Here is a 144,179-nt window from a genome sequence, read left to right as displayed (position 1 = left end):
GCAATTCTCATAATTAAATTCACCAGAAGACATTCAGATTTGTGTGTCTTATCCCATATAAATTAAAAATATAAATATAAATAGGAAAACTTGGCAGCATTCTGTGTGTCCTCCAGATTCTTATTCCTCTTGGTTCCCTTTCTGTATTTCAGAGTTCTCTGCTAGTCTTAAAAGCTCCCACATGGATGTCAGTTTTCCTCCTAAACAATCCAGCATCAAGACATCCTAGACATTCACTGGTTCATCAGCTGCAGCTTGATTTATATTTCATTTTAGTACTATATTTTTAAAAACCATTTCCTCAATGGGAACAAATTTTTCCTATCATTTCCAACAGAGAAAGAAAAGTCAGTTAAAGGGAAAACTTTCAAAGTACAGTAAGCAAAATGTTTTCAAAATCAGAGCATCAGACAGAATTGGTTTTTGTAGACATGACAATAAAACTCTAAAATGTAAACCTAAATAAATCTTGCACCCTTAAGAAGAAACCATAAAGCAGCACATTTCACAGTCTTGCCCTTGCCATATTTCCTACCTTATTATGTCACACTACTTAGACTTGATGAGTTGTAGTACAGAAGAAAAATATCCAAAAAGCACATGCATACTGAAGCATGAATCTCCCTCACATGAACAATGGTTCTTATAGTTGTTATTCATTATTCCAGGCAGTCAAACACCAAGATGTGTCTAAAAATCCATATCCATATTCACCAATCACAGCAGAAAGACCCCAGGAATCATCCTGAGTTGGTTTTGATGAGTCAACCAGTTCATAGCATTTCATGCAGCAGAAAATTCTGGTTCACTGGTTATTGGCACAAGGTTCCTGAACTATGAAGATGGAAAGAGAATTAACAGTAATCTGGAAACTCCAGACAAACCAGACGAATACTTTCCATTATATGTCTGACTTCTAGTTTGCTTCCAGAACTGGAAGTTACTGGCAATGGCATGGATGAAAAAAATAGTGCCCTGTATTATTTTATCTGCTAATCTAACTCCACTGAAGCCAATTAGTTAAAATAATATTAATTTGCTCCAAGGCTTTTATCACTTCACCCTTGTCTTTTTTAATAAATCAAACATTATTAAAAAGAGAATTCAATAAAATTACAGTCATATTTGGGACATATTAAAAACAAATTAATGTGATACCAACAGACAAGTTGGTTCTTTCACTTATAAAATGCATAACACCATGACAACTAATGGAATAAGGCAAAATAAAATTCAAGGAACAACATTTGAATTTATGAATTAGGTAAGTCTATAAAAGAGATTTCATTCACACAATGGTACACAGACTGAAAACTCTTGCACTACTTAAATCAACTAACACCAAAAAAAGGTATAAGATTATGACTGAAAAACTGTAAAGTATAACTGAAACACTATTACCAAATGTTTTGTTCAGTGATTATAAAGGTATAAACTAAACTCCCATGAAACAGAGAGAAAAAAATGTACATCTGAATAAAAAAAATCATGAAAAAGACACAGACATTCATCAGATCTGCTGCAATTATGACTATCCCAGACCTTTGGCTGCAGGGCAGAGGTGGCTCCCCTGCAATTACTAATGGTCATGAAAAGATTAAATGCCTTCAACTGCTATTTCTAAGTTTCAGTGATATTTTCCAGTTCAGTTCTTTTTGCCATTCTTAAACTCTAGGAGATGAATGGAAAAGGGAAAACTCAAGCACTAGGTCTTTGACCCAAAGTGCTAGCAGGTGGTGAGGATATCAGAAGCCTGCAATGATGGGTACAGTACTATTCCGTTCAAAGAGTACCTAACAATGAATGTTTGATGGCATTCAGCACTCTCACAAGTTCTGTGAGAGGAGTTCAAGTCTGCTTTTAGAAGTGCCACAGTCAGCACTGCCCCGGGGGCAGGCAGGCAGGGAGAGCTCCAGGAGGCTTTGTGCTGCGGTGAGCAGGGAGGTGTGTGGTACCTCCCCCAGACACACCAGGTCATTAGTCAGAGCAGCTCAGCAAAGCAGCGCTGTTTTAAAGTTCAGTGGGTCTGAGCAATGGTCAAAACAGTGTGGAATCACCACAATGAGAATGAAAGATGACCTGATTCAACCATGCCTAGACAACCTCTCCAAGTTCAGAACTCCCAGTGGCTCAGCCCCTGGACAAGGTAATTGCTCTGCCCAGTGGCTGAACAGCAGCCAAGGGCTGCAGCCTTTCCTGCAGAGGGGGTACTGGATCTCTGCAGCTCTCAGCATCTTCACCCAAGCTCTCCTGACAGTTGTCAACTGGCTTTCCTACCTTAGGGAAGAACTGGAAGTTGGATTTGCTTTGCTCTTTTAATGTGTAACTTCTAGCAATGCTTTCATTGAAGATCTTTCAATAATAATCATTGTAGGTTTCATTCCCTTAGCCCACAGCATAAATCTGAGATTTCTTCAGTCATTTTTGTCTCTGTATTTTCATTAACAACCTCCACTGGGAACATAAAGTTTTCAGTAATTCTGCTTGGCAAGGAGGGTATGGACCTGCAACACCTTCCTCCTACATATCCAAAACATTTTCATGCAAGACACAAAAAAATATTATTAGAAGTACAGTAATATATTTATCCGAATACTTTCTATGTTTCCTACAGCTATTTTTCTGCCTACAAAATGGTATTTCCACTCCAACAATTCCACAAAGGTCCAATTAACTCCATTTAGCAATTACTATTTCCTTGACCTTTCTTACTTGCATTGACTTCTCCTGGTTTAGTTTGCATTTTCATATGCTAAAACACCTAGGAGGTATGCAGTAGTGGCTGGCTATAAATAGCCATTTCCAATTATTGTTTCTCTGACCTTTTTGCCTCATATTCTTGCCAGTGTTCCCCTCAGGGGAGCCAAATGACAATTTGGTCAGTAGTTTTTGGATACATTGTCTTCTCTCCTTTACACTCTTCTGCTTTTCATATACAAAAAAATTCAGTGAGCTTTTCCAGTTAAATTACACATCTTCATTTTGTTAAGAACAAGTTCTCCCATGCATCTTCCAAATTATAGCTTAAATATATTTATTGTACACAACCTCATACAGTTCCCTCATCTTTGCTCTTTTCCCCCACTACTGCTGTCTTTCTAGCCTTTTTGACCCTGTTTTTTATGTCCAGAAAGCAGTAATAGACTCACCTGCATTATTTTAGTTTATATAAATAGAGACTCTTAGTGTATGCTGATTTTTTTTAAAATGTTCCTTCCTTTGTTTTCTAAGAAAAAACACTTCATCTTTTAATATGCAAGTGCCTTGGGCCTGAAGCGCACAGAGAAATGGCTGAAAATTGCTACCCCTCCAATTCTTGCAGGAAGATCTTGTGCGAGAAAAAAAAGACCTGAAAGCCATATCTTGCAATTACAAGTTCACTGCTTTAAAAATATATAATACATATAAAACCTTGAAATAAACCAGTGTTTTCAGCTGCAAGCACTTACTAATTTTTCTGACGTCAGCACAATAAAACATAACAATGCAATATTCTTGAATAAGAGCTTAAAAACAAAGGAGTAATGTTATTTGCAACTGTTTATACACAGAGTAATAGAGCGTAACTCCTGCAAACTTAAGCATCAAAACACATCCCTACTATAAAGCTCCACTACACACAGTCATCTGTTTTAGTGGGAAGCTTATTCAACATTTGAGGCATAAAGGAGTCATCAGCTTTAACTTGTTTGGAACAGTCTGTGGAAGCAGCAGTCAGAAATAGGCACTGTAGGTGATCCTGGGTGAAACTGAGAGAACTGAGGTGAGAATGAGGATGCTTACAGGCTTAGCCTGAAAAAGTTGAGTGAGGATTTATTTACCTATTCCCCTGTTCTTCTATGACTCCATTAATGAAGGAACACTCACACAAAGAGCTGTAAAACATTTCAGTCCAACCAGGGATGGCACCCATCCAACAGAGGTTTGTATGTAAACCTGAGGGTTTAGTCTGGTGATCTGTGGACCCCTGGCAGGGGCTCTGCAATATTTATAAAAGGTCTGCGATATGCAACTAAGAACAGAAAGCCCATTATCAGTAAGTTTAAACTTGCAATACAAGAAACTAAATTCAACCTACAGTAGTCCTTAAGTGAAAAATGTTGAAAGTTACATATACATCAGGCAAGGCTCTGCTCTAGGTTACAATCAATCAAATATAACCATTTTTACATTAATATCATGGCTGTAGTCTATGAGGAGATGATAGATCAGAATTTGCCTACAAAATTGTTCTGATTATTGTCAATACGTACTGAGCAGTTCAAGTGACATCAAGTGTGTTAGCCACGTCCTAACCTCTATTACATTTATTTAAATTTATAAGTGCTCTGCAGGATGAACACATGATGAGATTGCCATATTTGCCATGCTGCTTAGGGAACAAAAAAAAAAAGGTTACAGCAAATAAGATCTATAATATTTTCTTTTAATGCTCTGCAGCTGACAGTCTAATCTGGAAAAAGTCACAACAAATGTTTGAGGTGTTCTGCAGTTTTATTTTATGTGTTCAAACCTCTGATCTAAGTAAAAACCTACACAATTTGGAATTCTTTTAAAATTGCTTCTAGCACTCTTCAGAGAGCAAGTTTTCCTATAGAACCGTACATACTAATGGATAATGGCCTTTTTTCAGTAAGACAGCACATCAAGTCTATTGGTAGAAGATACTACAAGAAATACAGATTTGACTTCCCACCTCAGCTGACCAACAAATATAGCAGAATGACAGTTGACTGATCCACATTCACTCTAGAGAATACCAGAAAGGATTTAAACTTTCTGCAAAATCAATTACTTTATAATGAAGGCAACTTCCATATTTCTTCAATTTTACAAGGCTATTAAATTCACATATGTTTATTGGCCTTTTTTTTTTTTAATTTCTGATTTCAAATCCTATAGTAGTGAAATAATCTGAATGGGAATCTTCCACAAAACCAGAGGTGTTAGATGGGTTTATGCTAGTGATCCACAGAAACGTTCCTTTTATTGACAGAGCAAATAACCAACAAGATCTCCTGGAATACATCAAGAGATGACATTCTGCCTAAGGAGTAAAGCCTGAGTCTTTGACATTTTCTCATCATTAAGATTTCATAGAGCCATTTGTAAAAGTCAGGGACACCAGTTCTTGCATGATGGCTCAACTCCAACTTTTGCAATTACTGCCTGACAGCTTAAATTCCCCTATGACTTTGAAATCTCTTCCTGTTCCTTTCATAAAATCCCTACCACATTTTCATCTGAGAGTATATCTGTTTTTTGTAGTTCAGACTTGCATACCCTGACTTCTGGATCAAAATTAACTTTACTGTTCTGTACCCATCTCTCTACTGGAAAGGCCACAACGTGTCCTGATGCATAACATGGCTGATTTCTCCCTAAACTATGACCCATGAAGCACCAGCAAAACCAGAAGGTGCTCTCAGTCACACTAAAATTATTTCCATTAAAGCAATGGGTTAAATTTACTCCTAATGGTTCACTCCAGGGAAGCATGACTCTAAATCGCTGGTCAAAGAAACCATAAAGAAAGCAAAGACTCTCAAGTCTGTGAAGTTTAATTCCTAGAGTGGGAAGGCATAGAGAGAAGTCCTGGTTATAGGAGGTGAAGTGCAAGTTGTTACAGAGCAATTTTTTTTCTTTGTTTTTTTTTTTTTCTTTCAAGCCTTATGAGTTCCTGTTGTTGTTTTGAGATTTGTGTTTCCTCTGTCCAGCCTTCCAGTTTCTTTCATACAGTTGCTTTAAAAATCCACGTACAGTGGCAGGCCTTTGCTAGTGGTACAGAGAGCTCTGGAATCAAAACTCTGAACTATCCCACTCTACAACAAAAAAAACATGCAAGCTTGGATATAACTGTATTTATCAGACTTGTGGGTTTTTTGGGGTTTTAATACTATATTTAATAAAAATAACACCTGCCACACAGAATTCTGCAAAAGGAAGAATACCCAGGAAACACTGTGAAATTCTACTTTACCCTTTGACCCCACCATAGACAAGACCTGGATAATCCCCACATGCTGCTGAATTTCACTGTAAAGTTTTAATTTGCAGATGGTGAAATTGGAGTTGCTCAGTTTTTATGCAAACCACTCTACTGAAACACTTCTGCTTAGATCTCAAATTCACTTTCTGCACACAGCAATAACCCTGCGAGAGCAAGAGCCCTTTCATTCATGAATTTGAAACATACAGCTAATCTTTAGCACCCCTGTGAAGGAAATAAATGATTTACTGGCAAAAGTATCTTAAAAATATTAAACATTACACTCAGCTGCTTTGAATAGTTTCGCAGAGCATTCCTCAGTTTTCTCTGCAGTCAACAGAACTACTCCCAGCACAAGAAAGGGTCTGAGCTTGAGGCGATTCTACACGGCTGCCCAAGGTCATACAGCACATCTGTGACCAAAATGGGCAGACAGCCCAAACCTCTTCTGACTCCTGCCTCCTCTGCCTCCTCTAACAATGACATTCAAAAACTTCAGAGCTCTTTAAAATATTGATACAGTACATTAATTTCTAAAATATTGGGGATAATGAATATTGTCCAACAGTATGCATACAAAACAGAAGTCACAGCAAGGAGAGAGGCCATTCATAGGGGGCACTGGAGTTAGAAGCAGTACCACTGCATAGCTACAAATGACTCTGTGTCACAGTTATGTTAATGCCAGAGAGCTTGGCAAGGCCATTTGAGCAAAATAAGTGAACTCAGGGCAGACAGCATGTTCATGGCAGGGTCTGTGCAGCCCTCCCAGGAGCCTGGGAAACACAGCCAGGCCCACACCAGAATGGTTGCAGAACACCACTCAGGAGCCTCTCTTCAGCCACGCGTTAAAGGGTTCTCCTTGACTCACTATTTCCTCAGATGTATACAGCTACAAAGAGCTATAAAGAAAAATTCTTAAATAATTCTTTAAATGCTCCTTCTTGAATGCACACTTTGGAGCTACCTAATGCTAGAACCATACTAACTTGTTCCCCTTGAAGTGTCACTTTGTATCTACTGCAGTCTGATGCTTTGGCCGATGACCAGATGCTTCTTGCCAGCTGCATCCACTATTTGCATCTTAGTTTTCACCTTTTAACTTCACTTCTTCCTCTGCAACAATAACCTCAAACAATGTTTTTCTATGACATCCAGCGCTGAAATAACATTGGGTTTTCTTGCAAATTTCTCCCTGGTATAAACATGTCCCACAGCCCTCTGCCTTTGGTGCTTTTAGACAGCAGCACTGAGTGAAGAACACTGCAGGCAGAATCATAACAGCCCAGACACCTCCTTCTGCTAACTGCAGGCAAGAGGGAAAGAGCTCATAAACAATGTGTGCCTGCTAAGCAAGAGTTATTGTGAAAAGCTTTTTATTCCCACTGATGAAAAATAAGCAATTTTGGCATGCTCTTGAGAATATTAACAGCTAAAGAACAACACCAAGAAACCTGTCAAAACAGATGACTTAAACCATTTCTGCAAAACAAGTCCCCTTTCTCACAGTTCCTTGTGCTGCTAGCAAATGCAAAGTTTTCCCATTTTTGACAACTAAAGTTGCTACAAAGTAAAACACAAGGAACATTACCTAACACTTCTCTAAAAGCTGCCATATGGAAAGGCATTGAGCTGTTACCTTCCTTGGACTTCTTCTAGGAGTTTCCATTTTTTAGAAGAGATTTGTGGGAGAGGGCATCCCCAGAAAGGAGCACCTGAGAGACCTCATTACTTTAGCTGCTCTGAGCATGCTGCTCATGGGATTGTGCATCCTGTTCTCCCTGCCAGCTCCACAATCTGAAGACAGTACCATCCACCCCATGCCCCCACGTCAGCACTTACGAGTTTTTCATATTCTAAGACAGTCTCACTCAAGGACTTTGTTGCCAGAAGATATTTTCTTCTGCAGTTTTACACAGGTGATGAATTTCCTTCTGAAACTCCCTTATAAGGTTTCCTTCTGAAACTCCCTTATAATTCATCACAGGTGATGAATTTCCTTCTGAAACTCCCTTATAAGGTACAGTCTGCCTCAGTCATGATTTTGTTTCTGTCTCTGACATTGTATTCCAACATATAAACCAGAAAAAAAGACAGTATTTCCATGGCATTAACCAGCAGTAGTGACAGAATGATGAGTAACTTAAAGAACATTGGTATAGTCTTGTTAACTTGATTTATAAATCTAATTGCTACTAATCAATTACGTAGTGAATGAAATACCCCCACAACCAGGCTCAGTGAAGGCCCCTTTATTATCTCTGGCATTTGCAGCAAACGGCACCAGCACTACGTGTTCCTCATTCCCATCAGTATAACTTTACATCCTCTCGGTTTTCATAAAACAAAAGCTATCATGTCAGCACCTCTGTGAACCTGTGAACAGCAAAGTGAGTGAGCTTGCAGTGCCAGGAGTTAAAAGAAAATCTTCACCAGTGCAGGCAGAGCTCACATCAGCCACGCTGCAGCTCACCGGGTGTCTCCCTTGGTTACAACGGTTTATTTCAGAAAATTGTCAATGGAGATAATCCAGATAACCCTACCTCATGTGTCAGAAGGAAGGGTATCTAGAAAAAACCCAAAATAATACTCTTATCTAAGTATGAAACTAAAATAATTGCACCCATATCTCAGCATTATTCAGAACACAAAAGAATCAAAGATTCACGAAATTAAAATTGACTCTGATTTCATTCTTGCATACAGAATAGCACAATTGTTACCTATGTTAAACATCATAATTCAATACATTAATTATTAATTTAATAAATTCAGATTAGCAGTCTCAGAGCAGATAAAGGTCAGTAATTTAGCAACTAAATCTGAGCAAAAATTAAGCAAAGTAAAATGCCACAGTTCAGACAAAAACTCAGTGTCACTGAAGTGAGCTGCACTCCCCGGGCTGTGCCAGGCACTGCACTCTGGAAACGTCATTATGTAACGATGCAGCTCCTCACCTGCCAGGCAAAAATACTCCAGAGGGAACCTTTGGGGAAAATTCCGTCATGATGAATATCCGCTGTCATTAATTACATCTTTCTTCTGTTGCATATTTCTAGACCTTTGGAACACAGCCATTGATTCTGAATAGTCTGCAGTACGCCACAGCATATAGAAGTGTCAGAGGTTGAAACTACTGTTCTCAGAAAATAGGGCTGTTTATATTACTTTCATTTTCTTTTCGAATATTTATAACTATGCCACTAGTGCACTGTAGTGTGGATGAATGGTCTGTATTTCATATTGATCTTAGGCAACTCAGCAAAGGCTTTCTTTAATCTATAATTAAAAATTAAAACCTTTAGGGGAGCTATTCATCTGACAGTCAGTTTTCTTCTTGCTGCCCTCTGCCAGTAATTAAGTTCTACTAGCACTTTCAATTTTTTAAGGATTTGGTTTATTACAATTTCCTCCATATGTGTAGCCACAAAACACCAGAGGTTGATGTGACACCAACTTCCATTTTTTAAAAAACCTACAGAGTAATATGAAAAATGCATTTGAAGTACTTGCATTACCAAGCTGTATTCTGTGAAAAAATTGGGCTGCATATCCCCCTTCATTACCCTGTACTTATTACAAGTAACAGCTACACTTTGCAGAATTATGAATGTGGATTTCACCACTTGGAATTCTATTTTGTTTGTTTAAAACTGCCTGGTTTTACCTAGGAAATTCAGTCCATCTTCTGGATAATCAGAAAGGATTGGTACCACAAAACACCACCAAGCTGTCACTTAGCAGTCAGAGACACCTGCTGATCAAGTCTTGGTACATTTTGCACAACAGTCTTCCTTCTGTGCTGCCCCAAAGGGAGGAATGCAGATACTTGTATTAACCACAACACTTCTGCCCAAAAAGCTTAGAGCACTTCTATAGGGTTGAGCACCATTTCCACTTCCTATATGGGCCAATGACTAGCCTGAGACCAGATTCTAAAGAAACAAATGTTTCTGAAGGTTTTCACCAAACCCTTTCACATTAGAGCAGTTAACATGCACAAATGCCATAAGCAAAATGCCTCAGTAATCTCAAACAAGCTGTACTGTACTCCCTTGCTGCCTAAAAAATATTTGACTTTCATCTCTGCTTGTCAAATCAGAAATCATTAGTTTACAATAGAGAAATCTGCCACTTGGCACTTTCCTTATTAGAATTGAGGCTTGGGAGGAAAACATGATAAGAACAGCGCTGCAGCAGCACGCCCCTGTGATTAGGAGAGAGGCATGTGGTGCTTGACACTGCGGGTCTTGCTGGAAGGAAAAACTACAAAGCAGCTACCAGTCTTCCCAACGCCTGTCTGTAATTGTAACCATAGGATTCAAAAATCTAGTAGTAAAGACAGGATCTGAATAAACTCCTGCTGGGTTACACAGTTACTCCAAAAGGTGATCACTACACTGAAAAATGCTATAGGAAAAACAAAAATTATTTTATAAAAAAGCAAGGGATCGTAACTAAAAGCAAGCAAATCACTGTGCTACTGCTTTTCAGGGAGCATTTAGAATTTCAGCCCACACTGCTATTTTTTTTTTTTTTTTGTCAGTACAGATAAAGAAACATTAAAGAGTTTCGATTTTAACCAGATTTAGAGTGCCAAACCCTGAAGCTAAAATGTTCAATGTCATCAACATTCTTCCCACTTTTATAACATTTATTCAAATGCAAAGCTAAAGTAAAGCTACATTACAGCAAAATAAAGTAGTTATTTAGAAAAAGTAATTGACATCCTTTTCATGCCATACTAAGAGGTTAAATATAGCTGTATGTGCAATATAATTAGTCAAAACAATTCTGATATGAAGGAGATAAACATATCTTTGGTATTAATCAGAAGAACATAGAAAATAAAGTGTATTATCCAGGAGGAAATGCTGCAATTTTAGAACAAGTGCATAGAGGTAAAACTGAAATATGTGATGAATATGATGTCAGCCTAATCCCCAACAGTTACTTGCCTTATCAGTTGCAATTTAAAAACACAGAGCTGTGGAAATAACTATTTTGAAAGACATTTTAATTTCTTATTAAATGGAGTGAGAACATGGAAACAAAGGTGCCAAATAATCTCAGCATAAACCCAAATCCTGTGACATAGACAATGCCCTGATAATCACAGCCATAGCTCAAAAAAATGTAGTGTATTTTCTGCAGAGCCCTTTTCTGTTGCAATTCACACCCTTGCATATTTATAAAGCCCAAGAAGGAAGTGAGGAATCTACTTTGTAGGAGGGGAAACAGGATGCTGGGCCTGCTTGTTTTACCCAGGACAGGAGGATTACAGAAGGATTTCTGTAATCTGACAGTCTGTGCTCACTGACTCTCTCAGTTGCAGTGGTTAGACGGATTTAACCTTCAAAATAGAAAATTACATATAGCAAAGGTCTGTTTCAGTGACTTTTTTTCCATCTGAGATCTCTTGCATTGTGCTACTACCTATTTTTCTGAGATGAAACAATATATTGTCCTAGATCCCCCCACCAGCATATGCCAGAAAAACAAAATTAGAATGGTATTAGATATTTTGGCTATTTGGACATTTCATCAAAGTCAGCTTCTCTTCCATTTCCTTGTTTTTTCAAGAGTGAGTTTCTAAATTGCTGGACACATTAGGATACATATACTTCTCCTCAGACTGCCATATATTACAAGACCTGACTCGGTCAGTATCTCAGGGCAGAACTGTTTCATCACCACTTCAAAAGGCACCAAAGGTTTCCACTTTACAAAGCCAGATTTCATTAAAATGAAACATATGGAAAACTAGACCAAGGTAACCTTTTAAGGCATGAAGGTGTAGACCTGCTGCAATGGAGAGACCAAAATTAAATGACCTGCTTGCCCGACTGCCCTGCTGGAGCACAGCCTGCTCACCCTCAGCATGTGGCCACAAGGGAGCTGGCAGGTTTCCTTCCCACCTCCACCCAGCCAAAACCCTCTCTCCATGCAAGATCCAGTAGAAACGTGACTGACCCTCTAGAGCTCTCACAGGAATAGCCCAGGGGATGGACTAGAGCTGCATGGCCTCATGAAAATATGTCACACTGAAAAAGAAGGAATGCAACACCCATTTCTGTAGAGGACATGTGTTCACAGAGCAATTAACACAAGTTATATAAAAGGCCTTGTTGCATGGAAAGAAGTACAGCACCCAGCCTCAACTGCAACAAGCATCATTCTACTATGCCATTTTACATTATATAAAAAATGCATGTTTCCATAAGCAAAAATATTTTCATAGCACTGCCCTTAATGCTGCTTTGTTTCACTGAACCTCACCAAACAGTTCTCACGGAGAAATTACACAGAAGCAGGATGTGGAATTCTGAGAATGTCTGTGTTGACCTTGTCACGGGGTGGGGGGGAAATAAATCTCTGTGGCTTTATTTTTCTTCTAGAGAACTTCCACATTCTGCTGTTTCAATGCCTCTTTGTATGACTCAATGATTCTTGATCCCAAAGGAACATAAAGTTTGGCAATTTTATTTTCTTCTCCTTCCTTGTTTTCTATTAGCTGTTACTATGAAGATATTGGATTTTTTTCTTTGATCCATCGGTAGAAAACCAATATTTCTGCAGAAAAACAAGCAGAGAATTGTCTACTGACAATCACTGTTCATTTGACTTTTCTGAAAGACTGAAAATGCCTCACTCTACTGTAACAGTATTTGTACTAACCCCAAGTAGTCTCCAAGGTTTTCCATTTTACTATTTAATCTAGAAAATTCCCTTTTCTGTTAGTTCAGGGTCTGTAACAGTCACACCATATGTTAAAGCAAACACTGCAGATTTCCTGTTCAGTGATTAAGCCATGACTAAGTTATAAATCAAACCTCAGGTGGACCAGAGCAGAAAATCTGTACTAGGGAAAAGGCTTTTAAAAAAATATAAATCTCAGAGCTGCTTCACATGACCTGCAGCCATTTGCATATTCCCAGAAGGGACCTGCCCCAGGAGTTTGCTGTGGGTGTGGCACAGGTGACCAGAGCAGTGTCACTGGTGCTCACTGTGCCTGCTGACCCACATGGATGAGCAGCCCCCTTGGCGTGGCAAGGCTTCTACAGCCCTTTGAGTTGTTCACTGAACAAATGGTTGAGAAATGTGCAGAGGACCCTGCCCTAAGACATCCCAGCCTTCTCTCCTGCTTTGTTGGAAGTTTCCAAATCTTATTTCCTACCTGTCAGTTTGGTGTTATTAGTTAGTAAGCATTACCAAATATATTGGGAAAAAAAGAGAAAAATACTTTTGTCTGGTTTATAATCCACATTTCAATTAGAAAAACTTGCATAATGGTCTAAAGTGAAGTACACCATGACACAGAAAATAATTTGCACTGGAAAATTTGCAGAAGCCAGTATATTTCAATAAGTTTCCTCACATAAATACATAACAATCTTATTAAATTAAGGAGGGAGAGACAAAATCAACAAGAAAGTATATGAAGATTGATTACATTCAACCATCATGGTATATATTGTTCTTTTATCCCCTGAGGTCAAACATAAAAGCTGATTTTAAAATTCTGTTCATCTGCCTATATTAAAAGTGATCATCAGAAAATCTTGATCTCTCTTAAATACAATCCCCTTTGGTAGTGTCTCTGAAGAGCAGAAGGGAAGACATTATAACTGACATGTCAACAATACTGTAAATGGCTTTTCATACTTCAGAGAAGACAAGGGTGTAATGAAAATTCCATGCTTAAAAAGCAAAGCAATGGAAGCAAGACAGCTGCTATAACTAGGTCTGTCAAAAATAAATATACAAATAAACAAAGAGACAATTTTTCTGAGAAACAGGATATAAGTCCCACCCCCACCTTGGCAGGCAAGAGGTGGCTTCATTAAAGGATCAGTGCCACAGAGAGGAACAATAGATACCATTCCTCTTGAGTATCTGCAAAACAAAAGACAAGAAGGGTGTTTTTAGGGACCTTTGCAGCAATTTTTTTTTAATTTTTTTTTTATTCCTTAAAATCTGCTCACATAATTCTGGCATTTTCAGAGTGAAATTGGAAAATATGAGCTCAACTAGTCTGTCTTTAGTCTAGTGTAGCTAAGAACTGAGTGGGCACAGTTGTAGATTTTACAGTCAGGAAATGCTGTGACTATCTCAGTCTCCTGGAGTGGATTCCCAGCCCCCAGTGGAGGGTACCAGGTGCCCTTTGCTGAGAAGTTCTTGTCAGACCCCCATGGTGCTGCCCCACCTGGAACCTGTCCTTGCCCTGCAGCCCAATCCAGGAAAAAGAGAAAGTGAGGTGACAAATCCAGCCTGGCAGGGAAGGTGCTCGTTGTTCAAAAGCAGTGCTGTTCCTCAACAGACACAGACAAAAAAATTCCATCAGAAAATGCCAACCCAGCAAACTTTTTCAAGGGCAAGTCAGTTTAGTGAACTCTAATGACCAAACCTTCTTGGCTCCCAGCCCACTTGCCTGCCTCCTTGCCATCCCATCTGTCCCAGCTCTTGATAGCATTTCCTGGTTTCCTGCAATAAAACTGGAGGCAGGATGTGCCACCCTGAGCAGAGATTCCCAGGGCGTCATCCCTGCACAGAGAGCATTATTACTGTTGCTGTTACTATTTTGACAGAAACACACTTTCAGAAGAGCCAAAGAATATCATGCTGAGCATCCAGGTGCCTTCAGTAATGCTTTTTATCACATTAAAGCCCAGAGTTCCATTATAGGCATCAAGAGAACGGCTACTCTCAAAAGCATCATTCATTTCCTCACAAGACGTTAGAAGACATTTTTGTGGCCTAATTAGATGCTGTCAGGACTTCATTCTTCATTACTACTGTCAAAAGCAGCCAGACAAAATTAGAAGTGCTGATGCTTTGTAGAGATTTCTAAATATTTGTCTCTCATAGAAAAGAGATCTTTTTCCAGTAAGAAGAGAGGGAGAAAGACAAAGGAGAAAAAAGGAAGGGAAAGGAGAGGTTTTCATTCAAAGAAAGAAATTACAGCTTTCCCCCCCATAAATAATCATGTTTTATTGTTGTCACAAGACTAAATAAATGGTTTACTGCATATACAGTGTGCACATTAACTTCAGTCTACCTTATGTCAGTTTTGACTAGCTACAGGGAATCAAGAGTACAGAGTCCTAAAGAGCAGGGAATAGGATGCAATGCAACCAGGAAAGAACATACAGGAAGGCTGTGGCAGTGTACAGAACTCCTAAATCACTTTCAGACATGTTGGATGATTGAAGAGTATTTTAAATGGGTAACAGAAAAGATTTCTATATTAATTTACTATTAGATAAGGTGCTGGATTGACAGCAAGTCTCTACTTCCCTGTTTTCATTGCTCCTCGGTACCTCACAGGCATAGATATTTGTTTTCATCCATTCTCCAGGCTCAGTGGATGCCTTTCTACACTGATGAGATACCCTGAGAGCCAATATTTTGGCACCCTACATATCTTGCAAAAAATCAAAACTGCAGACGATATGAATACCTCCCTACAAAATAGAAGCCTTAATAATATTTAATTCCTGTTAAATTCCAGCAGGGAAAACCTTTGTTAATCCATGCTTTTTTTGTTCTAGAAAAATGTTTTTGGGAAAGAAGCTCTATCGGTCTAGGTCAATTTCTTGTTAGAGCAGCGCTAACATTAATGTTTTTCTTTTTTTCTGAGATATTAACTTACATATAACAAGGACAAAGTCCTAAAAATGTCAGAAACTCAGGGGAAAATCAAACAAAACCCACTCCAACATCACTTATTCCAGCATGAACATCCATACTTTTATGCAAATGAAATTATCCCAGTCTGCATAACTTGCCTTTTGAATACTAAGTTTGTTCCCCACCCACATAGCTATGAGTAGTTGCTTTCCCAAGAAAGATTTTTGCAGTAAAGGAGAGTCTTACATTGGCATTAAAAAACCTCCATTTTATTAACTGTTCATTTTCCAGTAGGTAGATAATTAGGGAGATTAAAGCATGCTTTCATACCCAACCTAATTAGATAACTACATTAACTGAGCCACTTATTATCTCACTCATTTCTGAAGATGCTAATGTTTATAGCACTTCAGTGATTGCAGAAAATGACAATAGTGCAACTATTTATTTGCCTTGCTACAGGCTTTCCACAGCTTTGGGATATTGATTTATGCTGAAAGGACTTCTTTCCTTGTAAGAACTGTAAACCCCTTGAGAGCAGCCAGGTTGTGCTCTGTGAATGAGGTGCTGACAGCCTGTCCAAGATCCAACCAAGATCTCTCTTGGCTCTCTAGGCACAAGAGCAAAGCCCATGTGATTTAATCAAGAACAGTAGTGTTATAATAATGCAATACAAACATTAATTTTAGTGATTTATGGAGCACCTCTGCCGTCATCTTAGCCCTCATGGAAGAGCCATCAATTACACCATAGCAGTTTCATGAAAATAACTCCTGGCTCAATTGCAAATACAAGTTAAACGTTCTCTGAACCCAGCAACTTGAATTTTTATGCCATAAATTTTCACTTAGTTTTCATCTGATGTGAAACCAGTTTTCAAGGCTTACTGTTTTTCCAATACTCCTGTTAGTCGAGCTTCCCAATCAACCAAGACACAAACATTATAAATTCATAAAAAATACCAGAAGTAGCAACTGAATGTACTGAGATCTAACAGACATCACCTGAGTGGACAGCTGCTGAATGGGGGTGTGGGGGAAGGAGGCAAAGGCCCAAGCAGAAATACAGAAAGAAGCAGGGAAGAAAGAGCTGATTAGGGCAAAACTTCCCAGGAATTACTGGGAACTGAGCAGAGTTTGCTGGTCCCAAAATTTAATGAGTTAGACAATACAAGGCTTTAGTCTATAGACTCATCTGCAAACACTAAAGAACTCCATATAAGCTCTAATTCAGACTCCACCTGCACTGGGATTTTCAGATTTTTTTGTTTTAAACATTAAATCTTTGAGTTTAATTCTAATAAAACATTTTAGAAGGGTATAGTTTAAAGCCTTTTGGGCATTCTGGGCACTGCACTCAGAAGACTGTCCAGGCATGTCCACTGCAAAGCTCTGTCTGCCCTTGAGCACCATCACATCTAAAAATAAATCAAGAAGTTATCTTTTTTATCATTTGAATGTGCATCTGTTAATAGAGGTAAGCAAAAAAATTGTCAGTTTTGTAAATATGTTGATTTTTATTTGTTCCTCACAAAGTCCTTTCTTCTTGATCCTCACTTTCCCAAAATACAGCTTTTAGTGTGGCAGTTACAAACTGGTGAGAATAGTTTGCAGCCAGAAAAAGAGTTCTATAGAAGATGACAGTCAGACCAACAGGGTACATGTGAAGGAATTGGCCATGGTGCTGTAAGCTGGTATTGATGAAAGTCAGAAAGCAAGGAAAATTACTGAAAGAGAACTCAGTGCTGCAGTAGGTCACAGAAAATATTGGATTTAAGTTAGGTTGGCCCAGAGCCACTCTGCTAATTGCAACCTCCTGTGAGCACCCACCTTTCTTCTATGACTGTTGTTTGGGAGTAGAAAACCAGGACTGTGTGATTGCAATCACAGCACCTGCTCTGAGCACATAGAAAGGACACTGAAATATTGACCAGGGATCTGTCACAAACACTGACTCTTCCCTAAATGAGGTTTTATATCAACTTACAATTGTCAGCACTGAATCTTTATGTTTACACAATAATAACGTCAGGTATATAGTATTTTTTAAATTATGGCTTTCTTGAACCTTTCATTCAAAATTACCCCCCTGCCAAATCTGAGTTTCACCTTCCTTATAGCACAAATCATAGCACAGTACAGAGCATTAATACAGCCTACACTATTTATAACCGTCACCAGCTATATTTTACCCCTACTGTGACAGCCATAAGCTTGAAAAATGCTCCAGAGCATTGTTTCACAATTTAAATTTGAAGTGTTTGGGGTGGGGAAAGCTCTCTCTTGCCTGTCACTCAATTAATCCAAAACTGAAGCATATATAATCTTCTTTGATTGCATTCTTCTTCATCAGAGAAATAATTTTAAATTCCTAACTTTTTTTTTTCCTCTGTTCAGGTTTTGAAGTCCCATGAGATTGCTGAAAGTCACATTATTTGTAACTGCAGTAATTTGGCAAAAGTGCAAACTAATAGGTGCAATTTGTATTATACTGAGCATTAGAAGCTCTCTGGAGTGCAAACTAAGGGTATTTTTTTGTGATGCAACATCACAGCATACATCACAGTTGAGATGGCCACAATACACATAGCATCCCCATACAGTTCCAGCAGGCTTTAAGCACTCACCCACACACAGTAACACCACATCAGAAGGCTTCAGGAGCCTACCCATACAGAGTAACACCATGTCACTTCAGAAAGCTGCAAGCATCTGTCCTCCTTGTTCTTTAGCCCAACCTTTTATCCCCCTCGTGTTCATGCACTGCCCCTGTGTGCCTCTGCTCCCTTTGGTGGTTGGTCAGTGCCCTGGGCACTCCATGGCTCATTGCTGTCAGTGCTGCTCACCTGCTGCTCACAGCTGTGCCCACTGGGGACAAGGGCCACAGCCCCACTCCCACAAACTGTGTGCCTACAATGCAACACCTTTTTCAGAGTAGAAATTTTAACTTCATTGATGTTCACAACAGCTATAGAATAAAGGACACCTCACCAAAAAAATTTCCATTTTTTGAGGGAATAGATAAAACTTGCAGCCTTTGTAACATAAAGCTTCCTCTCTTTTACAAAGGGAAGAAGGAGAAAGAGGAAGAGATAAAGAGCACGAGGTTTAAGACAACAGCATTTAACAAAATGGGAACAAGTGTTTCACACACATCAAAACTATAGAAAGACCAAAGGAGAAATTTTATAAATTGGTTTGATTGTCTCTGTCTCCCCTCTTTAGTGACTCTGCTGGAGTGCCATAGCCGTTAACAGAGAAGAGCACAGTAAATACAAGGTTAATAGCTGCTACTATTATAACACTACACTGTTACCAACATGAGTGCAAAATTCTTCATCGCTGAGGATATTGATCCAAGCAGACTGATCTCACTTTCATGCATACAATGCCAAGTTGGAGAAAAGCACATAAGAAAAATGAAACATTAGTCAACCCTGAGTTGCAGTGCCCCAGCAGCAGCCCCTGATGAAGTGCCGCCTGCCTCCCAGGCAGTATAAAACACGTCTGTCTGCAGCCATTCGAAAGCTCGAGGAGACGCTATAATTACTGCATCACTGCCCAAATCCTCATTTTTCACAGAGCAAATAAATTCCAGCACCAGTCTGGGTTCTCTTCAGCCATGACTCAGTACTTCAATCCATTACACTAACGGTGGAATGAAGATATTATTTAAAGAGGTAACTAAAGGTTTAGGTAGGGGAATGGAATAAAATTGAGAGAAAAAAGGCCATTACAACCAAACTGCTTAAATAATAATTTTCTGATATTCTTTGTTGACATATGCAAATGACTAAACCATTTAAAACTAGAATATTTTCTTCCTTTAATCCCCATTTATAACACATTGTTAATATGCAAATACCACTCCTAGAGGGGCTTGTTTATATATACAGGCCAAGATATTTAATGCATCATTGATCAGACTTTGTTTCAGTTTAGTTCCTAGAAACAATGTAGTCACAATGTAAATGGCTTTAAATAGTTTTATTATTTGACATGATTTGCAATCTTCAAACTGAGGCACTTCAGTGACTCAAAAAAGTGAAAAGGAGTAATTGAAATGTCAATTATTGCATTTATAACTAAATCTATTCAATTGTCTTGATTTCAAGACACGTGACTCGAACAAAAGTCCTTGATAAAATGCTACCATTAAAAGAATTACTAAAACCTATGGAAAATGAAGTAGGTTCTATTTTTCTCATGGAAAATTGAGTTGCAGTTCCTCCTAGTTTTGTCTCGATGGTCATATCAGCACCATCCATGCCAACATCAGGCTACACACAGATTTTCATGAAGCAGATTTCCAGATCACAGAATTCACAGAGGGCCTGAAAATTAAGCTATCAGCATACCAACTTGAAACTGTCACCATACAAACTTGAAACTTTTCAGTATAAAGTAGATTGTAATATTTTTGTTGAATTGGCCTAAACTGAACTACACAAAAATACAGTTTGTTTCTACACTGTCCAGGTATGATTACCAAAGTATTTGGAGTGACAGAAAAAGCAAGCACTAAGAGGGAGTCAGAGTCATGCATTTAAAAATAAAGATTTCTAATTTGTAATTACAGCCTCAGACAAGAATAAGCGAGCCATACCCCAGGGAGATAAAACAGTATTTAAAACAACATTGTAACAAGCTCAATATTTTTCCTACTCCTGGAAGAAAATATGCTCCGTAGTTAGACTCAGCTGGTTAGGGGCAATCTGAGGATCCCAATAGAACAAAGAAATCTGTCTTAAAGAATTTGGGTTGCTCTGCATTTCTTTGTGTCAGTTAGCAGAAAAGTAGCTGACAGACTACTGCATACACTTTTCATTTGGTGCCATGCTATCAATATTCCCAGCAGGTTTCTGTACAGTCTGCCATTTCAAAGAGTCATATTAGATTGTCACTAAGTGGAATTTACTATATTAAAAGCCTTTTCAGTGAAATAATAATCACTGTTTGCTGAGACAGTCTCCCACATGAATCAGAACAGAAGAGACAAACATTCACCTTCCTCTAATCTGCTTTAAATTGCCATGTAGTCAGGTACAGAAATAAATACACCCAAACAGACAATAACTGGTTTTTATTTAAACATATACATAACAGTGGATGCACAGCAGCCCCATTCCTACTTAACAGGAGCACTATTTGCAGTACTACAGTTACAAATATGTCAGACAGGTCAGTAGACAAACCCATTTACACAGGTTTACAATTGTCTTCAGGACACAACACAAAAAGTTTCAGATATATTTTTAAGGGGCTTAACAAAATAAATGAAGAAGAAGAAGCGGAAATAATCGTGCTTCATCATTTCCATCTCAGATGCCAACCAGAGACAGCACAGGAAGAGTTCTGAGTATTCTGACTTTACTGAGTCCAGTATCTCTGACAAGATCAGCAATCCAGATTATTTGTGGTCATTAGAGATTCTGTGGCATATTTTATTATGGTTGAGAGGTGTTCATGACAGTGACATGCCCTAGTTCTGATCCAAGAGATTATATCCTGCTCATACAATCTTTCTGGACAGCTACATTTTGGCAGAAAGCTCTTCCTTGCTGTAATCCAATCTATATTGTGGTAAGTATTGTAGACTTCATTAATAAGCCACTGTGGAGCATTCCAGAGACAGCAGCTCATTAGCAAGCTAAATTATTTTTCTATGTGATTATTTTTTTGAAAGCTCTTTCCTTTTCTGTTTCCACAGTCAGATAAAAACAGAGGCTGTCCATACCACACAAGTTGACTGCCTGGTACCTGGATAACCACATCAGGGAAGGGGTGGGCGCACAGAAAGAGGAGCTCTCAAGATCTGGGCCACTGGTATAGGCTACCTATATCCCTCTTTATTTGGTGTAGGAAAGTTTAATTGGAAACTTTGTAAGACAAGTTTTAGAAGAAATGCCAGTACTTTCTTTTCAAGTGAGTCTGATGCTCTTAAAATTGCACATGCGTTTCTACTTTACTCATAGTTTGTATCCAGAATTCCCAGTTCAAGAAGAATGTTCAAAAATAGGAGCATGCTTAAATCTTTACTTGAGAGGTCCATGATCAGTACAGTGTCCAGTTAATTTAATCTTTCATGCCTGCGCTGCCTTTGTCAGCCAGCATAGCAAACCACATCTACTGTCTGATACATATTTTTTCCCACTCACCCCAGTATGAGGGTTGATGTGCTCTCCACACTTTGCACAAGGCAAAACCAAATACACATCACTGCCACTCAGTTCTCACAGAATAATTACTTTCAGTTAGAAGTCAGCAGGGGTTTTCAAGAAAGGGGTATTGAAAGCTCTGGGTCATCTTCTGAGTGATCAGAACAAACCTACCTTCTCCAAGTGCTTTAGTATTGCTTTGCCTTCGATGGGATGTGAATTAAATGTGCTCTTTTGCAGAGAAAGTACAAAGCTCTGCAGGTCCCAGCCACCATTCTGCAGAGCTGCTGACACCTCTCCCTTTCATGATGACTAGCAGGAACCCAGAGACAAGGCAGGAATTAAGGAGACAGGTTCCACAGCAGGAACAAAGACAGGACTTTTTGCATTTTCTTTGCTGTCATACCTGTTACTTCTAAAGTGTCAAAAGGACTTTTGGTACTGTCATGACTTTTAGCCTCTTCCTTGACTTTACAACTCACCCTGCTCCAACTTAATTCTACAAATCAAGATAAAGAGATAGTTAATATTTTGACTCATAAGCAAAAATTGATTTTTCATTTTTGAAAATTTGATTTTGGTAACAGTTAGCCCCTGTTCTGAGAGATCTATCCACGTGTTACTAAGAAAACCATAAAGTCCCAATACAGGTCCCACTGGGCATGGAATCAGAGAACCAAACTATGGACTTGGTGCTGAGTCTCCTTTTTGTTCAGTAAAAGCATTCCAATACAGGTGGCTGCCATCTCTCTGCCATACAATGATTAACATGTTTTCTAATACAATTTTCAGGTGTCAGCTTGCAGGTCCAGCCAGAAAGCAAAATCCCCTTCATCAGGACGTGCCAGCCCAATGAACCTTAGAAGACTTGAACAGGAACTGTCCTCTGCCAAATAAATTTCCTTGACAGCTGAATAATTCTTCTGGAAGACAAGGGGAGAGAACAAGAGTCTGCTCACCTGACTTGAGTCCCCTTGACAGAAATGCAAAAAGGACAACAGCGTTTTTTAAATGCTGAGTTGCAGGAAGGTCTGATCATGTGGCAATTATCAGCTTTTCTCCTGCACACCAGGAGGGGTTGTCAGCTTGGGGCTAAGCAGCAAAGGATGAAAGCTTGGCCACAAATCTGAAGGGTGAAGATCATTCCTAACCCTTCTAAAGCAAAATCTGATCAATATTCTTAGCTTCTCTCGCTCTGCTTTTGTTTTCTTTCCCTTGGGTACTACCTCTGCACAATTTTACAGGAAAAATAAACTGCAATACTGCAGTGCAAGTACGAGGTGACCAGACAGAGAGCTTCTGAAACACCTGTCATTATCACACAATATCCCCCCAATTAAAGAACTAGAAGACAGATTGTTCAAAATACAAAAGAAGACCCAAGATAAAAATCAAGGTACATTATTCTCTGTATTTGTTAGCTGAGCACTTCACAACCTGTAGAAGTCTTTGTCACTGCTCAGTGCTCTCTGTAAAGCATCACTTCGTAACAAGGACAGATCTTGAGACCTGTTTTGTAAATGCTGCATGAGAAGGGACCACAACTAGATTGAGCATGCAATAATAACTTAAAGACATAACTGTATTTCAGACACAAATCTACACTTTAGTGAAAGCAAAACTAGAAAGCAAATTCTATTATAATCATCTGCAGGAAAAAAAAATAAGGCAGACTGTAGTAATTCTGGGGCACCAGATAGGTCAGGGAAACCCTTAGCCTAAACAATGTCAAGAAGACTTGAAGAAATACACAGTAACTTGTGGGCTGCATTTTGAAATCCCTAAAGCTTAATTTAAATCCACAGCCAGCACACTGTGGAAAACAACTTTTTCATCACTTTTCTACAACCATGAAAAATGCTTTGTATTTTTCAAATACAAACAAAACAGAACTGAGCAAATTTTTATCTCTGGAAGACCACAAACAGAAATTTCCATTTGTGAGGTCTTTTCTGCAGAAGAGCTGTATTGTACTCTCCTCCTGATAAGGCTCAGACCTAAAATCTGAGCCCTGCTTCAGATGGATGGCAGTAAATTTTGCACACTTTGTAGTAGTGCTTTCCAGATTGCCTGTTCTGACACATGGCAGGTTTAGAATTTACCCTGTTAAGTTACGACATTCATTTCCGAGTGCTTACACAGCTGAAATGTTCAGACAAGCATGAGTGAAGGAAGGAAGGTGAGGACAAGGATTGCATTGAAAACATGGCATGATAGTTCTGGATTATACCTTTTCATCTCAAAGATATAAGTAACAGAGATTGTAAATCGTATGTCCAATCTGTAACTCTGCTTATCGCTATACACGTGAAAAAAAAATTCTGACTGCAATTTTACGAAAATGCAGAAACCTAAAAAATCCTACATCCTCCTTGATTCTGGAGGATGTGTCTCATCTGAGACAATACAGTGCCCTCTGCGGGTTCTCCTCTCATATTACAATCACAGGAAGTAGATGCCTTGGAGTATAGTGAAATTCTCTCTGTTAATCTTTGTAATTACACTGCAAGTACTGTGAGATTAAAGGAAGACATAAACTCACTAGAAATAGTCTTTTTGGAAGTTATAATAATGCTGTTAATTTATCTAAAGACCTTGGAATTACAATAGATGTGTAGTTTAAAAAGTCTCCTATGAAGACCATCCGACAGAGCTGGGATTGTTCAGCCTGGAGAAGAGAAGCTCCAGGGAGATTTCAGAGCCCCTTCCAGTGTCTAAAGGGCTCTGAGAGAGCTGGAGCTGGAGAGGGATCTTGCTCAGTATAGTGATAGGATGAGCGATAATGACTTTAAACTGAAAGAGGACAGGTTTAGATATTAGTAAGAAATTCTTTGCTGAGAGGGCGGCTGGGCACTGGCACAGGTCACCCAGAGAAGTTGTGGCTGCTCCCTCCCTGGAGGTGTTCAAGGCTAGCCTGGATGGGGCTCTGAGCAACCTGATCTGGTGAAAGGTGTCCCTGCCCATGGCAGAGAGCTGGAACAGGATGATATTTGTAGTCCCTCCTAACCCAAACCATTCTGTCATTCTGTGAAATGATTCACTGCTCAGGTGATGGAATTACACAAAAGCATAGAAAATACATAACTACTACCTAAGCAGGTGTTCTCCAGAAGAGTCTGCTAATAGTTTTTACAGGAATTTCACTTGGTTTCAGTATTAACTCTTGCAGGAGCAAGTACCACTGCAAACTAGATTAGCGCTTAAAAAATCAAAAAGGAGATTAAATCCCATCATACGAATTTATACAAAGCTTTTGCTTCCATAGCACCTGGACATGTGCAAGCTAAACACTTAAAACCATAACTGCTTTGGGCATAACACTTAAACACACAGCCATAAACTCGGAGGTGGTAAAATGTCAATCATGACAAAACTTGTTCCTTGGCCTACTTTTTCATGTAATAGAGAAGACAGAGACATAAATTATTTCAAATTAGCTTCATTTTAAAAAATTAAGTATTCATGATAAATTACCTCAGGATTTTTAAGGGGCTTTCCAAAGTACATGAAATTCTATTCAGGGCATGGTAACACTGAACTTCAGAACTTGTACATAATTGAGCTGTGCTGCATTACTACATCACAGCAAGTTTTGCCAGCAAACAGATTGATGAGTTACAGGAGTTAGTTTCTTTCTGTATGTGTAAAATCCAGTCAGGAAAAAAAAAAAAAATTCTTTTCTGAGGAAGCAAGAAAAAAATTCATAATGTTGTCACTTTCTTTCCTTTGTATACAAAATGATTCAGTGGCATTAAAACCCCTATTAAATATATCACTGAGCAAGGGGAAATGTCATAGTAATAAAAGTCAGTTTCAAGACTGCAAAAAGCATTTTTTATTGAGATAGTTCTGCCCTGTATCAGAAACATGGCAAATAGATACATGAATTTTATACACATGTGCACACATGTGTAATAAACAAACATGATGGCCAGTATGCTTTATGGTGACTCTTTCTAAGGTACTGAAAAGTTAAGTTCTAGATAGATACACAACACATTTCAGTAGAATTCCACAGCCCAGGAAGAGCGCAACAAACATCTGCTGGCTCATCAGATGTAACCACAAACAAAACAAAGACATTCTGACAAGTCACAGAGCAAAATGGAGTTTATAACCAAAGTGGCAGTGCTCCAAAAGCAAACCTGGTGAATCTGTTCAGAACCACCCAGGAAAACCAGCAGACTCTGACTTTGCAGACAAGATTAAAGGAAATACTGTCCTTATTAATATGTAGCCTTTCAACAATTTCAACATTAATAGGAGCAACGTTCCATTAATATTTTAGCCACCTAGATTTTTTTCTACTATGCAACAGTATTTCCTCCCAAGAGAAAATACCTGATTTTGCTGCCTTTACACAAAATGCTTAATGCTTCCAGCAATCCTAGGTTTCCAGCAATCCATTTTTTCTCCGCAATGTCTTTGCTAATGTGATGGGAAGAACAAGCCACAAATCTTAAAGGCAAGAGACTGGATACGTGTTGTTATCCCAGCAGGTCTCCTGCAATCACCTGCAATTTGCTGGGTGCTGCAAATTGCTCTGAACATGGAAGTCAATGCAGATGTCAATGACCCAAGATTCCAGGATACACCAGAAGGTTATTACTAACCCCTAGTTGGGAAGCTGCAATCTGACTATTGGTAGTCTTTTTAAGAGACAGACAACCATGCAAAACTGGGTTATAAGACCTGTAACACTGTTTTGATAGCTGTCCTCACACAGTCAGTGTCAGCTGAAGGACTATAAACTAAATCACAGAGGCAACAGCACTCTGCTAAGCAAAGCTGGGGAGGGGGGGAAGATTTGTTGTGAAAAAACAAAAAATATTTGTTGGGGGAAAAGAAATAGAATCAGCCTCATTGTCTCAATGGATAAAATTATGTCAGGAAGTGAGGAATGAGACGCAAATCGTTAGTTTGAATACACTGGTCTCATGGTGTGTCCCTTTGAGAATGGGCTGCAGCACAGAGCTCCTTGACTGCAGCTCTAAGAGGATTTATCTCCAAGAGCAAAATAAACACAGGTTACAGTGCAACGCCTGCAGTGCTGCTGCTCAGGGGCAGCTTGCACACTGCCCTGTGGTAGAAAAGTGAGAGATGTTTCACCTAAATCACCTGGTATAAAATAGCATTCTCTGATTTCAGCTGTTGGTGAAGCAGGAGGTCACCCATTACAGAAATGAAACTCTGGCACACCTCAGCCTTCCCTCTGTGCTGCCATTCTGCTTCCTGGCCTCGGAGCCTTCGCCAGGTTATTGCAGGGAATAGCTGTCTTCTGTGATTACAGTTTACTGCAGGGCTGACATCCTCCAGGGGCTCTTGCCCTGTGACAAGTAGTAAGGATTCAAGAATTAAACAGCTCTGATGGTCAGCTTGACATTTATAGGGAAGGCAGACTTTCCTGTGTTTCTTCAAAGCAGGCTTGCATTATTTTGCTAGCACAGCATGAATTGATCTGTGTGACCTCAGGCCCCTGGCTTTCACTTCATAATTTAATGTTAAAGAAAACCCAGCATCTTACCCTCTAGCTTTCAAAATCTGGATGCAGCAATCCAGATATACCTCAGGGAATTGTATGATTATGTTCCCACGAGTGTGTGTTTATAATTAGGAGCACAGCCTGTAATTTACCAAGTGAACCGCTCAAAGTCGATTTCTCCATTGCAGCCAACAAATATTCCCAGCCAAGTTCCTTGTCACAGGAGGAATTCCAAAATGGGTGATCAGGCAGCAGCCAAAAAATTGCAATTAGTTGGGTTCCAAGTAGATAAGTTCATCAGGAATTAGCCATGTGTTAGAAAATAGACACAAATCCATATGGAAACTAAATGCATACTTTCACTCTCAATAATCAGTGAAATATCCAGTATTCTGGTGGAATTGCACATTTGGATTTCTTTTGTATGCATCTTTGAGGATCTCTGCATTGTTAGTTGAGCACAGAGATGCACAACCTCAGTGCAGCTGCTACAGACACACCAGAGATGTGACATTACCTGTGCCCACACTCTCCACAGCCCCTGGGTGAAGCCAGGTGAGCTGCAGAGCACCTTGGTCTGCTCTGTTTGTCTCAGCACTGACTTTGAGAGCCTCCCCCAAATGCAAACACCTAGATGACAATGATTTCCCAGAATTTAGGATGAAAAAAGTGCTCCTTAGAAAAGCCATATGGCCTGTTGCTATGATCCTGCAGTGACCCACAGCATTAAGTATATAATAAGTCATGCCAAGGATGGGATTGCAAATTTAAGACCAGCATTCAGAGATAACATAATGAGCTGATCTATTGTTCTGTGTAGATATAACTGATGTAATTTTTGTTAAGGAAAATTAAGGAGGCAGATTAAAAAATGCTACAGATACAGCTGTTGTATTCTCCTTACTGTGTTTGTAACTTAAGCCAATTACAAACCAGCAAGTTGCTGGAAGTCTTTTGTTTGGGGCACCATCCTTTGACTTTACAGGCACACAGACAGGATCCAGCTGTGTACCAAGCAAAACTTGTTGTACCATAAACTAGATAAAGACTTTAATGAACATGTTATATAGGAGTGGAGAAGCCAGTCATTAAATCTTGATAATGAAACCTGCATATCTGACTCATAATATCAAGTTACTTTTTACTCCAGTGTTGCTGTAACTCAATGAGCATCTCAAAGATTGAAAAAAAAAAAAAAAAAAAAAAAAGAGTCACAGAACTGGAAAATTTGCATAGTACCTGGAAATAAAAGGCAATGCTACATGGAATTCTGTGGCTGATTTTAAACTGTTTCCTGATCCATTAACTGTCCTCTGAGCACACATAAGGTCTCAGTGAAGCCATCAGGACTCCACTAGAGCTCAGATGTTTGTTCAAATGGCCCTGGGAAGAGTGAAGACAGCAGGCTTTAAACCTCACCTAATCATAACAGCAAGGCTGCTTCAATAGATACTCTGCAGCTTTCACAGCTATAAACATATTTTAAATCAGGAAAAAAAGCTGATTTCAAACACACACACACATATAGATACAGCACAGAGATACTGGCAGTATAAGTGACATAATTACAAATTCAAATATATTTGAGAGATGCTTCTTCCCCAGGTAATACTCATATTATGACAATCCCACATACATAAATACCAGCATGGTTTACACTAAAAAGAGAGGGGAGAAGAGGATTCTTGTAGTAATTCAGCTAATAAGTGAAATCAGTACAATGCTGAAAAGAGCAAATATGGCCAGATTGACTGAATAGAGTGAGGGGCATGCCTGAAATGAGTAGTTACTACAAGGAGATGAAACTAAGAAGGAAAAAGGAAATTATAGCATCAGAGGAAAGGGCAGTATGGACACTCATCTGCAGTTTGTTAGAAATGTAGGTAAGGAGAGGCAGAAGCTTCCTGCAATATGCTTGAGCACAGTGAGCTTTGCTGAGCAGCCTCTCCAAGGAATACCACAGGGATGCACAAACCACCAGTTAGTGAAAAAGAGCAAACTAATAAGCACAAAGCCATATAGCAGCAAAGACTATTCACAGCCTCTTATTCACTGGTGAATATGGGCATTATTCTAGAATAATAATATATTAATAATATAGAATATTAGTTAAGCTCAATATTTACAGGAATAATGACCCTAAAATCTACACTACTCTAAGGCAGAGCTGGAACACAATTCTACAATCTCCCAAGTGAACAAAAAGCCATACTGAAGTCTGCAACTTTTGAAATTTTGCTGATATGCAGATCTGCTACCTCACATGTTCTTGTGGAATCTGGGTGTGGGTAGGGACAGCCATAAGCAGCTGGTCTCTGAAATTACACTTTTGGTAAGCTGAATCACAGTTTCTTCTCCATATCAGAATGCAACAGGCAGTCAGAGAGCAGCTGACATGCAAATACCAAAAGCAAATCACAGTAGCTCAGAAAACTGAGATGAAATAACAGACAGCTTGGTTGTGTCTATGGCTCTAAGGAGACAGAAAATACATAACTCTGCCAGAATCCTATCCTGCCATTCTGGGCTCTCATATGCCACAATTATTCATAACACTTCTGTGCCTCAGTACTTGAAATACAGGAATCTCACAAATCCCAGCACAAAGCAACTGCTGCAGTATCCAGCCAAACCAGCGGAATCCCCCTCAGTCTATGTTTATGCTTTCCTTTGGGTCCTCTAAACACCAGATTTTAAAACCTGACTTTTGAGTTGGATGCTGATGGCATCCACTGGCTGGAAAGCCAATCCAAGTGCCCTCTTGAGAAGAACCATTTTTGTATTTATTGATGAGAATCTGTTTTGCCCTGGCACTGAGTGGTATTTTGCATGTACTCTTTACCAGAAACCATCTCTGAGCCTAATTATTGAGGCCGATGCCTTGTCCACAAAATGAGTCACATTATCCTAAAGAAAGTGTAACTATTTTAAATCAAGCTAATTATTTCTGTATGGAAAGCTACAAGAAGTTGAGTTTAACTCAGATGCAATTTGATTTTAGAAGTCAGTCAGGAATAAGATGACACTAAACTGAAAATGAGCCTATTGAACAAAGAAGTTTCAACCAAATTAAATACAGCAAGTTTATATATAGGTAGGTCTATGAAGGCCACATATTGAGCAGTAATTTATTCCAATTATTTTAGTAAATGCAGCAATTTAACACTAACTATAGATTTAGAGATGCTTTAGAGGATCAGGAATTGTTTATATTCAAATTTTATCCTACCTGAGGACATAAGGTCCATAGTAACTCACAAGAAGCTTATTTAAATATCTTTTCTTCAGAAACTCATAATATTTTTCTCACATACAAACCTTCATTTGATCTGAAAAATCAGATTTCTTTCTACAGATTTAATTGCAAATTAAATCCAATCTGTAAGTAAAGGCAATTCTATTTTCAAGGCTGAGATCAATAGCACGTAGAAGAGCCACTCACTTTTCTTCCCCCGGCAGTTGAACATAATTTACATTCTGCTTGCAAACAGTTATTTCAAAAACCCTCAATTTTTGGTGTAATGTGTATCAATTAACACAGAATCCTGTTTTAATGAGAACAGCATTTAGAAATTGAATAAATAACTCTTTAGAGTATCATGGACAAAACTCTGCTGCAACACCAAAGGAAAAAAAGCAACAAAACCAGCCATTGTGCAGACTCCTAGGTCTTTGAACAAGAAGACAAACCCCAAATCCAATACATAGGTCTAGATCAAGACTTTACCTTTAAGTAAATTAATTTTAATTTTTTTCATTTCATTTTAATGCCACTGCTAATCCTCAAGATTTTACAACAGATTAATAAATTGGTATCTCACCAGTCAGTGGAAAAGAGCTAATGAAAATTGCACATTCCTCTTCCAAAATTAAAAAAAAAAAAAAAAAAAGATAAAGAGAGAGACAGAGAGTATAAGGTCTTTTATTCAGGCAAGTAATTTCCTCTGCAGAGTTCTAGTGTACTACCCAGCAAGAAGGGATAGGTATATGTTGCTAATGGCTTCCATACAACAATAACCTCAAAATTTCCATTTCACAAAATAGGAGATCTTAAATCTTGAAAAGCCTAAGTCTTACATCATAATGTTGTCTCTTGTGACAAGTCAGAATCTGACAGGCCTCTTACATATTTTATTCAATATTCTGTTGAAAAAGGTTGTAGCTCCTGTGTTTTTCCTGTCACTTTAGGAGTTTCGTAAGTAATCATTTCACAAGTTATTAAAGATTACCAGAAATTAAAGGAAACTTGAATTTCTGAATGCCAACCTAAAGTAGGTAGCTTGATCTCTGGTATCCACTGAGCATTCAGTAAACATCAGCAAGAAATTTGTGAAAAATAAACTCCAGATTTGACAAGAATACAAGGAAGAAAAATAAAATCTGCAAGACACAGACTCCATCAAATTATTAAACCCAGGAGTGACACAAGTGAGAAGAATTAGGTACTAATCTGCAGTAACCTCACCTGCTTGATTCTGTTGTTCAGTCATGAGAAAACTTCTGTGTTCACTACATCATTAAAAATATTGCAGTAACAACAAAAATTGTTTCATGGTTACTTGTTGATTCCTTCTCTCTCTAGTATTGCATTCCTCCAGTCTGAACTCACATAAATTATGCTGAATAGTTTGCAAATGAAGCACACGGGACTAAGATGCTTCCTGATACAGACTCAAGCCACTTGCTACCAGGCCCTTTTCAGATAACTTCTTTAAAGAATTGCTCTTGAACTCTTCTCTTGCTTCTGCAAAAGTTTAATTCTTCTGACAGTTAGGAACTTGACTTCCAATCCAAATTTATTCATTGCCAATTCATGCCTATTACTTGTGCCAACATCTATCTTGCACAATTTTCCCTGGAGTTGGTTCTTTAGGCATATTTCAAAGGTAACACATCCATTCCCAGGCTTTACTTTCCTGAGCCAAACAAATCTTCCCCAGAATATGCATTGACTGTTCCTTGACAAGCCCTGCAATTCCTTCTGCACTGTTAAGGGTTAACCAGAGCCTGCAGCAATGGCCCCTGGAGCCACTTGCCCTCAGGCAGGGTGAGAGGAGCAGCAGCAGAGCGATGCCAGCCTGCAGGCACTGGGCAGCACAGGGCAGGTGTCCCACAGCAGGGACCCCCTGGCTCTGCACCCCCAGCAGGGCACAGCCCCAGGGCTCCCCTCAGCAGGGCCCTGCTGGCACGGTGCTGTCAGAGCATCCCACCCACACAAACCACCCAGCAGCAGCAGCTGGGCACAGAGCCAGCCTGCACCCAGCAGGGCTGACACCAGGCACAAAGCTGAATCACTCACATCTGACTGGTTCCCTTAGCCTGACAGAACCACAGCCAGTAAATCCTGCCACAGCCAAGCTGGAGCCATGCAGTGACAAACCAGATATCCCTGACAGTGTGACCCCCATTTACCTGCAGCTGAGGTTATGCACCCACAAATAAGAGAGGGTCAGCTGCCTGCCCCTCCTGAAACATCTCTGTATACATTTATTTTTCCTATTTTTTTGGAAAACAGAAAATGCCTTATTCTAGTGTAACAGTACGTGTACCAACACTGCAATCCAATTCTGCTAGACCCTGAAAGTCTAATATGGTTTTCAGCTACGTTCTGATACTCTATGCATCACTGTCTGCTGTTTGCTCTTTCAGAAATACAGATGATATATTATATAGCCTGCATGCCAGATCCTGATATCCTTCAGCAGCTGTCCCCATGGACAATAATACCAAAACTCATCAAAGTCTTGAAACAGTGGTGAGTACCTTTGTGTCCCTCTGGCAACACCCACCTGGTGTGACATTTGCTTTCTGTACCTTTCAGTCCAGGAGAAAAGTCATCTTCTCAGTCCCATCGTGTCCCATAAAACACAGGAGCTAAGTCATGAGAGTCAAAAGGAAGCAGCTGAGACCAGCTACAAGCCACATGTAGTTCCTGACCTTAACTGGAGCCACAAATAGAGTCTCCTACACTCCAGGCACAGGTCAGTAAACTATTCTGGATATAGGAAGGAGACAGCACTCCAGTGATGCAGGAAAGAACAGGATAAATAGAAGAAGAATGCAGAAAGGAAACAGGAAAAGTGGGAGACTCATTACAGACAAATAACAACGGGGAAAATGAGGAGGAGCAAAGGAATAGGAGAAAAAAGAAATCACAGAAAGCAAGAATGGAGACCATTCCCACGCTGCCTGACACTCACCCCTATCCTATTCTCCCTCTCCTGGTCTTTTGGGACAGCGATCAGCAAAAGCCAAGTTGTGAAACAGGTCTAGAAGAGAAACTTGCCCTCAAAACCAAGACTTCTGTAAAAAAAACAGACACGTACTTCTGAATTCTTTTCAAAGCCAAAAATTATCCAAGACAATTTTTAAAAGGGTTACTATGAAAATTGAGACTTTATTCCTTGATGCAGTGAGCAAAATGGCCTCATGACTAAAACACAATTCAGTTCCCAGTTCTGCCAATGAATCCTCTGCAGCCTTGTGACTTGCCTGTGGGCCTCAGTTCATCACCTGCACACCCCCAGATTTGCAAGAATCCATCCAAGACTGTTTGAAACATTCCTACTCTAATCATGGCAGCCAGAAACAAACACACCAAACTTTCAAACAAAAGATGGAAAAAAATCTAGGAACAGAAAAATCCAACTGCCAAGCACACAGAAGAGACAGATTTTTAATTTTATTAGGGAGGAAGACTGTGCTGAGGAAAGGGAGGAAAGAGAAGACAGAAGACTGAAAAAAAACAGAAGTGCTGAATGTTCGATCATAATACGGAACACTCTAAAGAGGAATGAGAACTGCATGCCCTGCAAAAACAGTGCACACATTTGGAAACAAGTTCTTCCAGATCAGGACTCTTGGCTCTCTTACTGCATTACTGGCTGAGAAGAATTTGCTGGTTTCAGCTGAGATACCAGACATGCAAGTTAGACTAAAATGTAATAACAAGGTGCACTAACAGAATGGTTGCCAGTGGGGTGGATAACATGGGAACATGGGAAACACCAGAAGTTATTTTCAAGACAGAGGCAGCTATTTTCACTCACTTGACAAACAAGTTCTTTTTGGTCCAAATCACCATCTGCTAATAGCATATATTATGAACCAATTAGCAGATAGCAGAGACATATCTTTTCTAGTGGAAATTCCTATAATTCCCTTTGTTTCAGGTCTAGTTTACATCAGTTAACTCTTGCAAGTGACACCACCAAACATGTTGTGTTAACAATAACACCAGGCATGTGATCCATCAAAGGGCTGGTGACAGATATGCTAACCCACAAGCCTCTTGTTCTAATAACTGCTGAGGACCTGAAAAACAGAAAAATATAGGGAACATGCAGCTTGCAGTAGTCTACATGAGACCCATGCTATGGTATGAGTCTATAAGTATAGACTGCAGACAGTGGAATTAAGTCTAGTGCATTTTTCCCTCCTCTCACGGTATCTGTGTAGGACTAGAGTGCAAATCCTCTGGGGATATCCAGGAATTGATTTGTGAAGTGAGATGTAAGTGCTTCACTGGAGGTTTTACCTGTCTGACTTTTTCTGTCACAAACAAGTTGAGTGCAGACAAGAGGCTGTCTCTGGGTATAAAGGCCAATCTTTTCATTCTTTCCTACTGCTGATATTTATCCCCTTGCTCTAACAAGATTTGCAAATCAGTAAAGGAATTCTGCTAAAAAGTATCTTAACTTTAACCAAGGGGCATTCAAAACAAAATCATGTGATGAAGTATATATTTTCTCAGCACAGCGGCCTCACTGCACCAAAGATGCAAATCTTCCTGAATATATCACAACACTAAGTTCTGATTGCTCTGCAATCATATTCACTTTAAAACTGTATTTTAGCTGTACATGAGAATAAGACAGTATGCGAAAACTCCCACAGAAATGCAGCTTCCATCACTTTCAACCTCCTCTCCATGAAAATCCTCATTCCTCTCCTTTTGTATTCTTCTGCTCACGCTTTTAATGTTACTGTTCCCTTCAACAAGATTATCGGCATCTTTTCTAAGGCAAGATAAATAAGTATGATTGCTCTGTCCTAGACAAGGTCCACCAGCAATCACACTATCTTTTTAATCAAAATCACCAGTCAACCAAAATGTGTTTCCAATGAAATTGCACCTTTCTTTGATAAACCACTCGCTATTACTTTTATCAAGGTTTTCCCTGCTGCTGATTTTGGCTGATATGTTTGTAATTGACAACTTGACACAAGTCAGTACCTTTTCCGAATATTAATGATACAGTCTACTCCCTAACCCTTAGAAATGTAATGCTAAAAGCTAAAAGTGTTCTTTTTCTCCTCTCAGAACTAAGAGAAATGGTGTCAAGTCTTTTAAACCTGACTTGCAGTTGCAGCAATAGTAAATCTAAAGGAGCTTTGCTAAGCCTTACCTGAAGGCAGACAAATCACACACCAGTATAGTCATGAGAGGATAACACTGGACAGTTTTGGCCAGCAGGATCAAGCTTCCAGAGATTACTAACTCACATTTTCCATATTTACCATCAGGTTACATCAATATTCTCTTTGAAGACTCAGGAGAAAACACTTTTTTCTCTACCTCCTAGCCTCCTTGGCAGGAGAGATCACTCCTTACATGGGCACAATTCCTGGGGTCAATGGAAAATTTTACAGAGCATGTGAAACCAGGCAACACTAGAGACAAAATATCAATATGAGTGGTACTTCTTTATTACCCATTCCCAGTTCCCATTTATCAGAGGACTGGTTATCTTCTCCTCCTGCCCTTGCTGCAATATACTTTCAGCTGTGTATTGTAAACAAGCAGCCAGAGCTTTTTTTAGCCGTGTAATTAGAAGCCCTTGTTTCTCTGTTTAATTTCTCTTTCTGTAACATAGCTCCCAGTCATTACCAGACAGCAGTTGTGCTCTTATTACTGACCCTGCTGTCTAGATACCTACTCACACTTATTATCCACTCTCACTTTTCCAAATAAGGACCTTAATGAGGACAAGCATACTCATTATCCCTACAACTGTGTAATAAAATACTTTAAATTTAAAATTCAAATTGTAAGCTGTGAGAGAGCATATATACAGGTTCAGAATCTTTTTTAAAATACCTCCTTTATGACCCTGTGAAATAATTCAATAGTAATGATATTTTTGCAGTCACTAGAATGCTGATGTTTTGTAACCTCTGACTTACCTATTGCAGAAGGTTTATCTCCTTGGTTTATCTCCAAAATGGCTTTTGGCTGCTTAACAAATTAAAAAGTTGTTGTTTAAAAAAAATTAATCCTGAGCTAGCACTAGAAATGTGTTCACAAGTTTTTTTAAAGGTTGTTAATCCCCTTGACCAAATATCATTACAATTATATAAAAAACTGTAATTTTTTGTTTCTCCTGGAAGAATGTCTTAATGATAAAGATTTCATTATCTTCTTTCTGTCACTATCATGGGGATATAGATGGTCCCAAACAAACACAAAAAAGTCCCCTCACAACTTTCAGTGTTGATGACTTCCATCCCAGTTGTCCCTGCTGTGTCAGCCAGAAGAAATGCATCACTTCTCTCCATCCACCAGCACCATCCATCAATGCCCACTCTCCATACTTGCTTTATTTGCCTGTCCTTTAGCAAACCTTGCACTTGAGCATTTTACCTTCTGAAGGAGGCTCTGTACTGAGCCAGCCTAACAGGCACCACAGCAGGAGAAACAACCCCACACTGGGATGTCCTGGGAGGTGAGACCAGCCCAGCAGCTACACACACTTGATGCACAGAGGCTCTGATCTTCCAGGGAAAAACCACTTTATTTACTATGTTCGCAGTCTGGATGAGTATGCTGAGCCAGCAAATTTATACTGGATAAATCTAGAGCTGGGATTGAATATTTTTCTTCAGTTTTTAAATCAGATATTCCTGGCAAATAAACCCTTCCCATATGCTGATAAATTATATAGAGGGGGCTGTAACAGTAATATGTTAAAATAACCCAGTTACATTTGTTACAGGTTCTAGCAAATAATAACAAGCACCATTTTCTGCTTTGCACACAGCCCTCCAGTAGTGGCCTGGGAATCTAAAGAGATAATTGGATTTATTGTCCACCAGAGCCCACACTGAGAAGGTCATAATTAGTTATGAAGACACAAATGTCTAAGCCCAATATCATCTTGTACAGGCCACTGTACAAGAGAGTGAAATCTCCGAAGGACAGCCCATTTAAAACTTGTTCACATTAGCAACACAGATGAAAGTACAGACAAAACTGTCAAAGATACCTGGCATACTACCCCATAAAAAGTGCCTCCCCATTTGTAGAACTGCACCCTTTATTTTGGCTACAAGTCACAATTAATTGGAATTATCATTTCAAGACACCACTAAATTCTCCTTTCCTGCCCTTATTTCACCTAAATTGTTCAAATTCTCCTCTATTTTTTCTTCAACAGCAAAGGTATTTTGCTAGAGTCAAACTAGGACATGGCACGAGCACTTCTGAAAACATTTATTAGCGTAAACAGGTACATTTATAGATTCATTTGTTTTTGTCGAAACAAGTTGTACCATTCATTCCAGTTCCTAACCTGGACAGCTCTTTGCTGACTCAGAAGCTTGCATTTGCAATGCCTTTCCAACTGATCCCATGCTGAAAATATATCTTTCCTGTATCAAAAACAAACAAAACAAAACAAGCTGCAAAACAATCAATCCCCCTAATTTTATTGAAATTTCTCCAGTAAGCTACCCTTGCATCAGCCAGGAACAGTTCTTTCTCTGAGAATTAGAAAGTAAATTCCTATCTCTGTAACATCGTGAAAGTGCCCTCAGCTCCGTGCTAAACAAGTCAGTAACAAGCAAGGAATTTAAAGCACATTAAGCCTGGCTCTGGCAACAAGGCTATAATCAAGCAAGATGAGAGATCTGATGACTCAGCAAATTAAATTTCCATAAGGATTTTATTTCATTGACTATATTTACATCAACAGATGAGAAAATCTCAGAAGTCATAACACAGATTAGTGTAATCTAATGAGGCACACAACAGAGAGGAAATCAAGTCAACAACTACCTTCCATTTCCCTTATTTTAACCAGTTAATGCATTAATCAGCAAGTCAACAGCATTCTTGGCAAAAACCTCTGGGGTTGAACATTTTGCACTGGGTGCACAGCAAGTCCCACAATGCAGAAATGCAGGGCTTTGGGGCCCCCCTATCCCCACACCTCCAGCAGCTGGCTCAGTGTGTGAGAAACCAGGCTTCTCCCTCCTGCCAGGGCAGGCAGCACCCACCAGGTAGGCAGAGAGCACCTGCAGCCATCCCACAGCCCAGGCAGTGAAGAAACTAATTTACAACTTCATTCAGTACCCAAGGTGGCAGAATGGCAGAACTGAGATGAAAAGAATACAAAAACTCAGGCTTTCTTGTCATTTCTTTCCACTATGTCAGGTAAAAGTAGAAGTTCTTTAACAAAAGAAACCCCTGATTAAAAACACTCCAGTAAAGGGAGCCAGTACTGATATTAAAAACATTAGCCAGGAGAGCTTAGGACTCATGAAAGGCTCCAGCCCATAAATCTAATCTCTTCCTGTAACGTGCCCCAAATGGGTCATAGTCATGCTTCAAAAGGCAGAATCAGAACAATTCCTCTTCCCCAGCCCTCCACACATGGTGGTGGGGATGTATCACATTCCTGCAGTATACAGCCTCTGCTCTTGTCCCAGCCCTCGGGCCCTGCAGTGCTAGCAGCATTCTCAGAGGACCCAGACTCAGTGTGACAGCTTGCAGGCAGCCTTGTTGCCTAGAGATGGCATCCCCTCCTTATATCCTAAATAAATCCATGCTATGTCCTATCTGCCCACAGTAGTTCTAGGGGAACTATAAACCTTTAGAGTCCATTCCCAGACTGGCATTTAATTATGCAGTCACAATCCCTGCAAGGCTCTGCTCTTTAGGGCTGCTACAGAAGTTTCTAATCCCTTTTTTCCTTCCAAGTGCCCTCATCAAGGCATGGAAAGAATAAAGCAGAACAAGTTCCAATTAAATCTTGGGGGATTTTTGACCCAACCAAACATCAGACCTGCTCTGAGCTGCTGGGGCTCTTCCCTCCTGACTCCTTTGATGAAATGGAAATCCACATGTGGAGACTGGCCAAGGGAGAACCCAGCAACCTGCTGGTACAAAATAGTCTAAAGATCATGTGCATCTGAGAGGCAGGGGTTTTGTACTCCTAATCTCTTCATTGCTAGTTCCTAAGTGGCCTATTCTGAACACAATCAATGGAAAATACAGGAAGGAGTTATTCATATGGGCCTTCTCAGGTATCAAACAAAGAAGCTATAGCTACTGACTTCAGACCCACCAGGCACCCATCAATCCCAGCTTCCCCCCGAGGAGCCCACTTCCCTCAGCTCATCCCCAAAGAGCCTTTCCCTGTGCACAACCTGAGCCACTCCTGGTAGGACTGCAGTGCTGTTAGCAGGCTGTTTGGGAGACACAACCACTGCCTGACCAATCACCACTCACTGTTCAGTCCCCCACTACTCCCATCCTGTCTGCAAAATTAAAAATCTGTCGCCCTCTCTGACTTGGCCAGCAACTGGTCCTCTCTCAGGATAGTGCTTAGCAGACACAGGGCTTTAACAGATGGCAAGATGATGACGCAGTTCAAAATCTAAATGTGATGCCACAAGATCAGAGCAGTGCAGATTTGGTAACAAATTCAATGGAAAACATTACAACTGTGGAATCAATAAGGCATAGCTGAAAAAATAAATTAAATGTACCCTCATACAGTGGGGAGTGGGTGTACTTTGTTGAAGGATGAAATAACAGGCTTAGATCTCCAGAATGTTGCAGTTCCTGTAGGACTTCTTCAAGTTTGCCATTTCCCTGCTAATTGCAAAGCAATATTAATCAGTAAATAGCTCTGCATACAACACACCAAGCAATGATAATTAAAGGTGTAGTAGATAGATTTCATTCAAGTAGTTATGCTTCACATACAATCAGCTGTTTCTTGTAGAGGTAATGTACCACAGCTAAAAATAAGGACTAAAACTGTCTTAAACACACTCTGATTTTGCACCTTGCTGCTTTGCTGAAAGTGTAAGCATGCATGAAAGGATTAAGTAATTGAATCATCTATCACTGTCAATATCCAGAGAAGACAGGCTGAAACAAAAGACTAGGGAACTTCTGAGATCAAATCAGGACAACTCAAAAGAAAAGCTCAAAAATTAATTTGAGAAACTATATCAAGATTTCTTCCCCTTTTATGAGTTTGTTAACTCAAAAGTGTTCAAAATACCAGCACATCACAAACACTGTGCCTCCTTCATATCAACCTACATGAAATTATGCCTTGGGTTCTTTAATTTTTTGATAACCAACAAATATACCACATGATGGACAAGTACCTAAACACAATGTGAGGGATTCCCATAGAAAACACTAAAAATGCATCACTTATTTCAGCATTTCAACCAGTGTTTATCATGTCTCCTCTGTGCCTGGAATTAGAGACAAAGAGTACCACAGTGATTATTTCACATCCAGCTCTGGTGCTTCCTCTGCTGTCTGTCACCATCTGAGAGTGACACTGAATCACCCCAGATGATGCAACAGCATCAGTGAGAAAGTTATCATGTAGGATTTATTACCTATGCTCCCATAAAACCTTCTGGGCTATGCATGAGGTAACTGAAAAAGGTGGCAAATGTAGAGACACAGACAAGTAGAGCACTGTGCCTTTGTCCCAAGGAAAAGCCACATTATGTCATTTTAGGTCATTTGCATTTATTCAGGAAGTGAGTGTGTTTCCTTGGAACCAAAGATTCAGGCCAAGAACCATGGACTTGAATTTCACTTAAACTCATTTAACAGGGAACTTTCAAAATGCAGCTGAAGCATTGATCCTCTGTTACTCTTTCCCAAGAGTGTTTATCACAACCACCTATGGACTAGGCAAGGATCAGACTCCACCATGCAAAGAGACAGAGGGCAGGTATGGAGGGACCTGCTGGGGAAACTATAGAGGACAGTGGTGATGGATGGAGCAAAGAGCTGCAGGGCAGCAGAATGTACAAGGGAAACTTCTTATTTATTGAAAGCTGTTGCTCAAGCTGTTACACAACTTGCATAAAAGCTGTTGCAGAAAAATCTCCCTTGAATGAGGGATGGTCTCAGATGCAGTTTGCTCCTTTCTAGCCCAAGGCACAACTCATTCAAGACAGACTGGATGTTACCCCTGCGAAATATCTAGCCTTAATTTTAAAACAGAAGAATAACAGCAACAAGGAACCAGAACATTACACAGAAACCCTGCAGCTAAAGGTATCAAACAGCATTTCCTCCCCACTCCTTCACACAGGCCTACTGGCTCCATCCAAGATTACTGCTGATCTTCTGGATCTTGAAATTAGTTTCTGAAAACTGATGGTATCCCTAAGGTACTTTAGGGCCATGCACTCTGCAGGATTTGAGTAAATTAGATTGTCTTTTAAATTATCTCCCTGCCCACGTGTGCTCCCAAGGCACCTGGACACCCAGACTCCCTCCATTCCCTCCCTAGGAAAGACAACCTTCCCCAAAAGTTCCTTCTAGAGTCCTGTAAACTCAGTTAAACTGCATGAGAGCAAGTAATTGAAACAGATTCCACACAACATTCAAAAATCAACCCTTAACTACAAATTGGGGTAACATCAAAAAGGTCAAAAACTGAGGCAGGTGAAATAATCTCACAGAAAACGCAGACAGAACAGATTACGAAGATTAAAGGGTTAAAAATTTGTTTAGGTCTGTTTTGATAGAACTTCTTCCACTCCTTCATCACACAAAAAATCTGGGACAGCTGATGCTGTAACTTTCCAAGTTTATCAGGTATTGACTTTTACTTTCTGGAGCTCTTCATCCCTACATCCACCCACACTACCCACAGAACTACAACTTGTTCTGCAAACTCAAAATCCATAAAACAAAAGGATTTTTCAGGGCATTATTCCCGACGTATCATAAAGGTGTTTTGCATCCTCTCCCCAGCAGAAGCCTTAGAATATTATAGAAGAAATACTACAGAAAAAAATAAATGTCCATGTGATTGAAAAAAAAGAATAGAGCTGTTTGTTAAGTCTGAAATGCAACAACCTACACACGTGTCTAACTTCAGGAAGGGAGAAGGACTTGAGTAACTATTTCAAGTCTTCAATGAGTTGAGGTCCTACACACACAGACTTCTTCCCTCTTCTTTTTAGAGACGTGACTTTTCTGAAGTTCCATGAGCACCTTGAAGTATTCAGCAGAAAAGATTCAGATCATAAAACAAGCTGAAATAACATCAGTAAGTTAAAACTTTTGATAATGTTTACCTCTGCTTAATTTTCAATGTACACAGAATGCCAAATCCTACTTGCTTTTCATATGCAATTAATCCTACCAAAATCCTTTGGGACTACTTCTGAAAGTAAAATGAGCAGGATTTAGTTTTTAATCCAACACTGACAGGAAGGGAAAATATGATACAGTGTTTTATCCCCAGCAAAGAACCCTGGCACTAAATCCCCCGAGTGAGTAAAGCATCAGTGTGTATTCTGCAGCTAATCTGGCAGCAGAGCAATTCTCTGTTTGTAATATCTATTTTTGCCCAAATGACTATACAGAGGCAGATGGTCACACCAAAGGAGGACAGTTCTGGAAAGAAATCTCCTTCCCTGAGGAATAATTCACAAGACCAGTCTGGGGACTGCCAAAGTAAGATCTTTTGCCAGGCAGCTGAATCACAGCACACTTAACACCTTCAGGTTCTGGCTTCTGTATCACGTTCTTACCTCCTAATAAATATAGCACTGAGGGAGAAAGAGCAAAAAGACATTTCTGTGACTGGATAGGGCTTTGAATGCTAATGACTGGATGCTGAGACTCATTTCAAGTTTTTATCATCCAAGGAAAGCTTTTCTGACTGCACTTCCTCCATCCGTAGGAGTATGCCCTAGGTTACTGATTATCTGGGATCTCATCATCAAATTTTCAAGGAAGATACTTGTTTCTTTCAGGCTGCAATGGCTCAAGCAAATAAAGTTTCTAAAGCATAGGTCATACAAACCTGCTTTCAGCCAAGGGTTTTAATTTCCCTCACAATTTTCCACTGTGTTCTGACACCAATTAACAGGGCCTTCTTTCTTTAAACCAAGTGAGAAAATGAAGAATTTTAAGAATGTTTTATGAAACTAACCCATATATTTTTATTGGAATGCTGAATTTTCCTTTCCCTGAATTTTCAATATGCAAAAAATTGTTTTGATCAACAATAAATTAATATCAAAAACCTTCAGGGCTGTCAAGTAGTAAGAGTGATTTTCCACCAGCAAGATGAAATCAAATGGTACTGTGATCAACAAGGTGAAGAGTTGACAGTTCTGATTTTGATTAACTCAAGTTTCAGAATTAAAAATGGGTTTAGAATAGTAAAAGTCTTCTTACCTGTTTTGCTTGTCTGCAGACCAAATGAGACATCGCTTCTTTCAGGCATTTATACTTGGCTGAGATACATTCTTCATAAGCTTGAGAGCTAAGGAAAAGGTTTTCATTTACATTTTAAAATACCAGATTTCATCCTACAAATCATAAAATCTGCAAGCTTGGAATCACAAAGTATCTGTGCTATATCCTCAGTGAATAGCTTGGGAACATTTCAGCTCTTTTGTCCTCTCTCCCTAGTGATAATAAATATAAAGTTTCCAGTGCTAAATTTGGTTGCTTGCTAGACTTAAACTGCTCTGTTAGGATTTCCAAATTACATAAGCAGTGAGAGTTTCTGAAACATGGCTTCAGGGAAAAATCACAGCTACATAGTGTTACTAGATTTAAGAACTAAAGAATTACCAGGTATTTAACTTCAGCACAAGAAGCAGAAATAAGTAAGATGTCCAACACCCTTGGCAATCTCCTGGTAAAGAACAGTCAACTTCTTATTTGCATGGAGCTGCTTTATTCCCAGTCAGGTGTTTGGGGTCAGACCAGCTGAGTCAGTCATTACTGAATGGCACCAAGTCAGACTGGTATCATGCTGATTTCCACTGGGCACACACATCAACAAGTCCCTCTGACTTCCAGAGCTACCAGAAAACTGTCTCATGACTGAACCTATCCCTACAGGCCTTAGTCAGTGACAAAAACCTATTCAAAAAAAGTGATGGAAAGGATGAATGAAAGGAACTCCATTTGAAAGGAACTCTGTTTCAGAGTTGGGAAAGTAAGATTAAAATTACATTAAAAATGTCCCATAGGAATCTAAGATAACATTAATTGCTGCAGTAAGTCTAACTTCAGTGCCTCACCATGCTTGGAAAAGTTGGAAGAGACAGAACATACTCCTGGTGATTCAGGTAGACCATTTTAGAGAATACTCAGAAAAGCTGAACCACTTGAGTAGAATTACCAAGGGAAACAGAGCCAGGAATAAAACTCAGGTCTGCTGACTTGTAGCTGTCTACTCACCACTTAGCTATTGCATGTAATGTGTGGGAAGGGAAATGGCACATTGCATTTAGGATGTCAGGATGTACTCCTCCAAAGGTAAATGATTCATAAAACTCCGTACCAGCACACACTTCCCTGCATCTACAATCAACTATGTTTAAACATTTAACACAATGGCACCACTCACTTCCACGTCACAGTTCTCAAGAATGAAGAACATTCAAGGTGATTTTCTCTGCTTGCTAAGAGCAGCTGATGCCCATCTGTTGAGATCTGTTTTGACAGAATTTAATTCCTGAAGGTTTGTTTGTTTTATTTTTTTGTGTTTATCTTTTTTATAACGCTGTCTATCTCACTTCTCTTAAAAGCACAGTCCTAATCATGATGCATTCAGGTAGTCATGGAATTGTCTGTTCACTAAAGATTTAGAAAGAGAAAACATAGAGAATGAACTGGCAAATTCTAAATCTAAATAAATGTGAACAGTGAAGGTTATTTTCTTTCTACAAAGCATGCAGGAAAAAGCTGGGAATATTGAAAAACACAGTTACAAAAGAAACAACAAAGGAGAAACAGTGCAGACATAAAGGGTACACCCATCCATACACTGAATACTGCAGGAATTTGTCATTGTTTTATCCCACAAACCAGAAAAGAGGAACAGACACAAGGAGCAATAAAGCTGCTCAGAGGCCTTCCTACAGAGCAGGGTAAGAGATCAGGACTCTTCAGTTTAGAAAACAGGTAACTAGAGGTTCACAACACTACAAACACTGCAAAGAGAATTAGTAATTCAGCTTCCCACAATACCAGAACGACAGAAAAGCCAACAGTGTAAAATGCAAATCACAAAGAAGTTCTTTCCCACAATAATCAGAAGTGTGAAGAAGTATTCATCACAGGATGATTGAGAAAGTACAGAGGGGTTCAAATTTACACTTGATACAGTCATAAAAGACTGGTTCACCAGAAATTTCCAAAGAAATCCCTAAATTACCGACTGAGTTTAGAAAGATAAACCACGGAAAAGGGCACTCAGATGGTGCTTTGTGATCCTTCTCTGAAAGCTCTGCTATACTGGCCATCACAGGTACTACAAATTTAAATGGACTTTAGATACAAACCAGCATAAAAGTTCCTCTGTTTTCAGTCTAAAGCCTTTAAATATTACCAGAACTGGAATTAACAGGATTGTCATGAAAAATCAAAAACTATTAAAGCTATTGACTTTGGACAAGCAGATGAAACTCAGGTAATGAAATAGATTTAAATGACTGCCAAAAAATCTACACAGTCTGGCAGAAGTAGTTTAACAGAAGTTGGAATTTCCTTAGAAAACTGGGAGAATACCTGCTCCTCATGTGACCAGGTTCAAGTAGATCATTATATATGATACAATAAGAAAATAAACTGAACTGTGTGCAGACCATAATGACCACTAGAAAAGCTTGTAATATTGTTAACTCCTTTTTCTATCAACACAGGAAGCAGATAAATTTGTTACTGGAGAACTACAGGTCTTTATCCTGCTAAGCACCTTTAGTTTGACCTAAGAATGTCTCCTGTGTTCACAGCTGGATCTTTTAAAGCAGAACCTGAATTCTGAATATCTTCTGTAGAAATTCTCCAAGAGCCAGTAAAAGCAATTTTCAGAAAGCCACCTCCTCCCTCTTCAAAACAATTGAAACTACAGCAGCTGTGAATAGTGAAGAATGCTTCCTGTCACCTTTGTATTACAGCTTTCTGACAGCATCAGTGACAAAATCTGGCACACAATCTTCTCCCAAATTAACACCAGACATGGAAGCAGATATCCGTGGAGAAAGATCAAAATGCAGCATCACAGTATTCCCCAGATATCCTGGGGATAATCTATATGAGGCATCCCAAGCAGCAGCAAGGCCATGCCCTAAAGAAATCTGGATTAAAGTATGCTTTGTGCATAGAACATTCTAAATGTATTCCTAGCTCAAGGTTAAACACTGTTTCTTTCTAAATATCACCCACGAATTAAGATCACATTATGATATCTGTATCTTCTATTTCAAAAAAAAAAAAAAAAAATTCCTCAGAGATCCCCAGAAGCTGGGTACAGCTAATCAAATTAACCTTGAATGACTTTCCATCTGTGCCCAGCACAACCAACTAAACAGAGGAGGCAGGAGCAGCCCGGGGGAGCAGCCTGGCTGGTTCTTCCTGATTTCCAAGCCCACCAACAGTTTGTTTGGCTTGTTAGAAGAAAAAGCTGTACAGCCAGGCCTGAAGGCTGCTGGGTTCAGGTCTACCACCTTTCTGTTTGAAGTTAAACCTGTATGGCCTGTACCACTCTGTCCCCAAGTTTTGTGTCAGGGAGTACAAAAAGCTAGGAAACAAAGGGATTTGAAATGCAATCTCAATTTGCCCTGTGGTGGGAATGGCAGGTAATGAGAGAAAACCATTTGGTTACTTCACTGCTCATCCCAAGAAGTTCTGCAGCGTCAGTTTCTGCAGTGTCAATTTCTGCAGCGTCAATTTCTGCAGAGAGCTGAATGAACACACTTCCTTCTGCAGGAGCCTGTGTAAACAGAGATACTGTAACCAACCTCACCTCAACACAAGGGAGAATCTCTGGCAGCTTTTCATTTTATCAAGTAAGAAGAAATCTTCCAAATTCTCCACTCAGGAGTCACTTCAGTCAAGTTGATTACCAAAGTAATTTTCTTAATTTGCAAGTTTAAGGCAGAGCGGAGCCTACAGAAAACAGCTCAAATACCTGCAAATGGGATTTTTTTTCAGTTATGCAGAGATTTCTGCCTTGATTCCTAGTGATAATTTGTGGATGCACAGCATTGTTGCCTCATAAATAACACATTTCCATTTAGGAGTCTGTTCCCCACACTGAAACAATGTCACTAATAAACAGTTTGTAGGGATAGAGCTGACATCCCCCCTTATTCAGAATATACCTTTACATATGTGACCAATATATACCAAGACAAAATATTATCCAAGTACTTTTTAAAGGTAAAAAACCAGCTGTTTAAGAAGCAAGAGTGATGTCACCAAATTAAATATAATATGAAAAATCTAAGGATAGGAGGAAGAGGGAGGAGAATAACACACAAACAAACCAAAACCAGCAAAGAATGTCTTCCAACACAGCTACCTCCACAAATCCTTATTCCTCCCTGTTCCTAACCAATCTCAAGTAATGCTGCTTGTTCAACATGAATAAAACAAAATAAATTTCTCTCCATATGGTCTCTTTAAATTGAGATCTAAAAATAGACAGACAGCCATCAAGAAGGCTTAAACAATTTTATCAGCGCTTGATTTATTTCAGCTTTCTGCTCTCTCTGGTCACAATTCAGTGCAACCCATAAATAAGTTAGGCTGGTAAAGGAGATTGAATTTTTGAGGCCAGAACAGTAATTGAGGAATTCAGCCTGGAGGTTGAAATATCCCCGGGGATATAAGCCTTTGGACCTATTAGCAGCTGTCTACTACTTTTCCAGCCACGGACACCTATGACCACGTCAACATAAGGAACTGATTTAAGGTTCTTTGTGACACACACAGACATGTACTGGGCTCCACTGTGCTGTTACTCTGAAGCAAGAATAGCTCAGGAAAATCTCTGACTAAAAACATCTCAGAACTATGGGAAAGCCCAATTTCCTATGAAGAAAGTCTGCATCAGTGCAGCATAATTTGATTATACAGAAAGCTGTGTTTTACACTTTTTCCACACTGTATTAGCACTTGTAAAGGAAAGACTGAAAGTGAAGCCTGAAAGAAATTTGAATTTTTTTTTTACTTAAAAGCCAAACAGGCAAAACCAAAGCCCAGTCATCACCTGCCATTCTTTCGGTCACTCCCTCAGGATCAGACTTTGAGCAGAAAACCTCCACAGGCAACCAAAGTAAGAAGGATGGATTGCAAACCCAACCCCTGACCAAAGGCCAAAAAAAAAGTATCTCCAGGCCTTACTCTGCATGAAGTCGTGGAAAAGGCCAGGCCTGCAGGGAGTGCCCGAGCCCCCGTGAGGCAGCGGGGCTGTCGTGGCGCAGCCGTGAGGGCTCTCGGCTCAGCCGCACCCGCCCGCCTGCCGGGGCCGGCCCGCGCTGCCCCATCGCGGCTGCTCTGCCCTGTGAGGGGCCACGGCCGAATCACAGCTCCAGGCGCAGGAATTGGCACCGCACGGCTCAAAGGGCAGGAACTGGCACCGCGCTCCTCCCTCAGGAGCCGGGCACCCCCCGGACCCCACGCGAACGCTGTTTCTGGATGCGGCACTCGGAGCGGGCCGCGGCTCCGCAGCAGTGGGGCTCCCCACACACCTGCCCGAGCAGCCGGGCTGCGACAGGGACAGGGACATGGACAGGGACAGTCACACACCGAAACCACAGGGGGACTTGGTGACGGACATAAAGGGCACTCTGGGGACTCAGGGCAGGGCTGGAACCCCTGCTCAGGGCCCTGGGCACAAGGAACTGAGGCTGGAAGTGAGGGGGCAGCCAGGGGTTAGCATGAGGCTGACCTGCCCCTCAGGGAAAAAACAGCATTTAACTCAAAATCACTAAGAGATGGATTAAAAATGGAAGAGGAAATACGATGAAAAGACACTTACTAAATCACTATTAAAATACACACTTCCAACTTTCGTAGTCTGAAAAAAGAAAGAAAACAACTATACATCTGGTTTTGTTTTGTAAGAAAAGATGACAGCAACTGAAACGAAAAAGCATTTGTTAAAAATTGGTTTTGACTATCACATTTGTTCTGATCGAGCCTATCAGCTTGTTTTGAAGAAAGGCTCCTGACTGCATAAGGTACAAACACAAAACAGCAATCGTTTGTTAGACCTGGTAAATGCCAAGAAGACAGACAGTATAATGGAATTTAGCACTACCAGTTATTCATAAATAATTCTTCTGATTAATTATTCACACACCTTCATCATCATTTGTCTTGTAAGTCTGTTGTCATAGGCGCCTTGTGCTCTGCTCCTACTGGATCTTGGCACAGACAGGACCGGTGCTTTGGATGTGTGACACTAAACCAGGATCTCTTCTGAATAACAACGTGCTGCTCATAAAATGCTCTCTCCAGCTTGCTCTGTGGCAGCTCCTGCCTCCCCAGGGACTGGGCACAGCTCAGCCCCACAGAGGGCAGATGAGGGTTTCCCATTTCCCCATCCCAACTCCTCTGGCAAGCCACTGTCTGATCTAGAGCCATTCAAGTGAGAAGAGGAATGCATTTCCTTCCTCCTGTTTGGCAGTATTTATCCATGACCACCAGGATACTGCTCAGTTAGACATTTTCTCTGTAAGTCTTGTAAACAAAAATGCAGAATCTAAAAAAACTTTTATCTTAAGCAAGCAAAGAAAATAAATCTTCTTTCTTCATCAAGAAAATGTCTTGAATAATAATAATTTCTATTAGAAATGTGGTTGGACAGCGAGCCTCCTAAAAGAAAGCCACTCCTCTGCAGCTCAGCAGCTCCCCATGAAGGTCCCTGCATGCAGTGGGCTGTGCAGAGATGCAGAATGATCACCAGCCCTGTGGTGTTCAGCTGCAGCTCTTCCCCCCTCACCTTGTGCTCCAGTTGACAGACAAGAGACCACAGCAATTAAAAAAAAAAAAAATCACAAGGGCACCTTCTGACCAGGTGCTGCAAGCATGTTACTCATGACAAATTTTTTAAGCTCAACTACCTCCTACATACTACAAGGTACACAAGTCTGCTTCCCAGAGAAATGGCACTTTGGCAGAGGGATAACTCAGCATTAGCTTCCACAGCCCTTGCTTGCAGTTGTACCAGTAGTGAGGCACACAGGCTGAGCAACTCATACAGCTGGAAGTGTTCAGGATTTGTGGTTGTAGTATACTCCTCAAATGGCTTTAGCTGCTGCACAATGACTATTCACTTACAAACATTCATAGGAAAGGGTTAATAATCCTACAGACACACTTCTATAGAGCACACAAACCAGTTAATTCTTGCAATTAATTTAAAGATAAGTGAACAGAACAACTACAGATATTATGCAATATAAATTATTTAATGTTAAACTCATATGAAGTAAAATACTTTATGTAAATATTAACTAACATCCAATGAGATTCATCACCTTTGTCTGCTTTGTACAGATTTTTACTTCCCTATTTTTGGAGAAAATTAAAACTCGGTACTTGCTGAACATCCTATCTTTAAAATTTAGTAAATAAAAAAGTTGTATGTAATATAATTTTTAGATGAAGTATCCCACTTCAAGGATTAAGGACATCAAATACAACAGTAGAAAAGGTCATTCAAAAAACATCACATTTCTTGAGCTGTTAATTAGTACATACATGTGAGGCTATAAACTAACATGCTGTATCTCCCTGCACAAGCCCAAGCATCTTGGTGTACACATAGCACGTATACACTGCATTTATACTGTACCATCTTAGGGATTTCACCCCAGTGACACATTTTCTGGCCAACTTACCATATGCTTTTCAGATGGTATTTATATTACAGTTTGCAGAGGAAATACGGCAAATTTTAAATTATGGCAAAATTTTAATTTCATCAAAATAAGGAATTCTATTTTTGTTACTAGAATTCTCACTAAAATGTCATTTTCTAAATATCTGAACTCATAAATCAACAGATGATAAACTGAGTACAATGCCAGTCCATGTCACACACTCCCCAAGACCCCTACATAAGTTTAAATATTATTCTTCTCTGAACTACACAACACATATGTGGGTGGTAGGTGTGAGGTTTTCCAGTGATTGCTGTAGTACATATCCAAGTTTGGAACAGAACTACAAATTATTATTTGTGAGGATAACTAGCATAACATGACAGCAAATACTAAAAATGCCTTTGAAAGCTTTCTTTGATCACACTGTTTCAGATAAACTGCTGGCTGTTTAAAACTATTTATCTCAGTGCTGACACTTAGTAAGTACCACCACAATATACTTGTGATTTAGCAGCATCTTTTCCATCAAAATAATCCTGGGAGTCAGGTAAAAACAATCTCAAGTGTGATTTATTGAGCATTTCCATCTGCCTGATTAGACATTAGATTTGAATTTTGGTGGGTGAGGATGACAGCAGGGCCAACTCCAGGCTAGGTGATATCACCAATACTATTTTCCAAACCTAAGTCCTGCATCAGCGTTAGCTTTGCCAGGTGTCAACTGCAATGGAATCCTGGCTGGCTGACGTAAAAAGGAGATAAAACAAACACTATATTCTTCAAATTGAAACATTTTCCCCAGGACAAGAATGAAAATAAGTCTGGACCACAATGGACTGATGAAAATTAATACATCCTCCCCCACACTGTAATCATTAAAATAGATTTTTATCTGCTTTTACCACTACGGAAAAACAACAGACAAAGTAAAAAAAGCTCAGGGCCAGCATCTTTTATTATTTAATTATTTGCATGAACGTGGAAAAGTTACCCAGGAAAAGTCTAACTTTCCGAGGAGCACATGGTATCTCAAACAATAAAGCCTCATTCTCCATCTTTGCTGACAAGGTCTTCTCAAATTGCACAATTTTAAGTACTGCCCAAACTAGCATCCATCCTGTTATTTTACATTAAAAAAAATTCAAATTGTAAATGGTCTATTCATTAAAATGTACTTTTCTTCAACTGCAAGCACAATTCTAAATGATGTCAGGTGAGGCAGTAAGGAATTGTTAACTGCTGAAGAGACGTAAAAAGCAAATAAAAGCACTTTAAGAGTCTTCTTCCATAGGCACATCCTCTTGTAGTTTCTGCACCATTTTGTCCTCCAGCTGTTTTGGTGTACCTTCAAAAAGAACAAATCAAATTCAACATGTTTCTCTAAACCCAAATAACTGTTTTTCTTTGAACACTATATATGTCTAGTCCAGGTGAAACAGCCTAAATATATTGCTTGTAGAGTTGTTTATGAGCAAATCTATCAAGCTCAAAGATATTTACTGCTAACCTCCACCACCTCTTAAACTTGTTTTAGCAGAAAAGCTGATGCTGTTTTTATGCAAAATCTAAAATGCAGTCAAACCTGTGTTTTCATCTGCTATGACAAACTGATACAGCTGCCAATACCTGCTTGTAAAGGACTACAAAAATTCATTACTTACTACAGATCAATGGCCTTCTCCCACTAGTTTTCAAATGAACATTTAAAGCCCTCCTGAGTACTGTGTTGGACAGCAAGAATGCTAACTCTCAATAAGATGACCAAAAAAGAAAAACAAGGAAAAAGGAAAATCCAAGACTTAAATTTTATTCTGCTCTCTGCCTAGTCAGAATTGCAGAATACCAAGAAGGCAGCTGGTGGACCACACAGTGCTGTGCATTATTTATTTAATAAAAGCAAAGACAAACACAGAAATAATCACTTTAATTTATAATTGTGAATCCAGATCTTTTTCCTTTCCTCAAAAAAAAAAAAAAGAGGGGGGCAGGGGGACATGACAGATTAAACCAAAGTGTAAACATACCCTGACATAAATCCAAAGTTCTAAACTATAGAACAGACTTCTAATTAATATCTCATAATGAAGAAACAAAGTCACTGTTGTTTTTTATGAAACAGGAGGTAACGGAAATGTTTTTAACTTGTCTTCATTAGTCTACTTCATTAAGTGTATTTTTCAAAGTAAATAATGTATTTAAAATGTGACTTCACTGAAGGATCAGTATTTTCATGTAAGTTCTATACAACTGACTGACAAATTCAAGCAGCAAAGTTGAACTACAGTATTTTATATCATTCAGTGGTAGAGTCTGTTGAGTTCAACTAACCAGTTCAAAGGGAAGACTTAAGATAAATGCATCAGATAACAAACATGCAGTTCATGCAGCACCAGGTATTGAGTGCAATTTAAAACACTCAAGATAAGGAAGAGAAAGGATGAATGCAGGACTAGATAAATAAAAAGGTATATTTGATTCAGAACTAAGACACTACTTACATTTACTGGCAAGAACTATTCTCCATATTCAACAGACCAATTAATTGTAAGACAAATGTACAAGATTACTGATCTGTAAAATGAGTCACTCATCCTAAAACTGTGTAGACAAACCAGTAAATCAAGTTCTTACCTGCATGGGGAGCACGAAGAAGGTGGATATTCTGTTTGACTTCTTTGATGTCTTCTGCCTCCTGCAACTCTTTGCTCTTCTTTAATCTGGGAAAGGGGAAAATTAGATTTAATTTCCTTCAAAGAGGAGATACAGGCTTTCATTTTAATGCATAGTATCTCTTGCTAAAGGTATGTACAGGCTGTAGATAACTATGATTATGAGGAAATAAAGGTAAAAAGTATTTGAAAACCAATTCAAGATACTCAATTCAACACTGGATACAAAGCCACAAAAATGCAGCGCTGTACCAACTCCTATCAGAATTTTGTTTAAATTTCAGACTCTGGATACAAACAAGTACATTACAGCTATTATCCTGGAGTGTCCAAAAGCTACATTTCCTTGGACAGCCAATAACACAGGGTAGAGCCCACCCAGTGTATTTTACCCCATCACTTGGATGACTGTTTATATACAAAGCAAGTAACTCTTTAAAACTGGATCATCCCATTTCTGGAAAGGTTGTCTAACACACACATGCAAGGGTTCCCATTACACAGATAATTCTCACCTGTTCATAATAAATCTGGCTTGGCGTTTTTGCTTTATTTCCTCCACTCTCTTCATTGCATCCACTGAAATAAAGCAGAAGTTGTTTTAAACGTGCTTAAATCCCTGCAGCAGAAAATCCATGCTATTTGGTAAAGCAGCTCTTACCAGTACTTCCATAACCTAAGTATCAGAGGCAACTCTTGCACTATGTATTCCTTCTCCAAAGAGCAGGATAAAGGAATGTTCTGTGTAGCAACTCTGATTTTAAAACTTATTTATGCTTCCACTTTTGTGCCTACACATAATTTCTATAGTTATCCATCACTGCAAAAGATTGTACTTGAAAAAAGATGCAAGTTACCACCTTCTCCTTTGTGGCATTCATTCATATGAATATAAGCAGTTCTCCTATTTTATGGCAATTGTTCCTATGAAGCAAACTGAAGTGGCACGAGCACAAACACAAAAACAACTGCACCATGTAAAAGGCTTACATTGGGAGCCTCTTAAAAAGCTGGAAAACCACTAAGGGGTTTTGAAGACAATAATTCAAAATAAAGGACTTCTGGTCCTCATTTTCAAACCAACTTCTGGCCATTGGGAGCCTCTTAAAAAGCTGGAAAACTACTAAGAGGTTTTGAAGACAATAATTCAAAATAAAGGACTTCTGGCAAAAAAATTTCTGGCAAAAAAAAACATCAAGTGAAACTCCACACCTGCTTACAACTCAAACCTCCTCTACAGGTTTGGTCATGATTTCAGTAATTTCAAACACAATCACTACAAGCTGTCAATACTCTAAAAATTCTTTTGAAAACACATTCATGATAAGTAAAGAATTAATTTTTTTGGTTTTTCCTATAATGACTCACCAGTCTTGTTCCACAACTCTCTCTGGTATTTCACTGGTTCGTTCCTACGTTTTTCAAATTCAAATGAATTATCCTGTATCAAGAAAAAGTAAATACAGATTTTTGCAGAACCTTTTTTAGATCAATACATTCTTACTGTAGCAGTCACTCACATAACTGAATATTTTATGGGATTCTTTTCCCCCGCTTTCAGAAGCTCAGAAGTTCCTAGACTTGAACAATCATTAGAGAGAAATATGAGAAGGAAATTGAGTCGAGTGTCTGACCTCAAAGTGTCAGGAGCCACGGTGATTTGTATGAAGAGAACTATTTACCACAACATCACCCTCAGCTATTTTCTATTTAGCAAGACAAAGGGAACACAGAAAACCCACGTGGAATAGGAAGTACTGAGCAGATTAGACAGGTGGAAGGCAAAATTGAAAACCTATAGATTTGAAAGTATTTATTGCAGGAGAAATAAGCTTTACTCAACAGCTTGTAATTTTGAAGTGGTTTAAAAAAAATACCCCAACCACAATTTCATTTTAAGAATACTGAAACAGTCTAATTTGAAATTGTGAAATATTTCAGTCGATACCTCTGGCACTTGGGACAGTTGCCATCCCCCTAACCATGTCCCTTCGTTCCCCTGAGCTGAAGAGGAAAAAAACACTTTCCTGATTTTTTTTTTTGCCAGGCACACTTAGCTATATCAGTTTTATCTGAGGACTTCTCCCTGCCCAAAGGTTGTTTTTTGTTGTGGTAAAGCTGAGTTACACAGCACTAAGTTCATATATTGGCTTGATTCTTAAAATACATTATCTCAGAATTGGAACATATTGTCATCTATTTGGACATGTATAAAGTAATTTTAAATTCAGTTATTTTCAAAAAGGTAATTCAACATAGCCAGAAACAACTAAAAAGCAAGAAACAAAATTACTGAATATGCTAATTAACCATGGCTTTTCAGAGCCACATTAAAAAACAAAACCACATTCCTTCCCTTGAAAGATCCACAAAAGGCAGGAAATCACTGTATCAAAATGCTTACTAAATTTTTAATATTCTGTAAACAAATAGGCAATTAAGTCACAATAATTCTTGAATTATTTAAGGACTGTCCCACCAAATATGAATGTTTCATACTTTTACCACTGAAGCAACTTTGTTTTGAAATTGCATTTGAGGTCTCATGTTGTTTTTCAAACATTCCTATCTATGCAAAGACTTTTCCTACACACTGTAAGCTTTAGAGAGACTTTACAGGTAAATATTTTAAGGGTCTACATAGAGAGACTTCCTCAGGTACCTGGTCACTCAGATTATTTGTGCAGAAACACAACTACCAATTGTATAGATACAGAGTGTAGAGGATTTATCAGTGGGAAAAAATGCCTTGGACTTGGGAGCCACCACGTGTTCCCAGAGCAGACACCTGACACACTGGCTTCCATCCCAAAGCTGGAAGATCCAGGTTTTAATCAAGCTGAATGAACAGCTCACTCTCAAGAAACTCTCACAGTCTCTTCCAGAACCCCTCTTCTCCCCAGCTCATTTCATTAAATGACAATGCTTTAAGGCACCCAGCCCAGCCTGTGTGCCACAGCAAGAGCCATTTTAGTGTGCTAATGTGAAGTGGGAACCAGTTCAGCTTCTTACCACTGTCAGTTCTTTGCCAGCTGCTTTACGGAATGCTTTAGTCCATCTCATCTTTCTGGGATTTCGCTTCTTTTTGAAGTTTCTGTGGCATTTTGATTTGCAGAATCGAAATATCTTAAAGAAGGGGATGATAAAGAAGAAAAATCTTAGTCAAATCATGTTATTCAGGCCCCACTGCAAGTGTGATATCAAACACTGAGGTTACTCTAACAATATTGCTAATGAGAAATTACATTCAGCTTCCAAGTGCCAGTATTTTTACAGAAAATACAGCTATTAACAAAAATAATTTCCAGGACTAATTTTTTTTTTCATTATAATGTCATTTTCACAGCTGCCAGGGTTAAGCACAAGTACTTAAAATTAAGCTGATTATACATAAAATACACCTGAGTTTTGAGAATTATCATCTGCAAAAATAACCATAAAACCAAACCTGTAGTATGAATAAACAATTTTCTACAGCTGCCAGCACTTCTTAGACACAGTACCACCCTGAGAACAACAAAAAATCCTCACACCTCTCATACTGAATGCAACACACACAAAAACATCTATTTCTGGGATGCAGCCTTAAGCCCCAAGGATTACCCTGCAGGAGTCCTAAGCACATCAGTTAAGTCCTGGACTGAAATTACTGAAAGCTGTTAAAGCATATCACAAAACAATTTAATTGGCCTTTTTCTTTTTTCCTTATTTTTCTACATATTCTATGGAATACTAGACTCTTCACTTAAAAACGGCCAGAATTATATGCCATTCATGAGGTTTTGAAAACTCTATTTTTCACAGCCATATCCTCCTTCCTATCTAATAGTCAATTCTAAAAAGAATTAATAGAAAATATGAAACTTTTAATTACGGCAATCATTTCAAATCCTCTTTTTTTTTTTTTTAACTCTTCTACCACATTTTTTCACCTCAACTCAGGCACACCTGCCGTGGTGTTTTGCCTTTTCACAGATCATCTGTTCACAAGTGATGCTTTTAAGAACACCCCTGGTGGCCGCGGTGCGCACACGGCCTTGTTGGTGCGCTCCCAGCCCGAGCCAGGGCACACACAGCCGTGTCAGGGCATAAACAGCCCATGTCAGGGCGCACACAGCCGTGTCAGGGCACTCCCGGCCCGTGTCAGGGCACTCCCGGCCCGTGCCAGGGCACACACAGCCCGTGCCAGGGCGCACACAGCCCTGTCAGGGCGCACACAGCCCGAGCCAGGGCGCACACAGCCGTGTCAGGGCGCACACAGCCCGTGCCAGGGCGCACACAGCCGTGTCAGGGCACACACAGCCCGTGTCACGGCGCACACAGCCCGTGTCAGGGCACACACAGCCCGTGTCAAGGCGCTCCCAGCCCGTGTCAAGGCGCACACAGCCGTGTCAAGGCGCACACAGCCGTGTCAAGGCGCACACAGCCGTGTCAAGGCGCACACAGCCGTGTCAAGGCGCACACAGCCGTGTCAAGGCGCACACAGCCGTGTCAAGGCGCACACAGCCGTGTCAAGGCGCACACAGCCGTGTCAAGGCGCACACAGCCGTGTCAAGGCGCACACAGCCGTGTCAAGGCGCACACAGCCGTGTCAAGGCGCACACAGCCGTGTCAAGGCGCACACAGCCGTGTCAAGGCGCACACAGCCGTGTCAAGGCGCACACAGCCGTGTCAAGGCGCACACAGCCGTGTCAAGGCGCACACAGCCGTGTCAAGGCGCACACAGCCGTGTCAAGGCGCACACAGCCGTGTCAGGGCACACACAGCCCGTGTCACGGCGCACACAGCCCGTGTCAGGGCACACCCAGCCCGTGTCAAGGCGCTCCCAGCCCGGGTCAAGGCGCTCCCAGCCCGTGTCAGGGCGCTCCACCGCGGCCCCCGGCGCTGTGACTGACGCTAGCGGCCCAGCCCGCCCGCGATCCGTTCTGATGCCCGGGCCCGGCATCACTGCTTCGCCGCCCGCTGGGGGCTCCGACGCCCCGCAGCAACACAGGGAGCGCGGCAGAGGCTGTGAGCGATACACAGCGTGGTGTGTACAGAGCTGTCAGGCCGGTGCAGAGCCCGGAGTGCCGCGGCCGGGGGGACACACCGGATCCCGCGGCCACGGCTCCTCCCGCACTGCCCGGAGCCGAACCTGCTGCCACCTGGAGCCAAAGTCTGAAAATTAAAGGGGGAGCATTCTGTGGAGCTCTGCGAAGTGTATGATTTCTTACTAAAAACTGAAATAATTCACCACTCTTGCCGACGGCCACAGCACCTGCCAAATTACGGCATCGCTCCAGATGCTAATATTTAAATATCAGTAAGACATGAATTTCGCAGATTCACAGAACAGTCAGAGTTGGAACGGACCCACAGACAACGAGGATTTCTGACCCCAGCTCTTAAGCAAATGGCCCGTACAGGGACCGAACCCACAAGCTCAGCGTTCTCAGCACCGTGCTCGGACCAGCTGCGCTCATCTCGGGCTCCCGCCCGCCCACACGCGCGGGCGGTGCGTGCGTACCCGGGCAGGGCGCGGTGCCGACCGCCAGCAGCGGCCCCGGCCCGGCACAGGGGCTCCGGCGGCTCCCGCTGCGCTGCCGCAGCGCACCCTGCCGGCCCCGCCGCCGGCCACACGGGCACGAGGCCCTGGCTCCTGTTTACAAAGGGAAAATTGTGTTCCAAGGGCGAGAGATTAACGAATCGATACGGACACAAGGATAGACAGAGTAACCCAAGGGAAAGAAAGGCAGTTAGACATAGATTTTTAAGTCTACAGTTGATTTACTGTAAAATTCAGGCACCTGTTACTCCTTCTGTTCCCTCTCCTAGAGTTTCCTGTTTATTGTGAAAGAACCTAAATACTAGGCCCTGTACCATCCAAATTGTTTGGAATTGGAAGTCTTCTCTTTATTCTTCAATTGTAGGATGCTGTCCCAGCTCTGAGACTGAAATACTCCTTGCCACAAAAGCCTTTACCACCACAATTCCTGCCTCTCCATTTAAAAGAAACTGACACCCTGCTTATCTGGTGAAAAATCCATGTGTTGAATTGCATGTGCTTCTAAAGCAGTTTTTGCTTTCTGGTTTCTAGAACAAAAGAAAGGCAGCTTGGCGCTGTATTAAGAAACGTGTTGAATTGCATGTGCTTCTAAAGCAGTTTTTGCTTTCTGGTTTCTAGAACAACAAAAGAAAGGCATTCAGCTTGGCGCTGTATTAAGAAATACCAGAGGAATAACGAAAACGCGCTTTCTGGCAGGGGAGTGGCGTTTTCAGCACGGAGGCTGTCTCCAGCCCTGCCCTGGACGAGAGCAGCCCTGAGCCCGGCTGCTGCAGGGCAGCGGGGCCGCAGCACAGGAGTGGCCCGGCTGCTGCTCTCACACCGCAGCGAGCGAGGGCTGGGACAGAGGATGGCAAGCTGGGCAAGGAGAGGAAACTTCTCTGTGTGAAGACACACACACAGTCCAGTTTTATCAGGGAAGCTATTTTACAGCTGCAGGAAAAACAAATAGTAAACAAGTTTGCTTAGGTCCTGGCTGTTCTCCTTTTTCAGTTTGATTACTTCGAGTTTCCTGCCTTGTGCCATTCTTTTCCCCATGGGCTGTATTTATTTTCCTGGCAGAGCACTGTGTTGTGAAGCATTTGGTGGCTTCTACAGTTTAAACACTTTGAATTACAGACTGTCACCAATACATCCAGCAGACAGGATGTGAGTGCACAGTGATAGTATAAGCATTTACCATTAAATTATCACTCCCAGCTCTTTTTTTCACATCAAAGCACTAATCTCCTATACAAGCCATTATGCTGTAGATTTGAAGTGCTTCTTCTTGACTAAAATGCAATATAGGTTGAAGGTTGCTGGTGACAGAATCCAGATTAATTATAGAAAACCAATATGTACTTCTACTCTATTAATAGTTATTCACAGACAGAATTAGGTATCCAGGTGAAAAACAGTCTCACTGGAAGAAGTGATTTTGCAGCAAACCAAGTGGCTCATTTGTTTTTGACAAGATTTCTACAGCAAGAACTGTTTCACCAAACATCTCAACTCACTATCTTAAACTCCTAGCAAAGCTCTGATCTGCAAATATTTACATACTCGCACAAGTTTCCTAACAGAAGTAAAAGAACCGTCATACCGTCATGCGAAAGAATAAACAACTGTCAGGCAAATGCACTTATAGGATCAGGTTCAGAGACATATGATCATGTTGGGTAGAAGACTTCTAGGGCTCATCTTCAGCAAAGCCCAGCTCAAAGCAGAACAAATTAATACCAGGCTCAAGGCCACATCCAGTTTAGTTTTTAGTGTCTTCAAGGACAAAGACTCCATAACCGTCCTGAGCGCCTGTTCCAATTTCTGACCACTTTTGTGGTGGCAATCTTTTCCTACTATTTAATCTTAATTTTCTAGAAAACATTTCTCTCTTGCCTCTTTCCTACCCCTGTGCCCTCTGAGATGGGTCTGGCTCCACCCATTAGAGTTCAAGACATCAGAAAAGCCTCCCTTAGCTTAAATCTAAGCAAACTCTGTTCTGTCTCTTCCTACCCCTTGTGCTCCAGCCCTCTGATCTTAGTGGCATCTGCTGGACTCACTCCAATGTGTCAATGTCTTTCTGAGGTGTCCAAAACAGGGCACAGAACTCCAGTCGATCTTACAATTACTGAAGATAAGGAAGGACTGACTTTCCCAACCTGCCACCTTCATTTTACCAGTGCAGCCGTGGGTACAGCTGGCCTTCTCTGCCACAGCAGCACACTTTTGTGTTTTGGTCAGCCTGGAAAAGGATGCTCATCTCCTTGTCTGAAAAATGTTTTTTCAGCTGGCACTACTGCATAGGGTTATTGCAGCCCAGGGGGAATACCCAGTGACACTTGACATTTCCCCTTTTTAAAATGAATGAGGTTTAGTTCAGCTCATTCTCTTGCCTCTCAAGGAACCTCTAAATGGCAGCAAAGTCCTCCAGCACATTATAACCTACCTGGTAATAGAGACTGCTCTTGATGGAAGCAGTTACTCTAAAAAATCAGGCTCCTTACCTTTGCAGAAGCAATAAAGTTGACAAAATGTATTGCTTGGTTCCCTTTGCTCTGAACACGCGACACGCTCAGATGAGCGGCATTCTGAATGTCTTATGAACACAGAACTGATGTCTCCATTGTCCCTCTGGGTTTAGGCTCCTCCTGGTATCACCCAGCATTCACCAGGCTCCTGTCTGACTGGTTTGGTCAGTGCAAGAGAGGGTCACCAAGCACCTCAACCACAGCACAGACCTTGGACACATCTGAACAGAGTCCTCACAACACACAGGGACAGTGCAGGACACAGGCTGACATTGAACTAAGACAACAGGAAACGTTACAATTCAGTTCAACAGTGCTGGCAAAGTTCATATCAGGAATGTTTAACTATTTTATATTATTATAAGAAATTCTGGGACAATCCACCTTAATGGAAACACTTTCCAAACTTGGTTCAATTACAGATCAATGTCTCCATCTGACACTGAAAGGAAACAACTTTTCTTGAAATAGCAGTTTCACATCACCTAAGAATTATTGTTTCTTAAAGCCAGTACTAATCTAGTAAGAGCAGTGTAATTTACTGTCAAGAAACATTTACCGTGATTTCTCATGAGAGTTTAAAAGGGAACAAAAGTTTTGTCACACAATAATTCAAACAGATAAATCTTATGGCACATTTCAAAGGCTGACATCAAGGCAGTTTTATGAAGATCCTCTTTGTAAATAGTTACAAATAATAGGCATGACACAAATATGACAGTTTCAGTATTTAATATTTAATATCCAATTTAAACATAAGTATTCAAAAGGAAATATTTTTACACTATTTCAGTAGTCACTTAGCTCAATAGCTGGTTGCAGTAATCCTTAAAGTTTTCAGGAACTGGATGGAGCTATAAGCACAAAAACTCCCATTTTAAGTTAATGCATGACAAAGTTCCACTGCAACCCTCTGAAAACCAAAGAGTTACATTAAAAGAAATTCAGACACTGAAGTACATTGAAATGTATTGTGTCTTACACTAGAGTTTCTTACTCTACTGGTCAGAAACATGATGGTAACTTCAAAAGGCACTCTGAATTAAACTACAGTAATTCCGGTCTACAAGCATTTTAGAAGTGGAGTAGAAAAAACCAAAACCCTATACTCATATAAATTTCTTTTACCTCTGTCCTAGCCCCAGAGCAGTCAAATTATATTGCACTTTTAAAATATTCTGTGTAGGCTGTGGTAAAAATCTAATATTTACACATTGTGTTTGTTAAAGAACAATGCATTACTGTGTAAAATATTTTAAGAACCAAGTTTAAACACTTATTCTTGTATTAATTAGTATGACCAGAAGCTACATCAAATATTTTTTTTCCTTAGATCCTACTCTAGAAACATTTTTGGTCCTTCCTTCAAAAATTTTGTTATGCTGCAACTCATGTTCATAACTGGTATCAATACTTGCCTGAAATTAGAGTAGCTAGAATATTTAAATAAATAAATACATAATTTTTAAAGAAGCAATAGCTTTGGAGTGCTGTAAACAAGCTGCTCTGGAAGGTCTGTAACAAGACTCAATTTGGCATGTTATGATTTTAATTGGCAATACCTTACAATTATACAACCTCTGCCAGGGTAGAAAACAGTTTGGTAGGCACATCTTATAAATCAATCTGGGCAAAAGCCCAAAAAATACTGATTGTTTCCTAGGTCATATGAATAAATAAAAATGGTTAGAGTAACATGATCCACTGAAACCAAAAATTACATTTATGTCATCCATAGTTGGGGGGAGAGAAAAGTAACTATATTCTTTTTTAAAATACAATCTAAAGGAAATTAACAAACCATAATTTCTATATGATAACCAAGATGTTCAGGACACAAAGGTTGGCAGGATAAAATGAGCATTATAAATTCAGAAATACTGATCTACAGGACTAGTATCTTAGCTGCATCTCTCCAGAAGACAATAATCATTCATTTCTCAATTCCAAATTTGAAGAAACATTCTCAGTCAGTGTTTGGTAAAACAGATTCAGTGCAAAGCACCAACTCTGGTGAAATTTTCCTGACATCTAGGTTGCCCTACATTCCTGTTAAAACAAGAGTAGCAATATGAAAGAAACATAACAGATGCACAGTTATGCCATTTACTTATAAATTTACATACATGCATGTTCTAGAAATTCAAATGATGTCAGGAGGTCTCATAGGCTGCATTGGATGTATTTCTTATAGTATAGTTGTAGTTTACATGTTCAATTACATGACATGCCCCAAGTGCTCTGTGTGCACACCCCTGTGCTTCTCTGGAGCTTTTTATTCTGTACTGAAGTGCTTCCCTTTGGTTTTCATCACTGAAAACTGATGGATTAGGAGAGCAAGGAAAAACTACTCTCAGGCTTCTGTGGAAAACACAGGATGTGCTCTTTACGATTGTTATTAATTGGTGAAATGATTAAATGTTTCTGTTTAAAACCAAGAAGCAAGTTGGTTATCTTGCTGTTAGGAGACACCAAGAGCTGTCACAATATCTAATCTTAATGCCTACTCTGTGTAGTTAGTGGAGACTGCCAAGGGCAACTTGCAAACCCTTCAACTCAGAAGTCTACCCTTTCTGGCTGCCCAGAGAGACATGTTTCTGAATTTGGTAATGAAAATTCCTTTCTTCCCCTTTCCTCCCAAGCAGAGAATTAGAGGAACATCCAGTGCTGAACCAAATTAAACCTCTGTGCCACAACTAATAAACTGCATATAAACAAGTGGAGATCAAGGTTGTTTGAGAGAAAGCAAATAAAAATTCGTATCGATAATTAATATAGCTCATTAAATAACTACACAAAGCGATTTGTCCCAAAGTTAAACAGGTAAGCTGCAACTGTACTGTATCATACACATTAAAGTTATTTGTAACTGGGCTAACAGCCACATCTGCCTTTTTCTTGCTCCTCATTCAGTTGTTCTGTAGAGCTGTGCCCATTGGAGCGCACCACCCCTTCAGGGATCCAGGATTTATCCACACATCGTTCCATGCGCTTCATAATGAGGTCAAGCAGAGTTTCAATGGCTTTGCTTACATTATTCCCATTTGCTGCACTGGTTTCAAAATATGGGATTCTGCAGGAGACAAAAAATAAAACCTTACATCATACAGTTGTCATTCACAGAACAAAAAAAAAAATACAGTATTACTGCCACGTACTTAGAACTCACACTAAGACTGTCACTGCTACTCCATAGCAGAGACACACCAAGTGCTCAGTGGTATGAAATGCAAAAGAAATTAATGAAATGGCTTACTGAAGGTAGGACACAGCAGAAGACCTGCAGAACAAGGCAGCTTGCACTGAGGAGCCAGTGTTCCCACTATTGCCTGTCCTGTGGGCTTTACTTTGGAGCAGTTCTACTCTATCCCTCCAGACAAAGGTGGATTAGTGGTTGGAGCACATCATTTAACTTAGCTTTCATTTGAGAAGAAGTCCAGTTCATGTGCTAGAAAATTGCTCCACTATATGAATTAAAACACAACAAAGGCATCAGACTATTTCTTTCAGAAATGTGTTTCTGATTCTCAGTGCAATGCAAAGGTAATCCAAAGATAAGCCCCATGAAAGAGTTAAGGCAGTATAAAAGTAGAAATTAATATCTGATAGGAACAAAGATTTCACATACTTCCTTCAGAGCCACATGACCCGTGCCTGGCAGGCAGAGGAAGGGCAAGGCTACCCTGTCTTCCTACTGGTCTGACTCAGTTTTCAGACTCTCTGGGAGCCTGTGAGAGTGCAGATACCTCAACATAGGTAAGAGCAAAGAAGGGACCCCATTATTCACCTGCCTCTCTAAATTCTCTCTTTTCCAGAATGTTCGTGAAAATTTACACTGTTTACTGCCAAGCAAAGAAGATTATATCCAGTGTAAAATTACTGCAATACTAAGTACTTATTTTTAAGCAATGAAGAAAATATTAATCTCAGACAGAAAAAAAGATATCATACCAGGCAGTTAAGCATTCCAAAATGCTTATTCGCACAATACCCTTTCAGTATACAGAAAAAAGCATTACAGAAAATCTCATTCTGCTCTAATCACAGCAATAATTGGAAGACAGTTACTTACCCATATTTTTCTGCAAGTTCCTTAGCATCTTCTTCCTTCACCATCCTTTGGTCCTCCAGGTCACTCTTGTTTCCACATAACACAATGTCTGGGTTTTCACAATACGCGTGCATTTGTAGCTGACCTGGCAGCACCAACATGAAGAGTCACTGTCACACACACTCCCTAGGAACACTGCCACACACCAGGCTGGCTCGCAGCACTTCTCCACTGGCACTGAGGAGCCAGAGGACATGTGGACTTCCACTGTCACATACCCAGTGAAAAACCCAGGGAAACAGAAGCCTGGCAGAGTTAGCACAGAAACTTGTGCATTTGCAGCTGAAGGAGTTACACTCACTAAGCATCTATCATGAGCCAAGAAAGGATCTGCTTCCCTCTCCAGATGGATGATGCAGTTTGGGAACTCCTTTGCCTGGATATACCGGCCAAGTAACATTTGCCTTCCATTTGTTTTGCTGACAAAGCTTCAGGTGAGCCAAAATACTTTTGCACAGGCTTCCCACACACTTAAATTACTGAACAGCACCAGAGCCAGGGATAGGATATTGTCTCAGCTTTCTTTTATATAGGCTAAAATCCAAGTTCAGTAGGCAAAGCTGAATTTCAGGTGAACTCTAGAAGCCATCACTAGCAGCTATTACAATTATAATAAAACACATTATTTTACTGAGAAAGCCATAAAAACTAGTATTTTAAGTTCTAATTCTCAGTAAGACTTCATATTTACAAACATAACCCCCACACCCCATTCCACCCATGCAAAGAAAGAAATTTAAAAAAAAAAAAGCCATACTTATCCAGTTCCTGACATTCAGAAAGCTTTGCTCATTTGTCAGATCAAAGAGCAGAAGAAATCCCATGGCATCTCTGAAGAAAGCAGTAGTCAAGCTACGAAACCTAGACCAGCAAAGCAAAATTAATTTGCTCATCTGAAAGTTACTTTGAAAACACAATTGCTTACAATCATAGAAGAACTGAGGTAACTTAAGACTGAATGAACCAGAAGGAAATATTCATAATTGTTTTGCTGAGGCAGGGACTGTGTAAGAAAAATTGCTAACATTACTGTGGCCTAATCAAGGCCTAAGGCATCAAGGAGACTTGAGTGTGAGAGCTTTAAACAGTCTTCTACTATAAAGCATGCCTTGATCAAGATTCAAAAATTAAAACAATAATGAAATTCTAACTTTGAACAAAAATTTATCCCCTATACACATCAGTCCTTGAATTTAAGATTAACAACCACAAGAATGCTAGTCTTTTGATAGGCCAATGGAAAAGAATCCTTTGAGATGCTTTTGCCCGACTTTCCCAAGACATCAACATATTTACAGAAACTTAAAAGAACTTAAAACTTTAAAAGTGTCTATATATGCTGGCTATGAAAACAAAGACTAAAAAACAAGAATTACAGTTTTGTGTTCTACAGTTGTAAATTACAGTTAGAATTTCATGGGTACTCATAGGAAGCTTTCCATTGCCTTTACAGTAAGTTCCCGTTGCAATCTTGGGCCATACCTTTCCTGCCCTGCAGTGTCCCAGAGCTGAAGATGGATCCTCTGTCCTCTGCCACCAACACCATCTGGCCCATTGGGTCTATACACCTGGAAAAGGTAAATTTGCAAGACTGTTACCAGTCCAGCTGCTACAGAACACAAAAGAACTGACATTTAAAGTCATCAAATGCAGCAAAATTAGCACAGCTGATGCACAGATCCCAACTACAACTCAATCCTCTGCTTTGTAAGGCAAAAGTAGTATGAGATGCCTTTTAATATTGCATCCAATTAAATATTTTAAAATAAGGGTAAAAGGGAAACTGCAAAACCAGGGCCCAATAGACTAGGGACTCCAGACAGATATTTAGAGCCATGAGACAAGATTAATTTTTGTATTTTGATTTTCTGGGTTTTTTACTACCTTACATCATGTTCAAAATAAAACATAAGAAAGCAACAGTGCAATCTGGCAATGTATTTGTAGCAATAGCAGAACCTCATTAGCAAACAGGATATACACAAGAGATAATGACATCTGTACTTAGCTGCCAAAATGCTGCTGAAAAATTGCTGAGGGTAGATCTTATCAGATCACAGCTTATAAAGCAGAAATTGGATGATAAAAATAAAAGCTGAAGCATTTTCTCAGCATGAAAAAAATAAGGGCATCTATTAGTCTTGGAAGGATCAGATAAAAATAGATCAATTTCTTCTTTAGAATGCTTTGAGTTAAGTCATCTTCATTACCTTCAAATGTCATTGTATCTAAGCTTACAAGAGCTACAAGCAGATCTTTAGAATTCCACAAATTCAGCAAGTTCATGTATTATAAGATTCAGGCTCTGAAGCCTAAACCTTATCCTGAGTTATCAAATATGCTGATCAAGTAAACCACCATGTTTACAATCCCACAAAGGGGACAATGACTTATTCAAGAGACCAGTTTGGCATTTAACTAAGATATCTAGTCCTTGAACTACCGTGGTGCATGGTGTGCACCAAAAGCCAGTCTGCACAATGCCCATTACACTATCCAGATTTCTGGACACAGGAAGTCACCAGGCTACAATGAAAGACATTTAATACCTGTATGTAACAACAAAAACTTGTGCCAACTCCATTTCTCAGAGCAGTAAGGAGCAGCATCCAATTGGTTGTGGTATTCTAGTGCTCAGCTTCATATCAGAAGTACATTTGCTTGGTTTAATAACAATTCAGGGGTTGAAAAAAGCAACCTTATATTTCATATTTCGTCTCTGCTAATGACTGCTTAGGAAGCCAGATCAGTTGCATGTACCATTTCATGCACATGTTTAAAAACTGCACCTTTGTTCAGCAGCCATTTCAGTTCATACCCAGCAATAACATTTTAACTACAGTTCAGTCCTTCCTTGTGAAAAGAGTTCAACAGTAAAAGTGCTATTTCAGGTACTGTGTGCACAAGTCACAGGGTAGACACACTCATCAACATCTGCTGAGCAGAAAGGAGTGGTTTCTTAGAATCAGCTCTTTAACTTCTGGGGAAATGAGTCCGTACACAGCAATGACAAACCAGGTCAGATGAGGCCTTTCCTGTCACAAAATGAAGCACACAATAACACTGATTGCAGGCCTACACGCAGACAGACACCATTTTCAAGTAGCACGTTACAAACTCACCACTCGCTTTTCCCGAAAGTCAATGCCCACCGTTGTGATGAATTTGGAATTAAATTTGCCATCTGTGTATTGATAAAGAAGGCTGGTCTTTCCTACTCCAGAATCACCGAGCGCAAGGAATTTTATGAGGTAATCATAGTCCCCATCAGACATAGTGAGAATTCAGGCGGCACCTTAAAAAGCAAAGCAAAAAGGAACAGTTAGTCCAGAGCTCTGCCAGGACTTCTGACAAATGTTTAAAATACAAATCACTCCCTGAACTACAAAAGAGCAAGTGGTGGGGCCAGTTCTGTGCTCCTTTACACTGACTTCACTTTAAACTCTCAGTTACACAAATTACCAATATCAAATGCAGCTGTGACTGAAAAAGCACATCTTTAGTTTTATTACATTCCTTTTATTGGAAAGGGAAGACAACACAATTCTAACTTCTTCAGGCAAGGCTGAAAATCAAGGTCAAACTATTCAAGGTATCTGGAACAGAAACTTCAGAACTGTTTTTAATCCTCCTGGAAGGTGGCAAAAGCTACTTAATTGTACTAGCAATGCAATTCTGGTCTCATCCTCACTATGGCATTAGTAATATATGAAAAAAAAAAATTACTGGACTGTCCAACTATATATAAACAAAATTTAAAGTAATTTTCTATTAATAGCTATTTCTTAATCTTGAATAAGACTTTCTTTTTGTTGAGGTTTTTGTTTTGAGGAAGAATCTTCAGTTTTTAGAGTTTGTGTTGTGAAGCTAGCTAGCCATTCAAACAAAATCTTGATCTTGAATCGACATTAAACAAACACACACATTTTGTCCATGGCTCATTACACATTTAAGAAATTTCTCTCTTTTTTTTTCTGCCTTTTTAAAAATAACCATATTCTCTATAGTCTAATCTAAGTGCAGGAACAACTAAAATGTGTAACAAAAATCACTGGCAAATTCCATGTGTACTAGAAAAGCTGATGTAAGTACACTGGCACTTTCCTGTTGAGTAGCTACTGAGCCTCCCTCCCCCAAAACAAACAGTAGAGAGCTGCCTTGTGCTGTGTTCAAAGACATGAACATGAAAAGATAAGCCTAAAATAACCACTTTAAAAGCAACAGAAGCCTGGCGTAAAATTGCCTTTTATGAAGGACAGAAAAAATTCCAAAAATACCAAAAAAAATAGAAGATTATGAAACAAAATTTTGAAAGAGTAATATCTGCTGTTTTAACTGTACGTATTTTTGGAGATACTTGTAGCTTGAACTAGATAAAGATATTAATTTCAAGTCAAACACTGCAGTAGTTTGCATCAATGGAAAAACACCAATTAATTTCTTGAATATCAACTCACAGCTTGACGTCTGGGACAAACTGTGTCTCCAGCATGTGGGCGTCAATCACCACCATTCAGCTAAAACCGTAACCATCTTAAAAGCTTCACACCTTTATAATTGTCCCTTTCTTGGTTGCAAGTCAGAACTGTGTCTGGTTGATGTGGCCATAAGCAGCTTACTAAAAAGCAGACAGTGGTCAGATTTACCTCAGATATTCTCCACCTGAAGAGTTAGTGGAAAGCAGCTGACACTTTTTTTCCCTTTTTGGGAAGCACTAAAGTCTCCCTTTCCCAGCCAATGTATGTTTCACATTATGCTATCAATGCCAGTAACAGCTTGCAGGAAGGGGGTTTAGGTGACAGAGTTCACACTCACTACTACGCCATAGCCAGCTAATTCATATCCTACCTTTGTGTTTTAAGCAAAGTTTTGCAATAGAACAGAAGGCTGAAAGGGAGAGCCCTGCAGCAAAAGTGAGCTTTTTACATAAATGCACCACAACTGCAGGACTGCATCTGAAGGAGCAGCATATTCAAGTAAGCAAGTTGACCAGGTAGCCCAAATACTGACACGAGAACATTTTCAGAAGAAATTAAGAACCCTGATCCATTAGACACACTCACATGTATCAGCAAAAATAATTTGGGGGGGTTTGTTTAATTTATTAAGTCCTCTCCCCTGTTGGTGAAGAAAAAAAAGTAAAACCAGATCACCTACCCTAGGTAGGTCTATCAAAGTCTTTTCATTGAAATGTACCAGAAGAAAAGGAAAAGGATTTCAAAAAACAAAGATGGATTTTTCTAAAGACTGCATTTGATTTAGACTTCCACCTCACACATTTCCTTTGCCCTCACGTTCTCAAAGGGCTACGAGCTGCTCATCCTCTACTCAAGCACATGTTCTTTCAGTCACAAGGTCCCTAAATTAATTGTTGCTTTAAAAAACCTAGATGCAAATCTTAGGGCCAGTATATTACACAAAGACAAGCTTGCTTCGTGCTTTTTACTGTGCTGTGCCACCTGCACAGAGGTATTTGCCTTGTCCTGTTGGTTTTCTGTTGGGTGGCTATAGGTGTACAGAATATGCTTTTAATAACAAGTACCAATGACAGTGCAGCTGATAACTGCTGATTTACCATGCACCCTGTGCAATACCACACAGAGGAAGAAAGGGCACTGCAGCTGTGTCACAGAGCTGTAGGGAATTGTTACAGTTCAGCTGCACCTTCCACTGGACAGGGCTGTGTGAAAGCTCTGGCCAAAACAGAAAGGTCAAGATTAGGCTTTGGTGAAGTAAATACCCCCAAAAAGGTATTCCTAGTATCATACCTGATTTGTAAAGTGTCTGTCAGGACACACATGCCTCATCATTTGGCCCACTCAGTTCTCCCTGTGGTCAGTGCAAAATACAATTTCCAAAGGACTAACAGAGGGTGAGGAACCCTTCACAGGAAGGGTTCTAAAAATGCCTTCTAAAAGCTTTGCTTGAGAAGGAAATTTTCTCCTCTGGTTTTGAAATGCACACACCTCTCACTGCACCCCATAATGTCAATCTATTATTCAAATATCTCCAGGGAGTGGTTCTTGTGAAACCCTGCACAGTTAACCTATCCTCGGAGACATGTAAAGAGCTATTTTCATAGTAGTTTCAAGCCTTGTCCTCCTCCCTGTACAAATATTTAAAAAGTGATCTCCACCCTCCACTTCCGAGACCTGCAGTCCTAGTGTCCAGACACATTCAGTTTCACATAACAGAAATAAGAATATATTCACTGTAAAGTATATTCACAGCAAAAACTGCTGTGAAACTTTTAAAAATCATGGCCCTGTTACTAAAACCCATCCCATTTTTTCCTTCCAATTTTGCTTTTTTTTTTTTTAAATTAGGCTTTATGGCTTCACACTTTCCAGTCTTTCCTTCCACTTTTCCATACTTCATATATCAGGAGAGTAGGAGGTAGAAAAGGAAGATTCTGAAAACACTAATGATACAATTAGAATTCACCAGGTCACCAAAACAAAATCATTCCCAAATCTTGCTTCTAAGAGTAAGAACTCCTTGGTTAAAAAAAAAAAATCACAAATGGACACAGTTTTAAGCTCCACATCAAGCCCTCCACAGTTTTGCCTGTTGTAAATCCCTCCTGAAATCCCATTCAGCTCTGGCTTTGCACTTTGCCTGGTATGCAGAGGGATAAGAGCTATGAACAAGTGCTGGAAAGGCTCCACTGGCCTTTTTCGTGGCTGACAGGACCCCCACAGCCAGCATTTGCGCTGTGCCTGTACAGCTGCTGCTCTGCAGCCTCCACACACACACACACATCAGGCCTTATCAAGAAGGGATTCTCTCCAAATCAAGTGCTCCTCTTGTTCCCTGCATTTCCTAGTCTGAGGTACTTTCACATTAGACATCAGTGTTAATGGGTTCATCTTTTTGCCTCTGGGACACAGATATCACAGCATTATTGTGTGATAAAACATTCCAGACTATGGCAGATTTGCTCCTGTATAAATTAAGGAAATTGGCATGGCATGCAGGATTTCCCCTGCATTTTTGGCGTGCAGTATGGGAATAGGGGATATGCTTCCTGAACTGGCCTTACACAAAACATGCAACTCTTGTGCTGCTTCTGAGCTGATGGAAAGAAGGAAAAAGGAAGAATGCAAAAGAGATGAAGAACTCCTTGGTTAAGCCAAAAAAAAAAAAAAAAAAAACCAAAAAAAACCACCAAAAACAAACAACAAAAACAAAAGCATTGATCTGCAAATAAAAACATGTACACATACACACAGTAAAATTCAGGAAATCTGAACATGCCCCTAATCAGACAATCCTGAAGCACATCAGTTTAAAGTAAGGCATACCACTTACCCCAAACTCTGCAAAAGGAATAGTTAGGGCACACTGGAGATAGAACTTCCAGTAGGAGTACTTTGCCAGCACCACCTCTTCAGCACACAGCCAAGAGGCTTACGTGTCAGCTGTTTGCATCCACGTTGATGCGTGCTCAGAGATAAAGAGGTGTGCCCATGTCTGTGTCTAGGAGGGTGCTGCCTCACTGCATGGCTGGCAAGCAATTACACAGCTCACATGTCCCTTTTATTCCTAGAGGCAAACAGCATTTCAAAAGAGATTTGTGCAAGACCTACCTTGGAACAGATCTAAAGTTGCTGCAAAATCACCCACACACCTTTAAACAATTACATTGTTCCCAGCAGGGGTTTTCATTCAAAAATGCATTAATGATGGAGTATATGGATCACACCTGTTCAGTTATAGCTTTACATTCTTTACCTCTGGTTTGAGAATAGAGCAGTCTTTAATGTAAACTGCTTCCTTTCTGTTGAGGCTCCATGCTTGTGATTAGAGTTGACATGGACATTGGGGAAAAATTAAACCAAAATCCACCCCAGACAGAAAAAGAAGACACTACAGGTCTCTCAGTGGGCAGTAATGCATTTGTACAGATTTGCTTATTCTGCAAGTGCACATCAATTCATACAAAAAAATTTTTCACCAAGGCACTACACAAAATTAAACTTTGAGAGTGTTTTATGTGTCACTCCATCTGTTCCAACAGAAAAACTGAGAAGTGATGCAGAGTGCGGAGGAGTACATTCAGTAATCCTGTCACAGCAGCACTGCCACCACACTGCAGCGAGGCAATACTCACATTCCTGTTTGCGTGGGCAAGCACACTGCACGGCCTCACCCTGCTCTAAGGCTCCAGCAGCACCTGAGAGCTTGAAGAACTGGTCAATCACCAGCCAGCTCTGTCCAAACAAGGGACAGAGACTTAGATAATGCTCCTGCTTAGTCAGCACTTTGTTAGACGTGCTTTGTTAAAACCTGCCAGATCTGTACAAATGTAATGTAGCACATCATGACAACAATTGTTCATAAACTCAAGTACCTGCTGTGCTGGGGGAAGAGAACTGATGAATATGCACTTCACCAAAATGTTCTGAGCTGCACTATTGTTTTTTCTTAGGAAAATGTATCACCTGGCTTGCTTTAGCTTTGGTCAAAATGACACTTTCTATGACTTCTGGGGCTTTTCTGTAACAAACATGAAAAAAAAAAATACTCCTTGGTTACTTTCAATTGCTTTACCTCACATTTTACTGTCACAATGTTTTTAGTTTCAACTGTAGAGGAATTCCAAAGACTTGCAGGATCACTGTCTAAGGAGAGACTCTTTCTTGGAAAGATCTAATTAATTTTAAGGGTGCTCAAGATGCATAAGAACATTTTAGCCTCCAAACACTGATGTCACTTTTACTTGGCTGAAGGTGCTCTACAACCATTTTTCAGCATCGCTGCAACTGCAGCATTTTGAGAGCACAACTGATGAGCACACGAAGCACTGTGAGAATGAGTTACTACAGGAGATACAGGAAATGATAATCCCACCCAGAAAGGGGGCATAAAAGGGAAGCAGCAGGTCTGATGTGGTGAGAACCTTGCACAACAGGCCAGGCAAGGTAACAGCAGATTCTGGACTATGTTTCCAGAAAACCAGGAGACACTAGGAATGGAGAAGCCAGGAAATGAAACAACAGTTAGTTTTGCAATTGCATTTGCATTTCAGCACCACCAAACCAACAATCAGGCAGCTGGATTTCAAAGGTTATCTCAATTACACAAATGAATGAAAAGCAGCATGGAACTGGAAAAAAATGAAGAATAAAAGCAGGAATGTTGCAGTTGGTTATTCAACACTCCCCATACAGGAGGACCTTTGTGCAGCTTCAACTTCTGTGCAAAAAGCACAGCACCATCTCTGTTCCCTCATCAATTCCTAACATTTTCATGCTTCATGGTAAGGAAATACTGTAGAAAAAGAAAGATTTGCAATGCTGTGTGATGAAAACAGTTGCTCTTGTTCCCAGGATGGGGACAGATCTTTTGCCTCACAAATTACCTCTTTGCACTCTCATCAGAAGCGGCTTTTAAGTTAGAGCACTGAAGCAAACATCTGTATAAAGCTAATAAACTCCAGAGTAAATGGGGAAAGTAAAGCAAGCATTTGTAATTTCTTTTAAGCAATTCTACACTACTTAGTCCATGCTCAACCACTCCCCTCCTCCTCCAATAAATACATTAAGCCGCGCTGGCTTCCAAGTGCTTCCGTGCTATTTCACTAGCTTATAAACAGGAAATTCAGAGCAATGTTCAGCATCCTCTCTAACGTGACAATCCTGACCACTTTGGGACCCACCTCCTTCCTCACAGCCCAACCTTACCATCTGGAATATGTCACTGCACTGTACCTACTCTTCACAGGATCAAGGAATTATCAATGACAGTCTTACACAGACACACATTTTCCAACTGTTTCTGACAAAATGGGAGCCACAAGGGCTTCACCCACGAAGTTGGTCATGTTCACAGATGGGAAATATCCATGAGTCTGACCACCCACTGATTCAGCAGCACTTTCAAATTCAGAAGAGCAAGAAAAAAAGAGCACACTTCTAATTCTGCCCACAGAAATAGCCACCAAAGGGTAAAGGAGAAGAGAATAAGAATCGCACAGGATAGTAAGAATTGCATATTTCTTTAAGAAATTGTTTGGTTTTCCAGGAGATAAAAATCTCCAGCAGATAAGCAAACACATGAAAATGCAGAATAAGAGGAATAATAACTTTTTTAAAAAGTTAAAAATCTAAAAGCTGAAAAAGGAAGCAGTTTCCTATGTGCAGATAGAATATTAATAAAATGACATCTCAAAGAAAACATGTGCAGATACTCACAGTAAAGAAAGTGTAAATTATGCTCTGCCTATATGGGTGATTCAGTAGACTGCAATACATGTCAGTCAGGCCATGTTCTTTGTTTAATTCCTTTAAAGCACACACTGTGAATGGCCAGAGGAATATTTGCAGCTTCTTAAAAACAAACAAACAAAAAAAAGATATAGATATATTTGTCTTTTGGAACAGGAAAGTTCTCAGCTACCTTCTACCTTGTTTCATAGATAACCTGGAATACAGAAAATAATTCTCCAAGAGGTTACACTGCCAAACTTATGAAGGATAATCTGGCAAAATAAATTACCCTGATTAGGACAATTAGAAGTCAATGGAGAAGCTCAGCTACCAGACACCTGAAGGTACTTCCTAATCACTGTTAGATAAAAGTGAAGACCACACAAATATTATACAAATGGGACTACAAAACTATACCATTCATCAAACATGATGTGGGAAAGCACACAAAGGGGTGAGGCAGGAAAGAACTGCAGTGCAGGCTAGCAGCAAGACACTTCAGAGTTTGACAGGTTGGTGGCAGCTGTGAATAATCTGCTCCTAAGAGGTCTCAAAAAGAAACCGAGCCTTTCATTTCAGAGTCTGTAATAGCTGCAGTCTGAGAGAGAGACTTTTCAGCCAGTAGTGAGCAGGACTTGTTCAGTAAACATGTTTGGAGATAGTGCTTCCATGTGGTGCTTCCATGTTTCATAAATGCTATGAAAAGGTTAGAAATAACTTGCTGAGAATACTCTGGCCATAACTTAACATGCCTATTACATAATAAAACACCACTTCTGCCTGAAATAGGCTGTATTCCATAGGCCACAACGTGTCCTCTTCACAAAGTCACTAATGTGCAACAGCAAAGCAGAAATCGTGTGACAGCAAGACACATCCACTTTGGAGCATGCTTGTGGCTCAAAAGTATCACTCAAAGTAAAGTTACAACTACAGTGTTTGAGTGGGCTTTTCTTTCAAGAATTGAAAGCCAAGCCCCTACTTCCACCCTATCCTCCCTCAAACAGCTCTGGAACTGCAGCACAAATTACCACTGCCCAAGCCTTCTACTGAGGCCCTGCTGTCTGCCAAACTACTCAGACAGTGCAAAATGCTGGCTTCAATTCCTGTCCTAGCACAGCTTTCTAGAGCCTCAGGGAAGGCATAATTCAAAAGAAGCACTGATTAAGCAGCCTGATCTGCTCAACACAAAGCTTCCATTCAGAAAGCCTGCTGTTTTTCAACCTGAGTTGCCAACAATATTTATCTCACTGCTCAGATCAGAATCCCATAATACAGCATGAATTATAGTTAAATCCTGATACACAGCAAAGACTCCTGAGATAAACAGCACAGCAAACCAGAATTTCTTACACTAATTGGTGTTATATAGGAATATGTGAGCAAGGAAAGCAAAAAGCAGCACAAGTCTGATGCCACAGTTTGCCCACACCTTTCCTTTTGGTTATTTCCAGATGGAAGGAGGGGCCCAAGATAGCTGTAGAGTAAAACCCCACCTGAAACCTGGCAGCTGTTGCCAGCTTTTCATGTTGTAGGTGCCTTCCTAAAGAATTCTTTCATAACATTTCATGCACACAAAGCATCCTCAAGTTTCATTTGAACTAACCTACAGTAACAGGCAATTCCCCACCTCTACCTGTCAAAGTCTTCAATTAAAATTCAGAATGATTCTGTTTATAACTAATAAATGGCTTAGGCAGCAGTGAGCTTACAGAACAAGCACCTCTATAACCCAGGTCCCAGAAAAAAATATACAAAGCTTTTCTATGAAAATAAAATGCTCTAACTGATCCAAGCAGTGCAAGCTACCTGTCAAAAACTGTGTCAGGGAAAGGTGTATGCAGTTATCACATCACACCACAGTGCATACAGACTGTGCTGGCTTGGTGAGACACCAAACAGAAATGTTGTATGCTTGTGAGGAACTCAAAAATCTCACACAAACTGCCAAACCAACTTCATAGAACAATTCTACACCATAAGAAAGGCATCAAACCTCTGAAACTAAGAATGGAATAAAAAGAGTAAGTAATAGGAAAGAATCTATTCAGCTATGCCCTTCTGAGCACAAGTCACAAGAAAATGGGACTATGTCATGGTACTGTCCCACAAGAATTTCTATATGAAAAGTCTCATTAAAATAAGTGCTGGTGTTTCATCTTTTGCTAAAAGACTGGCTTTGGCTTGCAGCATTTGTTTTGATTTTAAATCACTGCATGTGATTTACTATAGAAGAAATTAAGAATCTAGTAATGAGATTCCAATAAAAATAAATTAAGTATGTGAAAAACTAAAATCTCAGTTAGCACTAATCAGTTCAGCTACCATGCCTATAGTGGAGCTGTGCTAACTGACCCGCTCACTCCCAGAGAATTGTCTCACCAAGATCCCAGTTCTTCTGTTTGTACCAACAGTATAAACATCACAATGTATCAAAACAGATTTTTTTAAAAGAAATTTTATCCCTATGACACAGTGTTTAAACAAATTCAGAAGCAGGAACTACACTGTTTCTTAGTTATGAAGTAAAACATTTTAGACCAAATAAAAGTTACTCCTTCTTCTCCTTCCCATTGTCTAGAGCTCATTTCTCTCCTTCTACTAGGATACTTCCAGATCTTTTTCCAACAACTTACTTCCATCTTTTTCCAACTCGTTTTAAGATTTTTTAGGTCATTCTAAGTTTGCTATAGTTTCAAAATTTTTGTTGGTCTTTTGCCTACTTTTTTTCTTAAAAAAAATAAATTTCTCTTTACTGCCATTGTTAGTGACATGCTTAAAGAAGCCCAGCTGAACTAGATTCCCAGTTTGTCTTTACCAGGCTTAATTACTAAGGCTGTTTTGTTTAAGATAGTGTTATAAACAAAGACATGTTGGAAACATGCAGATATACTGAAATCCAGCAAGACTGTGGTGAGGGAAAGGGTGGCAGCACCAAATGCTAGCATATTGTTTTGCAGTGTACAAAAGAATTCCAACATTATCAAAATTGAAATCTCAAATAACTTAGGCTATTAGAAATCACTACACTAAAATGTGCTAGAAATAGTTTCTGTAACACATTCAAAATGCACATGTAATGCAATAAATTAAAGTATTATATAACAGTAAATTACAGGGAAGCAGCTGCAGCAACCAATCCATCCACACAGCACAGGAAAAACAAAAACAGTCAGCCAAGCATCAATGTTTACAAAATCCTTTTTCCCTTTCTCCCAAAAGTTTATATTTTATATAAACTTTTCATACACTGGGGATGTCTATAAGGAAACAGTAAGAAAATATATTTATTAAACTGCATTTATTAATTTCTCACTTCTCTGTCATAAACATAAGTCAGCTGGTGATGATCTGGAGAAAAGTCATCTAAGACATTCTATGCTAGACATCAAATAAAACCCTGGGAAAGCCTTGTGACCTCCACAGAAGTGGAGAATAATACTGTTTTCTGTTCTCTGAACAACTCCTCCTTGCTTATTTGCAGTCTCAAAAACTGGAGTATTGGTTCATGAATAGAAAAATGCTGGTAAACACATGGCTAGAAAGGATGCTTGATTACAAAATCATGCTTATGGTGACATGGCATGACTTAGTCAGATGGGTACATATATTCTGAGTTTCTTCCAAAGGAGATACAAATTGCAGTAATAACAGCCCATCTTCCTATTGCTTTTATGATAATTAAGATTCAAGTCATTACTATATGATTGAACAATAAATGTGAACGAGATGAGCTCTCATGGTTCCTTGCTATTCAATTTTTTGTTGCAGTTAAAAATAACAGCCTGTGCAACACACCATGTTCATGCCTTTTATCACCCCTTTAGCAAACATGATAACAAACATTGGTGCACAATGCAGTTAAAACCCCTGCCATTCTAAAGGACTCTTTTATTCAGTATAATTTATCTTGAAATGCTAATAGGAACACAGGAAGAAACAGAGGGGAAAAAGTTCAAGCACTGCAACATTTAAAAATACTGAGTTATTTTGTTCAGTATTTTAAATGTTATTTGCACAGGGGTCGAATTGTATTTTACCTGCAGAACAAGTTTTGACAAGTTTGCCACAGAAGACAACATAGGCTGATGACTTGAGATCAGAACAGGCATTTTACGGCTCCTGGATCCAGACATTGTGCACTGCAGTCATTTTATTTATTTTGTTAATAAACTTACCCTGGTTTGTATTTAAGTCTGACTGATTTATTTATGAAAAGCAATGACTAAATACATACAAAAGAGCTGCAGTTTTGTCATTTAACCCCAAAGCCTGTGTTACATAAACCAAGTGTACTCCCCAGCTTTACTTTTCCCTATAACAGGAGGATGCAGCAGCAAGGCTGAACTCTCAAAATCAGAGTATTCCAGGAGGCTTGTTAAAGTGCAGCAACAGTGTTTCAAAACTCTGAACAGAAGAACAGCTGTCACAGTCAGCCCAAGGAAAACAATGTAATAAATCTTCTGAAAATAAACAGAAAAGGGAAAGTGTTTACATACCTATGTTTAACAGCTGTGAATGGATCTGTAGTTTTCCAAATGTGCTTCAGTGACAAGTTTCCTGACACAGGTCAGATCTCTTGAATACCATAGTCATGCAAAAAGAGCCATTTCTCATCTACAGGAAGCATCAGCAGAGAAAGAAATAAAACCAAAATAGTGTAGTTCAGACTAAGAGCTCTAACATTCACAGGGCATGGGAAACTGCCAGCCCCACATAACCACCCTCCCCACCTAATTACATTCAGCTGCTTGTCATGTGGTCTTGCTGACCGATCAAGTGATCTCTTTTCCCCCTTTTAAAAGTGAGCAAAATAGCTAACTAGAACTCCCTAAACCAGGTAATAAACCTAAACCCTTTGCATAAACTACTCACCCTCCTCCTTGTCTTAGGGAGACGAAGTTGCAATGTGTGAGCACAACTTTTTCTAAGTGTACAAAAAAAAATAAAATACAGCAAACACAGTAGTCTACTATCTTGAAATATGGCAAGCACCAAAGTTCCCCAAACAAAGGTGGGTTTTATTTCCCACCTTTACAGACAGCAGAAAAACTTACTGATTGCAAAACTAGCAAAGACACCAGAGAGAGACCATGTGAGCAGGATTTGGGAGGACAGTGGCAGCTGTACCATAGGGCTTTGTAGGCATCTGTGCCCAGTCCTTTCTGCTGAACCACTTCTGATGGCAACAAGCTCCAAGAAGAGATCAGAGTGAGGATGCTGCCAAAAATTTCCTGAAACACAGACGCCAAACCTACAAACTTCTGTCCCTGCACAGTCCTAAGAGACACATGCAGACATTTTAAACATTTAAATAACTTCAAGGAAACAAAGCTACTGCTTTAACATGTAAACCAGCTCTTCAATGAGTCAGTTCACAAGGGCCTGTTAACACAGGCCCCCAGGAGGCAGAACCCACAGGTCTGCCCCAATTTCAACACCAGTGTCTGCACCGAGGCACTCACTGGATGGAGGGCCCTGCACTGGGCCCAGGGATGAGACAGGACCTTCACAGCCCCTGCAGCCCTACGAGGCCTCGTCCCCTCTCAGACACCCTGACATTAGAGATGCTCACAGGAGAGCACTGAAAGCTGTGGACAAAGCAACTTTTGCACTCACCGTGTAAGATTTAGCTGATATGAGCTTTTGCAGACAAGTGTCCTTGCACAGTCCTTTCTTGTCTCAGTTTCTTTCCTCAAGCTGCTTCAAGAGCAGCAAAGAAAGGAAATTAAGGTGGTGTCTCAGGCTAGTCTCCAGTCTTCTAATTTAAGAAGTGCTGCAGACAGGCTGTTACAAATATTTAACATATGGATTCATCTACCAGTAACAAAGACAATTCCACAAGCTTCATAACTCTCACTTGTTTCAGTGCTCAACTATCTTGCCTCTTTTCATGTGAATCAAGGCAATTTTTATTTTCCTTGCCCTGGTGAACATCTAAGTTCTATTATACAGAGCTGGAACACTTTTTCATGCCCTGCCTTAGTATTTTTCCAGCACTAACTAAAATCCATTTCTTTGACATTTAGTTATAGGTGGTAATGTTTAAAACTCTACCAATTCTTGGCTCAATTCAATCTTCTGCAATTTCACCAGTTTCAGAGGAATATAAAAGCCCATTTTTTGCTCCCACATGCGATTAAAAAACAGAATTGTGTTCAATTTTCAGCAACATGCATATTTTTAGTCTTTAACTGCTTGTTTCCCCGATCAATACCAGCACATTTGCTTAACTGTGAAGAAATATTCAGACCACAAGCACACTAGAATGTCTGGTAACTGCTCCAGAGTGCAGAAGGAGGAACAGGATAAGAAGTGTTGACAGACAAAGTAGCAATTCTGCCATGTTGCAAACAGCCCTGTGACTACAAACACTAAGCACAAACTGTCTGGAAGCCTCAACCTCAATCTCTCTCAATGTAAATAGAGTTCAAACTCTTCCATACAGTCAGATGTTTGCCATCTTCAATGGGAAAACAGTTAATAAATAATCCCCAGACTTCAGAGTTTTATTTCAGGATGAAATGAGGCTGCTCAACTTGTCTCTCACCAACTTGGTGTGAGGAACACCAGCTAATTCTTCCTTTCTCCCTACCAGGCAAGGGTTTGCCAGAAAGGTACAGCTGAAATAAAGCTTTCTTTTTGAGGGTGAATTTATGTTGATTTCAAAGTGGAGAGTTATAAACTGGGAGGACATCAATGTTTGGTTATTTATATTCTCTATTTTTAAGCAAACATGTTTGCAGCCTCTCAGCAAGGGCTGCAGAGGCAGCTGAGGCAGCCCTGCTGTGGTGGCAGGAAGCAAACACAAACCAAGCAGCAACAGCTGGAACAGGAACCACTGCAAGCAGCCCAAGGTGAGCCCTCCTCCCACTGCTACCCCAATCCTAGGGGGTTGTAAGAGCTTGGACAATTTCTTGATTTATGTTGGGGATCAAAATTACTGAAACTGTGAAATGTAGGTTTGAAGCTCCAGCTCTACAAAGGAATATGCATCCACTCTGTTATTCAATATTCACAATGTTTTTACAAGTTGTATGAACAAGAGGATCTGAATGCATGGAATTTATGGTTTTCTTATAAAACTTTTCTATGCTTTACAGGCCTAGGAATTTAGGAGGAAATTTGAGGAGTTAAACACAGTGAACAGTGTGGAGTATTCTTCAGGGTAAGCATCAGAATATTTGCCTTCACACACTCCATACCCTTGAGAAAAGTTGCAGGTGTCCAAACTGTCCTGTAGTAGATGTTTCTTCTATAAGAAAAATGCTGGATTGTTACCTGCCTGAAGAAATAAAGACATCTGCCACTGGAGACAGGAATAGGAGAACTGGCTCTAGTAACAGTTCCATTTCAGATAATGCTACAGAACACATCCCTGTTTCCAAAGCCAAGAATTGTGCCTAACATCAGTGTCATCTGCCCCTGCTATACAGTAACAAGCCAGTAACTCAGGACAGAACTAAAAGGACCTGAAAGGAGGAGATAAATTCCATATAAAGGACTTTTTTCTTTTGCTTTCCTCTCACCAATATCCCTCCAGAAAACAAAAGAAAAAAAAAAAAAAAAGAGGAAACCCACACTTGCAAAATCAGCTTTCACACCAGAACTGTTATAGCTGAACTTTGCCAGGACCAAATAATGAAATATCCCTTCAGTGATTAAAATAAAAGTAGGTCAGGCAGGTCTTCCTGCTACCCAAAGGCACAACTGCTAAATATTTAGTAATATTACAGAGTAAAGTAAAACTTTCATTAAATTCTTTCAACTGTAAACCAATCTAGGCAATTTCTGGTAATGGTGACAGAGATTTCTTTTAGCATTGCATGTGATAAAGTATTGGCATGTTTAAGATCTGTAACATTTTAACATAGAAAGGAGGTTATTAAAAATATTCCCCTCCAAGAGAGTCTCCAGATAACTAACTTCCAAGAATTACCAGAGTCTCTTTAACAATAAAAAACTAACAGTAAAATAATCAAAAAATTAAAAGCATCAATTTTGCTTTCATAGAACATCATACTGCCTAAAGACAGGAATCCTTTGCAGCAGCACTCAACATCAGCACTTCAAAAAACTTTAGACCAAACTCTGTCATCAGAAAAAAAAACCATCAAAAGACTGCTTCCCAAATAAGATTTATATATGGTTATACTTAACCTCAGAAAAGATTAGTAAGATTATCCCAAACAAGCAATTCTAATTGATCTGTCAGTTCTGTCAAAACTGCAGGCTTCTGCCTCCACAACACTTTCTATTATGCAGTCTGTCCCAAGGCAAAGCCAAGTGGAGATGCCTATTCCAGATCTGACTCAAAAGGGGAAGGAAAGAACCCTTTAATATTTGAACCAGGTTCTCTCTCTCTTATTACAGTTCTGAAATCTCAGAAAGAAAACAGTATTAAAAATACTGTTGTACATGTCCTTGTATAAGATGGTACAACACCAAGAAATGGTCAAAACAGGCTTATTTAAAATAACAATAAAATGTGTATGAAGAAACATGAGTATTTGTTTTGAGTGAAATGAGCAAATGTGATCATTTTTTATGCAGAAAATAGTATGTTGGCAACATTCACACTACTCAAATTCCATAATCTGTACTCAAAAGAACATTTAACCTAAAGATGGATGAATTATTTGACGTGCTACAGTTCTTCTGTGGGACTGTGCTGGTTCACGTTTTGTAAGACCTGCGATGTGCAGGCCTGCCTGCATGAAGAGGGCACCTGGAGCAGCACTGCATGAGACACCAGTGGCCCTGCGTTGGGTGAGAAGCTGTGAAAGCACACCAGTAATCTGATGTCTCTCTCTTCAGCCTGAAGAGCTACAAATCTCATTTTAGATCAATGATCTTTATCTGCTTTAAAGGGTTGATGACTAAGTGAACTTTTTAAATTAAAAAACATAGTATCTTTACAGGAAGCTGCTGTACCCATTGAAAGGAACATGTGCACTACAGCTACCAAAGAAAGGATTTTCAGTGTTTTACAATCCTATATTAATACAGCTTTGAAAGCTTCTGTCATATTTCTATCCACACTTCAGCTTAATGGGTATGTGTTTATTCTTGGCACTACCTGATCCAACATGTTATTTGAAAACCAGTCTCAGCAGAGCTGGGTTTTCGTTCCAGCACAAGAAGATCCTGTTCACATCTTTTCTGAACCTACTTAATAGGGCAAGTGGCTCATCATTCTCCTCGTAAGTTGTCAACAGTGCCTTTTGCACTTTAACTCTGCTCTCAGGAGGAAAAATGGAAAGGTTAATTATGTGAACTATGTGGCAGACAGAGAAGTCTGCTGCTTCTGAGCTACAGCAAAGTATTGCTTCTGCAGTGTATTGTTTGATCTTCCATGCAATAAAGCACATGAAACCAAATTAAACACCTGTGATGCCTATTTTTTTCTACCATTTCTTAAAGCATGAACACTATTAACATGAGAGCTCCTTCATATTCCCATTTATTCAGTGACTCCCCAGGTTAACTAACCTGACTGGTTGATCTCCCTTCCTTCAGGGTGTGCAGGAGGAATGGGTGGGCTTGCAAAGGTGGTGATTCTGCAGTACATTACCAAAGTAGGTTTTTCAGTTCCATTGGCCCCATTCCACTCCCTGTGTGACTCCCAATTACTAAAAACGTTACTGCTCCCATTCTTCATGCTCCCACAGGATGCTAGGCTGAAGAAAAATTCCCTAAGGCTCAACACACCACACTCCAGATTATGAATGCAATAAGGACTTCTTGGAACAAAGCTCCAAATTTGCAATGCAAAAAACAAAGCTGAAATGAGGACATGCCTCTTAGCCTGGTTTCCTAAGGAAACAAAGCTCATTAGAGAGGGGCAGAGACATTGTATTTCTATTATTTCTGCCTTCTCCCCCAACATTTGAATCTGCTGATCAGCTTTAATGCTCCTTTATAGAGGGGAAGAAGCCACAAAGATCTGAACTTCCTGAGCACTGTGTGAAAAAATGGCAAGAAAATGGAAGCCTGGATAAAGGGAAGAGTGGGATGTGTGCCTCCCCTGGAAGCTGGCAGTTAGAGTTTCCAGGTCTGCAAGGGAAACCCACCAGCTGCCCAGGTTGTACCTGCTGCAGCACATACTGTGACAGTCATTCAATTTTACATTTACTTTCAAGTTGGATTTAAAAGACATTATGTATTTTAAAAGCAAATTAAATTTAAGCACATCTATTATTAAAAAGTGAATTAAATAAAACCAGTGGGATTTTGCCATATCAGCAGTTCAGATTTGGGAGAGGAGGAGTTGTCTTCTGTTTCAAAACCTACTAAAAAGCACAATTCCACTTTTGCAGCATGCTCTTTTCACAGGCCTAACACAGCCTGCTCTGCAGCTCCTCTTGACACACAGCAGGATCTCCAGCCCTGTGGGCTATATCCAAACTGACAATTCTAGAAAATGATCAAATGAAGATTTATATTCACCTCTTCCATTTCATAGGTAAAGAACATTTTAGAAACTACTACTTTAACAACTCTAATTTAATAACTCCAATTTATATTTATCCAATCTAAAATTATGAGAATTTTGCTATGAAATTCAGAAGAAACACAAATCAGACAGTACTATCTTCAAACTTGGTTAACACCATCTCTGTACAGAGATGTCTATTCTGACACCATTCCAAGAAAAAATATGGAAAAATTAAGTATTAGTCAGACAGTTCATGCCCTGACAGAAAAGACCTGTCAAGCTGAATCAGTGTTAGAGGAGAGAGTCAGTGGAGCATGTGCAGTTACGTGCACAGGATCTGAAAGTGCTGCATGAGAAAATCTGTTGGAAATGGATAATACCAGCAGGGCTAGAAGTGCCCTGACACCTGTATTTTGGGTCACATTCAGTCATGCATAAAGCTTGGTTAAAACAAAACAAGCGGGCTTGGGGGAGGAAGAATTATGATTAGCCTTTGCAAACAAAAAAAAAAAAAACAAGCCACCATAAAAAGACCCCAATTATCCAGGGTTTTTTTGCTATAATCTGCATTCTGAATGTTATCTAGGTTTCCAAGCAGACATGAAAGCACCAGCCACTGGCAAGAACTGTAGCAGCAAATCATCTCATGCAAACCTTGCATAAAACCATTTCACAGCACAAGCAGTCCCACAACTGTGAGCCTTGAGTGACACCCTGAAATTCTCAAAATGCACCACACTCCATGACAGTCACACAATTGTCAGCAGGGATCTCCTGGAGAAGGTCATTTCCCTCAGCAGCTACCAACATAAAATACTATACTAGCAAGACTGGTGGAGACATAGGAGAAAAACAGAAAACTTGCATTTTTATTCATAAAAATGAATGAAGTTTTCTTTCCCCCCTACCCACCATACATGCTCTATTAGTCCTTATCACCACTAGCAGCCTTCAGTCTAGTTCAAATATTCCCTTTCCCCAAGGATGTTACTGGAATGAATTGTTTTCTTCCTTTCAGTTCACAGAGCAATCATTTTCCTTACAGTCTTAGGGGGATAAGGGAACCAAATGAAATATCACAGTTGTGAAAACAATGAGCCAGGCCTTAAGAGTGAGACTGGGCTGACTTTGGACAACAGCACTTCTCCAGAGAACCTTCATCACCTTCTAATGGCAAAAGCATAATAAAAGTATTATAAAAATTGTGCATCTGTTTTCAATTTTGATATACATTTTGTTGTTTCCAATTCAAACCTGAAAGGAGCTTACATACCTGAAAGCCTATAGTTTCCAGCTAAATAAACTGCTCTAATAAAAGGCATTGCCTCTACACATGGAGCTCTCCTTACCTGAAAGTATTACTGAAGAGTCAGTTTTTATCTACTTTCCTCTTTATTCCTTTATCCTGTTATCACCTTTTAAACCAATAGCAGTACACAGCTGCAAAACTGCAGTCACAATCTCCAAACTTAATTTGGACTCAGCTACTTGATTTGTGTAGCAGTGTCCTTATACCCATCCAGTGTTTTATTTGCACATAAAATATTTCAGCAAGGTATACTCCTTACAGTCCTTTCATTCACATATCACATTGACACAAAGAATTACTGCAGAAGTTAGTTATTTTCAAAATACTTTTGCAAGTGCCCACAAACTTGGCTTTTCATTTTAAAACACTGGTTACATATTAACCAACTGCTTTTGTCCATTGCAAATCACAGATTTCTAGAAAAGCTGTACTCCTGCTGAGTTTGTATCTTCACTGCTGCTTCCTGTCCCTTTGCTACCTTACTACCAGACTTCACGTTGTCTTCCAGAAGTGCCTTTTCCTGACATGCTTGATTCTTACCCATTTCTCATCAGTAAAAGTATCAGACATAGAGAAAGAAAACACCTATGGGAAATGGGTTTGCAGACTCAGGAAAATATCACTGCACTGGTTTACACTTTGATATTATCCTCGGAGCTATAGAAGCAAGGACATTTGCCTGGGTTTTTTTTCCTCCTGTAGTCTGAAATATTGAAGAACTTGTTAGGTCAGCTCCAAAGCGCTGAAATGCACCAGTACGTGAGAAGAATTCCACCACCCAGGATATGCAAAACTGTCACACACCCCCCAAAGCATCCCCAGCCCTTTGAAGCCACACCAACACCACAGGAAAAAAGTATGCTGGTTATAGGTCATATTTTAATCTACATGTCATAAGGCTTATTAGATTGGAAAATAAATCACAGGCACTGAGACTACTTATTACTATAAATCAAGAGTAAATTCTGCTGATTTATGCATGAAAATACAACAATGTAAGGGTGTTTCAGAAAAGAAAGGCAGGGCTAGGACTTATTCACAAAGCTCCACTGGAGATAAAAGTCTCATTAAATCATGAAGTGATCTCAGCTGATTTAACATGGTTCAAGTCAGTCCTGCCTCCTGACAGGGATGCAGTTGACTAAGGAGAGAAAAAAAGAAATGAGGAAAAGGAACCTCATAACCAGATGCTACATCCAGAGAAAGACTGATTGGGAATATAACTGTATAAACAGGAAAAAAAAAAAAGTGTTTCTGTTACAAAAGCTGCCTCTTAGGTTAGAATTTATCTATCTATGCTGTACTTAAACAACTTGTTTAGGCATGTTTGAAGCCAGTAAACTCAAAGATTGCATCTGCAGCACTGGGTGGTATCTACAAAAGCAAGTTCCAGAGCACTGTGCATGCCCAGCCCAGGAAAAGTTCACCTATAAGTATCTAAGGACCAACCACATGTGCAGAGTACAATAATGCAGATTTAATACAGATGGAAATATTTGATGATTAATTATTTATAAATGCAACTTAATTATTTGCTGAGACATCAACAGGAGAAAAGGAGTTCTCATTCTATATATTCCACCTCTAGTACAATTTTGCCTGTTTCTTCAGATTAAATTAAATTCTAACCACCTCTGTTGACTGTGACAGACTGATCCCAGAAATGTTGTTGATCTGCAAGTGCAGAGTTATGCTGGAAACTGACAGACCTATCACTGGTCATTTACCAGCATGGCAGATACCTGGCAGGAACAGCACAACCAAGAATTCAAAGGCACACAGGCCTTACTGCACATAATACTTGTTTCTGCAAATGTCAAATGCTGCTTAAGAATTCTTTTATCTCACCCTATCTTCTCTTTGAAAGAAAAGGAAATGTGTAATCAAGTGATAATGTGTTCCTGTGTTTAATGATAGTGATAAAACAAACTTACAGTCTGGTTTTAGACATCTGGTTGCTCATGAGAAGTTTTGTTAACTGTGAAAATAAACCAGTGTAAGTTGTAGCACACCCTCTCTCCCAAACTCCTTTGTGCAAGAGATTAAGTAGATGTAAAATCAGAACCCTGAACGAGAAACACAGGAACATGCTGTTCTTTTTAACCATGCTTTTGAGACATTCGTTTAGCATTACAAATATCATTCCTACATTTACCTATCAACATTTGAAATGCATATTGCAGTAAATGCTTTTCCCTGGCTGGAAAACACTTGGAACTCTCACAAAATTAGTAAAAGCCTGTGACAAGAAAGAAGGGCTGAGTGCAGATGTCTATGTCAGATTAAGTTTCCAAGAAAGGGCAATATAGATTTTGTAGAGTTTCAAAGAAAAACCTGTAAGTGTGGCAACACATCACCTTGCAGAACTAACCCCAAACACGTATGTGTTACCATTGTGAAAACCTCCTAAGCACCATCTATGAGGGAAGTGTTAGAAGAGTCATACAGTCAGGAAGCTCAAAATATTCCTGATACACATCTAAGAGAGAAAAACTGAGTGGTTTCAGCAGTTCTAAGCATGTCCTTTATACTTTGCTAGCACCATCAAAAATACCACTTGTATATTAATATTCTCTAGTTACTTGCAGAGTTAGGAAAATCAATAGGTGTTTCTAATGGACTTAGCTTTCTTTAGACCCAAGATCATCAAAGTGTAAATTCAGCCCAAGCATTACAAATCAGGCTGAAGGGCCTTCTCAGCACGAAGCCTCCCTCAGACAAACATGCAATGCTCAGAAAGGAGCAACAGGTCTGTTCATAGTCACATACAAGATCCGAGTCCCGGCTAGGCGGATGTAACATTATTATAGTGCTCTCACAACGACTGACCATTCTTAAAGCCTTTTGAAAAATTTAAACCTGACATGCAGTCCAGTTCTGCTCTGTAAAAGAAACGCAGGTCTAAAGCGGCGGGAGCTCGCAGCTGCTGCAGCAGCAGCGCGGGAAGGCTGCCGGCAGCAGCCGTGAGGGGAAGCACCTGAGGGGCGGCCCAAAGGCCGAGGCTACGAAGGGCTCGCTCTCATCTCCCGAGCGAGGCCCCTTTGTCAAAGCCCGGCTCGCTGTTCCGGAGCCGCGGGGCGCCGGTACCCGGAGTTCCCCGCCCGAAACACCGTCCCGGGGCTCTGACCAAGCCCTCTGCCAGCCCGGCCGAGCCGAGCTTCCCCTACTCGCTGCCTCCCCTGCCGCCCTACCTGCTCGGCCGCCGGGGCTCCCGCAGCCGCGTCACGCCGCACCTGCCTTTTTTTTTGAGCTCCGACCGTGTCTTTTCCGTCAAGGCAACATCACTTCCCGTACAGCCCGAGGTGGGGGCGGGCCGGGCGGCACCGCCCCGGCGTGTCCCGGCCCCGCCGCGGCCACCTGGGCGGGCTGAGCGCGGCCCGAGGGCAGCACGGCGCGGTGCTCTGCGGCGTTAGCCGGGCCGGCTCTCCAGCCCTTCCCTCCTCACCTCTCTGGAAGATCTCGCGCGGTTAGTAAGAATTCATGAGAGGCAAAACAGGTTTTGCAGCGAAAATCCGCGGTGCCTGGTTAATGCGCACCACTGCGGTTTAATGAGCTGTTCCTGCCGCCTGCTGGCTGCCTGCCTTCCCCCGCAAGGGAAGAGTGCTCTTCACTCAGCAGCTTCCCAACAAACGCTTTAAATCCAGCAGTCTCAAGAATTCAGCAAGCAGAGTCTTAAGCTCAGTTGCATCAATAACCTTTCTACCTGCATCTGTTCAGACATCCTCTTTCTTGAGGCTTTTCAAATTCAACTGCCATCTTTATGGACAATTCCAGTCATTATATTTACAAAGGAAGTGCCTTCTAGACCTGAGCTACACCTCTTCAAAATAACCTTTTCAATATTTAGTGGTACTGAAATTGAAGCTGCTGGAGTCACTGCAATAATTCAGTGATTTCACTGAACTTTTGTGGCAATATGTAGCATTTCCTTATAAAATCAGAGAATGGTTTGGGTTGGAAGGGGCCTTAAAGACCATCTAGTGCCAACCCCCTGTGATTGGCAGGGACACCTTCCACTAAACCAGGCTGCTCAGAGCCCCATCCAGCCTGGCCTTGGACACTTCCACAGATGGGGCAACCACAGGGCAACCTGTGCCAGCGACTCACCACTCTCACTGTAAAAAATTTCTTCCCAATATCTAATCTAAACCTGCCCTCTTTCAGTTTAAAGCCACTGCCCATGTAATTTCATGTCCAAACTGCATTTACTGCACTCAACTGCACCTCCCAACCTACCTTCTACTGCTGTCCTCCCATCTCAGCTTCTATACCACTGCCTCCACCTACAACATTGTTCCTGGCTTAAAATATAGACACACAAACTAGTTTCTTCCCTCATTCTGTCCAATGTTCTGTGTTAAAACCAAAACCTGGCATAAGTTTGTCCCAAGATCTCCTGGGTTTGGTTTCTTTTTAGATTACTGAAGTATTGAAGTATCTACTGATTTGGTTTCCCCAAGTCTCAGATTCTGCTCTGTCAGACTAACCCACACCTACTCAGAGCTATGCTTCCTTCCTGAGCTACACACTGAGGCTCATATCAAGTATAACCCATTTTTCCAGGCAGATTTATGTACTCTAAGATCTACTGTAGCCTCACTCTGTCAGGAATGAAATCTGTGTATAAGCACATGTGGTACGTGTGTTTATGTACATATGGCCAGGTCTGATCATAAGCTGCCAAAGCTGGGTGCAGTTCCCTTCGCAGCTACTTGCACAACTGCTTTCCCAACTGAGCTGATGTATTAAGAACTGACACCATGAGAAGCAGAGAAAAATGGTATTTATCACTTGGAGGATCAGATCAGAGGCAATCCAACAAAACCCATGAAGCATAATCACATAGCAGCAGCTTTCTTTTTCGAGTTTCCTGATGTTATTTAAATTCAGAGGTGAAACAGCCCTTCAGACATTCAGAGTGTCATCCATGATTCAACATTAAAGTCCCGAGGTCTGGTACCAAACACGCGGGCACGCAGCTGCAGCAGGCGGGCGGCTCCAGCGCGGGGCCGGGCAGCGGAGGCGGCTGGGGCGGGGCGGCCCCGGCAGGTGACGGTCGCGCCGGCTCCCAGCGGCTCCATTGCCCCCGACGGACGGGGCGTGCGAGGGCCGGGCTGCGAGGCGGTGCCCGGGAACGGCGCCGCACGCCTGCCTCAGGGCCTCTTGTCGGGCGCGGCGTCCGGCGGCGGCGCGGCGGGGCCGTGTGGGGCCGCGGGCGGCTGGAAGAGCGGCCCGTAGATGTAGAGCCCGCTGGCCACGCCGAGCGCCACGGCCACCGCCACGTGCTGCAGCGGCAGCCGCCCCCTCATGCCGGCAGGCGGTGCTGCCACGATCACGGACACGCGTGGGGCGGGCGGGCGCGCAACGCGGCGCGGCCCCGGCTCGGCTTCGGCCCGCGGCCCCGGCGCCCTCACCTGAACGCGGGACACGGCAGAGCCCCGGCTTCCCGCTGGCTGCAGGCAGCGGACGGAAGTACCGGCGCTGTCCCGCCTCCCGCGGTCGCGCATGCCCCGGCGGGGGAGGCGGCGGGGGAGCTGCGGCGCGGATGCCGGAGGCGGTGCGGCTCCGCAAGCGGCGGTCGGTGCTGTACAGCTCGGCCGGGGGAACAGCCGCGCAGCGACGCGCCGGTAAGCGGGGCCGGGCCGGGCGGGGAGGGGCAGGGCTGGGGGGCGGCCCCCGAGGGGCCCGTGACAGACCAGCCTCGCCCCCGCAGGTGCGGCCGCGCCCGCGCCGCTGCTGGTGTTCGCCCTGGCGCTGCGGACGCTCAATTGCTTCCTCGTCCAGACCAGCTTCGTCCCGGACGAGTACTGGCAGTCGCTGGAGGTGGCCCATCGCATGGTCTTCAAATATCCTTCGCCTGCCGCAGCCCCGTCGCCCTCTCATCGCTCCCCGCGGGCCGGAGGGGACGCGGCCCCCGCGGTGCCGTGGGCGGGTGAGCGCTCGGGCACGGCTGTCCCCGGCTATCAGGTGTTGGCTTGACAGCAACAAACACCCCACCGCTCTGGCCCAAGGGACAGAAGGTCTCGATCGGATGGCTCGGGTGAAACGTTTCCTTTCAGTTGGTCATAATCTGTCCTTAATATTCATAATTATGGTTACCTGACTTGGGAATGGACAAGTAGCTTAAGGGGCTACTCGTACCCACTGATTTTTGCAAGCATGTACAAAGCATTACAGCTGCTGGCTAAGGATAATGTTCAGCTGCTGGTGAGTATAACCAAAAAATGTGCATCTGCTACTAAAATTCAATTTTAAAGTATTGTATTTAAACACAGAGTATTTTTATCATTGTCCAAGTAAAATGCTAAGCCTTGAGTCTGGCAATTAGGGATGTGTGAGCAGAGATCCCACTGACCTGCCATGGGGGCAGAACTCATTAATAGATTTCCAGTCACAACACTGATGCCTGCAAGTGTAGAGGTCTCCATCAATCTCTTGGATTTTCATACTGATTGTGTTTGCCACTACGTCATAATTGCACAGTATTCCAAAGTGTTTAGCAATGTATATTTGCACTCAACCCACAAGAACTAACTAACAACAGCTTTTGATTTCTGTTGGAGATAGATAATTCTACTTTCCATCTCTGAACACTTTCAGTTGAACTTCAGATAGTATCTGTTTTGGCAGAAGTACTATCCTTACCCAAGGCCCTTACTATTTCATTTTTAAAGTCATAAAGAGCTATAGAGAATACTCACCAGTTCACTATTTGCATACTTGAACAGTCATTCACTAATTCAGTCCTCTCTTAAAACTTGGAATTTAACATGGTTTGTTGCAAGTACAGTTTTCTCTCTGCTTACACAGATCTGGGTCCCTAGGCTTGCACAGGCAGTGCTGGCTGCTTTTGCTGATGTGAAGCTTTACTCATTAGTGCAACACCTTGAAAATTCAGAGACGGCAAAGTTCGTGGTGAGTCACAGCCTTTACAAAATTATGCATGTTAATAAACACTGGTTTTGCATTGTAAAATAAATGAGTGTAAATAAGTGCAAAATTATATGTCACATCTTGAAGAATTACCACCTTCATTTAGGTGAACTTGTTTTAATGTGTTCATAATTATTTTCAGTTCTTCTGCCAACTCTGTTCGTGGTTTACATGGTATTCCTGTACCAGAACTCTAACAAACACCATGGAGACTATTCTTACCATTTTTGCTCTTTCCTACTATCCGATAAAAGGCTCCAAGATGGGGAACAGGTGAGAAACTTTCTCCTAACAGTACTGATAATTTTTGGTTTGGGATGAAACCAATCTACTGATATTGTTTAAAATGCTAACTTTTTTCTTAACATCTAAGGCAACCAAAGCCCGCTCATTCATGTAGCAAGAGTTCTGTCTCATGGAAGGAACACTCTAGTATTTCCTCTAAATATTTTTTTAAGATTGTGTTATAGCTGGATGCAAAATTAGCTATTCCGCTCTTTCCTTTTGCAAAGTTTGACTTTATGGGAAGCTTTTATTTTAAACTTTAAAACACTGGAATATACAGTAACTTAGGAAAAGACAACAGAAGCTTTTTAGAGTCAGATATAGGTGAATTTGTGGTCACAAATTTCTTTATCGCTCGCTATTTTAAAGTAGGTCCCTCTAGTTAGAAACTCCTTTGTAACAAAGCAATTCTAGAGTTGCAGCCTTCTAAGCAAGAGAGAGTATCTGCACTCAGAGAGTCAAAGTTACCTGCAGTATGAAAAACTTTTGGCCAGAGAGATGACAGTTGTTGAAATGTCCCTGTCTGCAAAAGAATTGACCAGACCTTTTGATAAGCTGCTGGGTTTTTTATGTTTCTTCCTTCTAGTTGTAAGTATTTAGCTTTGGTTGCACTTGCCATTGTTATTCGTCCCACTGCTGTTATCCCGTGGATGCCTTTGGTCTTCAGCCATTTTTTGCAAGAACAGAGGAAAGCAGACCTTATCCTACACAACTGCATTCCAGTTGGGTAAGTTCTTTCTCAGTTTAAACTGGGACTGTGCACAGCTACATCTTAAGATTGGTTTTATCACTGCAAAGGCAGACAAGCCAAAAAACCTGATATCATGTAAATAAAAAAGCGAATAAATAGAGTCCTTTTGCAAAAGTTTAAGGAAGGGGCATGTTTCCTTTGAACTGTTGTATATGCTGCAAAAAAGCACCAGGAAAGATTTCATGATGGTGAGACATGAGCAGCATTCCAGCTTAATCTGGCATTGTACCAAGGATACCAGGTGATGGCAAGTGGCCATGAGTATGGATAAACTCAAAAATACTAGGAATCAGAGTTTTGATGGCTGGAGAAGATACAAAAGCAATTCAGGCAATATCAGTGCAACAAACTTTCCATTTTTGCAGATTGGTCACAGTAGGAACCTCTTTAATAATTGACCGTGTGTTTTTTGGTGAGGTAAGCTGTTTTAAACTTGACTTATAAGAAGAAGGTTGGGGTTTAGTATTTTAGCATTGATGGATATTTTAGATTTCTCTGACTTCTTTTGTTTCTGTGACAGTGTTTGGCCTGTGATCTCTAAATATATCCTAAGCCACAAACCCTTGAACAATGACTTCTCAGGTATTTCAAATGATGGACTGTTACATAAAATCAGTGTGCACAGTCCTTAACAGTTATCAACAAACTACAAACTTAAACACTTGTGTAATTAATTGCTAAATATAGGAAGTCCATGCTGAGTCTTGGTAAAAAAAAAAAATCTAAAATAGGAGTGAAAATGTATTCTATAGGGCCCGTGATGACTGTAATTCAGTGCAACTGTTGGGTTTGACTGTGGATTTGTGTTTAACTCCTCCTTCTCTCCCAGTGGGTACTGGTTCAGCTGAACTTCTTGAAATTCAACGTGCTGCAGAATTTGGGAACATTTTATGGCTCTCACCCTTGGCACTGGTACTTCACTCAGGGACTCCCAGTTGTCCTGGGTCCCCACCTGCCGTTCTTTATTCACGGCTGTGCGCTGGCACCAAGGCGGTACCGCATCCTTCTGCTGGCAGTGATCTGGACACTGCTGGTGTACAGGTAATCTCTCCTGAGTGGAACTGCTGCCTCTCACTGGTTGTGTTCTTTGCAAAGTTCCTGTCCTCTCCAGAACAAAGCAGCGTAGTATTCAGTTAAATGATAGAAAACTTGAAACTGTTCAAACACTCCACGAAATGCAATCAGTTATAAAACTGGTTCTAGAATTTTGTGTAATACTGTTTCTTGTATTGTCACAAACATGTATCTTTAGAATTGATTAGACCTTTAAAGAATAAAATAATTCATCATTAAATTAAATTTTAAAAAATCAATCACCCAGCAGGTGTTTAAACAAAAATAGAACTAGTTAGAAAACTTGAGTTCACTAGATGCTGGTTAATGAAAACATCATTTCATTTGGTGCTTTACTACATCCCCAGTAAGATGAGAGATTCTTAGACCTCTAAAACTTACTCCATCACAAGTTTATACACAGCTCTTAACTACCAAAAGGCTGTATTTCTCATTGTAAGCTCAGAAGTGTAAGAAAAGGTAAGCATCTAAAGCATCAGAATTATCTGTAGATTAAACAGGAGAGACACTTCCAGACATTAAAAAATAGAGCAAGTAAATAAATACTAAGCAATAAATACTTATATACTATCATAGTAATAGATTACAACAAAACAGTAGCAAGACCAGAAATGCAATTTCTTCTTTCCAACTCAAAACTGGAAGTAGCTTTATTGGTTTAGGACTTTTTTGCTTTCCTTAGTTTTGTAAGAACCCCATTGATTCCCAAGACATGAGAGTTACAGCAATCCCCAAAAAAGCCCAAAAAGTTGTCATGGGAAATTGTGTATTTTTGTATTCGCAGGGGTGAATGTTAATTTGCTAGACACAAATGGGCAGTTGAATCTTAGCTTTTCATCCACACTATTTATTGTGTCTTATTACAGAAAACAGATTGGTGAAGTACTGGCTAAATTACATCTAGTTGTCAAAGAATCAGACCACTTAACTGCAATAGCCAGGAATTTTTAACAGTGCTTGGTTTAAACTGACCAAATAGTCTTAATTTGAATGTACTTATTATGTTCTTCAACAGTGACAGTTTGGATTTTTACTCTTAACTGCTTCAATACCAAAAGCTTCTTAATACATGCACGTGCTCTTCCAGTCCTCTGTGCCCTACAACACATTTTGTCAACAGAACTGCATTTAACTTTCTTGCTGTACCACTGTATGTTTTATTACAGCACACTGAGCCATAAGGAATTCAGGTTCATCTATCCAGTACTGCCATTCTGCATGATTTTTTGTGGTAAGCATTGGTTTCAAATGTCTTGCAACCTTACCTGGATATAATTTTTACCCAAAGAGAGACTGTTAATGGTCATTGTAGGTATTTGATAAAGGATTCTTAGAATTAGCCTAGCCTTTTCTTACAGCTAGTTAAAAAGAGAAAGAAAAAGGATGAGGGAGAGCAAGTAACTGTAGCAGAGATGAAAAATCCTTAGCATGGATAAAAGTATTCCTGCAAAAACATGACAATTGTGTGCCTTTTCCCATTATTAGCTCTTTCAAGCGAAGTAGGGAAAAGGGGCAGTGATTGGAGATGAGCAAAAAAGTGAAGGAGTATGCTTTTCCAAGGCCAGAAGCTCAAAATTTAATAACAATAAAGGAATGCTGTAGTTTTCAGCAGTTGGGAGAAAAAGAATAGCACAGCCATGCAGACGTAGTTGCCATTTATTCTGGCTCTATGTGGACTTGCATGAATCAGAACACATCACTAAGTTGCCATATATCATTCATGCAAACTACTGAATGGACTGTTTTGCACTACAAGAATTAAATTTAAAGAGATAAAGCACTGGTTTTGAAATTGTATTTCTGTATTTCAGGAGACAGGCGTGGGCTTAAGATTTACTCTGTTAAATCCAAGAATTAATAGAGCAAAACATTTGAAATTCAAAGCATTTGAATTTCCTTTCAATGAGTAAAGACTCAACACTCTAGTAAAGTATCTCAAAGCAAAGTATTGTTATTGACTGAGTAATGTTTTGCCACTGTATTAGGGCACTTTCAAAAATGTGTGAATTGTTCATCTCCCAAACTTACTCAAATGTTTCTATAGGATATTCTTTGAGATACCTGAAAGCATGGAAGAAAACTGCAGCAAGTTTCCTGCTGTTATCCAATTTAGTCCCAGCCCTGTACACAGGCTTGGTTCACCAGCGGGGGACTCTGGACGTTATGAGTCACATCCAGCAGCTCTGCAATCACTCTCAGCAGTCCCAAGCTTTTGTCTTCATCCTGATGCCGTGCCACTCTACCCCATTTTACAGGTATTAAAAGTGTCAACAATGCACTACATTAAAATCCAAACTCTTAATCAGAAATCAAGATTTCTTTTTTCCAAGGCTTAATAAATTGAGATATATAAATGTATACAGGAAGAGTTTTGATTTTTCATACAGTTATTACAGAGTGAATAGGGGACATAAGCCAAATGCTTATAACACAGAATAAAATTCAGCATCTAAGCTTTACTCATTTTTGTGAAATAGCTTTGTATGAGGATATGCAGTAAGCCTAATGACTTCACTAAGTATGTCACACTTCTTCATTATGATAACATTTTTGGCAAAATTAAACACTAATTGTTACAATCAAAATGTATTAATTTTACTTCTGCTGCTATGCAGTAAAGAAATGTCATTATGACAGTGATTTAGGTAATTGCAAAAGGTTTTCAGTAGATCCTGGCAAGTAAACAAAATGTTAAAGCAGATATAACTACTGAAGCTGATACAGAAAAATACCTTTTAAAGAAACTGCTGTTGTGCAAATGGTATTTTTACTAAGGTAAATGTGTTTTCTGTTAACTGCTAACAACACAGTCCCAGCAGTTTGGAGCTGAGTCTGCTTGCTCTGCTTTGCTTTCATATGAAGTATTGAAGGGAGGAAAATACTACTCTGAGGGAAAAAAAAAATTGATTTTTGTTTTGACTGAGGTGTCTTTTGAAGTGATGAGTCATTTCAAATCTCTGATTCTTGTCAGTTTACCATGAAATACGTTTTTGTTTTTCTCTCTAGTCATGTTCACTGTCCTCTAAAAATGAGATTCCTTCAGTGTCCCCCAAACCTAACTGGCAATGCGAGCTACGTTGATGAAGCAGATGTGTTTTACTCTAACCCACTTGGCTGGCTGAATAAGGAGTTCTACAATGACACGTTATTACCCAGTCACTTGATCCTCTTCAATGTGCTAGAACAGGTATGGTAACTGCAAGATGAAACAAACTACTTCTGAGCACAAGTTACAAGATAAATTAGGGAAAGTTATAGTTTAAATTTTTGAAAATTGTTGTTCACAACTTTTTAAAACATAGCTTATATTAAAATTGACCCCTCTAGCCCATAATAAGATCATTGATATCATTCCACTGCTATAATGTTCATGTATGCCCTCTCCTCTGTGCAAATTCAGGCCACAAAGTAATGTTTATGGAATTCTTCTCCATCCATGTTAAAACAAATGTGCCATCTGTTCCCAGAAACTGCACTTTTAAGTAAGCAACAATGAAAACTCAAAACACCTGCAGTCACAGTACCTTTTAACCCCTCAAATCTTTAATGAAGCCCATGCACTCAAACAATGGTGGCTGATGAATATCTGCTCTAGACAGGATCAAACAGGATAGGTACTTCTTTTTCTAGCAGGCTTTCCTAAAATAAAGGATAAAGCTTCCCAGGGACAGCTGAACTGATGGTTGTCAAGAGACTTTGGAACACTATTCTTAGGCTCCCAGCTGTGTTTTCTTACTGTGGCAATTAATGTATGTTCATTTGCAGGAAATATCATCATTTCTAGCTTTAAGGGGCTATGAGAAAACAGCCACTGTTTTTCATACTCATGTACCTCAAGGACGAGTTGGAAGCCACATCTCCATCTACAGGAGAAAAACTGAAATGAATTATCCCTGAAGATCAAGCTGGACCTCGGACCTAATGAGATCAGTTTTGCATATCAGTAGCTATGCTTACATCTGGTACTGCAGAAAGGAGAAAGCAGTGAGTCTGAAACTGGGGGAGTCAGTGGGAAGTCCCATGAGGCAGCCAGTGGCTGCCTGCAAACACATAAACCTCCTCCTGAAGGCAGCTTCAGTAGCAGTAGGGCAGGGTGGGGCTGCTGACCTACCTTACAACACTAGAAAACATTAGGAAGACCAAAATTACCATATGAACACTAAAGCAATAAAATACAGACAAGACTGGACCGTTTTTATAGAACTGTACAGCTATGCTGAGTTTCTTTTATAAATAAAGACTTTTACCCACAATGTCTCTTTTATTTTTCTTCTACAATATGCAGATATGCAAGATATTTCAAGTGTTTAAATCAGCACGCTGATTAGAATGCAGCACAGCAAATTCTTCACAATTCAACAGGCTTTTGAACCCCCCCAAAGACAGGAAGCAAATATAAGGTTACAAAACACTAACAAATACATTACCACAATGTTGATCTATTTTTGAAGGATGAGATGAAGTTAGTATATCAAACATTGGAGTTAGTAGTTGGTACATTATGCATGGCTCAAGCTTTAACTACACTAATGGAATGCAATTAAGCATTTTTTCATTCACAGGTCATGGCATGCCTAGTTTCTGCAACAATACTGCTGGCACCCAAACTATCTTTACTTCCAAAGGACAGTTAAAGCAACGGTACAGAATATGCAAATCAGAAAGCCTGACTTCTGCCTGTTAACAAAAATGTGTAAAAATCAAATTATTCAGAAAAAAAACCCTTGCATTTTGCTGCTTTGTTGAAAAACAATTAGTTTCCAGAGAGCATGTGAATTTTAATCTTCATTTTTACAATAAATTACTCAGTATTTTGGATCGAAGGGTAGTTGCCCCAATTCTATTTCAAGATTTGCCATGTGTCTTCCATTAGTGCGACCATGTTTATGCCATTTACCTTCTCTTTTGTTACGGTGTTGGTACTTCTGAGCTTGTTTTTCATGTCTGGAATTTTCACTTTGTGTAAAAGGTCTTTTAGGTCGACTGCAAGGAGTAAACAAAAGCTTATTACTACTAAAAGCATTTTGTAACACAATTACATTTTCAAGTACAGCTTTTAACATGCTGAGGTTCATTGAAAACAAAATTAGTAGTAAGTAGTCCTTTAGCTTGTAAGAAAAATGGGGGAGGCATTTTTTTGTTTAAATCATCAATAAGATGGTATATATAAAAGAAATGCTTTCTAAAAAATGCAGCTGGTATCACAAGCTTCTGTAGAACAGTATCAGTAAAAGAATTTGGAATTGTTTTTCTGCAAACTGAAATTCTCACAAATTAGGTATTTAATTTAAAAATAAAGTTCATTTGATAATAAATGAGGAAGAAGGAATACAAATAAAATCATAAACCTTATGTGTTTGCCAAAACCATGTTAACTGGGTACCTGATAATAAGACTATCACCCTCACGGTTCAGCTTTCAATAGGAGAAAGCGCTACCTCACGTAATACTTAGTAACCCCAAAGTAGTTAATAGTTCAGACTTGCAGCTGCAGTAAAGTACATGAAATGAGAAATAATACAAGTGTAAATTTGTAAAGCCCTGAGAACACCTTTAGATGCAGGAAAGGAATGTAGGAAACAATAGACACTAAGGACCATTGTGAGCAAGTCTGAACAAAACTTAGTCAGGGTCAGGATCTGAACTGAAGCCTGCTGTGTGATGGGCTCTGCTCTGGGCACACAGACTAACCCAGTATTACACTAATCTACAGGAGAGTAGTGAAATGTATCTGCCAGAACAGGACTCAGAGACACCCTAAATGTAGTCAAAAACCTCATTCAGCAAAGGACAAAAAGGAAGCTCCAGTTAATGCCCCAAGACAGTTCCTCATTGCTTCAGATGGGCAATCAGAGCTGTTTGGTCTAAAGAAATCCTAATGCCAGTTACAGTTTTCTAAAGAACCCAGCAGAAACATCAGATTGTGCTAAGCACACACACAAAATTTATATAAAGGCTCTACAGATCCACTTTATATAACATCATCTAGTATTTCCACTAAGTCCTTCAGAAAGTCTAGCATATGTGTGTGTGTATATGTATACACACACACATACATACACATACCTGCTCAAAGACCATCCATTACAACAAGGACATTGGTTTTCTTTAAAAAGAACACTTCTTTGTGTTATCAAGTACAGGAAACATGGAAACAAACCTGGGTCCATACTGGGGTGAATTATCATAATGGAAGTAGTATCTGTAGACGTATTTGTCCAAATCCTCAAAAACCTTCTCATTATTACTTTGGTATTCCTTCATATCTTCCAGGTAATCCTTGACATCATTAACAAAATCAGTGAACAGCATCTGGTCATGTATAAACAATCCATTATGAAAAAACTTATTGATGAAATTTTCTAGTTCTCTCCAGTGATGAAAGTTATGTACAACTTGCTGCAAATACTTTCTCATTAGCCGATTAAATTCATCCACCCTGATGGGATCCGAAACTCTGTTAAAGAGACTAATGAATTCTTGATGAGCACATTCAAAAATACCAGAGCAGCCCTTTAGGGCAAACTGATGTTTCCTATTACACAAATGATCATTGAGACATTTCTGGGAATCTGAATCTTTTTCATATGTTGTAAAATGATGTTTCCTTCCATTTCTGGATTCTTTTGGCATGTGAGGTCCCCTGTATTGCATGTGCTTCAGATTCTCATAGGAGTTATGGTCTCGGTAAAAAGTTCGAGCTTTCTTGTTTGCCTCGTATCTTTTATCACTTGATGACTTCTCTTTTTCATCAAAGATGTTTTTTGTGGTATCTTTGAAGTGTCTGAATGTCGACTTTACAGAATCAGAGAATTTTTTCAAGTTTTCTTTCACTGCTTCTTTAGCCTGCTTAATCTTTTCTTTATGGTGTCTTACAAACTCTTTTGTGGAATTTTTCATTGCATCAAAAGTTTCTTTAACTGAACCAAAAAATGTCTCCTTTGATTTCTTTCTACTCTTACTTTGCCCTTTAGCACTTTTCTTTTGTCCATTTTCATTAATTTCTTGTTTTTCAGATTGGTCTTTTGCTTCAACATACAGCTTCTCCCATAAGTCAGAGCGTTGTTGCTCAAAGTTTAGCTTCTTTTCTAGTTCTGCCAGTCTTCCTCGCAGAGTTTCTATTTCTTGATTTTCTCTTAATGTCTCATCATCATCATCAGCACTGTCAGGTGTATGACGAGAACTTAACTGTTCTAGTTCCTTTTTCAGAGCTTCTGTAACATGACGTTCTTTGTCCAGTTCTCGCCTGAGCATCTGTGCCTCTGCAAAGAGTGTTTCCTTTTGCCTGAGAAAATTGCTGTTCCTTTGCTTTTCCTCTTCCAAATGCTCCCTTAGTTTCTGATTTTCTATTACAATAGATTCAGTGCTACTACCTTTATCTTCTAAGTTTCTAATTTGTTGTCTTAGCTTCCTTAATTCTTCCTGAAGTGAGGCCAAAGCCTTTTCTTCTTTCTCTAGAGATTCTCTTAGGTGCTGATTTTCTGCAGCAAGACTTTTTTTTTGAGAATCAAAGGATTTCTTCTCCACCTCAGTAAAGGTCAAACATGTGGCAAGATCTCCCTTGAGTGACTAAAAGAAACAAAAAGAAAACAAGCAGAAATACTACAATGAGAATTGTTACAATTTTAGCTAGAAATATGAAAAACCAAGGTAGCCCAAACTGAGCTTACTTGTCATTTTTAATGCAATGAAACATGTGCAGCAAGATGCAAAAATAGAGCTGGTTTGTTTATCTCAGTTGGGTTTGTTTATCACACACTTTCTTGGCAACAAAGACCATGTGAGAATCTCTCTCAGCCAGCCAGAGGTCATCACCCTTCACTTGTAGTGGTTTCACTAGCTAAAGAATAGTCAGTTGGGTACATGAACTCTAATATCTTAAAAGGAAATCAAAATGTGCATCTTTGCTGTTGATTTATGTTCAGCCAACTGGATTTACAGATTACCAAAAAAATTAGCAGAAGCAAAGGCATTTAGCTGTTGGGGCAGAAATTCACAAACTGATTTTGAACCAAATCTGAAAATACCTGTTCATGTAACTATATAGTAACACAAAAGGAGTTCCCCAGTCTGCTGGCATCACTGACAAGCTCTAGAACATACTGAATTATGTACAAATGCTGCTAACATACACATAAAAGAAAATCTAAAAAAAAAACCACTCCCTAATCTTCTCTCTGGATGATGCAAGAGTAAAAAACAGACGTATGGCTTAAGTATTTAAAAAACTAATAACTACTGATAATTTAGAAAGCAAATTCACAAAACCTGTAGGTTCAACATGTTTTTACAAGCATTTTCTACTTCAGCTGTCCTCATTAATGACAACTGGGCGCTGTATCACAGGGAAACAGTCTCTGTGTCCAGATAACTCCTAGACTACAGACAAAAAACCCAGCATGTTTAAACACATTCCAAGAGCAAATTCAACCAACATAAACATTTGTCAAGAATTCAGGGGAAAGTTCTCTGGAATAACTTACTAAAGACAAAAATTTAATGGATTTCTGTGAGAAATTCATTTCACTTTGAGCAAAATACCCACATAACAACAGAATTATGCAATGACTTCCAGCTAAGCTCACACCTACCCCCACTTTGTGGTGCACTTGATCTCCTTGCTCTTGTTGGCACTGGTAAAGGTCATCTTTCAGATCTTTTATTTCACGTGTCTTTGTCACCAGCTGCTGCCGTTTCTGGACCTGCACTGTACCTACAAAGATAAAAAAGTTTCTTTTGATATACTGCCTTAGAGTAAGCAGTTAGAGGAACAGAGGAACCTAAACATCCTCTTCATTCTCTCTGCAAATTCAAAAGCATTCTTACCTTGTCATTTCAGCCCCGTCCTTACCAGTAACTGTTTAGCTGTAGCAAAATTGTTTCTTTCAATGATAAGCCATTTCTCAGACTCAAAAATTTGCTTCTACACTGTTTTTTCATTAATAACAAATAAAGGAATTTTGGAACACTACATAGAAATAAGTTAGATCCAAACCAATAAGTTATGCAGGAAAGTGTATTTGTGACCTCTCTCCAAGTTTTTTAGTAACATGCAAGTCAGCCAGGATAAAAGGGAGACTATTGGTCCATGCATTATCCATTTCAGAAATACAACCTTGACTGTTAATTGAATTACATTAATAAGAGGGTATAAGCACAGTGTTTAAATTTTCATGAAGAAATACAATCATTACACACTGCTCACAAAGCAGCAAGTATTGCAGGCCCTGTCTTGTCCTTCTTATCCATAAGCAAAGGCTGCAGAGTAAGCAAGTGTCCTGTTTTTCAATTGTCAGACAAAGACTGAGACACTCTTGTTTTCAGAAAAAGTATCTTGGCTGTACTAGCCACCAAATTCTTTTTGTCAAGAACAGCTTCTTGACTGGTACCTCCTCACCTAACACATGTTCTCTAAATCCTAACACTGATGTAGTTATTATATATTTGCTTTCACAATTCTCTTGAATTGACTCTAGAGAAGAAGGCAACAGCATTTTTTAGGTATTTCTTTCCAAACCAATGCACCATAATCAGAGCTCTATTTCTGTATTTAAAGGCAGAAGGAGGTGTATTGTTAAACAGAAAAAATACTCTAAGTACACTTACACTGATGAATGTTTTGTGCTCTCTTCTTTTTTATCTATTGTCAATCTAAATGTGACCTTAAAAAATGACTGCTGTATTCAACCAAGATGAACTATAATAGTTCAATTCAGCTAAGTGAAGGCAACATTTTTACAGTAATGATTTTAAGTCTGCAGAGTCCTAGTAAACACTTCTTGAGAGCATAGATCCTTTCATAACTGAATTTATGTATATTGACAGTAAATTTGGTTTTAATATTTATCTTTTAAAGATACTTTAGAGAAAGTCCATCAATCCTAACAATCTAAAGACTGCATCTCAAAAATCATCATTTAGCATAAAGGGTTTACAGAAAAACACTTAAAACTCCTTATCAAAAATCCTGATTTAAGTACAGTAAGCAGAAATTACATTTAGCAACACTAAAAATGAACACATTGAGGTGCCATTCCTCAGTAATTGGTTTGTGTTTCCAGCTGGTACTCTAAGTGACAGTATCCTTCAGATTCTTTAAGTAACCAATCCAAATCCCTAGCATTATAGCTATAGCCCCCCTTGCAGTTTCTGGTTAAATTAGGACCTTCTACCTAATTTAAGCTTCACCTGCTACCTGAAAAGTTTGCCTTCTTTCAGTTCTCCTTCCTAGAGCATCATAAAGCCAGTTAATTCAGTTTAATATTGATTAGGATACAGTTGTTGATTAAAACCTGTTAATAATCTAATTAATCTAATCTGGTTGTTTTCTACATCTCTGAAAGCCTTAAGGGGGTCCTAGAGCTCTAGCTGAAAGGAAAACACTATCCTGATATTGATCCAAAAAAAGAAAAATAATTTTATAAAAAGTTATGCTTTCCAATCCTCTTACATGACAATTAGCCTAACATTAGAAGAGTGCTGTGGGAAATGTTCCTTCCAAGCTGAACCACAAAAATACAAAGTAGTCCTCTAGGGAGATGGATTCTCCCTGCAAGTTTGTTTAGAAAAAAAAAAAAAACCCCACATTAAAAACAGGAAGATGGAAGCAGAACTTAATTTCCTTTCTAGAAAGATAAGTTATCACATAACTTATCATGAAGAATTTTCACCTGAAGAAGCAAAAACTGAAGCTACACAGAGCTGCCTTCCTTCTGCTGAAAAATGCTGCCATCACTGTCACCAGTGATGACAATTTTTATTTAGAAGTACAGATTCAATGAATGAACAAGTGAATTCCTTAAAAAATGCATTACCCTGAGTCCACGTTCACAGTGTATCTTTCATCTACAGTTCTCCAAGTTCTTTAAAAAGATAGTATTTATCATTAACACCAAACTAAACACAGTGAAGTGATTAACAACTGAAATCTCAAGTTCCCCCACAAGCACTGTCACAGACTGGTGTGGTCACTGTGCTCCTCTATGCCTCCAGCATGCCAGTGCTCACCAAGCAGTTTTCACACCAGTTACTACTACATGAAATGTGTCTGTATGATTGGATTAGTTGTTCCTATAATCCCACATACATCAGCAATTCCTGAGACTTGATTTAATGTTTTATTTTCACAATGTAAGTATGCACACATATACGGATGTGCGCATACACATAAACACGCATGGTTTAAAAAGTAAATCTGAGAGCAAGCACAGCATCCACAGTACATCACTCAAGGCTCTTACCTTCAGGTTTACCTAAGAATAAAAAAGATTTGGGATCAAGTGAAAATTAATACAAATCTCAAAAGAAGCAACAAAGTTGAAATCCCTAACAATTAGTCAACACCAGTCCAAAGAGAATGATAGCCCCATCCCCAACTGAATCACATATCTTTTTAGAAAGGCATATTTTCATATAAAACTAGAGCTACTCAGGAAAAATCACTATTTTCCCCATTACTGTATGAAGTAGTGTATATTACAAACAGTTGCACTGCTGAAGGATCTGCCTGTATTCCCACTACAGCTGCAGCTGCTTTCTCTCACCTTTAGGTTTAGGTTGTTAGCACGGAACAAGAAAAAACATCTCAGTCACAATAAAACAGCATTTGCCACAGGAGATGTGGACTCTGTGCGCTCTGCTTTGCCTGAACTCACCGTAGAAGTGTCCGAAGCCCATGCTGATGGCGATGACCAGCGCCAGGATGATGCACCTGTTGAGGCCGCTGCTGAACTGGCGCTGGCGCTGCTCGTGGCGGGGCTCCGCCTCGGGCTCGGCCGGGGCCGGCCCCTCGGGCTCGGAGCCGGACACGCCGCGCTTCCGCGGGCGCCGCTTGCGCACGGCCGGGCTGCTCCGGCCGCTGCTTTCATCGCTGCTGGACTCCTCGGGGCTGGCCTGAGAGGAGAACACTGAAAAGCAACATACGGCCGTGGTTAAAATGCGTTCAGTTCTGTGGTAAAGAGCAAGCTGAGTATTAAGATCCGTAACATTGATGCAAAATAGATTTGGCGTTTAGCTTTGAGAACATTAACAAAACAAAATTAAAATTCTAATGAGAAAGTTTGTGCTGGAAATTATGCAAGGAATGTGTGCTCTCCAAATTTAAAATTTAATATTTTTTAAACAAAATAATAGAGAATCAAGAAATCATCACTAAAAAGCTGTATGGCACTTCCCCATACCTTATCATTCACTCATTACAAAGTGTTTCAGTCAGTCCTGCCTCCTAAAGCATCTACATGTACTGCCCCTAGAAATTCTTGTGAAGAAGAAACACGAAGAATTTAGTTTTCCTTCTCTTGCAGCTATTAAAACTGAAATACTTAATAATGAAAGAGCAATACATAATGAAAGACTTGCTATAAGAAGGCCTCCTAGAAGACAGACATGGTTTTGTTACATACCCTCAAAAAATTTAATTCTGTGATCTGCATGCAACTGCAGAAAAAATTCCATTACAGTTCCATTAACGTAGATATTAGAAATATTCAAAATCAAGATATGAATTTATTTAAATATGCAATTTTGATTACTTTTAATATCTACCATATACTATCTGTTAACATCTTTACCCACCTTTCAAAAAAGCCATTTTCAACAACTACTGCACAGGAAAAAATCTACTCAAGTGCTTTTCTGTTTGTTCTTTCCCAACACTCTTCTATTACCTGACTGAAGTTTTGGTAAACGGGACAAGATTTGAGATAAAAATAAATTCTAACCTTAAAAAAATACCTTTTATAGAATTTTTGCAAAATTATATTTATTATATCATTTCTATGTTAATGTTCTAATGGCCCAAAAGCCACATATTCTAACCAGGAAAATAACAACAGAGCTGTAATTGCCTGTTCCCATTTGTACAAATGTTTGCTGCATATACTGTAAATAGATTTATATAATCCAGTATATAAGTAATTACTATTTAATCTCCCTCCTTTAAAAGCCTAACTTTCAAGTGCAAGGTAAATATCAAGGGGAAGCAGTAGTAGGTGGGAAACTAGCTTTCAAGTGTCTATATTCTGTACCTAATTGCCATGTCTGGAATAATTTCAATGGGATCAGTGAAGTCTCTAGCCATGACAAAGTGCTCCTGCTTGGACACTAATTTGCTGCTCACAGTCCCACAGTGCTAATGCCCCTCCTAGAAATATGGTTGTTCATTCTCTTATCAGACGTCATTACTCAGAATTTAAAAGCACAAATATAGAAAGGCCGTCCTTGAACAGTTCACAACTGAAAAATCATTTGTTTGAGCAAAGCCATGCACACACCACTGAACAGACAAGAATACCAAGCAGTGCTAGCTACTATCTATAAAATGCACTACCACTTAAGATTCTTCACTTAAAATAAATTACAACTTGAAAGAAGTGATTGCGTCAAGCTCAGGAAAGATTATCAATTAGTATCTGGAACACTTCTAGGCCCATGGACAAGAAACATGACAGATTATGAAAGATAACTTCCTCCCTTAATAAAAAGCTCCATTTTAGTAAATCAGTCAAACCAGACCAACCAAGCAGAGTTTGTAATAAAGACAGATCATTTAAACAGTGACTCGGACATGCAGACACTTATACAGCTTAGTAGAGAAGGACACCATTTTAGACCCAGTCATTTAAGCAGATGCCTACTTCCCAATCCTGGAAAACAAACATTCAGAATGCATTCCTAGAATGCAGAGGTCAGATATTATAGAGAAACATACAGGACAAACTTAGTAAGAGGTGTTTTTCTTGCTCATCTGTGGGGTTTTTTAGGATTTTTCAACAACCAAAGAAGCTTACACACATGGAAAATGAAAGTGGTTAAGGAACAAGCTGCTTCTAGCCAAATGGGAAAATTCTTTGATACACACTGGACAGCAAAGAATAGGAAAGGAGAAAAAAAAAAAGACAATCAGAAAGAAAAATGCTGTAAGATAGTTAGAGCCTTTCATAAGCACTTACTGCCAAGTTGTCAACAGCAATTACACTTCCAGGCAGGAATGACACTGCCTTACAGCTGCTGTAAGAATTCAGTACAAAGCTGTGCTCTAACAGTATCAGGATGGAAAGGACTACAAATGAAACAAAGTGTGACCACAATAGCAGTCCAAAATCCTAGTGTCTACTGTGATTTTGAAGTGTCAGATCTATACCAGAAATCAGATTAAGTCAGTTGACATAGCTGCACAGACACAGCAGCATATGGGTACTTCTGCTGGCTGAACTTCATTCATGAAGCAATATTAAAACATTTCTGTTTACGTGGTGAAGATAGCCTAAAAAGGAATTGGTTTGCAAAAAGAAGTGGCAGAAAATCCTTGTAGAATGCTTTAGTATCTACATTAGGAAGAATCTGAGGCTCATCCTTTTGCAACACAAAAGAACACTCAACAGGAAGTGGATGGCAAAGATTTCTGTTGCCACTTTTTGTCACCTCTAAAACTTCAGCATTTAAAATACTTGGAAAAGTACTCCTGACATTTGCTGCAATACTTGATCAATTGAATGCACAGCACTGAAGGCCATGCTGAAATCAGCTGATGTTAGAAGGAAGAAATTATTTTTGCCAGTCACATGTAGGCTTGGAATCCAACAAGAACTATCCATTGAAACAATCAAGCACACACATTCAAATGTATTACAAACCTTACTGATGTCTGCTCCAAACCTACATGCAAGGTTAACATCTTTTTAAAGAAGCACATAAGACACGGAGAGCTTAGCCAAGTTCTCCAGTGAGGATTGGCTTTCAGCATCTGTATGAAAAGATCAAGTCAGCTTGCTATCAAAAATTGTAAGAACACTCCATGCAAGCCTTAAGCAATCAGCTTTGCACAAGCTGATCAAATTTAATCACACCACCTTGAAAAGGAAGACTGCGAGATACATGCTCTTTCACCTCATTTCCCCATCCCCTTACACAACCAGGAATCTTCCACAGCTTCTCCAGCCAAGTGACTTTTGTGTACAAAAACACAGGGGGGAAAAAAAAAAGACACTTTTAGAACTTATCCCTAGAATTAAAAAACAAAGTCAACTAAATCTTAATTTAAAAATTAAGTCAGATTCCCCAGAAGACTTAAAGAAGGTGACAGCTTTGTTACAAATCTTCACTGATTATAATTAGATCTTAAGCTGTCACTTTCTGTTTCCAGTGGATACAATGCAGATACATGAACATTTAATGATGCTGTATCCTACTCTAGGATAAAACAGTATTTCAGGTAAAATCCTTCTTGTATAATAAACTTAAGTTGAAAGATAAAAATCAGCAATGCAAAGGTGTCATAGAGAAGAAAAAGAATAGAAGAGATTACAAACAAGCAGTCAAAAAGAATTATAGAGGAAGACTAGAGAACAGCAACAAAACAGGAAGTCTTTGGTTTGGATTTTTTGGGGTTATTTTGTGGTTCTTCAATTGGACAAATATTCATCCCCTTCCTCCTGATTATAATGCACAGCTTATTTCAGCCAAGCACTGGGAGTATCTTAAATACATAAATATACACTACATAGCTATGACAAAGCTTTTGTAGTCATACTGCTTAGTCCTCATGGCACCAAAAATCCTCTCCCACTTGCTAGTCATTTATGCCAATTCTATATAAAGCCCAAAATATTGCCAAGAGAAAACCTACAGTTATTCTGTGAACTAAAAGTAAATTTAATTCTCCAAGATATGCTACAAATTAACATTCCATTTAAAACAGTAAACACTTAATGAGAGAGATTGCTTTCAAATAAAAAGATTGCAGACACACATTTAGACAAAATTGCAGAGCACACCTAGAGTTTTTCTAGAGACTGCAAATACTTGGATATGTACTCAACAAAATCATTATTTTTTTCCTCTCTCCACAAAAGTGGGCTCCCTAACCAAAGACTGGTTTTTTCCCTAGTGACATTTTTGCACACAGTTGCTTAGGACTGTATTGCTCTTACCAGTTTCTACATGGGAAAATGCATATTGACTGCTAGAGGAGGAACCCATGTTAAAGTCCTCTGAACTCTGAGCTTCTTCACCATCAGCTGGAGCTTCCTCCTGACTCTGAGTTTCTTCTGGTTTTGGAGCTTCAAGTGTAACGATGTCAGAATCATCACTAATAGTTCCAATGCAGGACCCATCATCAGGGACTTTTTCTTTATTTCCCTAGGGAAAGGGACAATGTGAGAATTATTCAGACACAAAAAAAACATGAAGTAATTACAACAAACAAACAAATAACCAAAAATTTTTGGAACTTCAGGAAAGGAAAATTTTCTGTCTTTATTTTTTTATGCCTTCAAAACATTTCTTGCCATTGACAGAAGGGGCTTAGAGAAGCTTCTGAATAATATAGTCTGTAATGTAATTTACCTCTGGAACTGTCTGAGTTTCCTCAAAACCAGATAGAGTATTATCTACTGCTGGGATCTCTTCATCGTGGCTGCACTGAGCTGTATGAATAAAAAGAGGAAATAAACAAGCAAACAACCATGGGATTAAAAGCAGCAACCACAAATTATGCCCACACCCATATAATATTAAAATAGAGTGTCATAATGTCATTTTTTAGGAGGACAAGCATTGATGGTTCCTTCCAAATTATTCTTATTTGATCTATGACATTACTAGGGAATACTTCTTTTTATCAATAACACTTCTAAAAACTATCTTACAGCAACACTAGTGCACAGTATTCTAGAACACATCTAAAGTATGAACAAAATGAAAGCCATTATACTAATTTTACACATTTCAGGAAAAAATACTTTTATAATAAAAGTCAATGATTTAATATTTTCCATAGCACTGGTGAAGCAAATACCCTGACAAAGGTCCACTAAGCACATAAAAATCTATTGAAAATACTAATTTTGTGTCAATGCTACAACAAATATTGACCTATTTCATGAAACTGCTCCTCTTTTAATATCTTACCTTGCACATCAATTGCCTGCTCCTCTTCTTGCAAAGAAACATATTCTTCTGAAACAAACTCATGATTGTCATTCGTGCTTCCATTTTCTGAGGTGACTGTCTCAATGTCAGAACCCTGAAGGCGAAGAGTTTAAATGGACATTACAATTACTGGGGTTCCCAATAGTAAAGTAGGAAGAAAGGGTTACAAAGAAAACAGAATATTAGTAATAAAAACAGAAACAGAAAAACTGAGCCTTTAAAACTGAAGACAACTTTGAGCAAAGAAAAGCAAGTGAAACACCAACTAATCAACTAGTGTGAAACAAGTATTCGCGTGCAATACTCAAGAGCAAGGTTAAAAAAAGTAAGATCAGGACAATTCTAAAGGGGGAAAATGACAGCAAGTTAGGCATTAATTAACAACTACACTGATTATTTTAAATAGCTATTTTTATTATCTTTGTTAGACCTGTTTATTAAATGGAATTTAAAGAAACAGAGGAGGTTTTGAATGTGGGATCTAATTCTTGCTCCCAGGTCCATCTATTGTATGCAAATACACACACCCTCCCAAAAACAGAACTTTCAAGCACATCAACACGAGCTCCAATAAATACTGCTACCAGGAAAAACTATGTATAACTTTACTCCATCTCAATTTCCGTGAGAAATTTTGAAAGGCTGCTTATATAGTACACCTCTGACACCTCGAAAACAAATATTTATACAAACTCTATATTGGATTTCTGTCTTTAATCCAGAAAGGAGCCTTCGTTACCAGTCAGCTGCCAGGCAGCAACAACACCAGAGCACAACAGGAACTGCAAATAAAAAACACCAGGAGACTGCAGAGTACTAAAGTCAAGCAATATGCTTGACAATTCCAAATATTTAACTTTTATATTGTAATTTTTGTTTAAAAGTACTGATGAGACACCAGTAAGGTTATCAGCAAACTACAAACACACAAAACATAACTGAAAAAATACTAAGTCACTCTGATCCATAAATAAGTTGAGCTGTTTTTGTAAACAGAGATAGTTATTTTTGCAAGAGCAGGTGTGAAATTACAGTAGCAGCAATACTTCCAGATCAGTTTCCCTGGATGTCTCATTTCAGGACTCAAGCAAACCTGTATGCTTTTGTTTTTACAGAGCCTGTACTTCAGGAAGATTAGATACCTCAAAAAGAATTGCATAAGATAACTTTGTAACATGATTATAGAATGTATGTTTCTTTTTTAAAGGCTTCAAAAATTAACTGCTTTGGTAAACTGTTAAACACTGTGTATCTTTTTTTCTTTTTTTAAACACTTTGTATCTTTTTTCCTTTTGACTACAAAAGTATCACAACTTTGATTTGTTTTGAAGAAATTCACCTCTCATATTTACAATAATTTGAGTGAAATCTCAGGAAAGAAAATACGAAGTTATTTGTGGGTTTTGGGTTGGTTGGGTTTTATAGATAGGTATACAGGTTTATTATGTGATAATTGTTCTCTGGTGTGACAGAACCACTATGTTAATTTCTGAAATTGTGAATAAGAACAACAACAACATTTCAGTTTGCCCAGGCTCCACAAGAAGAAAAACATCGGGAATAGTGTTTAAAACAGATTGCGATTTTAGCTAAAAACCCAAGATAATGGGCTGGCTGAGTACATGGTAAGCCATCCTTTTCTTAAAAACACACAGGTGGGAATGCATGATCCATTTCATCTAATGCTGGACCTTCATCACTCTTCCATCTCAGCAACAGCAAAGAGGTCAAGAAAAGATATTGTCACCTCCTTACCCTCCTACACAAAATTAGCAAGTCCTTTCTCAGGGGCAGTCCAGCAATGCCGAGCACTGCTTCTCTGTCCAAAGCTCACACTCAGTGCAGGACACACAGCTGCCAGCTCCCTGCAGCCACAGCCTGACAACAGCCACCTCCTGCCCCTCAGCTCACTGCAAAACGTGTCCACAAACAGATTCCACTGTGTCATCAGCAATACAGGTCACAACAGTATGTGAGAAAATCATACTTCAGTACTCCAAATTTGTCTAACCCACAGTTTAGGCCTGTACTAAATATCCAAATCAATTCACTGCAGTATACAGAAGTTCACATCCCCCCTCCCTGTGTAATAGCTGTGTGAAGGGTACCTGGCCATCCCATCCATTCTGCTTTCTTTATGCTCAGATTCAAAGCTGTCCTACCAGAAGAATGCTAGTAATGGCAGCTCTCAAACACCAGTGTTGCCCCATTTTTATTTCACTGAAACAGGGATGAATAACTGGGAACACAAAATCTCCATGTCACAGAAATCTGTTCTGCTTTGACTAGACAAATCCCAGCCATCCTACAATCTTGTGTTATGTTAACTTATTTAGACTGAATAATTCATTTGCAGTTACAGTGTAAAATAACCATCCCAAGAATGAAAATAAAGTATGCACTTCACAGCTGAATAACTCAACTGCTGAACTCAACCTCTAAATCCTTTTACTTTTATCTGTGAGTCCAGCAGCCTGTTACACTCCTGTAGCCCACTTGGCCTTGAGGAATGGAGTGCATGAGTTTTCTGTTTCTTTTGGTGACAAGATTCCCAACCTGTCATCCAGCCCAAAACAGGGAAAAGAAGTTTTAACCACCTCTTAAATACCACTCTGCTGCCAACAGAAATGAAAGCACAGCCCAATATTTATAAACTTCAAACTGTATCACTTGTGACACGGAACTGTCTAAACATGAGTGCAATCACAAGTCTGTAATAGCTTGGTTCCAAGTTACCCATTTTCATTATAATCTGCAAAACAGGGGTGTGTGCAGTGAAGAACAGATGAACGCTATGCATGATCTTCAGCCATTTTTTCCTACTTTCCTCCTCTGAATGAAACATCTCAAGTACAGGTCCTTGAATTTTTTTCGAGGAAGAAAATGAGTAGATGCAGGCAATATCTAAGTGTCATTCCAGGAAAACTGTCAACCCATCTGTCCTGAGGATTCTGGCTCAATGGCCTCCTCAGTTTATAAGACAATGCTAAATACATAAGAACCAAACCAAACAAGCAAATCAACCCACCCATCCTACACTCACACAGACACAAAGATCTGCAGAAATCCAGAAATCCAGACTACCCAGACTACCAGGAAGGGCTTCTCAGAGGTTCTGAGCAACCCAGGCCTGCCTTGTCCACTGCAGGAAGGCAAGATAAAACACTTTTCTTATCTACATTCACATGTCTGCACCTGAGCAGGTGTTGAAGGCACCATGTCAACCAGCACAGTCAGTGCAGTCATTTGATCAAACCTAAGAGCTGACCTTGCCGTGAGACTCCTGCTCTCCAGACTCCACTGACAGCACTGATTTCATCCACACAATGCAAACTTTGAAACCAACATCAGATCCAGACACCTGTCCCATGATAGTGGTGGAATACACACTTGTCCCTATTTTAATTTTCTGTAAGGGAGACTATCTAAGGACAGAGGGCTGTTCCTGAACAGCCACTGCTGAAATTAGCATCAGATACCTTAGTGGTAGAAAAAACTTGGGGAAATCATGGAATCATTGCCTTCTGCACAAGATATTTTTCCTGCCCAGTATTCCCAGCTTTCTTTGTTTTGGTGAGGGTAAAGTTTTATCAGGAGGACAAAAAATACACCAGCAACGACAAAAGTTACATAGAATGCTAATGTTTTCAGGCAGGGTAGAACAGAAAAATGCATGCCACTAAAATTCTACCAGCTCTTCAAAGTAAAACCTTTGCACAAAAAGAAATTCATTTAAATATCAAAATTTGTATTAACTACAGTAAAGGTATACATTTTTTTAAATAGTAGTTTCGTGATTTACTTCTAAATTGCTCTTCTGTATTCTCTGTTGGTATGCAAGATGCACACAAAACAAGAATTAAACTGAAATAGTATTTTACTGCATACAGATAGCCTTAAACTGACAGAACTTTACCAATGTGAAACTGGGTACCTCGTGATTGATGACAGTCCAGCCGCAAGATGAATCACTGTCACTGGAATTTTCAGACATTTTCAAAGAACACTGCAGGTAAAAGTAGACTCTTTTAATATGCAAGACACACAATTTCACAGCTCTATTGAAAAAAAAAATAAACAGAAGAATGGAAATCACGATGTTACAGAAGAATACATTAACACAAAAAATGCTATTCTGGAATTGAGGAAAAAAAACAGAATAACAGTTGAGAAAGAAAATATATTCTTTTGTATTTATTTCCTACTACCTTCTTTATACTTGGAGCAAATATAGCTTTGCTAAGCACATACTTATTTCAGCCAGCCAAAAAGCTCTTAGCCTAGACACACACAGACACAGCTAGTCAATAAATTAATAATTAAAGTTAAAATTTGTTGGAAGCATCATTGTTTAAGACATTAAATAATTTCTGCTTTGCTACATGCACAGAAACTACAGTTTATTCAAGAAAAACACTGAGGGTTTTTTTTTGAGAAGAAACAGATTAAGATCTTTTGGAACTAATTTTCTTCAACTCCTGGGCAAAACCAATGTTTCCTGTTTCTTTCACTCCTTTCAAGTACTCTCAAATACACTGATTCTGAGGAAAATTGAGAGCACCTGGCAACTACAAAAACAGAACAAAAATAACCCAAAGTATAATTTTTCTTTTTTAAATATTACCAGATGACTGGTAGCTACTTTCAGAAGAGAACTGTCCAACTGGAGCTGCCTGTATGTCTTTTCTCCTTTTCAACAGGAATTTGCCAGGAATACAGAGTATTCATTAACACCATATTCAGATCAATTTTTCAAGTCCTTAACTAGCAAAAAGACTTTATAAAGAAGTTTAAGACATTCTTTGTTCCTTGAAAAAAAAAATATTGAGTTGTCATATAAAATTTATTATGGATTCATCTTGGTGGGAAAAATATTCCCAAAACTGAACAATTTCCAATCAATTGCCTGTTATATTATGCACCAACATAATAAAACAGCCAATGACATCATGTTCAATAAAGCTTTTATCACAGAATTTAAGACACCTGCTTTATTTCCCACTCTGAGTTAATTCCAGTAAGAACACAGAGGAAAGCATCTATTATTTGCTCTCTATTATCAATCCTGTCTTCACTCCTGGTTTCTCAACACAGAAATTATACATAAAACTTTGAATGACAACATCTAAGTACATCAGTGTGGCTTGAAACTGGCACAACAAAATATAAAACCTCCAATTCCATTTAGGTTTCTCACAAAACACAGCAAACATTTGTCTCACATCTCTGCATTATGGTAGTTACTGCATGTTTTTCTAAGATAAAACTTTTCTCATCCACTTCTACTAACATATTTACAGTCTTTTGTAAAAAAAAAAAAAAGGCAATGGTGGCAATCACAACAACAGTTTAAGCACAAATATTCACTAACAATCAACTTAGATATGAAACTTAGAGAGAAACTGAATTTCTGGGGTTTTTTTTATAAAGCCCTACTTTGAATATGGTTGTCATTTTCCTATAGATATTTTTCTTCCTTCATTAGTGCTTTTCCTGGAATCTCAACCAGGGAATGTCAGGCTGGGAGAGAGTGGGAAGAAATCTATTTTGGTTTGAGTTGTTTGGGTTTTTTTAAATCACACTGCATACAAGGATCGGTTTTTTTTAAATTGTGATTTATTTTTAAATCATACTTCTTCAATCATCAAAATAACAAATGCCCAAATGGCAAAGACTAAGTTCTAGAGCTGACATGTGACAACAACATCTGCTTGCTGTCATTAATTACTCTAAATTTGACCAGGCAGCAGCAGCAGCAGCATTCCTCTCACAGGAAGGTAACTCCCAGCATCAGAACTCGTCACCTGGCAGAATCACCCCTGGCTGCCTTGCAAAATCTGAAGTGAATTCTTAAAAGACAACTTCAGGGCACCAGTACAGTTTGACACCAGTGCATCTTCAGATTTTGAAATCCCAAATTGTCACAGCAGACTCTGTGCTGGACATTGCAACATCTCTGTTCCTCCAGCTAACTCAGCGTTTCACCCCGGACCTGGTGAACACGACAGAACCAGCATCCTCCTCTCCCTCTGCTGCCAAAAACACACTGACAGGTAACTGCAGAAACCCAAAGGCATCTTCTGTTCTGAACATATAACCATGGCTTTGGGCTCCACATAAACACCTGTCTGCCCATCCCAAACAAAAACTTCAGGCCCTCCCTGGGTACTGACATCATCAAAATATATTAAATAAACAAACAGAGAAACAAGCAGACAAACAATCATCATTTCCTATTGCTCGAATCTCTTGATAAAATGGTCTTGAGTTAGAAGTTAGTTATTTGTATTCAACCAGAATACTACACTAACAGTGTACATACTAATATATAGTATAATATATATATAACTAATAATAGACTATATATATACCATAGTATACTATATATAAGATATATATTACATGCTATAATATATATATAACTAATATATACTGTATTAGTGTAATAGTACACTAATAGTGCATATTTACCTGCATACAGGTGACAAACCACCAAAATACAAAATATTTTTATATTCGTATTTTAATTAATATTTTAAAATAGTAAATATTAAGAAAAAATAACGGAATTTTAAAAAATAATAATCAGAAGAACACTAAGGTTTATGTTTAGAACTGCTAAATTGAGCCAAATTACAACAGATAGGTAGCTTGGCATCAGACTGAAGGGCATCTCTAGGGTAAATGTATTCCTACAGGTATATTCAGCAAACATACACATGTAAAACAGTCACCAAAATTAAAGCACTTTATTACTCAGTGACATCTAAAAGATCAAAAAGACCTACAAGCTTTAATAAAAAAATTACCCAGGTACAGTGTTCCTAAACTTCAACCATCAGCTAAACAGCTTATTTCTGCAACAGATTAATAAATGCACATAATCATAACTAAATTCGAGGTCAAATTCAAACCTCTAAGTACACTGAAAAAAACAAAGACTAATTTGAACCCAATGGCTAAACTGACCCTCTCACAAAATCTTCTCCAGTTTGATTCTCCAGCAAATGACCAAGACCCAAAGAACCAATATGCTTCTCCAACCAGCCTCAAGGGGCTGGAAATGCTGCCACTGTCTTACTGAATGCAACTTAAAAAAAAAAAAAAAAAGCTTTTGAGGAATTAAAAAGAGATAAAGTCTTCAAACTTCCTACTGAATCAAGATGACACTAATGGGTTCTAGTCCAATAACAATAGGGATAACTGGAGGATGCACTAGGGTTTTACACATCTCCTGTATGCCAGGCCAAGCCAGAAGGGAAGAGTGGGGAAAAAACCCAACCAAAACTAATCCCGTGGTGCACTGGTTTTGTATGCTCACCATGGATCTTCATTACCACTTTTGACATCACCTTCTTAATTTCTGTCTGGACAAATTAAAAACCCATTATGCTCAGAGTTCAATCTGTATGTGTTTGGGGAAGGTGGGCAGGAACTCAGAAGAATTAACTATTTTCGTATCCTTAGTGAAATGTAAAGCAGAAGCATAAGGTGGAAAAGCTTACAACCATATGTATTGTTGATAACACAATACCAAGTTATCCCGGATATGTATATAAAAATAAATCTGAGATACCACATCCTATTTATCCACTGTGAAGCAAAATAAATACCAGTCTTAAACAGAAGAATCACTCCAATCTAAATAAACCCTTAAGCTCAGTAATCTAAAAAAAGGATTTCCTAGACTAAAAAATTAACCTTCAATAAGCATTGACAAAGATAAGTAATGGGCACCAAGGGGAAAAGGAATGTGTTCTACAAAGTTTGCTGTGCTGTCATTCCAAGTAAAAACTCTCAGCTCTCTTCTACAATTGATTCTTTGTTGCACTGCAGAAATAAAAACAGGTTCAGTGCTATTACACTTCAGTGTTCCCACGGAAGTTTGTTATTTCTACAAAGTGGTAATTTCTTCCCCTAAGTAACATTCTTCTCCAAGAATATATTTAGCAACCCATATTGAATATAGAATATTTCCTTGCTACGAAGGAAAGACAAAGGTGCTTTCTAGGAGCCAGACTCCGGCAAGGCTGGCCATTCCCGGCTCAGTCCCCTGTACCGCGCAGGTGTTCCTGGAGCGCACCTGCAGCGGAGCGCGGCTCGGCGCCAGCGCAGTTAAAGCGCCAGGACGCTGTTTATGAAACAGAGCACCTTGCATCAGCCGCCGAGGCAGCGGCAGATGATGACAGAGAAGGAAGTTGGCAAACGCCAGAGCCCAGGGCCGGGGCCGGCACGGCGGTGACCGCCGCCCGGAGCTCGCTCGCCCCCCGAGCGGCGCCGCGGCCCCGCTCACCCGCTCCCCGCACGCACCGCCATGGCAACGCCGCGCCGCAGAGCTCGGCCCGGGCACCGCGCGTTTGTGCCGGGCTGAGGCTGCTCGGAGGCCCCTTCAGCGCGGAGAGCGTTGTGCCGGGGTAATCACGGGAGAGCCGGGCACAGCGACAGCCGGCTCTGAGGGGACGCTCTCCGGTACATGCCGGTAACGCTTGTACTAAGGGAAATGAAAAAACAAACAACTGCCACTCACATCCTCACCCCCCAAAAAACCAACCTAACGAACACCCCAGAACATGCCGCGTGTATTTCAATACACATCTTGAGCAATGTTTGCTCTGACCACAAACGGTTGACAAATTTGAAATGCTTTGCCCTGTTAGCTGAAGGGCTGACTGAGATGGGTTTAATAAGATGCATCTTTCTCCCATTGCCAGTGTCTCTCCTCTTTAGCCCTCACTTCCCCTCACTAATTCTAAAAAGAGCAATATCTGTAAGTATAGCATTACAGTCAACTGAGGCACTCAAACTGCTGCACTGTCCTCCTTCGAGCTGTTATAAAAAGTGTTTTCAGCCCCTTCCAGTGCAATGCAGCAGTTTTCTGCAGGAAAGCAGGGGCAGCAGCTCTCCTACCAGACATTTCTGACTCAAGTCAGCACTCCTCTCAAGGCTCTAAGTAAAACAGCTGGAAGCAATGCCTGCCACCTTCTCCCTGATACAACGCCGTAAAATTTGCACACAATAATATATATCTGCATGATAAATACTTTATTACAAAGACAGAAATCAGTCATAAATGATATTCAGGAAAGAGACTGATGCAGAAAATTCAGAAGTCTCCTAAAACTGCTGCTGAAAGAAGTGTAGTTGAAATGGCCCCAGTTTGGAAAGAACATTTAACAAAAAGGAACCGCTTCAAGTCCAGGGTTTCAGATTGTCAGAGTAATACAGAATGCTAACAAAAACCAAAATACAACAACTTTGTATCAAAATGATATATCTAGTCATGTTTATAATACTATAGTTTCCAATAAGATATCCAATCTTTTACCAATTTTGTAAGTGTCCCAAGTGAAGCAGAAAGATATCTAGGTAACACACACTGAAGAGAAATAAGATTCCTTCTGATGACCTCAAAGGCATCAAAGATTCTTTTTTATACTTTTTTTTAATTAAGAACTTTGCATTGTTCCTTGAATTAGATGTCGAATCTTCTCAGCATCTTTTTCTATAATTTTATTTTTCGGATCAATCTTGAGAGCTGCTTCATAATCCTGGAGGCCTAATATAGACACATTAATAAGAATATAAATCAATAATGGAAAAGCATTCTCTTTAGTAACTGGAAATAACTACTCCCTAGTCATATACATGAAGTATTGACCTTGAGATTTGTCCTTAAGTGAGATGGCATCAGAATGACATTAGTTTAGCTTCCATCAGTAAATAAACTTATATTTTGTTTATCTTATTTTACAAAACGTTGTAGTGGAAACACTCTACCACATAAATATTTCCAGGTTTTGAGACATGAAAATAGAGCCTCTTCATTCATGGACATATACACCTATATATGTGTGTGTGCATGAGGGGACTGTTCTAAAGTGTTCTGCAGAAGAGAACAAATGATCCTGTGTGAAAATATGAACAAAAATGACATGAACTGTGAAAAACACAAGTACAGGTAGTAAAATCTTGCCTACATTAGTTTTTTTATAAGGTTTCAAAGTGCAAATGAAGCTGTAAGGGAATAACCAAGTGAGGCCTAAGTAGAAAAAGGTAAACAATGGCCAAAGCTTAGCACTTCAACACTGACATTTTGAATATTCTTCAATTTCTATTATCAGCTTTCACTTGTAAATTTGCTTTACAAAACTAATCTGATACTCTTGAGCAACTGAATAGGGACACTGTAAATTCAGTTATTTTCACACAAATCACATGTACTTGATGAATCATTTTACTCATTAATATGGGCTTCCTACCACATTTTACACAGATGTTACTAAGCACTTACAAGTATTTTAGAAATATGTCAGGTTATTTTAATATCTTAATGGAGAAACTCCTTAAATTAAGAATGCAAGCCATTTTCTCAAACTTGCAAATATTTTTCAAGTATCCAGTAAATTTTAAAAAAATTAAAGAATGTGGAATAAATGTTCATAATAAATAGACATAGACTGCATAGACCTCCTTCAAAGTCACTCCTGAAAACATAAAGGTGTGAGCAGGCTCACTGAGCTAAACTTGCATGTCACTATAAGTTCCTGTGCATGTTTTCATAAAAGCAAGGCCTCACCTTCAGGGTATAATTCCAGCTGACAAAAAGCTGTTCCACGTCTCACATGGGCTTTCACTCGAGCCTTCTCATTATCAGGAACAGGTGGTGTCAACAGCTCCAGAGCCTTTGCAGATGACAACACCCAAAGTATTTATAAGTAGGTTTTCCATAATTTGGAGGATTTTTTTCTAATTTACAAACACTTCTCTCACCTAATTACTGTTATTATACAGTGACATAATAACTATTCAAAAAGAAATAGAAAATAGCTATTCAAATTTAACTATAAATGGCTTGTGACTCTAGTCATTACGATTTGTATCCATCACCCAAGTTTGCCACCTACAGTTACATTGCCATGGCTAAAAGCTGATAAATTCCATGTTAAATGTTTATTGAGGTCAAATAATGTGTCCTGTTTTCATACATCATATAACCTATCATGCTATCAAAAGAAAAAAAAAAGGTAGCACTAAAAAAACATGTGTTTTAGTAGTAGTTACTGGAAAAAGCAAGATCAAAATCCCCAAGTTTCAAGACTCAAGTACTTATTAGTTAAAAAAATAATAATTCTTGGAAAACTTTTCCCACATTATTCAAGTGCCATTTGAGATCATTCCTCTTGTTGCACAAATAACAGCTGCTAAAACATCAGAACAATACAGCCCTTCTTTGAAAATGTTCAGCTTGTTGGAAGTTTTTTAAAGTATCCTGCTCATCACCACCACTTTTTTTTTTCTTCCAACCAAATGAAGCACACCACAACATAATAGAAAATGTATGAGTATACTTTGGTTTTGTTTTTCTCTGCTCCAAGTCATGGGTTTTTTCAAGTGTACATATTGCTACAATATTTTTATCCATTAAGAAACATATGGCCAATATACGGCCATTTGTCACAAATGTGTGAAAGCCTGGTTTAGGGTTTATTTTATTGTTCTGTTTTAAATTTCTGAAAGTTCATTAAGCACTATCAAATTTTAATATTTCACTAGGGCTTCATTATATCAATTTTGAATTTTAAGACTTTGAATTGCACTGATATGTATTTACAGATCTGCTTAAAACAGAACCATCACAGTAACACAAATCACATTAATGCAAAAGATGACAGCCTAAGCTCCTGGATTTTTATACCTTGGAGGAATCTTCGATAGCTTTGTGCAAATTTCTCAGTTTAAGGTGGCAAGCAGCACGGTTCAGGTACAGCAGAGGAAGTTTATTGTTCAGCCTCACTGCAAGGTTATAGGCATTTACAGCCCCAAGGTAGTCTCCCATTGCAAACATTTTGCTAAGTATTAAAAAAAAAGTGAAACATGCACTTTAAAGAAGGGGAAAAATACAAAATAAAGACCTACTTATTGTTAACTCATTTTCAATAATTTGAGGTTTTAGCATCTTCTCCTTTGAAATGGCCCTTTATAGCCTTTTCTGAGAACAACATAACTGAAGTTCAGTACACCTTGCTGCTGACAATATAACTTAGACATACACAACAAAAATAGTCACTGCTTACAAGCAATGAAGGATTGTAATAATGGACACATTTATGTAGACATAGGACTAATTTTGAAAGCTTTGTATATCTGATTATGATTGCCTAATCAAAGCTTTCTGTATAACACAGCTTATATAAATAAACAAGTATTTGCATAAAGTCCCTAAAGTTTATTTTACACAGATGTTTAATGTCTCACTAAAAAAGTAAAAATTAAATTAAATCCACTTAGGTATAATAGTGCACTGCCTCAATTTTCTTCAAGGAAGAATATACATAATGTGTTTACAATGATTTTGTCTATCATGAGCTTAAACAATTGCATCTCATTCTATCAGATTCTAACCCCATAAACTGTCAATAAAATCTCTACTACGACTACCATGACTACTCTAGACATTCATCAACTCTGTCCAGAATAAAGAGAATATACCAAAACTGAACAGTAGACAAACACCATAAAACTAATTCATTTTTAATACATCTTCAAGTGGAATATAACTTACTTTCCTTTGTCCTTTAACCAATCTGGATTCTTCTCCTCTTCTTTTAAATCTTCCAGCTCAGATAAATCAGAATTTATTATTCTTCGAGCTTCTGCTTGTTTATGTAGCCACTGCAAATACAAAATGTGCTGGTATTATTTCTGAAGCAAAACATCAAATCCAAAAAAGGATTTTATTTTCATCTCTTCATTCATACTTATCAAAAGAATTCTATTTACCACGTATTTCAGACACAGGAAAATATTTGATAGCGTCCAATATGAAAAACTTCAAAGTTTTCCCAAATATTTTATTACCATGGGAAGTTAGGTTACCACATCTCTAATACATTTTTATTTACTTGTTTGTTTTGATCTTTCAAACTTACTTTGTGTTCATTGAATCAAGCTCAAAAGATCCATGAGCATATTTTAAGATGGAACTGAAAGAATCTTAAATATAAGAGCTAGGACACTTCAAATTTTGTACTTCAAGGAATTAAATTAATATTGCTGCCTTTTCTCCCCCTCCCAAAAAAGGAACACGTTATTTATTAATCTGCTTGACATGGTGAAAAGAATTTTTGTATAAAATTGTTTCTTTATATGTTAATTTAAATAAGACTGCCTTCCTTGGAAGATGAGGATATTGCACAGGTAACATTCCTTGGCAAAGACACTATTTTTGTATTGACTGAATACACAATAATTAATTCCCCAGCTTACCTCCTCCTCTTCTGCAACACGAGATTCTCGCAGAGCTGTGGGAAAAACTCGTGGTGTAAAGTTGACTTTAATTGTAGCAGCAGCTCGGGGAGCTGGTAACTGTTCTTCCTTTAAATTCTGTGAAAATATACTACAGGAACCATGACCTATGGAAAGAGTTAGAGCACTAGAAATTAAAAATGAAGCAAGATATTTTTCTGGTTTTCTACTGAAGTCCAAAGTACACCTGACATAGAAATGTGGCACTAGAATTAAACCTCTAATCACCTGAGAAAAGCTTAGACTTGGTCTTCTGAAGGGAAGGTTCAAACAATTTTTCTTCCTAATGTAGCAAGTAAATAAATGGAATTATACAGCATCTGTCACAAATGAACTTAAATTCCTCTTACACCTACCTCTCTCTTTGTTGTTGGTATGATGCTGTGACAGGGCAACAATAAGAGCTAAAACTACCCTATCAAATCAAACAAAGAATTAAATGTCTTCTGCTGGTTTAGCTCCCTGAATTGGCTCTCTGTGGATCCAAGACACAGGACAGAGAGCACAAAAGGAGATTGAATATTTCCATGAAATCCAGCAGTTAGGTAACTTTGGGTAACAGAAACCCCACCCCCAGGAAGTCTGCATTACACTGGGAGAAAGGCTTTCCGATTTACTTTTCTAAAGCTTAGAACAAAACCCACCCTTGTATTTCCAAAGACTTCAACAAGAGCTAAGAACTCATGTGCTTTAGCTCAATATTGCCTGAAAACAACAATTTTAAAATAACTGCGAGCTAAAATAACTTCAGTTCAGTATGGTGGAGACAAAGGAATTAGAAACATCTGGGAATAATGTTATACCCACACTTTAAAGAATTACTAAGTACAGTTCAATTATACAACCTCTTGTGGATTTGAGTCTTGTCTTAGAATTTCCTTCATTAGGAATCCGAGTTTTGTTCATTTTTTCATTTTTTTGCTCTTTTAATGGCTCTATTTCTTGATGTAATTCCTCTTTTTTTTGTATGCTCTTGTATTTATCACCATCTTTTTGTTGGTTTTTCCATAACTCCAACTCTTTAGCGACCTTCTGCCGTTCCTTTTCTTTTAGATCTTCAATTCTTTTTCTTTCTGCTTCCTCTAGCTATTTGAAAAAAAAAAACAAACTCCTATAAGATACATAACATCAGATAATACTGACCTGACTAAGTTAAAGTTACCATTATTTTCCCAGTTCCAAGCATAATGTAACCAATAATGTGACCATAGTAGCAGAGTTAATTAAGATGCTTGAAAATTACTGTGAGAGTAAAGATATCTGATCAGCTTTTAGAGGACTCATCTTCAAACTATTTCACTAACAACCCTAAGATACAATCCAGACATATTCAGAAATAAGTTTTACTTTTAAACAGTGAAAATCCTAGCCATGTTCCAATGTAGATCTCTGGAAAATACAGAAATGTAAAATATATGTGATCATCTGAATACACTCTTTCTAATTTCTCCTCTTTGAGATTATTACATATTTAGAAGAGGTACAACATTGCTACTAAGAAAGTCACTAACTGTAGTTCTTTCTGGTCCATGTTGCATATGCAGTCATAAAATTTCATTGCATGCTCAAAAAAAAAATCCTTTGAACACAAGTGAAGGGACCAGACTTTTTATATACTTAAAGTTTTAAGAACATATCTTAAAATATAAATAAAAAGCAGAATAACAAAGACACAAACACACAAAAGACAGAAAAAGCAAGTCTGATATAAAATACAACAAAGAATAAGTGAGAATTTTTAAATCAGTATTTTTTCACAGTGCTAAAGGACTAAACACCTGCAAAAGCCACAAAAGACTACAGTTTTGCCAGATGACTGTACTCTCCTTGGAACAGGCAAAAATCTGAGCTTGTCACCAAAAACTTCCATTATTACTCACAGAAAATTGCAACTTCTAAGCACTTTGTCAGTAACATTTTCATATTTGGTCATAAATAGGTTTAAATGCAAAGAAATAACAAGGTTCACCACCATTACAATAAAAATTGGAACTTTTCATATTTTTTGACATACATTTAACAAAGCATCTGCCAGATTAGTTGGCAGCCGTTTACATGAAAGTCTTGCAGAACTTCTTCTAAACCTACCTTCATTGTGGCCTCCAAAGCATATTTTTTGTGTTCCTGTTTTGCAATTTTTTTTGCTTCAGTCTCCTCTTTTGCCTTTTCTTGGGCCTTTACAACAGCATTCTCTCTCAGATATTGTAGTTTCTCCTTGTCAGCTTAAAAAAATAAACTTAGTCATTTAGGCCTGATGTTCTATTGGTATATATCATCGGTTAATGAAAACATGATTTCTTCTGCTACTTTGGCAAAACACAACATGATTACAATTTGACAAACCAGTGTCTACCAAGCCCATGTGTAAAAGAGAAAAATTAAGATTTGTTTAAACACAAAATGTAAATTTTACAATAAATATTGTATTATTTCACACATGTTAGCAAGAGTAGATATTCTTCATTCTCACATACTTTCTATTTTTAATAATGAACAAGATTGAACTGAGCAGATATCTACCAGCAGAAGTTTCACAGCATGGTTTCCTTACACACAGGTAAAATGTATTTTCTACTTTTCAGAGTAGAAAACTTACCATTTGCTAGAGTTAGGGAATCCCACAAGGCTGGTTCTTTTTTATACAAAGTGAAGAAAATGTTTCCATTTCCAATCTTTGCTGTGCTGTTTGTGTCATCAATAGGAGCATATAAAACGGCCTCAAATAAAAAGGGAGGGATGCTTACCTACAAAAATATAATTTGTGCTAATATTTACTATTTTAAATTAACTCTCACATATTCAAAACAGAGCACAAGCATACAGTCAACCTCAAGGAACAGGTACTATTGACAGGACTAATTTGCTTTGTATCCACTGCGGAGGTTCGTAGAGGCCCAGAGAAGGCGCTTCCTTCCCGTTAAGGGTGGGTCGGCACAAGGTTATATATTTCATTAGTGAGATTGAAAAAGTCCGTTCTTCAGCACCGCAACAGAAGCCGCGGATTTCAAATTTAGGATTATTCACAGTAGAAGCAAATGTATAAATTCAGTCCAGCTATGAGAGTAAAGGCAGCTGGCACCTGTTGAGTGGCAAGATCATCAGTAGGGAAGGAGCAGTGGTAAAGCCATTACGTGCCGCAGGACGGGCGTTTAGCAGCCTGCAGCAGACAGAGGGGGGTTATAAAAGATAAAGGGTTCTGCACTTGAAGAGTTGCCATGGTGCACGGCGCGCGTGGCTCCGAGCAGAGCTCCGGAGTCACCCGCGGCAGGAGGCCCGTGAGGCGAGCGGGGCGCGGCCCCACCTTCAGGTACTGCTCGCTGCAGAAGATGTTGGCGGGGGTGGCCCGGGCCCCGCGCAAGGGCAGCGAGAGGTACACGGCGGCGAGGGTCTGGCGCCAGCTGTGCTCCCGCAGCCACACCGGCATCGCCGCGGCCGAGCAGCTCCGGGGCGCTGCCGGCCTCAGCCCCGCGGCGCACGCCGGGAGCTGTAGTCCCCAGGGGCCTGAGGGCCGCGGGCACGGCTCCGGCTGCCGGCAATCACAGCTCAGCAGAGCACGAAGGAACGCAGCTCATGTCATCCATGAACATTTCTAGAAAGAGACAAACTGATGGTAGCGTAGAATTTCTGACAAAAACTATCAAACGTTAGTTTTTATCAAAAACTAACATCTGGTCCAGCCTCCCTGTTCAAGTAGGGTCATCCCAGAGCACATAGTGCAGGATTGTGTCCAGATGGTTCTGGAATTTCTCCAGTGAGGAAGACTCCACAGCCTCTCTGGGCAGCCTGTACCCACACAGAAGTTCTTTCTCAGTTCAGGTAGAACTTCCTGAGCGTCAGTTTCTGCCTGTTGCCTCTTGTATTGCTCAGAACCCCTGAGAGGAGCCTGGCTCCATCCTCTGGCACCTCCCCTCAGACATTTACACACGCTGCTGAGGTCCCCTCCCTGCCACCTCTCCTTGAGGCTAAACAGGCCCAACTCCCTCAGCCTGTCCTTGGAAGAGAGATTCTCCAGACCCCTGAAAGGACTTGGTAGCTCTGTGTTGGACCTGCTCCTGGATCTCCATGTCTCCAGTACTGAGGAGCCCAGAACTGCACACAATACTCCAAGAGTGGCCTCACCACGGCTCAGCAGAGGGCACGATCATCTTCCTTAACCTACTCTGGCAATGCTGGCACTGAAACTTCCACATGTCCCCTAAAAATAAGTGCGTCATACAGATAGCCCCACGCTATTGCTGAGCAATATTGTCTGCTGTACTGTCTCTGCCAAAAACTCAGGAGGTAATTTGCACATTACCACTCCAAGTTCCTCAAACAAACTGTAACACTGTATCTGCCAAAATAAAGTCTAGTACATTGAAAGCAACTGCTTCTGGAGAATGTGGCCTGAAAGATGAGCCAAAGACAGCTGGATAAAAATTAAGGTATGTTTAAGTTCCTCAAAAGTATATAACAACCTAGAACTATTAGGCAAAATCCAGAAACAAAAAGTCTAGTTTTCCCTCTTTCTTTTAAAATGAGACCAAGAATAATGGAGTTTAACATGGCTCACATTAGCTAGTATTTCTGATGTGTATCACTGAAGATTAAATTTTTATGTGAAGATTTAGTTTTTATGATCTATTATGTATAATACACAGCAATATTCAAATAGTAGAGGTTACTTTTAAGTACTGTTTATATATAAAAGTAGGTATCACAGAGATTTATAACTTTTTTAGAGCAAGAAATCCATCATAACTCATATGTTTTCTGGGTTATTCTCCATCCTCACTCACCCACATCAATATCATCTGGAAGAATCCTTGCATGGACTGGAATCTGAGAATTTAATTAAATTCCTCTTTCCAAGAACATTCAAAGTACATAGCAGCAGCAGCTAGAATGATTATAATGTAGTAACTCACAGTCTTCTGCCACTCCAGCTGTAGTCATCCAGAAAGTCAGAGGTTTTGAGTGCAGATCTTCTGCCTTGGCCACCCAGCTGTCATTTTTAGTTTAATCTCAGAGAATAGACTGAAATGAAGCAGCTTATTAGTTATTCCTGCTGGAAGAACTGTATTATACATACACGCTTTACAAGACACAGTTATGGTTACCAGTATTTAGTCTTCTCAAATTACACAGAAGAGCTCCCATACATCAACCAAAATGTCTATTTACTTAAAACTTAGAACAATGCAAGGCTTGTAGGAGAAACAGTAAATACCACTAACATGTTTTTATGTCAAAGTAGCAGATTTAGCTGCTAAAGGACACAAAAGGGATTCAGCAAGCTCTTGGATCAACCTTAAAGGTTTTGAACTGATGTGTATATGAACACCAACACACCTCTGTCCCACCCACTCCTCAGCCTTACCTGGACAAGCTGCTGTGCTCTCACTGTGACACACTTGAAAAAGAAACAAGAGACACCCATGCAGCGTGGTTCTTCTGCTGGCACTAACTTTATCAGTCAAAAGGCTGCAGTGGAAAGTTTGCAGCGAAAGAAAATAAATTTTTCCATTGCAAATCTGATTCCTCAATTCCCATCTCCTGTGCTATGAAGGATGCAGATTTATCTTCCAGACAAACCTTAATAATATTATTAATATTCTGCACCTTCCAGCTGCCTATACATATATTTTTTCTGGGGTTATTTCACTTCTCATGGCTTCAAAAGATTTAATATATGGGAGAAAATAAAATCCTTTAGATGGTTTACATTTTTTTACCTTTAATTATTAACCCTTTTTCCTCACATCCTTTCTAAATTCTCTCTCATTTCTCTCATCCCTCCATATTTTTAACAAAAAGCAGAAACATTTTATGAGACTCTGTTTATTCCAACAAACTATTTTGCACATGTAGCTTGGGACCTATATTAGTTACTTTTAAAAATTATTGGTAGAGCAGTGATTTGGTATGTGTTAGTCCTGGCTTTTTAACTAACAGGAAGAGCTAGTATTAATTTTATAAACTGGAATAAATAATTCTTTCTATAATCACTTTCCCAGTGATTTCCAAGTGCAGAAAATTATTTAAAAAAATCTATTTGGACAAATGGTACTTGAGCCTTCCTTCCCATCCTGTGAGGGAAGAACTGGAGCTGAAGGCACAAGACCTTTTCCCAGCTGCTTTGAAGTCACTGCAGATGAACAACTTTACAGAACATGGAGCTCTCCAAGAGAGGCAGGAGCTGTATTTTCTGATCCATATGACCTCATGCTGCTTCTTGCAGGATCACACCTAATCCAAATGTGTTCTCACAGGCAGAATATTAGAAGCATCCATCTAGGCATTACATCATCTTCAGAAAGTCCACAGGCAACTTCCCCACAAAAATTATCTTTATTTTAAAAGAAATTGAAACTAGACAACAGAAAGCGACAAAGTTACATACAGTGCTGGACAAAGCCTACCATATACATTTTCCAAGAACACTTGAATCAGATTCTGATACATGTTCTTCTAAAAGGTAAAAATATCACATCATTATTAACAAAAAAAAATTACATGTCAACAATCTTAATCAGCTTATATTTTGCATTGTTTGGATGGCAGTAGATTGGTAACTTGCCTTTTTCTACTCACTTTTAACTCTAAAAGGAGAAGGTGGACAAAAAATTCCTAGTCAGAAGGCCCTAAAGACCACAGTGCCTGCTCTAAAGGCTACAAACACAAGCTTGGAGGAAAGACCAAGTTTTGAATAAAAATCCCTAACAACTTTGTATTATTTCATATTTCAGAAAAAAAACCTATCAAGAAAGAAAAACAAAAAGAAAAAATAATATATTAAGAGCTTGCCCTCCTTAAGTTATAAGGGAGCTCAGATTTAGACCATTCTGTAGAGGAAAAGATGAGTGTCTAGGAACAGACACCTCTTATAACTCCAATCCCAAAATGTCTCCAGTACAGCAATTTCTGAAATACAGTGCACAAATCTCCAAGGAAAAAGGTGGGGTTGGATCAAAAAATTATTTTGAGACAGTTTCTTTGAACATGAAAAGGAAAATTATGTATGGTAAACAATGCAGAAATAGTTATTCCCCATGGTGCTGGGATAAGCCATTTCTAAACCAGGAGACAAAGGGTGACACAGAAAACTTCAAGTTAGAGGCAGCACCTCTGAGGGCCTGAACACCACTCAGAACTAATTACCCCAGAACTGATGACATACAGCACTAGGCCACTAAAGGGACCTTTCTTTTCTTCTATATAAAACAGAAGTTATCACTTCCACATAAAGAAGTGAATGTGCATAACTCAAGATGTAGTGTAGGATAGTTATATTGCCTTAAAGAGTTCTGCTAAGTACACTTAGTTTCCAATTTTAGGGAAGAGTATATTCTAATATAGAAAGCTTCTGCCAAAACTTAGCAACTGCAGAATAACTTTAAAATGCATCCAGTTCTACATCCTCCTGCATATATCTAATCACATCCAAGAGACAAAAAAATTATATGCCTTCTAAACAAACAAAAATTCATATGTTTTGTAAAACAAGTAAAGAGTGTTAGAATTTTCACACACAAGAGCTGATTACCAAATGTTCACCCATTTATCAGTGGATAATATTGAGAAATTCATATTAAGTAATGGCAACAAGATGATAATGCATATCAGTGCTGTGTGTTCTGAAATGTACTCAGTTTTAATTATGAATTACTACCATCTATCATACCTCATTCTATGCAAGATACCTCACCAGCTACCAATCCATAAACAATAATGTTTCACATACTTCATAGAGTAGCTTAAAACACATCATGGTATGAAATAATTTGTATTACATAGTAATTTAATCCCTGGCCACAGGGTTAATGTTGGACAAAGTCTGGAATCTTTTCCAATTTGAATTACATACATTAACTTTGTCACACACCACAGCACTAATGCATGTATTACATCCGACATGCTCTAATTCAAAATCAAAACAAAAAAGTTGTTGCAAAAATACATGTCACCAATGTGGAACACATTCAAGATTGTATAAAAAGTACTGAACTGATATCCCAAAACAGGTATATTTAAGCAGTACATAAGGAAAGATTAGTTTTAATATGAAACAGTCATTTAAGTCACATACAACATGATAAGAAGAATGACTTCCTTTTTTAAAAAATGTTACACCAATACTTTTACTGACAGGCAATGTTTATTTATAAAATGAGAGGGATATATTTAATGCAGATGTGTTACTGTATTAAGTTGGAATAAAGACAAATGTTAAAAAGGTGCTACATTTTAACACCACTGATTTTGTAAAAATCTCAAACCATATAAGCATTTCACTTGCAAATATCACAGGCCCCAAACTGCAAACACTTTAAAACATTCTTGACTGTGTGCATGCAGTTTCACTGACTCCATTAATTGTCACTTGCTTGAAATTAAGCCTGAAAAAATGTGATTACAAAACTGGTTCTTAGATTAAAAACTTCAGAGGTCACAAAGTATAAGCTTCTTTGAGCAGCCCCCAAAATTATATTTTTCTTTTACGTAGAGCAAACTTCATTACTTATCTCTAGCTTCTTTCATCTGAAGATCTCAAGTAACAACTAGGCCTCTAAACAACCTTTGGAAGTAAGCATCAGTCCCATCTTCTTTCAGAAGAGACAAGCACAAACCTGCTAGTTTCAAGTTGTAGAAGGAATGAGTAAAACAGGAAGAAACAGGATTTTTGCTACCTGCCCTCTAGTCTGTATCCAGCACTATCACTTACATGTTGTCTCACTTAAAATTGGTCACTAGCAAAAAAGTATTAAAGACAGCACAATCCAATTTATACCTGTTTATTTCAGCCTGGGGTGGGGGGTGGGGGCGGAATTTGGGAGCAATATAAGGCTGCATTTCTGATCATGACCAGAAACCATGTAAAAAGGACACAGGCATTTCCCACAAAAATGTTAAGGTTTGCAAGATTTACAAAATCTTTGCAATATTTTTGGTGTGCAGCACCAGTACAGTCTAAATCACCAGTAATGAAAGAAGCGCATGAGAGTTCAATACAAATTGTTTCATGTATTACAAAAAACCTCACCTATTCTAGCCAACCCTCCCGCCCTCCCTCCCACCCATCATTCTAGAACTAACTTCTAATGCTAATCAGCTGACATTTTCCTAGTACCTCACTAATTAAACATGATTGCTCTTTCTCCTGTGCATACTTGAACTAATACTTAGTCAACACATGCAGAGAAAACCAAAATATAACTGCTCTCTAGATAAAGAGTTCAAGTATGCCAAGAGCATATCAGTAGGGCAAGCATATTGGCTGGATGACTTCTGGAGATCCTGGTCAGTCCTATCTCTAAGGTGACTGTGCTAACAACTGTGGAGTTGGTTGTTCATTTGTTTTTATTTGATATCATTGACATTTGCTATTGCCTTGAACTTACAAGTAAATAAATGAGGAAAATTTACTGGGTTACAAACCCAATATAATACCAGTTGAGAAAAAAAATCTAAAATAAATTGTTAGAATAAGTTTAATAAATACACAATTTAAGGCCTTAAAAATTATATTCCAGATGACTTTAGGTATTTAAGAACACTATGTTTAAATACTAATGTCCCCACAGCTAATCTAGAAAATAGTTGCCTACTTCATGTTGGGTTGAGGAAAAGATTAAGAAATACATGGCTATTTTAAATACAATATCTGCTCCAAATGTTAAAAAACGAATTAGACTTCTGAGAACAAATGCCCCAAAATCTTCTCACAAGAGGCATGGGGTGTGGGAGTGGGAAAGGTAACAATATCATCATTGGAGCTTTGGTTGAATTTTCAATGAACAGAATTTTGACTTCACTTACATTACTGTAGGTGTGAACCAGCTCCATTATGTTCACAGTGCTAATTGTTGCAGAGATTAAACTGATTCCTAGATGAACAAATCTATCTAAAGCAGGTTTGGTTTAATTGCTACTTCAGGTACCAAAAGCAAATTCAAACATTAGTTTGTCATTAGGAGAACTACTGAAGAATAAATCTCTCTAACAGAGGTTGTTGCTTGTTTGGTTTTTTTGTTGGTTAAAAAAAAATGCCAACTCTAACAAAACCAGATTAAGTCTAGTTAATATACTAAATTAAAGCAACTACAGATGAAAACAGAAGCTCTGGATCTATCTTACACTTTACATCTCCACACAGGAAAATTCTCAAGATACAAAATATGTCACTCACACTCTAGATATTATTTTCTTTTTGCTGATGAGCGGAACGCAAAAAAACAAAACAAAACAAAACCAAAAACCCAACCAAAAAACAACAACAAAAAAACCCCAGTGGGGTAATACTGCACTAATACAGCAAAACTTTTCACTTTTAAAATAAAACAAGTAGTGTAGATCTGCATGGTACCTTCTAGGAATGTGCACAGTAGAGCCCCTTTAAAATCAAGCACGATGGTGAACTATCAAACAGGCCTTACTTTCCCTCATTAGCATGGCTTGCCATGAAAACTACCTCTTGATTAGATGGCTGAATTCTCTATAAACTCCTATATCACTCATCATCACAGACCTGAAAAATTTATCACATTAAGGAACATGACTAGTACCTGTAAGCTTGACATATTATTTAATTGCTGTTTAAAGACTGTTTTCAGCACAGTGGTACATATTCCAAGCAGAATCTGTTATCACAGTGCCTCCTTTTATTAATTCAAAACAATATTTCTCTCAAAAGAAACTTCTTCAGTTGCATGTGCAACTTTATCACACTGCTAAGGCTGAACTAAGGCTAGATGCTTCCTGACATTCAAAAAAGAAGGGGAGTTATTTTTGAGATCAAATTACCCTTATTAAAATAGAATTTCTTAGCATCACACATGAAGCTCTAATGTCATTCATACTTGTCAGTAGGATATCAGGTTTAGCAAAGGAGCTAAACTTCTGATTACTTAGTTCTGATGTGAGCAAAACTCACCTGATATGACAGCTATATTTTCTTTCTTCACCTTAGATTTCCTACCCTCTCACTGCAAGACTGGCTGAGGCAGTGGTGGGAATTTAGTTTTAAGACTTTGCTAGCCAAATTATCAAGCAATTCAGAGAGCACACTCTATTGCCTTGCCCCCTCCTTCATGCCAAGTGGACTGTGTAAGCTCAGGGTGACTGAGCAGGCCGGAGCTGACAGCCCTAGAAGCTGGGCAGGACTTTCTGTGCACTACTTCATCCACAATTCTCTGGCACCACTGAGGCAGGAGACTGGAACCATCAGTGAGAAAGAGTGAGAGAGAGGTGCATGACTGCACAGCCGTGACAGAGCAAAGACTGCAGCCCAAGGTATGTCCTCAAGATAGATGAATTAAGGTTACATGTGCAACCCCAGCTCTGGCATTCTCTAGATTTAAAGCAGTGGACTTCATAAACTCGATGTGTTCTTTTTCCAAATCAATCTTGTTTCACAACAATTTCCAAATAATGCAAGGTCTAGCAAGAGCCTTCAGCATGTAATTGCTGAGAAGTCAAGAGATTATTGCCTTTTCAAGGAAACAGAAATGTGTAATAGTTAGTGGGTTTCATTGTGTTACTAAGCATGAATTCATTATTTTTGAATAGCACATTAATGCTTTACTTCAAAAATAGGAAAAAGCACATACAAAATTCTCTGTATTTACTCTAAAATAACAACTATTAGTACTGCACATTCCTCCATGTCATCTCCACTATATTCAAAGAAAGGCTAGCAAGAACATCAATAACAGACATTCACACCAAAAGAAAAAAACAAAGTAATGAGTACTTGCAAATATAGTACCATTAAAATGAAGCACTAAATAAATGCTAGTGTTAGTTAACACATTAATATACACTAGCAAATTAGGGCTATTCATACAGGCACATTTTTTCCTTCAATAATATTGTCAATGTTCATCCTACTTCCGATCAATTGTCAGTTACAGTTTAATCAGAAACAGAAATTATTCCATCCTGTAAAACATTTGCACACATAAAACTAAGAGTACAAAAGCTGAGATGGAAGTTTATGAATGAATACAGATTGGGGAAAAAAGATTACAGCAATCAAACACAACTGATTGTCTGCAGAAAGTGAAGTACCCAATTTGTAACCGAATTTTCTTAGCAAGTATTTGCTCCACTAGCACCCATTCAGGCTGTCAGCCTTCTGTGTTCAGTGCAGGTGGTCCTGCAGTCTCTCTGGTGCGCATTAACTGCACATCCTTGTCAGCCATGCAAGTGTCACAGCCCCACACTGCCGATGCCTCTGCCGTGAGCAGGCCATAGGCCGACTCTGTCATGCCTGTACAGATCCGATGGAACCATTTCTGACAAGAGGCTTCACACAGGATGGCATCCTGGTCATCATTGACTTCATGTGTACAAATTCCACACGGGTAGACGGGTTCAGAGGACGAGTGTCCGTGACGACTGGGATGGAGGGGCGTTTTGCTGCTCTTTTCAGAGTTGCATCCTTCAGCAGTACCTCGAGGCTGGCGGGACTTGCTCTGAGTCCCATTTGAGTGGCCAGCATTGGTGTTCTCAGCACTGCTAGAATGGCTGTTATCCTGATTTACCACATTGTTTCGAGTAACATTTTTCAGGTCACTGTTACCTTGACTCACAACATCCTCTGTCCTGTGATGATGCTGATGAGCAGCAGTGTTCTGGCTGGATGCTTTGCTTGCACCTTGACTAAAGTCTTGCTTTTGTGCTGATGATTTTGTCTGGTTGTATGTGTTTGGTGGAGGAACAAAAGAATGGTTTGACTCTAGCTGAGAATTTGGAAAATTTGGATTGTTTCCAGGACCAAAGTTAGTTGGCACATCAGGGTGAGGTATCTGACCAGAATGGCCAAAGTTCTCCCCAGGATTTGGTCTGAAATGCTGAGCAGACATATTGACATTTTGATTTATCTGACCACTGCCATAAGGTGGTTGATTCCCAAAACCTGGGTTATCATGTGGACCAAAGCTGAAAGAGTGGGGTCGACTAAAACCCATGCCAACAGGGTTTTGAGGAAGAGGATGTGGCTGGTTTCTGAGGGAGTAAGAACCACCATAAGGTGAGGACACTCTGGGCAGCATGTGAGGTGGCATTCTGAAAGTGTTATAGCCTCCGAAGCCAGGATAACCAGGATTACTAAAATATGGATTTCCTGAAGGAAGTGGTTTATAAGACACAGTATTATAGTTGTCATCAAATGGATTTGCAGCTACAAGGTGGTCAGAGCTTGGGTTCGGTGGTGGAGCATATTCAGATGGAGGAGGAAATGACGACCCCTACAAATATTTTAAATACAACACTCAAATTAGTTTTAGTATTTCCCTGCAAGGCAGACCAACCACAAAGGTTCTGGATTAGCAATACAACTGCTGAAAGAACTGTTCAGCTGTTGTGTAAAGTTCACCCACTCTACCCTGCCAGGCTGTCTGAAATTTCAGCACAGAGGCCAGAGAGGAGCTTGGGCTCCAGATAATGTGGTGATTTATAGTAGTTTCAGTGTTTTTAAAAGTTTGCAGCTGAAAATACTACTTGATATGTGACTTCTATTTCATAATCTTTTACAAAAAACAAGCAACAATACAGAAATCCAACTGTCACAAACACGTACACAAAATATTTCTAAATGTTGAAGAGCAGATTTGAAGCATTTCTCTAATTTCTTTTTGGGTTCATGTTACTGAACATACATCTCTTAAGACACCCCACTTCCATGAGGATATACAAACCTAATGGTATAAACCCTAAAAAAGGCATTTAGAATATAGGAATCAGCAGACTGGTATTTTCTATAGTCTGTGGAATATTCTATGCTGTACATTTCTATACCAAACAGAGCATTCAGTGATTGTGGACAGTCTGCAAAGCAGTCAGTATGTATGAAACACGAGGATTATGCTCTGGTTACAGAGCATAATCAAGTGTTTAATGGAGCCCAGAGTCTGTTTAAATGTCACCAGTGCAGTCATACAATTGAAATTCATTCTAGACTAGCCTGTAGGGAACACCTGCTGGGTTCACCCTCACACTAACTGTGCTCACAGAAAACACTTCCTCCTAAGTATTAATAAACTAAGACTGAAAATTTACTTTAAAAAATTGCTGCAGTGCAAATTTTAACCTGGTCAGAAGGAACACACGCTAATAATCTGCATGTCCTCTAGAGTTATTGCCATTCCAGAACACAAGGAAACTCCACCAAGAAAGACGTGTGAAGCCTTGTAAAGTAACTGAATATTTCTCAGAGCAAGTTTCAGCATGACTACTTTAAAACAAAACAGATCCACATCTCAATGGACTCTGCATAGGCCTAACATAAAGTGATTGTTTTACCTACATAAATAAAGGTATTCCCATTGGGCAGTACCAAATTAACAGATACTCTCACTCAAAGCTGAATGAACACACAAAGGAAAACTCAGCACTATATACCCAAATTGCTTAAGATATTTTGTATTGAGGCTTTCTTTTCTGGAAAGAAAAACTGCATAGAAATGTCACATTGCAAGGATTCACTGGAAAGCATATCTATCTGACCTAACTTTTGCTTGAAAATCACCTGGGGGGTATGCCAAGAGCTTGGTCAAAGCATTAACAAACTGTACTGATTCATTAGCCCACAAACCTACACATACAGAAATGAAAGTAAGGTAAGAAGTAGTCTCATGGCAACTACTCATGCTGTACAGATTTCTACCAATGGCTACAAAGTCACAAAAAAAAAAGTCTGCCTCAAAATCAAATCCCTATGAGAAAAATCCAAGTTGCTGCAGTCTCACTGTGCTCCTCTCTTTATATGTCTTTGGCAACTTAAAGGGATTAAAATAACTTCAGTGCAAATACTAGTATTCAGGAAGATTTCAACTTCAAAGCAAAACTGAAATACTTGGTATGTAGCTGCTATTGGTGACAAGAAACTGATAATGTGAACAACGAGAGATACTCATACCAGCAAACAACATTTGAGTGCATGGTGTATTAAGAATTCAATAGAAGCAAAGGGAATTTACCTGTGTATTTGCTTTGCGCTTTTTCTTATCAGGGCTTCCAAGCTGAACTCCTGGTCCTCCTAACCCATCCAATCCACTGTCACCACCTACAAGGTATCAATCAGTAAAACAGTACATTAATTTTATTGCAGACTGTATTGTCAGTTTGCCTTTAACTACCATAGCCTCAGATATCTGTTACAAATACCGAATTTGCATTGACTCTGATGCCTTATATTGCAAGTGCTAAAGGAGCACACATCTGGAGGTAAGCTAACATCCCTCCTACACCTCTGTCTGCTACCACTTTTATGTCCCATTCATGCTCATTCTTATTGAAATAGACATTTCCATTTATTTTGGTTTTATCTGTCCCTTGATTCTTAACATCTCCACATCACCAGTTAAAAGTATTTCTTGTTTGCATAAAATCATAAAACTTTCAAAAGAACTGCAAAAAGCCGTGTCTAAGACTCACCTCTTAACTCACATAGACACAGCATCAGTGCAGCAATATGCAACAGATAGTTACAATCCACCACCAAGGAAAAGAAAAGCAAACAGTAATAGATCCATGAACAAAAACCATTGAAAACTTGTCATGTTGTTTAGACTAATCTCTAGTGCACCAAATCTAAATTTCACTAAATGCAAGACTCGATCAAACAAAAAGACACCTGCCAATAATAAGTGAACCAGCCCACCTCTGCAGAAACCTTATAGAATAACTGAGTAAGGCTATCCTGGCACAAAAAAAAAGGTAAAGAATATTCATTTCACTGGTTGCTCAATCAGACTTCACCCTGAACAATACAAAGAGATAACTGTACTTCCCCTGGGCTTCTCCACCTTTCACAACAGTGGGACAAGCTCTCAAATTTGTATAAGTTGTGGCTTTTATTTTAAAACCCTAGTTAGAACATAAGTGAAAAATAGATCTAGCAATCTCATTATTATCCCAGTCAGTCTGTCTTCACAGGCTCAAATGAAATTGCCACAATATGGGAATGCAAAGAAAAACCTGAGCTGCAGTATGAGAAGCATTTTCAGGTGGTATCAGAGCAACACATGTTAAAGTACTAACATCATTATATTTAGAAACTATATTAATTATTTTTTTGCCCCAGACCCATTAGGATAATAGCTTATTTACTCTTTTATATAAATATATAGTAACAGCACAGAACAGTAAGCAGGCAATCCAACCTAAAAATTTTACTGTTGTTTGTTTAAAATTGATATTCAGAATACAAGTCAAACTTTATCAAGATGCAAGCATCCAGCTGAACACACAGGTCTTCATTACCAAAGACAACCCGGAGATAACTGTGAATTATCAACAGTATTATGCAAAGCAGCACAACATATGACATTACACTGCTCTGTTAGACAAGTGTTCCCAGCAGACAGGTAAACCAGCTTTAGGAATATTCAGCAAGGTAACAAAATCTCTTCTCACAGGGAAGCAGCAGTCCTCGTGCACACAGACCAAAATATCCAAGTTATTTGAAACACTCCTGATCCAAGGAGGCCTGACAAATTTTCACCCCTAGCACATCCTCCATGCCTCCTTTTTTTTTTTGGGGGGGGGGGGGGGGGGTTCAGGGAATTTACCAGTCCTACTTCAAAAGTAAGAACCCAGTTCTGCCTCTGCTTTAATAAGTTCCTTTTGGCTGTAGCTGTCACTGTTAAAATTTTATTTTATTTTTCATTACACATAAGGAAGATACATGGATATCCCAGATCAACACCTATCAAATTTTAAGTCTGAATTTCAAAGACAAAGGCACAATGTCACAGTCAAGTTCTCAAAATAAACTCATGCACATAACATGTTGTGGTCTAAGATACAATCAGAGAAACTAGGGATTACTCTTTAAAAAGAGACCTTTTTGCTCTTGATTTATAATATAAACTGCTGCATATACTTAGTGTGCTATGAAGCATTACCACTACATTACCTGTAGATACTAAATGGCTAAAACATGAGGTTTTA

The 144,179-nt window shown here is 39.3% G+C and overlaps 6 protein-coding genes across 13 annotated transcripts in view; 1 reads left to right on the top strand and 5 right to left on the bottom strand.

The window, feature by feature from the left end:
- Positions 1-52,114: 52,114 nt before the first annotated feature.
- RSL24D1 (ribosomal L24 domain containing 1) lies at positions 52,115-57,008 on the bottom strand (the record flags this gene model as incomplete). The annotated part of the gene is made up of 5 exons (XM_041418946.1): positions 52,115-52,522; positions 53,809-53,894; positions 54,362-54,425; positions 55,215-55,287; positions 56,859-57,008. Coding segments are annotated over 5 exons (447 nt in total), but the record flags the coding sequence as incomplete, so codon positions are not given.
- Positions 57,009-62,616: 5,608 nt separating this feature from the next.
- Positions 62,617-91,369, bottom strand: RAB27A (RAB27A, member RAS oncogene family). 3 transcript variants are annotated; one of them, XM_041418918.1, is made up of 8 exons: positions 91,159-91,369; positions 80,720-80,837; positions 76,206-76,340; positions 69,132-69,304; positions 67,492-67,577; positions 66,767-66,870; positions 65,971-66,094; positions 62,617-64,971 (listed from the first exon to the last, which is right to left on the bottom strand). In XM_041418918.1, the coding sequence occupies exons 4-8, from the start codon at positions 69,282-69,284 to the stop codon at positions 64,773-64,775; spliced, it is 666 nt and encodes a 221-aa protein (XP_041274852.1). In that variant the 5' UTR covers positions 69,285-69,304; positions 76,206-76,340; positions 80,720-80,837; positions 91,159-91,369; the 3' UTR covers positions 62,617-64,772. The 3 variants fall into 3 exon arrangements, with proteins under 3 accessions (XP_041274852.1, XP_041274850.1, XP_041274851.1); XM_041418916.1 differs by lacking the exon at positions 76,206-76,340 and having other exon boundaries at positions 91,159-91,366; XM_041418917.1 differs by lacking the exons at positions 76,206-76,340; positions 80,720-80,837 and having other exon boundaries at positions 91,159-91,366.
- A 1,540-nt stretch (positions 91,370-92,909) lies between these two features.
- On the top strand, positions 92,910-101,263 carry PIGB (phosphatidylinositol glycan anchor biosynthesis class B). Of its 3 annotated transcripts, none has more exons than XM_041419027.1 (12): positions 92,910-93,594; positions 93,752-93,813; positions 94,057-94,174; positions 94,778-94,882; positions 95,043-95,173; positions 95,772-95,912; positions 96,302-96,353; positions 96,766-96,977; positions 98,177-98,241; positions 99,055-99,265; positions 100,017-100,197; positions 100,776-101,263. In XM_041419027.1, exons 2-12 carry the CDS (start codon positions 93,803-93,805, stop codon positions 100,905-100,907), a joined length of 1,359 nt encoding a protein of 452 aa, XP_041274961.1. In that variant the 5' UTR covers positions 92,910-93,594; positions 93,752-93,802; the 3' UTR covers positions 100,908-101,263. The 3 variants fall into 3 exon arrangements, with proteins under 3 accessions (XP_041274961.1, XP_041274960.1, XP_041274959.1); XM_041419025.1 differs by having other exon boundaries at positions 93,388-93,594; positions 93,681-93,813; XM_041419026.1 differs by lacking the exon at positions 94,057-94,174 and having other exon boundaries at positions 93,328-93,594; positions 93,752-93,899.
- Positions 101,252-117,993, bottom strand: CCPG1 (cell cycle progression 1). 4 transcript variants are annotated; one of them, XM_041419020.1, is made up of 10 exons: positions 117,874-117,993; positions 113,919-114,033; positions 113,355-113,434; positions 112,940-113,147; positions 111,860-111,955; positions 108,665-108,916; positions 108,251-108,262; positions 105,602-105,723; positions 103,171-104,579; positions 101,252-101,993 (listed from the first exon to the last, which is right to left on the bottom strand). In XM_041419020.1, the coding sequence occupies exons 1-10, from the start codon at positions 117,931-117,933 to the stop codon at positions 101,816-101,818; spliced, it is 2,532 nt and encodes an 843-aa protein (XP_041274954.1). In that variant the 5' UTR covers positions 117,934-117,993; the 3' UTR covers positions 101,252-101,815. The 4 variants fall into 4 exon arrangements, with proteins under 4 accessions (XP_041274954.1, XP_041274956.1, XP_041274957.1 ...); XM_041419022.1 differs by lacking the exon at positions 108,251-108,262; XM_041419023.1 differs by lacking the exon at positions 111,860-111,955.
- A 4,973-nt stretch (positions 117,994-122,966) lies between these two features.
- Positions 122,967-130,693, bottom strand: DNAAF4 (dynein axonemal assembly factor 4). Its single transcript, XM_041418697.1, has 9 exons — positions 130,546-130,693; positions 129,841-129,988; positions 129,333-129,466; positions 128,090-128,330; positions 127,206-127,351; positions 126,502-126,611; positions 125,635-125,788; positions 124,516-124,621; positions 122,967-123,495 (listed from the first exon to the last, which is right to left on the bottom strand). The coding sequence occupies exons 1-9, from the start codon at positions 130,666-130,668 to the stop codon at positions 123,386-123,388; spliced, it is 1,272 nt and encodes a 423-aa protein (XP_041274631.1). The 5' UTR covers positions 130,669-130,693; the 3' UTR covers positions 122,967-123,385.
- A 7,915-nt stretch (positions 130,694-138,608) lies between these two features.
- PYGO1 (pygopus family PHD finger 1) overlaps positions 138,609-144,179 on the bottom strand; it is a 7,742-nt gene continuing 2,171 nt past the window's right edge. The window contains exons 2-3 of the mRNA XM_041418407.1: positions 142,205-142,290; positions 138,609-140,473 (exon numbers count right to left, since the gene is read on the bottom strand). Coding sequence (XP_041274341.1) covers positions 139,352-140,473; positions 142,205-142,290 — 1,208 coding nt within the window. The 3' untranslated portion in view covers positions 138,609-139,351. The remainder of the gene's footprint in view (positions 140,474-142,204; positions 142,291-144,179) is intronic.

The sequence above is a fragment of the Onychostruthus taczanowskii genome, unplaced genomic scaffold (assembly GCF_017590055.1).
Source record: "Onychostruthus taczanowskii isolate IOZ18803 unplaced genomic scaffold, ASM1759005v1 scaffold6, whole genome shotgun sequence".
Lineage (NCBI taxonomy): Eukaryota > Metazoa > Chordata > Aves > Passeriformes > Passeridae > Onychostruthus > Onychostruthus taczanowskii.
The sequence above is the reverse complement of the archived record's forward strand: the minus strand, read 5'-3'. Positions and strand labels throughout refer to the sequence as shown.

Coding starts and splice junctions, on each gene's coding strand:
- RAB27A (XM_041418918.1), bottom strand. CDS start 69,284: ATGTCTGATGGGGACTATGATTACCTCATAAAATTCCTTGCGCTCGGT. Junction 67,578..69,131: donor ACTTTCGGGAAAAGCGAGTG/GTGAGTTTGTAA, acceptor TACCTTTTCCAG/GTGTATAGACCCAATGGGCC. Junction 64,972..65,970: donor GAACTTGCAGAAAAATATGG/GTAAGTAACTGT, acceptor TGTCTCCTGCAG/AATCCCATATTTTGAAACCA.
- PIGB (XM_041419025.1), top strand. CDS start 93,513: ATGCCGGAGGCGGTGCGGCTCCGCAAGCGGCGGTCGGTGCTGTACAGC. Junction 93,595..93,680: donor AGCCGCGCAGCGACGCGCCG/GTAAGCGGGGCC, acceptor TCGCCCCCGCAG/GTGCGGCCGCGCCCGCGCCG. Junction 96,978..98,176: donor TGGACACTGCTGGTGTACAG/GTAATCTCTCCT, acceptor GTTTTATTACAG/CACACTGAGCCATAAGGAAT.
- CCPG1 (XM_041419020.1), bottom strand. CDS start 117,933: ATGTCTGAAAATTCCAGTGACAGTGATTCATCTTGCGGCTGGACTGTC. Junction 108,917..111,859: donor TCGCAGTCTTCCTTTTCAAG/GTGGTGTGATTA, acceptor GTTGCTTTTCAG/TGTTCTCCTCTCAGGCCAGC. Junction 101,994..103,170: donor TCACCCCAGTATGGACCCAG/GTTTGTTTCCAT, acceptor TACTCCTTGCAG/TCGACCTAAAAGACCTTTTA.
- DNAAF4 (XM_041418697.1), bottom strand. CDS start 130,668: ATGCCGGTGTGGCTGCGGGAGCACAGCTGGCGCCAGACCCTCGCCGCC. Junction 125,789..126,501: donor TGGTTAAAGGACAAAGGAAA/GTAAGTTATATT, acceptor TTTAATACTTAG/CAAAATGTTTGCAATGGGAG. Junction 124,622..125,634: donor CTATCGAAGATTCCTCCAAG/GTATAAAAATCC, acceptor TCATCTGCAAAG/GCTCTGGAGCTGTTGACACC.